Below are 144,179 nucleotides of genomic sequence, written 5' to 3'. Positions count from 1 at the left end.
CGCTAGTCTCTGGGACAATAAGACAGAAACAGAAAGTTTGAGTGCATTTGTAGGATTATAACAGCATCTGCGTCAACTGCACATCAGCAAATCTTTTTTGTTAAAGGTAAAAATTTACTCATAGGCATTTTTTGACCATGGACTGCAGATAAACATGAAAGTAACATTTGCGATGAGCTGGTTTCTGAAGGGACGCATTGAAAATTTGACATTGTGTTTGTCAGTGGAGGGGCAGGACCCCAGGCGGTGCTGAGATAGGATTAGCACTTCATAAGCATTTACCAAATTAATGCGAGCACAATTTTGACACATAATTATTTTCAGTGTTTTTTTTAACATAGCTATTTGGTTTCTGGAAAAAAAAACATATAGTGGTATAAACAATGATTCACTGGATCTCAAAGTCCCCTCAGAGACACGCAGTGCCACTAGGCCCTATTCCATTTGTAAAAAGCGTGGGTGTGATAATTACAACCTGCCGAACAAAGGCTGCTATATTGAACATGGACTGCGGCTTCAAATTGCCTGTTACATTCCTGCTGTTTCATACTGTTGCCACATAATAAACACCTTCCAGAACACCCACCTTCTTTCTTTCACTCGCTGCGCTTTCCACACTTTCCTCTTCCCCTTCCTGTCGTCCTCGTCTCTCAGTTTCTCAGTCTCTTCTTGCTCAGTAATTACCACGTACTGTAGCCAGATGTTTAAAACAACAAAGCTTATCTCCACTTCTCCATGATGCAGCGATGGTCCGCCAAACTAGAAACAAACGTGAATGAATTCAGAAAATTTACAAGGGAAGGACACTCTTTTCAGTCCCTCCGGGTTTTTATTTTTGCACAGAGAAAAACATTTAGATCTAAGGTTGATGTTAGTCTTGTCTTTTGATTTCTATCAGCTGATATGGACCGAATCCACCCTTTGCTTGCATTTTATCCTAATCACAAAGACTAGATAAGATAAGTGGATGAAACTTTAATGACTCTCAGGGAGCCTCTGGGAATAAAATATTGATAAAGGAGCGAAGAGGGACAAAGTTTAAGGACATACTGAGAATAATGCACCAAATATCCTGCCCCTTTCTCCTAGAAATTACATTTGGTATGCAACTAAACTGTATTCACAATAACATTGTGATGATAATGTAATGCATTATGTTCTGAGATGTCGCTTTGAGTGAATGAAAAAGCGCATTTATGACATATATGGCAGGCGAGCAAAGGACTAAGCTGCATACAGTAAAAGCAATTTGTACAGGATTACGACAACAAAGTCCAGGGTTTGCATCCAGACTCCTGCAACAAAAACACTTCGGTTAAGGAGAAGAAAAGATTATTATTTCGCTTACATGACCATAAAAATCCAATTTCTCAAGTTAATGCTGACTTCTGAGTCTGTAGCGACTACGACTGGATAGTGTGCTGCAATTTTGCTTTCTGGCAGAAAACACATGAAATACACTTTCTGAAGCATTTGGTACCAAAATGATTGTGACTTGCCAGGTGCATTAATAAATGAGAAGAGTGGAGTACAGTCCCTGTCAGACAATAGTGAATACGCTGCCCCTAGCTGTAACAAGATTTCAAATTCAAGCAGGTGCTGATCACGTGCTGCCCCTAGTGGCCGGGTAAGAAGAGAGGAAGTTCTCAGTATACATACAGTATATGATTCCAATGAAAAGTTTCCAGTGATAAACATCTTATGCAGTACAGAGGACTGATAGAGACCTGAAGATTATGATGTTACACTGAAGTTGATGTTTTTGCATGTAAATAGATGCACAATATGATTGGAAATATGATCTAAAAGGGTTTTAAAAGCATTTTCCACGTCATCTCAACTTTAAGAGATCACATTTTTTCAAACATGGGGGGACCAGGAGGGCTTTGCCTAAGATGTACCCAAAGATATAAAGTATACTGCTAACATACAGGTTTAATCCTACCTAAGTAACAGAGCCAGAAGAGGAGTAGATAGAGATATCGACTGCGGCAGAAAGCTTTGTGCAGCCGGATGGCAGTCGGTACAAATGAGCACTTGAAGCACTCCTCTGTGCATGTAGCTGCATCAGCTCATCGAAGAGAGGGTGGGAGGCTTTATCCAAGATAAATGAATCATCCGCCCCCCTGCAGACGCCTCCGGGGCGTCCGCGCTCAGCCCCCGTGACTCTGTCAGCCTGGAGAGCACAGGGTCGCTGAGCAGAATTCTTCATAGTCGGGACTGTTGGTGGGGACTGTGAGGCGTTTTAGATTCAGGTGTGCTGCTGCACAATGTCAGATATCTGAAGGGGCTGGTGTACTCTGGTCCCCTGCAGTCTAGCTCCTGAAATGATACAACATCTGTGGATCTGAATCCCAAAAAATATTTCCAGCTACTGGGTCTCACCACACACAGGACACTTTATAGTTTAGTTTACACAAAGACATCCCAGTCTCGTCCCAGACTGCACAGTGACATGCACAATAAGGGAGTTATTGTCCCTGTGAAATAACCAATTTATTCCAATTGAGTTACAGTCTGTATTCTGGAAGTTTAGACAAGTTAAATTCAAAATAATTGCAGCCTCCATGCTGCTTAGCCATCTGATATAATGGCAACAGGCATTCGCTGATTCTCTGCAGATCACTGACTCCCAGGGAATTCAAATGAGTAGACCTGCTTTGTTCCTGAGCCAGATACACACACTCACACACACACACCTGTTCATGCAATATATTTAAATATTTCACTTTCCAAAGCATTAAAGCTTGTGCATTGAAGGTGAAGACTTCCCTTCAGTGTTTCAGATGGAGAAGTGACCTCTATTTCACATGTGTCATCCACTCTATCGTAATCCTGGCTATAGCGCACACGCTGTGCACTCACACAACCAAAACCTGTACACCAACAAACACATACACACACAACAGGTTTCTTTATCACGCTGTGTTTGATACCTCCCTCCTGCCTATCACACCAGGGCAGATTCAGTCTGACCCAAAGACTCAGAGATAATGACTGCGCTCTCAGATTCTCACTGCACAAAAAAAAAAAAAAAAGAATTCCTGTTATGTGTTAAGTTTTCAATATATATTCATAGAGAAGAGCGGATGTGAAGCAACGTCAAGAAAAACAAACTCCAATCTCTTACAGTTGATCCACATTCCTATTTTTTTCCTCAGATGTATCTATTATGTAATCGATTCAGGAGTGATGACACGGTTGCAGCTGAGCATTCATGGGAACTTAAGTTTAAAGTGGTGAGAAATAAACAGACAGTGATCAGGGGAACGTGAGCCGAGATGCTGTGTACATGCCCGGCCTGCTTGTTAAAACAGTATCGGCGTGCTTATGATCACCTTTGTTGCTGCTGCTCATTATTTTGCATGTGTTGAAAAAGAAAGGGAAGATAATTGAGCCGTGAATCATCAGTAATGAGAACTGTGAGCGAACAGCGTAATTCACAATAAATTGACCCGCGTACGTTGCCTGCAGCCAAGTCTGGGTGAGTTTAAACAGCTCCAGGCTTCACAACAGAAATGTGCAACAGATAGATAGATAGATGGATGGATGGATGGATGGATGGATGGATGGATGGATAGATAAATAGACTCTATCTAAATTTAGTCTATTAGTGAGAAAGAGATTGACATTAGCATCAAGTGGCAGAAAGTCCAAAATTAAAATCTCGTGCCCACTCACAGGAGCACAGGAAACAATATTGATCTCCTTAATTAAAGAAACGTGAGTGGAATCGGAAATGAGGCGAGCCGCGTCCTCTGTTCTCTCTGAGGGTTGATGTTGGTGTCTCACTAATGTCTTCCTCACACAACTCGCTAATGAAAGTGAAACTGAAAACCCGTGTCCTCATTCAGAGCCACGATTGCTAGATTACATTGGTCTGCTTTTTTTTTTATCTTGTCCAGTCGTTTAATTAGTTATTTATTAATTGTTTTAAAGTGACATTATGTAACTATTCTACCTAATAACAGGTTGTAAAAGCATCAAGATTATATTGATGACTTGCAATCAATCAAATTCAGTCAATCAAACTTTATCTATATATCACAAGTCACGTATCAGCTCCAAGTCCTTAACATAAAAAGAGCGATAAAATGTAAATAAAAACACTTGATCAAATAAAACACATAAAAATACAGAAGATAAAATTTTCTTTTAAAAAGTTTTCTTTTAAAAATATCCACTCTCTGCTCCCCTCAGGTCTTGTGGCAGGCAGTTCCACATCCCACATTATTCACACTGAATTATGATGACATTTTCTTTTAGTGTCACATTCATATCATGTCTTTTTCATACGTGTGAATAATAAAATAATGGATAATGACTGAATTCCATTCAGCTGCTTCAGTTTCAAGGTCTGCTATTGTGCCTGCTGTCTCGTGGCTTACTGGGTCACTCGAATGGAAGAGAGCCACCATTATTAATGTTGTTATTATCCCAACACCTGTGCTTTTCCTGCTATTACATGTCTGCTAAACAAGGCCTACTGGCTTCAAGGTCCAATGAGTAATATTTATGTGGATTTATTGGCAGAATATAATCAGCTGAGAATAATAATCATTGTGTTTTCGTTACCTTAGAATGAGCCATTTATATCTACAGGTCTGAGGTCACCATGTTGCACTGCCATGTTTATGCAGCAGCCCAGAATGAACAAAAAAACAAAAACTAGCACTAGATAAAGTCTTTTGCATTTTTTTGAGTGTTTTGCAGCCACTGTAGGTTCTCACACACGTCTGGAAGAAACGCGAGAGACGAAGTGTCTGTAATCTGCAAGCTCACCACTAAATCCTTCATACTGGTCCTTTAATAAGTTGAGGTAAAAATCACAAATAGAACAAGTAATCACTCATCAATAATGCATTCTATTAATTAAAAGCAATATTTGAATATAACAGCTTTACTATTATTTTTTAAAGACAGAATTGCACTTGTGAATTTATACTTTTTGTTTGTATTGTTTGAGAATTTGTCTCTAAGTCAAGGGACTTCAAGGGAAAATAGGTCACTGGATTTCTCGTTATACTTTTACTTTATTTTAATGAATTAGACCTGAAGGTTTCCCTGTGATTGCTCTGTGTTTTGGCAAAAATCAGGTCACATCACTGGAAATAAGACACACCACAGAAAACTGGATATAAAATAAGCAGGAAGTTTTTTTTTTTTTGCCCCAGGAGTGCACTAGTTAGTGTTTGCGGGAGACGCTAATTTGATATTTGTTGTTTATTCAATCAAGAGACAGACGAAGAAAACACAACCCTTGTTTAAAGACTTACTTAATATTAGGATGAAAAGAAGTGTGTGAAAAGTTGAAACATTAATGAGAACATATCAAATGAATACCGTTACTCGCACAGAGCAGAAAGATTAAGAAGAGCGCACAGACTCAGAAAGATGAACATGAGACTGAAATTCGTCCTCCACTGAAACAAAGATCGGCTTCAGCTTTGTTTGCCCTCGGAAAAACCTACGAACGATCCATAAAATGTTTATTCCACCCTGCAGCATTGTCCAAAGGATTTTTCATGGTACATTGAGTTTCTGTATACTCCATCATACCAAACTATCCTCTGCATCAGCCTTTGGAGCTTCTTTCACATTTGAATGCACAAAGACTCTGCCATCAACAGTTTCCTGTGCCTCAAGATGAATGTGCATTAAAATGTATCACACAGTTTTTGTTCTCTCCACTTCTACAAGTGACATGAGGAGAATTAAGTTTCTCACAAACACACACACACACACACACTTTCCCAGGTTGTGGTTGACGACAATTGCAAGGGAAGTAATCTTCAGAGACAGTATGTCAAAGTCACAGACACACATCATCAGGTGAGTTGTTTTATCTGTTTCATCATACATGTACTTTGTGCGCATGTATATTTTATTGCTCTCTCTGTAGTTAAATATGTATACTTTATCAGTATTGTAGGTAATAGTTTGCTGTGTGACCATGTTGTGATGGCACACCGGCAGTATTACCACAATACAATACTGTAAATCAGTTTCCCAGACTTTTTTCTGGGGACCCCCTTTTTAAAAATGACAAACCATCATGACTCAGTTCATCAGTAAATATGGGAAGAGTTCATTTGTGCATTAAATGAACATTCCTGACCATTTTTACTGCCATTTCTGCATTGATGCATGTAATGAAAAACATATAAAAATGTTAAGTACTTTATGAATGAGATGGCCGAGTTAACAGGCCATCTGTATTTTTATTTCCTCTCATCTGGAAAACTATATAGGACATTTTTGCCTATACCTCATAAATGAAACAAAATAAGGGCAATTAGGTGGAATTAACAGCCTTTCTTTTTTTTTGCTCTCATCAATATAACAATACACACTTTTTACAGGATTTACAAAAGGTGAACTGCAGACATAAATCTTAAAATTGCAGAATTTATTCCCATAGTATTTTATTTATTTGAAGGACCAAATATAATCTCTTGCGACCGACCTGTGGGTCATGACCCAGTCTGAATGCTGTAAATAATTTATCATCATCCTCAATTATTGAAAATAAAAGAGATTCAAAATGACATTCAAGCCATTCTACAGACTTAAAGTATTCCACATTAATAACAGAAAAGAATGAGTATAAGGAGTTTCGCTTTGTGGATAATGGCTATATATACAGAGTATACTATCACTGACTTATGGTAGAATTGACCCTTCCTAAGTCCCGCGCCTTTTAGCTCTGCTGAAATGACGGTTGAGAAAGCTTGCTGCCTCTGTCAACTTCCTCCTGTCCTTTTTCCTGTACTTGTATACGCTGTGTCCTAGGCTCATCTATGTTGAAAAGAAAACCAGATTTTGAAGATGTTTAAAGATGTTTAAAAGATGTTGATGGGGGACCCATAAAAGAGTCACATGGTCAGATCTTAAGATCTTAAGTTAGCAAAGTGTGAACAAACTAGACAGCTAATCTACATAAGTCATTACCTAGCTGGTTAACTAGTGTTTTGCTATCATTAGCTGGCTAATTATAGGGATTTGCTAACATTATCCAAGGTGTGTTAATTTTGTAGGAAAAGGAGAAAGTTGATCGTGGTACCAATTTTGGTTATTAGAGCACAGAGCGAAAAGGAATGGGACTTAGGAAGCGTACATTTCTAGCAACCAACCATATGATCATTCTTTCATCCTTCTACGTTTTATATATTGTTTGACAAGGTGGGTACAAGCTAATAAATTCACATCTAAAACTACTGGAAACTTTATAAACTCACTATTTAAGTTTTGCACCAGAAACCAAATCACTTTGATTGATATCAAATTTAAACTCCCTATCTGGCAAATCTCTTTATAGGATGTTCAGGATTAATGATAACATCATTCTGTGTAGTTATGGTGTGTGAGGTGTAGCTATGGTAACCTTCTATAGCATGGCAGGAACAATGGACCTGATATATGAACCGTTCAGAGAGTAAGAACAGATCTGTGGCGTTGTCACTCCTAATGCGTCAAATATGGCGGCTCGGTCAGTGCCCCCATGCTTCAAACTATGACGCTGTAGGTACCACTCTGGAGTTATGTTTAATGTGCCATTAAAGTCAGGTGATGTAGTATAAAGAGTGAGAAAGTCAGACATGTGGATAGATGGATAGAGGAAATTTATGAGTGGTTCAGGTGTCATGCAGACAGTCTGCATTTCTTCCCAGGGGGAAACCACATTTTTTCTTTGCAGTTGTGTTGCTGTAAACTTAATTAATTCATCACAACAACAACAAAAAACTAAATTAATCATGATGTGAATTAATAGGCCTATTATGCTCACACTGGCATTCATCAGGTTTAAATTAGTAATAACAAAGTTAGGTAAATCCAACTTGGAACATTTGTACAAGCAAGACTCAGAAAATTGTAGATGAAAAATTAAATGAAAGTGTTCCCGCACAAGGCAGGCAAAACTATTCATATTCGCTCCGAACTGACTGTTTAATTATTCCTTCCAGGTACGAGAAACATTTAGCAGAGGAAGAGATGGGAAAAAGTCACAGACTTGTAGGTGGAAGAGCTGAGGGAAGGAGGGAGAAAGAAGCGTACGGGGAGTCAAGTGGTCATGGTCGTCACTCAAGGTCAGTGCATTGAAACCCCGTGTCTGACTCCACACAGGAGTGTCGGGAAGAGCAAAGTGCAGATGAAGTCTCCCTGAGTGCCGAGCTGCCTCTCCTCTCACAGTATGATGAGGGGAAAACGCAGGAGATGGTGGCGTCTGCAGAAGAGGAGAGCTGGTAAGTAGTCTAAGTAGGCCGCTTGAGGCGGCAATTATCAAAACATTTAAGAACCTCATCGGTCCTGCTGAATGTATTAATCAGTGTCAATGTGCTAACACTTTCTTTAAATAACTTCAACCATCATCGAGACGTAATAAATGTTACGCGAACAAAATAGAAGACAAGAGCCCTAATATCGCACGCACACACAGATTCTGTACTCAAGTAGTACAGACACGTGTGTACAAAAGACTCCAGTATAAGCAGAAGAAATAATTCAACTTTTTTACTAAGATAAAAGTGAAAAACTGCAGACTCTGAGATGTACTTGAAGCAATAAAGTAAAAAGTCTGAAGGACATTTCTACTGGCTGTTTCTGTGCAAAGCTACTTTACCTTTTTTTTGAGAATGAGTCTCCCTCTCTGTCTCTGTATCACCTTGTTATTCTTACTGTTACTGTTGTGTTTTACGTAATTTTTTTCCTGTTATGTCTTTTACATTTGTTTGTCTTGCTACATCTTCTGTTCATCTACTTGCTATATCTTGTTGCATCTTTGTTGTTTTCATCTTATATGTTTTGAACCATTTTGTCACGTTACGTCCTTTACGTTGTTCTTGTCTTGTCACGTCTTTCACACCATTTTCATCTTTTATGTTGTTGTAGTCTTCTTACGTCTTTGGTGTTTTTGTCCTGTTATGTCTTCATCGTTTTCATTTTATGTGTTTCACGTTGTTTTTGTCTTACTGTGTTTTGAACCATTTTTTATCTTGTTACATATTTTGATTCATTTAAGTCTTGTCACGTCGTTTTCATCTTTATTATGTGTTTTTCACCATTTTCGTCTTGTTACATCTTTCATGTTGTTTCAGTCTTGTTATGTCTTTTGCTGCAATTTCATCTTCTGACGCATTTTACATCAACGTGTTTAATGTCATTTTTGTCTTTTTAAACCTTTTATACCGGTTTCGTTAAGTCATTTTCATCTTATTATGCCCTTGTATGATTTGTTTCTTGTTATGCCTATTGTGTGTAATGTGCACTAATGGATACACTAGGTATTTTTAGTATGTGTTTTATAACACATATATATTATGTTTCCAACATTCCTAACAAATGAACGTAATTAAAGAGCATTTCTAATACATGCATATTTCTCTGACTTCTCTAACTAATGTACCAATTAAGGAGTCATAGCAGCAGCAATGAAAGTTAAAACATATTACACCATGTCGTAATCTGTGAAATGCATTCGCTTTGCTTCAAACACAACTTGACTTTCAGAATATTGCGCGCTCTGTGTAAGCTAAAACCTCTCAATCCGCCAATAATGAGAAGTCTTTCCACTCTGGGTGTGGAGTTGCTGACACAAAGCTTCAGAGTGATACATGGCTTATGAGTGTGTGACTAATAGAAATAGAGGGATAATCCCCCTCACTGCTTGGGTCTGCAACTGACTGGCTTTGGAAAAGAGGAGAGGGGCTGATACCCTGCCTTTAATCCCAAAAGATAGACGGAAAGAGGAAGCAGTAAGAAAGGAAGAGAGGGCAAAGGAATGATGAGTAAAAAAAAAAAAGAAACAAAATCCTAGGCAGCCAGTTCATATTGTAATCACCATGGTAACGCCAAGAACTGTGAGTCAGTTACTAATCAGACAAAATCTGATGATAATTCTGTGAGAGAAAGAGGAAAGAAACATGACAATTACTGTGGATATAAAGGCAACAGTACAACAACCTGCTAACCTCTATAGGTTGTCTTAACAGCAAATACTCATGGGTAGGCAGATTATTTCCTCTCAGATCAAATTTGTTTTTTGCTCGATGTACAAATTGCAACACCGATTAAATGACTGACCGATAGTTGACCTCTTTTTCAACTGCAAAAGGCAATATCATATATTAATCTGAAAGTACTTTCATGGCTTCATGTGTAAATGCTTTATTTTACATTAATGGCTGCAAAACAATGATACAATACATGAAACGTAAATGTCATGCAGATATGTATCTGGTTATGTTTTACACTGAAGCACCTTGAAAGCACTTACATTGTATTTTACAATTCATTATTATTATGAATATCATCATTATTATAATAAAAACCGTGCACGTGTGTCTGTTTGATGCCAGGCTGGACATGAAGCTGCACCTCAATCTGGCTGAACACCCACCTGAGCTGGACTGAGGTGCAGTTTTGCGGCTCAACCTGGTTTTAGCAGGTCTAAGGCACAAGTTTTGACTCCAGTGCACCATGCACATGATACCAAATACACCTGGCCAGGCTTCCTGTCCACGGCCACACGGACTCTGTGAAAGTTCACTTGCTATCTTGCAGACATGGCAAGAGTGCAAGATAGCAATGTTGGGTATGATAGGGTCCAGTATGTCCCTGCAGTGTTGCAATTGTGACGTATCATTTGTGACGCTGTAATAGCATTACTGCAACATTACAGCTGCAACTCTACCATGAGTTACATTGCTGCTATCTATAGGTAGTCTATGGTATTTTTCCTGGGGCAGCAATGTCCTCTGCATGAAATTTGTTGTACTTTATATAATGAGATTGCTGCAACATTGCTAAAATGTCACAACATCTCCAAAAAGTGGTTGAAAGGTTGGAACAACATAACAGTGACATTTAAAATAACATGCTGGCAACAACACATGAATTTCACACGTCAGCTTGTTACAACGTCACATGTTGCAAAGGTTACGTTTCTGCAACAACTTTATGTTAAAAGGAAGTTCAGTTCACACACACTAAAATGAACTAGTTCCCATTCATGTCTTCCATTCTTTTCAATAAGCCTCCTCTTATATCAATCCATCCCAGCCCCAAATCATTGCCACTTCCCAATTCATAAATCATTAACACTTAACCAGTGTCATATTATTCAGAAAGAGTAAAAAGAGGTGTAGTAACCCTAACTAATCATCACTCTTCATGCCTCCCCTACCCAGCCACCAAAGGCAATGAGTACTAGCCAGTCAGTAGGGTAGGTCATGACTTTGCCATAATATAATTCGTAATTTAGCTGTCAAACACAGTGTGTGAGTGTAACCCTCGCAGGAGTTAACATCTCTCTCATTCATGTTCATTAGTTGCAAATGGATCTGTTCAATTTGAGCTTTAGCATCTTTCTGCTCACTGTTTTGGTGTTGTGCTCCTGCAACTGTTTTGGTTCTCTGTCACCTCTCTCGTTGTCAGCCACAGCAGCAACTGTGTCACTGAAAAAACAAAGATAAACCCCACTGTACCTGCCCAGCATCAAACAGCAGACAAAGCTGGCAACTGGCTGGCGATCATAACGCATAACATTTTATAAAAACAAAGCAAAGGAGAGTGAATATTTGGCTTACAATCACCCAGTGGCCAGTAACACGGCTTCAGAGCTTGCTGTGCCACTCCAAAGTATCCAAAAAATATAATTTAATGATGATTTCAGTTCCTTATGAGAATATTAAATCCAGAGTTCTGAACAGAAACATATAGCTTTTCGAGTTTCAACTGAGCTGCATCAGTCAATATATTTATTGTCTAATGCAGCAGTGATTAAAATGACCCCGCTTTGAAAAACCTGGCAGTAATCTCACCTTCTGTGCATCTCTGTGCAGCTTTCAGCTCATTGTTTTGTTCTGCTATAGTTCATAAAAAAATGGTTACAGCTGCTGTCTGCCCACAGCCTCCCACAAGGCAGTTGTTGGTACAGTGTCATCCTGCACTGATGGCAGAGCGCTGAAGTAAATTAACGCACAACAAATATTTATCATAGGAAGGAGACCCACATATTTTTGGTGGCCTGTGCTGCAGACAAAATGTTAGTGAAGTGGACCCATATTTAACAGGGAGCAAACAAGAGGTACTTTTATCATTTGTCACCATAAATTAAGAGAAAAATTAACATGTTTTGTTACTTTTTTGTTATTTATTTGTGTACTTTGCCACATTTGGCCTGTTGGTACTTTGTGTTATTGTGTTTGCAGAGACCATGGCCTTTGTTCTTATGTTTGTATTTGTGCCACTGTTTTTGTGAACCCACATTTGAGAAAATATCGGTTGACCATTTAACGACCGCACAGCTTAAAAGTACTTAATTTTGTTAAGATAAACACACCACACTCTCAATCTAAAATAGACGCAATAAACAAGCTTTATGTCTTAAAGGAGCCTGTTGTAAAATGATGTTAAATGATGATGATACTGAAATCTGTTGTTTCATAAAGCCCCGTCTGACCCGGTCTCTCCGTTTGACAGAGCCTCTAAAGTGCAGCCTCGAGGCTAACAGCGAGCTGAGGATGTCGGGCAGAGCACATCTGGATCCGTGGCGGTAAGTCTGGAAGGCAGGGATGGAGTATGTGAATGGAGGCTAGAAACGGAAAGGGATGTTCAGATTAATGGATTCGGAGAGCTCTTAAGTGTGTGAAGAGGGGTAGAGGGAGACGCTCCTTTGATCAGAGCTGCTGCTAATCCCACAGACATTTCAGTAATTAAACTAAACTAAGATAATCTCACTGTGACAGAGACATTAAAAAGGCTTCCATTGATTTTTTTCCTTATTCTGGGGAGGTATAACATCTCGTTCCTTGTGAGGGAGCCATCTCTTTAAAGAGCCTATGCACCTACACAGGTGCTTTCAGTCAGTGTAAATTTCTTAAATGAACACTTTGACGAAATATGTTTGTCAATAACCTTGTTTCCTAATGGCGAATATGAAACTATGATGAGATGTCAATAAACCTGAACTGTGACTATATCAACATGCAGTATCATTGACAAAAAAAAAAAGAAAAAAGACAGGACTAAAATGTAGTTTAAAGGTAGAATCAGTAGGATTTTGTCTGAGCTGTCATAAATGCACCAGAATGTCCCAGGATGTCAAATATTAATGTTTGGGGTTGGTAAAACATCCCAGCCACAGCAAAACAATGAGAAAATACAGGCAGAGGACAGCGTCTCTGCAGATACACACTCCACCACACACTTCTAGAGGGTCAAAAGTGGTGATGAAAAAGAATTATGTTATGTTATGTTAACTTTTTTTTTAGGAGAATGCTGCATATTATGCTTTTAAGAAATAAGAACTACTATTTGTTTCTGTTAATAAAAAAGAGGAGACAAAATATAATAGACTGTTTATTCTGTCATATGTGCTGTGTGCACCAGTTTCATGTCCTGCGTAGCACGAACGTGTTCGCCATATCTGGCGACACTGGCAGCAGTCAGTCTGCACAGTCAGGACTCGGAGTACCCTGCATCAACTATTTTACAAAGAGTTAACGATGAAAACAACAAGGCTTAGGGAAAAGAAACAAGGTGATAATTGGGCTAATTTTTGTTTTCCTGAGAAAAAAAATGAATGCATTGCTTTATGAGAAAGCATAAATAGCTGATTAGAAGACCACAAACCTGAGGAGACACATCAAGGCTCAACACAAAGAACTTCAGTTAGATTAACAACATTTTAGGTTGTTGTTTTAAAGCTATATAAAAGAAGCAGTATATAAGATGTTGACGTTAGATCGAAGATGTCCATGGAGCGATAATGCAACAATATTTTCTGAAGTTAGCATGCTAACCAGCTAGCCTCGGCACGTTCTGTCTTGTAATACCACATTGTACCTCACAAATCTTGGGTTCCCTTCTAACCAGCAGCTACCGCCACTACGATGTGCCACTGCAGTGATGGCAGCACCACTAGATGGCAGAAGGCACAAAGTGATCTGTAGCTCAACCCCGGCCTGGAAACCTGTTTCTCCTGACAGCCCAAAGCTCCTGTGCTAGAAGTGTAAACACCAACTCTACCCTGGTGCTCAGAGCACCCAGTCCCCATAGAGTCAGCTAACTAAGCTAACTATTTAACAGTGGTTACAGTTACCCCCGACCCCCTATTTGATTGGAGTATGAATTTGATTGGTGGCCAAAATCTTGGAATTTTTACATGTTGTGCCTTTAAGAAAACTCTTAGGGTGGTGGTGTTACATTGTGTGGGCCATGTTATGGATCATTCAATCTGTGTTTTTCACCAGATAACAACTTGAAAAACTTATGTGAAATAAGTTTGACTAAAATAATTGGTTCATCTAGACTAGATCGATGTATAATCTGATAACTAAAAAAAAACCCTAAAATTTCAACAGTTTTGGATGGAGTTATGCTGGAAATTATGTGATCTCACAAAACTCTTTGTGCTCATTAAAAACCGTGTTAACTGTCCCACCTTAACAGGTACAAGAGAGCTGTCAGAGGAGTGAGGGAGCTGTTAATCAGGCAGTCTGTACGCAGCACGCCCACACAGTCCTGAGAAAAGGTTTAATCAGGCAACATAAGTGGGAACACATGTAGATGACTGTATGTGAGGGTTTTAAGGGCACTCAGTGATTGCTTTTTACTTTGACAGTAAAACATATGGTACATAATACACAGATAGTGTTATTAAAGTGATAGTTCTCCCAAAAATGAAATTTCACTCACACAGTCCCGGAGCTTCAGCGGAAAACAGCAGTGCAGCCAAATCCAGTACAACTGAAGTGACCAGTTTTAAAATGTAAAAAAAGAACGCACAAAAACCCCACAAAATGTCTCCATACTGCTCGTGTGGTGTAATCCAAGTTTCCGTAAGCTGCGGCATTAAAATTTGACCCAAAAAGACACCATTTACACCGTGTTTTTAGCCTACATGTCAACTGTAGCCTCTCAGACCGGATCCGTGTGCACACACCCAAAGCAGGTACACAAGCTCTCGCCAACGCGGTGCGGCTGCAGCAAAGAAATGATGTTCCTCTTCTATGTCAAAGTCCTTGGACATTTTCTTCTTTGTTGAAAGTTTGCGAAGTCAGGTCTGTGTGTAACATGTCACTGTTTCTGAGCAGACCTCTCTCTGTTGTCTGAGGCGCTTCCAGGTAGCATGTAAACAGATGTGAAGGTATCGCGAGATCTCGTATATCTCATGTACCTGCTTCAGTCTGAGAGGTTTACATTTAGGCTAAAAACATGGTGTAAAATATGAGTTTTGGGGTCAAATTTTAAATGCCACGGTTTATGGACACTCAGATTACACTGCATAAGCAGTATGGAGACATTTTGTGTTTATTTTGTGTTCTTTTTTTACATTTTAAAACTGATCACCATTCACTTCAATTGTTTTCCGCTGAAGCTCCGGGAGTGTTTTGTGAACTGGAGATCTTCACCCATCCTCGCATCAGCACAGGGGTGAGTAGATACTGAGTGAAATTTCATCTTTGAGTGAACTATCACTTTAAGCTAATACATATTAAAAATGTTTACTTCAGAGAATATCTGTCGAAGTACCAGACCACTGGAAACAGTAGCAGCAGTGATCTACTCGGTAAGGAGTCACACATTATAAACCTCACAGGTTATTTATAGATAATTAGATTTGTCACTTGCCATGCCACTGTCTCATCTGTCAGTGTTCTGCATCACGCCTACAAATTTGTGGAAAAAGAAGCGCAAAGGAGAGACATCAGTGCAAACACGAGGGAAAAACAAAGCGGAGACACACAGGTGGAAATTTATTATTCAAAGGAGGAAAAGGGTGTTGTCAGAAATACTCTGAAATCTCATCAATCACAAGTTAAACAGTTTGACAGCAAAAATAACTAGAAAGCACTCAAACGTCCGCCATCAAATCATTCTTTAACTTACAAAACTGCATCCTTCTTTATGGTTTAATGGCTCCTCTGATGCATCTGGTATCCAACGTTTCGATGCACAATTTTAATACACTGCTCCACTGTGGACTTAACTGCTGGTAGCTCTGGATGAAATGCAGATTTTAGGTTTCTTTGTGATCAGCATCATCATTCATCTAACTATACAGGAAAGAATCCCTGTATGTCTGTGTCATTTCATTTTCTCGACAACTGTTCATCTGCTAGACTTCACACTTCACACATTTTTTTTCCTGTATTTTGTGGTTTCAGACAAATCTATCCAAAGAAGTCGCTGCTATTAATTGATCTAACTGCTATTTTGAATTTTGTCCATATCTTCTTTTAGCTACTCCTCCTACAAATTTAGAGCAATCATCACCAAATTTAGTACAGATCATCTCTGGAGTCTGAATTAACTTTTTCAAATGTTTGATATTCCATAAAGTACTGCCACATTTGACACTCAAAAAGGCTGCAGGCAGGGCTTATAACTGAATAAATGTCACATCTCCTGAATCCTTTGTGTTATTGCAACCACATTTGGTGGATTGGTGACGATATGAATTCTGAGAGACCATGACAAATAGGTGGCGCTGTCGCAGCATCATCTAACTATAAAGGGAGGAATCTCATATGTATATGTGTATGACTGTCCTTTGCATATCTCGATGACCTTTTATCTGATCGACTTCATTCTTGGCAGGTGTATTGCTGGGGACCTAAAGTTTTGTGGTGTCAAACGATGTCCATGAACTTTGAATTCTGGCCTGTAACTTTTTGACCATAATTCTCAGGATTCTGTGGGTCCAGATTAATCAGTTCCATACAGTGTTGCTATAGTTGGCCTTCAAAGTTTGCTCAGATGATGTGGGCAGGGTTTACAGCACAATAATATGTCATATCTCCTGAATGGTTGGTGCTATCACAACCACATTTGATGGATGGCATTTGGCCAATAGATAGCACTGTAGCAGCATCATCTAACTATAAAGGAAGGAATCTATGTATGTATGTATGTATGTCTGACTGTCCTTCTCATGTCTCAAGAACTGTTCATCTGACCAACTTTACGTTTGGCCGATGCATTGTTGAGGACCCAAGTGAGTGCACTGTAACAGAGTTTAAAGTTGATTAGATGAGCAGTTGTCAAGAATGCTGCAAGCAGCACGTCCGGGGCCAAGCACTGAATGGGAGTCTCTATATGTATGTATGTATGACTGTCTTTCATAGATCTCTACAACTGTTCATCTGCTTGACTTCAGGCTTGGTGGGTGTATTGCTGAGGAACCAAGTGTATGTACTGTCGAGTGTGAAGTTGATCAGATGAGCAATTGTTGAGAAGCTCAGAATGAGCATATGCCCCAAACAGGCACTGCCCTTGTAAGAGAAACTGTTGGTGCTGTCTGCTCACCCTCATATCATCTCTACCATCAAGTTGACTGAAATAGCAGCTTTTAATTGGCATACACTCCAAATGGCCGTGCCCTGAATGGGCACTGCCAGAGTAAAAGAAATTATTTATGTTGCCACCATCTATACCATCTATTGAAATCCAAGTCAGTAAAACAAGCATTGAGTCATGAATGACTTTGTCTCCTACAATAAATGTGACCGTAACATTTAAAAAATGTCAACAAAAACGACACATGCAGCAAAACCAGGTCTAAATCATGTGTAAACTTTGCTGCATATTCTCATACACTCATCTGTATCTGAATGCTTTACACACTGAAGTAGTTTCTTTCTAAATACAAGACTAACCGAAAACACCTGAGTCCCATATCAATGTCATGTTCTTTTTCTGACAAGTTGTCAATAGTAAAATTTCCCTGATCTGTTTCTGACACTTTGTCGATGTGCAGAAAAACGGTTCTTGGTGTCATCTGTCATATTGGACAGCTTTTTTCTTCTTTTTCTTTGAGCTGACAACATTAACTGCTGCTGTGACACTTGCTACTCAATTCAACTCAACTCAACAAATACTCTATTTTTTATGATCCGTTACGTCCAAACACCACTCAGTACCTCTGACCTAACTATGACTATCCAACAAGTATCTCACTTTCACATTTGGTGAATATTTTGTGCTGCAAACCATTAGAATAATGAGCATTTCAGTATTCATAAGGATGATATTTATGGCTCATTTAACAGGTTGAGACACAAGACTTGTTTATGTTGGAAGCAGATTTGAATTAATCAAGGAAGCCTGTGAATAAAATGTTACTTTTATTCTTGTTTGTTTTTGCTTTTCCCTTATTTTACATACATAACCTTTTTAGTGCTTTATCTATGCACATTTATAATGAGACCCTTGAAATCATTCTCCCTCTGTATCCACTTTAAAGACAATTAACATTGTACTGCTACCATATGAGTAAATAACCTCTGTGAACCCAACAAATCAACCATATTTTATACAGAAATATCACATTGTGCTAGCTTCATGTTGTTGCACTGCTCCATTTCATTATTCTACTGAATGTAAATATGTCTTTGTCCCTTCCAAGAAGTGCTGTCTCCATTGATGCTAAGGACACATGTGAATAGTCAGGGAAATTCCTAGAAAAAAAGTACCACAGCGCTCATCACAAGACCAGAGTGAGAAACAAACTGACTGATCTAGAAATGTTGCAGGATTTGTTGCTGGAATTTAATGAAAAAAGTCGTACAAAAAACATCATTTACTAATTTATAAGGTGGAATCACTTGTTGATTGGCTGCTGCAGTTAATTTTCTTAATCTGTTTCTGGCGGCAATAATAAGCATTTTTGACGTAACACAGTGCATCTCAGTATTACACCAAACCGTGTCGTAAACCGCCTTGACTGGATCTGCGACTCTGTTACACACTTGTGGTCATTCAGTCAGCACTTTCTCTCATGGATGTACAGTATAAACACATCATACCAGATGCAAAGATGGCGCCTATTCAATCCAATAATTGAAAAAAAAAGAATTGTTCATCCGGCCATACTTGCCAACCCTCTCGATTTTCTCAGGAGTCTCCCATTTTTCATTTCCCTCTCCTGGCTGCCTCCCAAGATCACAATTGCCCCGTATTTCTTCCGACTTCTGACAATTTTCACACCTTTTTTTCCCCTTTGTTATCAAAACCTGTTTGTAGCACTGTGCAGCACTTATAAGCCCTATGACTGAAAAAGAGATTTCAGACATTCGAGACAGCAGAATTCTTGCTTCTTCAGGAAAGTTTTAATGGAAGTGGGTCTGCATTTTCTAAAAACTGCCACATCGATTTTCTCTAAGAGACAGGGGCAAAAAGTGAATGAATGAAGGAAAACTAATGAATATTAGTTAATGCCAGAAATGCTTGTAATACCAGGCAATGCGGGCAAATTGTTCTGTATTTTCTTAAAATTAAAAGTAAATTAAAAGTATTTAACATAAAAATTATTTTACAGTGTAGTTATTTTGTTATTTTCATTCTCTAAAAGTCACCACTGTCATGGCTTACTGGAACACTTGAATTGAACAGAGCTATTACTTATGTTATTAATACCCAAGTGGCAAACTCTGGGCTGAAAAATGATGCCAACATGGAGGTGCCAAAAACTGCAGTTCTCCACTTGGGGCTGGCTCGAAACATGAGTCATTAAAATGCCCAACTTTACAGCAGATACAAACATGTTTACATGGCAAAACAAAAACAGCTTTACTCTCTATTGCTAATTTAGCGCTTTCATGATCACCTTATAGAGGGTGATTTTTTTTATGTTACTGACCCGTTTAAGTTATATTACTGTTTAATGCATAATTAAGGGCGTGCCAGCTTTGAGTGACAGATGCCACCACACTGTGAGCTTCACAGTGGCTCTTAGGTGACATCAAAGAGACTGTGTCCATATTTTATACAGTCTATGTTTATACAGTCTACACACACTTCCTATAATGTCATGAAATGTAAAAATGCCTGCTGTATAAAACACTAATGCTTTATTGCATAGGACATTATTGTCCTTTTTTGAATATGAAACATTCATCAATTTGAGTGCCTGTGGGGGCAAAAATAAACAAACAAACAACAATTAAGGTTTCCTGATGGCTTGAATTGCTCGTGCTTCCGGGGATCCAAAGGGTGAGAAAATACCACAAGACTTCTGCACATTTAACAAGCTGCCAATTAGCTGGAAGTTATCAAATTAGTTGCGAAACATCTGCGGTGTGTATGATGAAGGCTCATCTCCAAACAGCAGCTGACAGTTTTGACATGCACTAGTGTGCATCACAACTTCCTGATAAACAAACACGAGCAACTTGGCACGTCCCCATGCCTTGAAAATCAGTGATGTTGGACATGCACACTTCACTGCACATATCAGTTTCCCTCTGAGCTGAACTGGTCTATTCAGCATGTGAAAGTTTGCACAATAAGGCAAACCTTTATATATAATGCACTTTCATCAGTAAAAAGTAATGCAGTATTATTAACAGAAGAGGACTTCAGTGATTGTGAATACTTTGAAGTATGACTACACACCCTGCAGTTGTGTTGATACACATTCACCACCACAAAAAGGACATTGTTCTATTTAAATGCTAATATGTTCCTGTAAGTTTGTATGACCTTGACATGTGAGTAACGCTGCTGGTAAAAGCACAGTCACAATTGTATGTTGTGTGCTGAGGAGATAAATGACAGTCTGACTAACATGAACATGAATTTCTGTGAATCAGAGGACTATAAAGCATTTAGTAGTGGTCATTTATCAGTGTGCTATCTACTGATAAGAAAGATGTGGACTTGAATATGTGAGTATGAAGCATCAACATCAATATTCAATGCAATATATTTAGCAGAGGGTCCCTGCTCTGCCTGAAAAACACTGAGGACCCCTGTTATAACCTGTCATTAGAAAAGGGTGCAAAATAAGTTACAGCTATAATTGCATGCCCACTAATGCTAGCAATGTTTTTCTGTTACACTGAGTAAAGTTAGTCTATATCCAGTATTTAGCATACATCAAAAAAAGGAGAATTAATAAAATGATAAGTACACTGCACTGGCATTTTTATGAATAGAAAACACATATGATTTTACTTTTAATTCTCAGGAAAGAATACAGAATAAGTCAGAATAAGCATTTATTTTTTGCCCTGCCCTTAATAGGAAGTTGGCATGGCAAATTTTACAAAATGCATGTCCTTTTCCTTTAAAACTTTCCTCAAAAACTTAGGAAATTAGTTAGAAAGTCTGGTTTGGTATAGCTGTATTGTTGCCAGTAGACTTTAAGATACACAGTGCACAGTGTCAGAGACAAGTTTTGATAATGAAAAGGGGGGAAAAAAAAGTGTGAAAATTTGTTGGGAGAGGTACAAGATAAGTGTGATCTCAGGAGAAAACAAGGCGAGGGAGATGAGAAATGGGAGTCTCCTGTGAAAATTGGGAGGGTTGGCAAGTCTGGTTTTTAGCCACCCTCTCTACCAAACAACTAATCAATGCTGATACTGTATTCTAAAGGAGTGATGATAACACAGCACATGCCTTGAATTCCTCAGATATAGCTCCAGACAAAATGGCACACAGCAGATTATAGAACAATCATAACAACCAGAGGAGACAAGGACTTGCGACCTGACTTGGACTTACTACAAAGGACTTGTGAGCATCTCTGAAACACAGTTTTAACCATGAAAAAAATATGATAAAACTCTGTTAAATTGCACTTAACATTTTGCCATTTTACTCACTGAGGTCGTGCTCAGCAGATCACTCGTGTGGTGTCTCCACTGAATACACTTAATACTTCTAGAGGCAATCAGCAGAGCTATAAAGAGAGAATGAAATCAATAATTGCTTTGTTCTGAAGCATCACACCAGTAACACTTAATCCACCGTTTCTTTCTATTATTTTACTCATTTCACCGTTTTTCTCTCACTCTCTAACGGACAAGTATTATTACAGAGCGAGCGTGTGTGTGTGTGTGTGTGTGTGTGTGTGGATTCTACTCCAGTAGAGGAGAGTGAATTATGTTCATAATTAATCATTTTGTACCCACAGTAATTTGAACACACTGTGTATGTACATGCACACAGCTGCGTGTCCTCATATGCATGTGTATGTGTGCTAGTGTATGTGTGTGTGACCTGTATATCTGCAGCAATTATCACAAAAGGAACACACACACAAATACACACACACACACACTCAGAGGTCCTGCAGCCAGAGGAGTAAACTCTCAAGTACGTGGTTGGGGTATGAATAACCACTGGACTGTACAGGTCGGACTCTGGTGCAGTGGTTGACAACCTCTGCAACACCGCAGCTCACACAGCAATCAGGAGCCGGAGAACCAGAACACAACAACTCCCTGTTGTTGACAGAACACGGTTTGAGTAACACATCTGGCAAGATGTTTCTCCTCTTTAATCCCTCGCACAAAAGCCACTGAAGCCTTTCTTCAATTTCATGAAGTGAACACCGAGGAATTATTTCTGTAAAGTTGAATTCTTCAGCTGTTCAAGCATGAATCCCATTCATATAAATTAAAGGAGCAATATCAATATAATATAAAAAAAATAACACTGCAGGAGTGTAACCTTATAATTTAACAATAAAAAGTGACGATGAGTCCTACAGTGGAAATTGATCAGCTGTTTATAACAGTCAGATGTCTTTCGATGTGAAGCTAAGCCCGTTATCCTGAAAACAAAAACCCAGAAAATGAAAATACACACTCTGGAGTTGGACTTAAGTGACTGCCTGCATCACTGCCTGTCAGACTCCATTAACATATTGCTTAATTTAACCGTTATAAACATCTAATCCTTCTAAAACATTATTAATGATTTATTACGAGTCATTAACAGACACTTAAGCATTCAGCAAACATTCTGCATTAATTTGAGCTCCAATTAATGAGAAAGAGGCAAACTAAAACAGTTATTCCAACCCAGAATGGAAATTTAAAAGTTTAAAAGTTTAAAATTAAGTTTCCTTAATTTCTGAGGACATATCATGGTAGTTTTATGATACATTATGGGAAATTTATTACTATTTTCACAAAAAAGAAAAAAAAATAACAGACTATAGGTACTGTAGGTGGTCAAGGTCTTTCAAAGCAAACCCTTGATGCTTCAAATGATATAAAATTTATATTCAAAACACTGAAGAACCAAACTTCTTAAAAATTACAAACTTAATGCTGAAACAATACAGTTTTGAAAATATTACAGCCAATTTTACAGTGAATGCATCCTCTCCTTGATTTAGTTCTTCTCAATTATCTTTTTTTTAGGTTGTTTTGTGTAATTTGTGAGATTCCTCTGCTTTAATAAAACATGAGACAGCAGGGTTTCTAAAAAAAATTGTTCAGGAAGTTACATCTGCTCCTCTTTATAACTCCTACAGCTCCTCTGTATGTTTCATGAATCAAGTCCCTGACTATTAATACTGTTAGTAAGAACTCCTGTGTATGTTGTTACCTTTAGAGGAAACACAGTGACATCTGCTGGTTATTTATATGTATTCAGGGATCAAGGCTTTGGGGATGAAAACCTCTTATTTTTTCATGCCTCATATATTTTTAAAGGATTCATAGATCAAGAAACACACACACACATTCATTCATTACAGACAATTTTGACAAAGCATGATGATCTTTTTAAGAAGAAGAAAAAGATCTAAAACAGACAATCATGTGGTTTCTTCCGTCTGCAGTTACATATGTATCCTTTTATAAAACTGAATCATTCCATATTTTATTATTATTGTTTTTTTTTTTTATGTAAAATTGTGTTCAGAACAGAAATGCAGCCTGAGGTTAGTGTATACAGGTATCACTGACTACAAAAAGGCATAAATCACCATTCTACTTTCTTTTTAGCCATGGTAGCCGCCTGGCTCTATAGAAAGCAGTGTGACTCGACCCTCCACTTTGGTTCAGTCCATCTACTGTAAATAAAGACAGATGACATGTGTCCGTTTCCTCCCACAATACAAAAATGGAGCCAAAATATCCCGGACAAAAGTGCTGCCATCTTGAATTGATGGTTTGGAGCCAGAATCTGTGCAGTATTGATCAGGGTTGGAGCCACAGTACCGAGGTCCCACCCACACAACCAGCTGACTCAGTCGCAGAGCTCAACTGTCAATCATGATGCAAACCCCTACTTTTTGTTCGGCCCGTGTCCCATCTGTTAAAATAGAGGGGCCAGGGTTTATGGACTTCACTGCAGCCGGCCACCAGGGGGCGATCCAGATGTTTTGGCTTCACTTTTGTTGTCCACCTTTATTTATGTCAGCGGTTCAGACTGGAATATCGCAACACCTATTAGATGGGTCACCGTTACATTTTGTAGAGATATTTGTGGTTCTGGAGGACGAATCCCAATGACGATGATGATGAGAGAGAGATGATGAGACAGTGGTCATGAAAAGTTAAGTTATAAATCTTACTGATATTCAAAAAAACCTCCAAAATGAACAGAAATGGGGAGAGGGGATTGCAAGAGTTCTACTTTGGAGTGGTGGTGGAATGTAACTAAGTAGATTCATTCAAGTACAAGTAAGTAAGAACAAATTCAAGGGAAGGTGTATTTTCATTTTATGCAACTTTATACTTGTACTCCACTATATTTTAGTGGCAAATGTACCTTTTACTCCACTACAGTTGTCTGACAGTCTTAGTTACTATTTACTTTTCAGATTACAATTTTTATACCCTTGGTATACAGAGAACATCATGTATTTCCAAACGCAGTGATGTTTAATCTTTGGGATAAACTGAAGGCTTTATATGTTGAGAAAATTCTCCTACTTCTCAAACTGCATAAACCATTTAAACGCACTCTCGAATCAACTGTAAAATGCATCGTCACAAAGCTGAAAACAGGCTGTTTTTCTGACACCATTAGAGGTTACACAGTTATGATGTTGTTAGCATTACATACAGCCTCAGAGAGCCACTAGCCTGGCTGCAGACTCGTTATATTAGTTTAATACTTGCTTGTTTGCTCAATAACTGAATGTCAGTTTATTAATATAGCTATATTTTAACATAGGTAGTCTCATATACTAGTCCTCAACCTTCATTAAAGTTTGTGGTGCTGTTGAACTGTACTGTACTTCATGTTCCACTCCACTAAATAAGCGTATGCAACATTAGTGCAGCCCTGATCTTTCTTTCTGAAGATTGCTGACTCTGATTTGCCTGTAGGAGGCTTGTAAATTCACCTTGAAATGACCGTTGCCAAAGATTGTGAATATGATTATTTTGTGACATAATTACATTTTCATTTTTTTTTTCTGCTACATATTGCTGACGACATCCCTGAGCGAGGCGTGGAAATGCAGCTATGTGCGATAGCATCATCATCTATGTTGCTATATGAATGGTCCACAGTTCTCAGTCTCAGATATTACAATGATGTGATTGTCTGTCGAGTATTTTATTTATTACAATTTAATGAAGCATAAATAATGGTAACATTTAGTTTTATGAGATTTATGAGTTTTTATTCCTGGAAAGAAAGTGATGTAACTTGTTTCTTTAAATGTTGCAGGAAAGGATTATGTATTTTGATGCTATTTACAGGAAAAATGTCTCCTAAATCAAATTTGTCAGGGGAAAAAGTCGAATTATATTCCAGTTATTACATTTAGTAGAACACATAAAGGCACAATTGTGCGTTAATTTCTTGAAGAATTTCTTGGAAAGAACTGCAAACAACAATAATTTATTGATGTATTAGGGGCATTTTTCCATATTTTCCTCACAGGCAGACGCACTTTATCAGCTGACATGTTCCACTAATTAAGAGATCTTTTACTCCATGCTTGGACTTGATTTATTGGACTGTCCACATCATGACATTATCATTTCCCAGAACCATAGCCTTCTTTTGTCACTGCCAAAGGAGTGCCTCTCTGTAGTGCTGTATGTTTGACAGTCACTGCCTGCAATGAAAACTTTGACACTGTAGGAAGCCATTTATAAGGGTTTATTTTAATTATGTATTAATTATTGTTAAGATTTAAATGGAAGGCATCAGAATGAAAAACACTATCCTCCAAAGACACCCCAGTTCAGTTTCCTTGGCACAGTTTGTCTTGTCAGCTCCGCAGGCCTTAATTACTTTGATAAGTCAGGCATAATGTCATTTTAAATTTAGTCAGGTTGTTACTACTGTATTACACGTGGCCTACATTGAGCCCCAGATGATTTTCCTGCCGGGAATTACACTGAAAGGTGAAGAAGAGCAGTTTATGTCGCCAATAGAGAGCACAGGAAGCCTAATAGAGATAAAAGAGGACAAAGAGACACACTGAAGACAGTTTTCTGTTGCACTGCAGGAAATCTAAGCAATAGCCAGCTGCTCTGCAGAATGTACATCTGGACACATACAGATAGAGAAGATATCTCTTATCAAGGCCTTTGTATGTGTGGGGCAGTAAAATAAGAGGCGTTGGGGGGCCTTTTTAGATTTTTACTTGCCATAGCTGCACTAACATGCTGTGACAATGCAAGCAATAATGTTCACTCATGTAACCAGTCAATCTACTGTGAGGACCAAGAACATGTTGTGACAGTCTGATCTTGCCACAAGGTGGAGCTCTTGTATAATATAATTTACTGCCCTCACTTCTTAATACCACTTTAGTGAACATAAATTACTGTAGAAATACATACACTAGATCAGTGTTTACTAATCCACGGTCCAAGTTACCAGGGTATATGTGAAGAGACTGTGAATACAGAACTGAACTGACTGAAATGGCCTGAGGTTGATCTTTGGTATGTTTATTGTCACTATAACTAAGAAACTATCAGGTCACTTTAACACTACATGAGCTGCATCTACTACAAAACAAACACTTGCAGTTCACTTGCAAAAACAAACAGGCACCATTCTTAAAACAAATAAAACATCATGGTTTATATTCCCCTGAGTTTACTGAAAAGCATGAGAAGATTAGGTAAAACAACCCATATATTCTGCAGTATGTCTTGGAGTACACAAAAAAACCCCAAACAAACTTGATTTGGGAAAATAAATAAATAAGTAAAAGCAATTTTTTTTTTGCTAATTATATAGCGTCCAACTAAGAGTGCCTGAACTAGCAAACAGTGTCAAAACATTCAGCTTACAGATACAAACTTCACCAAACTTACTGACCACTACTGGCTATAATCACTATGGATTGTATGAATAAAGTGTTGTAACACTGCTGTATATTTGGGCCTGTGGTTGTGTGTAATCCAAAAAATCACAGCAGAGTGAGTATATTAAATTTCCCCGAAGACGGATTGATAATTAGTGTTAAATAAGATCCAGTTTGAACATGTTTGGAAGGTGTAAAAATAAAAGTGTACTCGAGCCCTGATCTGTACACTGATCTGATAGAGTTGTGACAGTCTGTGTTTTGCTGAGGAACTTGCTAAATTACAATATAAGTGCAGCTTTGTTGCCCAGTTTAAAACACTTGATCAAAAAGTAATTAAATGTAGCCACAAAATAGGCACATGCCTTATTACATTTTCAGCAGGGTAACTACTAATCGGTAACCTGTTACACTTCAAAAGTAAACTTTCCAACACTGGTGGAGGTATAGTCTATAAAACAATGACCAGACACTGATATGAGAGAGTGTGGTAGTTCAGACTTGACCTTGAAAAGTAGTTTGACAAAAAAAGGACCTCATTACAGAGCTGTGATGTTTTCATTTCACCTGCAAAAGGGACTGAATTATGACTAGAAAAAATACATCGACTGTGAGGAAGTCAGAGTCATCGACAGGACACAGTGGAGGGCTGGAGAGAGATGAAGGAAGTGGAGGAGGAGAACAACATATCCAACACCGAGGGGCTGTCCAGACCAGGATTACAGCCTCCCTGAAGACGTTGATGTTTTCATACACTAGCACATTACATTGCAGCAGAAATAATTTGTCACTACAAATCAGTGCAGTTTATAATTTTTAACGCTTTATCAATTCATTTATTATCTAATAATAGCCTGTTATGAGATGATTCTCATGAGATGATCGCTTCAACCATAAAGAAGTAATTCAGCATGAATAATAAAAGAATCCCACAAATATAATTTACAAGTCACACGTGGCCTGGGGACTGTGTTGTAAAAGTCTTGCAGTCCCGGTCATTTGGAAAACTGTGGCGCTCTTTGACGTCACATGAAGACAAGAAAAGTCCCACTGTAGCAGAAGCTTTTCATATCATCTCAGCTTGTACTGTATATAAATATATATATAAGAGCTCCTGGATATAATTTGAAAAGGGTTGTAGTCAGTGTTTCGCCTACAGTAGATGGTGGTGGACACGCACCCAGTTTGGAGAAGCAGTAAGGAGTACCAGCATAGAAGCTAAGCAATAAAATGCAATGGAGAACATCAGCAACAAAAGGTATTTTAGCCACTTAAAGGAGCAATATGTAATATAAACGAGTCCTGCAGTCCTTAATAGCAAGTTGGAGTCATAGATGGGCTGAAATCCTGTTTAATACACAATGTATGGTGGAAGTGAGTTCATTCCCCCTGCCACCTTCTCCCCAGACCTGAGGAAGCTCTGGCAGGCTGCAGGAACACTGCAAGACGAGCGTAACACTATAATCTGGCAATAACAAGCAATGATGAGTCCTACACTGTAAGTCTCTCTCACACAACCAGACTCTTTTGGCAGAAGACATCATTTTACTTGCAGGGCAGGGGAGAAAGTGGGCTACAGAGTCACTGAAGTCACTCACTAACGCAAACTAACAGATCGAAGCAGTGGTAGACCAACAACTCCCGTATTCTGCGAGGTAAAATGACTGATTTTGCGAATGGAATTTGGTTGAGCGAGTGAGAAATATTTAACTTATTTAATAGTGGTTTTCCCTCAGAGAAGGTGGTCTGATGGCAAGTTAAAGTGGTGAAAATATTCTGAATATCGTGCACATTCTACAACGCACTTCAAATAGTCCAAATTATCTCTTTAAATATTAAAAAACTTTGTTCTGCGCTCAGCCAAAGTCCCTGCGACATTGAGAGAGCGAGCAGACGTACAAAGCCACAGTAATACATAAATATTGTATAATTTGAGGGAATGGGCTAAACTGTTTGTGTCTGAATAGAGAAAACAAACAAGAGCAGGAAACACAATTGAAAATATGTAGAAAACATGTCTGTTTCCATTCCTGTAACCTCACCACACACCACACACACAAACACACACACACACACACACACACACACACACACACACACACACACACACCCTCTGCAGTGTATATCTCCAGAGACAGCTTTAATGGGAGCAGTGAGCAGGTTAAGTGACAGCCTTACAAAATCACAAAACAGGTTCTCCTGTTTGAAACCGAGCCACAACATTTATGAGTGAATCCATCATAATGGAGACAGGTCGGGTTACCTTGTTGTGTCAGAGACTCTAAATAACACAATGAGACCAAACTGTCCTGCTGCTGGCAGCAGCTGTGAAGAGGAACATGAGGAGTGTCTCCACCGGCGATCTGTCTCTGTCTTTTTGATTCACGATCCATCTCCGTCTCATCGCTGGAAGACATCTGATCTCCTCCCTCGGTGCATTTAGCTCAGAAAGCTAATGCAATATGATGACAGATAGAACGAGGTGGAGAGACATTTCCACAGAGGATTGCTCATAATAAAAGAGTCCATTGAATAAAACATGATGTGACAAGAGAGCTAAACAGGATGATTCATGCATTATTATCTGTTTTCATCAGCATGACTTTCATCAATAGACTAATTCATCCATCTTTCCTTCTATTTTTACTTTACATGCTTGACTTTCATGGTTAATTGTCTTCTGAGATGTATATTTATTTGACTGCGATCTTTGTAGTAGAATGACTTTCTAACTACAGTCTACAAAAGTTTGATTCTCAATTAAGGCAAGTGTGTAAACAGTTTTAGTACTGGCAGTGACGAGAACTACTAGAAGTCTTTTTAATCATGACTGCGGTCTTTTTTTTGTAATAGACCTGAAGTCATGAGGGGCCTTTTCCAACCGTGGCGTCTCTGTGTCCTCACACCGCCCTGTAACAGCGCTACGTTTCCCCTCTGCGCCTGTTTATGAGAAGATGTATTTACTGTAGGGGTAATGGGGATAGAAAGTTTGAGGCCCCGCTTGGGCAGTTTGTTTGCTGTCTCCACACTGTGTCAGGTTAAAGGGATAGTTGAGATTATTTGAAGTGGGGTCGACTGGGGATGCACCTGAATACAAATATGTTACATGGAAAAACACTAATAATAGGATGGGAAGATATTTCTTCAAACAACTCAAACAAACAACTCCAGTGTTCTGCGAGGTAAAATTGCTGTTTTTGCCAATGGAGTCCTGTTAGTTTGGAGAGATTAATGATGGGTTTCCTGTAAGAAAAATCTGTCTCACAGCAAGGTAAAACAGTGTAAATATTCTAAATATCGCATACAATTAAAATTATATTGATTTTCTTTCTTTAGGTAGCTAACTATCCCTTTATTCCTGCATGTTTCGCTGGGAGAAACTTCCCTTGCAATAAGCTTAAAGGACAGTGAATAACTTTATGATGCTGCTCTGATTTTATGTTTTAAAAATAAAACTTGAATAAGCTCGTTAGTATTTTATAGTAGTTGGCACTGTATAGTTGTTCTGTATTGATACAAAAGCAAACATCAATGCTTCCTTAAGGACTTAGTGTCATTAAAATGAATAGATTATAAATTTGACATATCTAATCTTGAGTCCTAATTACTTTTATAGGATGTTTACCGTTTGGAAAATTGAGTCTCATTCATCAAAATCTGTGAATTTAAGCAATTTAAGACTTAATCTCAAAGAAAACGACAACAGAAAAAAAGAGAAATATTGCTTCTACATGCCCAAACAAAATGTGTTTTGGGCTGAAATGAAGACATCAAAATATTTTCCAACTTGGCTCGCTGCAAGCCATTTATTTCCTGTTTGTTAGCACGATCAAATCCATAACATATATAATTAGCTACTAGCAGAGACCATGCACGCAGACTTAACATCTAACTTTGACATATGACCTCTCTAAATGCTCCGGCCATCACATCGACATAAAATATTAAGTGTTACAACATAAAAAGACCCAAGCCGCAGGCTTTGAAGAGTAATCCTCGTTTCCCCCAGAGGTTCCCCGCGTGAAATAGGATAGGGTTTTTAAGTCCTAATAAGTTCTTAATTTAGTGGAAACACACACAAGAGGGCACACACACACACACACACACGAAGGGTCAATAGGAGCTTCCCATCATGCTTGAGTTATTTCCCCTCTAAATTTTGGTTTGTGTGTGTGTGTGTGTGTGTGTGTGTGTGTGTGTGTGTGTGTGTGTGTGTGTCCCTGCTTGCTCTGCACGTTCAGGGGTCCGGTTTCAGGTTATTTCGACTAAAGGTTATGCAGACTACTAAAGTTCACTGATGGAGAAAAAGCATGGGGATAAACTAAACTGTGATTATCTGAACAAATAATTTATATAAGTTTTAATGCATTGACAGCAGCTGATTATGGTAATTTATTCCTCCTTTCATGCTGGTTTTGGGTGTCAACAGTCAGAGTGTCCCAGTTGAGGTTAGTTAATTAGAGCACGTGGAGACCAGGGGGCTCCACCATTAATCAAAGCTGTTCTCTGTTTAGAGACTAATAAAGTCTCTCCGGTTGATTACACAGCGCCTGGCTGCAGATGGGCAGGATGCGACGTCTGATTGAGAAGAGGAGTAGTAGTCGGTCACCATAATCCCACTGTATTTATCTCCTGCTTCTAAGTGTAATCAGCTTATATAAATATTTGAAAATGAGAATCAATCTTGGTCACAAAGTTTAGCATCTTTTCTGGTTTCATTAAATCTTTTTTAGACTTTAGGCCTTCCTCCCTAAAGTTGCTATTGCACATTTCACACACGTAAAGCAGAATAAAGTGGATATAATGAATAAATGTGTGAGTAAAATAAAGAAATGCTTTTGCACAAGAAAATGGCTTTTATTTTTGTGCATCAATGTTTATAGCTTAGGAGTAGAAAGTCAGACAAATTTCTTTAAATTGTGGATGCATGTTTTTGTAGCGTTCTATTTTTATTGATTAATCTTATTTTTAAGAAGTTTAATCTATCACATACCTGATTCTACATTCCTTGAAACAGTGCCTGGCCTGCTGCCATTTTATCAATTTTACATTACCCGTCTGATCATATTTGAAGCTTGATTATTTGCTCCATATTTTCTTAATCTGTTTTAGTAGTATTAGTATCTGGTGGTAGTATTAGTTTGCGGTCACAGTATGGTTTTGTAACCTCTATGTTTCATGTTCTATGTGCTGCTGTCAAATTAAGTTACTGATATGTTTATTTTATTACAAGAAGAACTGAAAGAAGATGCAAATTGGAAGGATAACCATGGAAATAATCTCATGTAAAGCAAAAGCATGTGAAAGCCTGATAAGCAAAAGAGTTTCCTCAATCCGAGGCATGGTTGGACATCAGAGACCGATCCATAAATTAAAAATCTGGATGAGTATTAGACGTCCACAAACAGAAATTCATGGTCCTCAATGGTTGCCTGATCCCCAAATTGAAAACAAAACAAAAACAAAAACTAAGGATTGATTTCCTGTCAGACTCGACTATACTTAACTGGGATCCAGACCTCTGAGTTGCTCCCCATTTTTCTTTTGTGGTCTGTGGTCATTGACAGCTGATTCACCAGATACTGACCAATCAGATCACATTCTGGAACCTTTTTGTGGCTCTCATGTATGAGCATCACATTCAAGTCACCATGGTAACCACTGTTTTCTTTAAACATACAAGGTTCTGAGGGCGTCTCTCACATTTAGACAATGACAAGAGAAGTACTTGATGATGTCTTGAAGTGGTTTGGGATCATGGTAGCTGTTATCGTCACTTTTAAACAACCATCACAGCTGATGTGGCAGAGATCACGTTCACCGTCGAGGTAATATTAAAATTTTATTCATGTGATGTTTAGTCATGTTCGCCAATTTCTCCATGTTTGAGCATAATGTAAGTACACAACTCAACAAAACAAATAACCTACGTTTAGTATTTTTAGACATTTTAATGCAGAGATGTTACATAGCTTTAAAAGTAATAATAATAATAATAATAATAATAATAATTTTTTGAAACACAGAGTTGTTTAATTACACTTAATCTGAAGATATTATAAGAATTCTTGCAAGATTTTACTAATAATTTGGATGAAAAAAAACATTGGCTGTATGACAAAAAGCAACAACAAAAATAAACTTGTGAGCATGCTAACATGGTTACTGATTGCACACGGCTAAAATTAGCTTCCAGTTCAAAGCAGAGCTGATGTTAAGTACACCTGAGGATGACAAATGACAGCTTAGGCAGATGACAGTTCTGTAGAACTGAGCCTGAAATGATAAATGCGTAATTTAGGTAAGAAGAGTAAAGCCAGGCGCATTTATTGGCCCATATCGGCCTTTCAAAGACATATATCTGTATCAGCGTGTAAGTTGTCTGACACACTGATATGAAAACTATAATGCACAAAAAGACGTTTGCGATAATTTAAAATCTATTTTGTTCTGTTCTATTTGTGTGTTTTTTATTTATAGTTACTTATAACGAGGCCTATTACAATCCCAGCAAAGTGTTTTTTTGGTCAATAAAGTTTATTGTTAAACTGTAAAAGATTTTGATATGAGAATGTTTTACTTGCTAATACGGGAATTGGCCTCAGCTCCAAAAATCCAGCTTTGGTCGGGTCTAAAGAACACGACCTTCCCATGTTGTCTCATATTCTACCCATCCAGCAGTTTTGTTGCCTTTATTGAGCCTCACAGATCAGCTAGATTAGACCTTTAGTTCCAATAATTTAGAGGTCCATTTTACAGGAGACAAGGAAGTCAATACCACAGACAAAGAGTAACACCTCACTGACTCCCTGTTAATGTTCTTCTTGTCTAAACTCTAGCAAATGCAAATATACACCAGTGTGTATATAATAACATAACAGTCCCTGTCAGTTCTCAGTAATGCCAAAGATATGTAGAAACAAAGCAGCAAAAAAGCTAAAGTGATAATTGCATCTGTTTCTGAGTATTGCTAAATGTGAGCACGACTTCTTTTTCCATTAATGTGCTGTCAGAGGAGTTGTCTGTGTGCATATGTCAGAATTTGTTTGTACAGCACACTTGTGCATGGATGAATGAATGTTTCCAATTACAGTTACAAAGTGTATATATGCGCACACACACACACACACACACACACACAAAGCCTCCTGCTCTCTGAAGCAGACTCCAGCGCGGCTGTCTGGCATTCCTCTCTATTGACAGTTGACAGCTTTAAGCCGACATGAAGTGTGGATTTCACTGCTGCCGTGTAATTGACATCCTGTTGCTTGTCAGCCTCTTTTCTTTTTCTACTGCTCCTTCGATCAGAACACCGGTGCCTCTTTCTCACACCAACAATACAGGTCACATGATGAGGCCTGGGAAGATTATTCAGTTGTTTTTTGAATGCGGACGTTTGACTTTTATGTGCGTTTGTGCGCCTGAGAAGTGAAACACGATCCATCTCTCAGATTGACAACTCATAGCATGGTCTCAATATAATTTTTTGATGGTTACATGGACACACAGGCAGGACAGATGTTGACACGAACACTGAAGAAAACAGAAGAGCGAAAAATATTGTATGACACGGAAATTGCTGATGGGGTAAAGTCCAGTTTTGGTTCTAATAAGTATTGAATAAAGATTGTCTGGTAGTCGTGCATTTTAGGACAGCTAGAAACCTATCCGTGGAACCATACAACCTCAAGACTGCTTGAACCATAACAATAAAAACAAGAGTATTTTCTTAAACATTACAACACACAAGCCAGAAATGAGGAACACGAAATCAGTGTTGGTGAACCGAGTCCTGGATGATCTGGTTCTAACAGTGAGTCTGGTTTAATACAACAGCAAACACTCCTCAACAAGGACATAGAATTTTGTAGGGATGGAACACTTTTATAAGGGTTCCAAAACGGTTCTTACTGAAGGGCTGAGGTTCTACACAGAACCATTTCCTTCTGAGGAACCCTTTATTGAAGAAAGAGTTCATCAGGGACTCTTAATAAGACTAAGGTTGCCATAGAGTTTTTGGGGGATTGTTGAAATTCTTGATAAAACACTTCAAAGATGCTTAGCACCCTTAGAAGGCGGAAATGTTTTGAATAGGACCTTCAGCGACCCTCTGGGTTAAACCTTTCACAGAACCCTTTATGTTGGGTTCTAGGGAGAGCTCTCTGAAAGGGTTGCAAAAGGAGCCATTATAAAATAACAAAACACTGCTTTTATGGATCTTGTTACAACCTTTGTTTCTAAGAGTGTTGAGACATGTCCCTATCAATCTTCCAGCAACTATTGAATCGTACCTAGCAATAAATTTGATCAAAAAAATGCACCCCGCTTCATTTGCCTCACAGTGGTTTGGTCCACTGCCTACCTGAAACAACAGGTCTTGTTTCATCAGCCACTGTTTTTTTTTATTGACAATATATTTAATATGAATATGAATTATGAGTTCATACAACCACTGAATCTTTTGTGGCAAATGTACTTAGCTATCTCCGCCCCCTCAAGTCACACACATGCACAGTGTTGTCAACTTTTCAGACCCTCTTAGTGACTTTATTCCTAAAATGCAAGTAGTACAAATCTAGTGAGTCGGCAATACAACAGAGGAACAGCTGGTGGTTGCAGTGCAGCCAAATAACGCATGTTGTTTTCATAAAGAAGTCAGTCATTACTTCATGAAATATTTAAAAGTGATGAACACATTAAAGCAGCTCGGTCAGCACTAGCCTTGCAGACAAATACACTGTATTTCTCGTGAGTGGCTCACAACAGAAGCCACTCTGTGTTTTGCAAATTGAGTGCTAACAGTAGCAGGAAATGTTCAGTTTGCACCGACAGTAACTTAATACACTTCTGATCTCGTGTCAGGAGAGTGAACAGCAAACACTGACACTAATATAAATGAGATATCATTACAAACAGCAATGGCAATACATGTATCATGTAATTCCTGTGACTCCTCTGTGTGTGAAGGCAGTTTGAATCCGGTGCTGGAATGGCGGACCCCGCCACAAACAATGAAATACTACTTAGAGAGGTAACTGCAAAAAAAAAAAAAGGCAAAAAAAAATACAATAGCATACAAAATCTAACCAAAATGGTGTGACAAAGATCTGTCTCTTATAAAATATTTTAATTGTACAGACAGGTAGCCCAGTGTCTGTACCACACAGCTGGACCCTATAACACTGATGGTTCTGGATCACTAAACCTTTTTTTGAGGGTGAGACAACATCACAAAGTGTGTATAATATGTAAATCCACATACTTTATGTCCAATAGTCAGACTGCTATGTTTGAATTTCCTGTTGGAATAAAGATTATTTAATTAAGCTCTGAGTTGAAATGTGCTTTTCTTTTTTTTTATTAAATCCAACATGTCACATCAGATCCCCGTAGCTACATAATTGGTAGTCAGTGTTGAGCAGCAAGGTGTCAGTTGCAAGTGCTCTATTGTCCCTAATGGACACTTTGGAAATGTCTCGCCGAGGACAAAAGACAGGACTTAAAAAGATCATCATGACTGGTCAAAGGCCTTGTAATTATATGGTATTAGTCAGCTTAGACAGATGTCAGGTCTGAATAATGAAGGGTGTTACAGTCTTACATGCTGTGACAACAGTGTCATTTCTACACATGGAAATGTTCATCTGTCTCACATACTGTTCTTACACAATACCTCTGTGAAGTGTCATCATGTCTGATGGCTTCAGTTCTCTAATTCCCTTTTCTGATATATATTGATAACGTTGATTTTGCAATATGATATGATGTGTGGAAAATGGTTTAAGGATTAAATAAATTGTGGCAAAGCTTATTTTGTATTTCAGTGTATACTGACAATAAAATTGTATAATATTCTGACATATTGTAAAATGACAGTATATATTGGGAGACAATATAAATGAAGGTCAATTATGTCATCTATAATGCAAAGTTGGCACTATTTGAGATTTTTTATGACAACTTGATATTAAAGACAACATAATCTGTCAATGTCTTTGTCATGATAGCTTGACATTATAAACTGAAGAAACAGTTTAGCATTTTGTGTTTATGTGACATTAAACTGTCATATGTGATTGGTTTTGACACAAGACATCATGAGACCATTATATGAATATTTTCCTTGACCCCAAGCAAAATCAATCTTATATACCAGATGGTTTGTTACACAGACCCATCTGGGAAGTTGCCCTTAACTGTTTGGAAAAGGGCAGGCACTTCAAAAGACACTGTAAAATAAAATAATAAAATATCAACTGCCTATCACGTCTAACACGGGCTAATTTCACCTAATTGGATCAGTCTGTCATCACACCTAAAACCACACCCGTAGCTGCCTGTAGTCCTTCCTAGGACGCTGACTGGCTGCGCTACTTTTGGTGCAGACACAAACGGATAACGTGGCGAGCCTGGCAAGACGGATTCTCACGTAAAAGTAAAATGGTAAATTTTGGCCTTATCATAAAGATGTCATTAAATGTTAGCGGGCCAGTGTGATGACAGAGTACAGTACCGAGTTGATTTAGAGAGTTACTTGATGTACAGATAGTAGTTTGTAGTTTATGTGTTGCTAAAGGGTTAAGGTTAATCGCTTTCTGCTGTTATCTGTAGCTGGCATTAGCTAGTTAGCTAAGTTAGCCATGGAGCTAGCTGCCTAATTGGCTGACTCTGCCATGGGGTGCCAGGAGTCAAACCTGGCAAGAAAACTACCTTGGTACTGTACTCCCTGTCAACTAGTCAATGTCAGTCCCAGAGAGACTCCCTCATGCTCATGACAGGTGTGGTGACATGGTTATGACAACGTAATGACAGTCTTATGCACAACCCCTCAAATAAGTTGCTGCCAATTATTCCAAGGGACATACATGAGGGGTTTACCAGTGCATTTTCTATTTTGAAAGGGGTCCTTGTCTGAGAAAAATTTGGGAACCTCTGATCTAGATGGCAAAGCTTTAAGGACGGATAAATTATATAAATGAAAAATAACTTCCCCTAAGGACCTTTCAGCAATCTAAACATCATCTTTTTTCCTCCTGTTTTCATACATTATTACCTTTTCAGAGCCGTCTTAAGGGTAGATCTCTCATAAAGATCCTCGTGTAGAGAACAAGTAACAAGTGCAAACAGCTTTATAAAACACAAGAACTATAAAGCTCTTGGTATGGAAACAAGAGAGTGAGAGAGAAGGGGGGAAAAAAACAGCTAATCCATGAACTAACCGCTGCTGAGATGGCAGGCTGAGCCTCAGGTATTTCATGCACTTCACAACTTCAAATTAAGAAGCAATTATATTCTCTCCTGGGTCATTACTAATCCTGCTGAGGTAATGGAGCCGCACCTACAGCCTTAATTGCAGGGATTACAACTGAAAAGGCACAATTTCTTTAACCGATGCTGTCAGAAACAAAATCTCGACAGGAAGAAAGGAAACTTTAATACCTCGTTTGCCAACACTGAGAAAACCGTGAGTGAAAGGAAACTATTTATAATCTCTCTTTGTCCTAATGCTTGTCTTTCAAGTTTTTTTTCTCCCTCTCTTTTACATTTTAAATTGTAGGTCGCTGGAGCTGAAACACCACCAAGAGATCACCAGAGATGAAAGGAATCACTGCTCCCACCAACACATGGATGTTTTTTCATGGCACTCATTGTTTTATGGCCCAAAACTGCAGAAACTCGCTTCAGGGATTCACTGTCAGACAACTTCTTCTTGTGTAGAGCAAAATAACCTCTGTGGCTACACAATGTTGGTGCAAGAGGTGGAAAGAGTGTTCATGTATCTTCACCCTGTGCATAAAACCACATAAGCTGAGGTTTCCTTAAATCTTAATCTAAGGATGCTTAGGAAAAACTGAGTTGCATTAAGGATTTCCTTAAGATGTTGTAAGGTAAAACCCTTGAAGTGTTTACACTTAGCTACTTACATATTCACCCATGTGTTTCTAGAGGGTCCTTAACAACCACTTTAAGGGACCCAGCAGTCTCTTAAAAGTGAAACCATTTGTGGAACATCAGACAATGGCTGAATGGCTGATGAGATGCATTTACTGTGACAGAGAAATCCACTGGACACTATGAGCGCTGCAAAAATGTTAGTGAGTATAGTGTGGATGCTACCACTAGCAGCTTTGAAGCTAGCTGGCCAAACGCTAACCTAACACTGTTGTTTTATTGAAAGTCTCCAGTTTTGTCAACTTTTCTCCTTTCTGTCATTATATTGCATTTCACAGCAGATTTGTCGCATTGATTTTGTGAGTTGCTTCTTGCCAGCCAGCTAACAACTGAAAATAATGCTGTCTAGTAAAATTAAAGAAGGATGTGAGTGAAGCGTGCACATAGAGACAGAACATATGTCAACCCTGCCCACACTGGAGGGGAAAACAATCCATGGCTCTGTATTGCATGAGGGTGCCTCTTGTCACTTTTTCATCTGCTAGCAAACAACAGAAAATTTTCTAATAGGTGCTACATGCTGGGATGCACTACCAATAACTTAAAGAACCCAGAATTAAGTTTTTATAAGCTGTCGAACAGAAAAAAAACAACTTTAAAATACGACCAAAGTGGATATAGACATGAGGCATCAGCAGAATGAATAGGAGAAGCCAAGATTACAGTTGTTAATTTGACCAGACCAACAAAAATTAAATAGTTGTTCATACTGAAGTATTTCACCTCTGGCCATTCAGCGGGATCATTTCTCACAAAAAGGCCAGGTAAGAAGAAGGGATACTGAGAATTTACTGAAAATATTGAGTTCGTCAGTTTAACTTTTCCTCTCTGGCAGACATATGGTGCTAAAATAATCTGTTGACATACTGAAATCTAATGTTTTTAGTGAGCTACAGTCATTTTGTTATCATTGACCTTTTTTCCAACCCAGTGGGCGTGGTTTTAAGGGTATGATGCATTGCGTTCTGTCTCTGCTATATTATGACAGTTGAATGCACCATAAACACTAAGTGAACCCCTCAGTTTAGTTATTTTAAGTCTGAAACTTATGCAACTGGACGCTGTACTTAACATAACTTCAGTTGTAATGTGTCCTTCATTACCCTCTAATAAAGTCTAATAAGTCTCTAGTACAGAGTCTAATACTGTGTAATAAAGAACATATTCTATTTTAATCTAATTTGATACAAAGTACAACTTGTTACATCTTATCATTATACTGCATAATAAAGTGTGACTCATTTCAGAGCCTGTACTTTTTCAATTTTACTTGAGTAAAAAGTTGAATCAGTACTTCTACTTTTACCATGTATTTTTTTTATACAAGTATCTATAGTTCTACTTTTTATCAGCTTTGGTTGGTGCATAGTGGGAACTGAAAAGCTGAAAGCTTCATAAAAGAGAGGCTGAGATTTGATGCAATGATTCCTGTGGGTTCAACTTTTAGTCCTCTGCAAACACAAGCCAATGAATTTCAAATACATCACTGTGACCACTCGGTCACAACAACTTGTTAAATCAAGTGAGACGGAGGAGATAAGAGAGTGGACAAAGAAGGAGGTGAGAGCTGGGGAGTGCGAGGGCACAGGAACATCTCCTCCCCATTAACCAGCATTAGCCCTGACCTTGTTAAAAGAGAAACATTCCCTCTTGTCACCACAATGTCTGCAGGGGGTGGAGAGTCAACCAAACCCAATTATCAAGCCTTTCTCTTGAATTATAGCCTGTCACATCCGAGTGCTTCTGAGTAGCCTGATTATTATTTCTTGTCTAATAATGTCCACTAAACAGAAATGGTGACACAAATAAAAATGATCACAGAGCTTTCGTCTTGAATGGAGACAAACAGGCTTGAGAAACTTGATGATTTTCTTAATGTACCAAGCATCAGAACAGTGTAAAAACAAAAGAGAAAAGAGAAAAAGAGAAAATTGCCACACACAGCTCACTGTGATAAAATTATGAAATACAGTTTTTGTTTTAATTTACTTTTCTTCTTTGAAAATGAAAGTGAATAATAGTTTATAATTTAATATTTTCAGTTTAAAACCATTTAGTCATCAGGCACCCAAATAATGACAAATAAGGTTCACATCTCACTGTGACCAATTTTAAAATACTATTTATTTTCGAGTTTGTAAAACTCAAAGATTCAAGTTCATGTGAAGAGGAAAAAATAAATTGTCTCAACTAAAGATTATAGGTTGGCAAAACTTTCTTTTTACAATGTAGTTAAAAATATAGTGCACTGCAGAATATTATGTCCAATGAACTGACAAAAAAATGTTAGCAGAGGTGTGGCTAAGTTCGTTTCACTCCTGTCATAACATGATTTGTTCCTGTTTGAACAGAATTAAAATTTGAAATATGGGTCGGATGAATAAATAATGCGCTCTGAGAGACAGAACATGGGTAGGTGTCAGTGTAATATGGGACTTTTGGTGCCATGCTTGGGTCAGCATGTTCCCGGACCTTTAAATCACCTGAGTGGTGGTGTAATTACGGCTCTCTGGGACGCCACTCAACCCTCTAATACCCAGGGGGCTCTACAGCGGCGCCACTTGTTGCGCAAGTATTCACAGAGAGGGAGCTGCAGGGAGGGAAACACTGAGAGAGGCGGAGGGAAGCGGCTGAGGGTGGAGGGGAGTTGGGATGCCCTTTGGCAAGTTCGAGGTTAATCTTCTAAACGTCGGCTGACAAAGCAATATTGCTGAGTGTGTGTGTGTGTGTGTGTGTGTGTGTGTGTGTGTGTGTGTGTGTGTGTGTGTGTAAAAGGGCAGGGGTGGGGAGCAGGGCTGCGGGAGAGAGGTTTAGGGTGGCAAAGTAAATGAGAGGGAGAAGCACTAAAATGAGGGAGTAACTACACTTCAGACAGTTTGCCCAAGATTTAAAATTTTGTTTTTTTCTTCAATCAAAACAAGTGGTTTTCTGAAAAATCCATGAAATGTTTACTGTTTAAGCAGAACTACAGTCCAAAGTCCCACATACACACCCATAGATGAAATGCCTCGCTAAGGGATGCTTCAGTTGGTGCTAAAATTATATTCTTTTATTTTCCCTCAGTGGTGCAATGTAACTAGTTACATTTACTCAAATACTTTTACTTTAATTGAGTATTTCCATCTTATGCAGCTTTCTACTTCTATCTCACTACAACTCGGAAGCCAGGCTTGGGGAGTAACAGAAAACAGAGTTATTACGATACAGAAATACGGAACTGTATTGCTTTGCATTAACTACAGACTAACATCAGGCTACACAGAGCATTTGCTAATGTTAGCAACACAGACCAACCACTAATGTTAGCAACACAGACCAACTGCTAACATTAGCTTCATAAACCAACTGCTAATGTTAGCTATACAGACAAAACACTAATGTTAGGTATGCATACCAATCACTAACATTAACTACAAAGACAAAATGCCAGCATGACAGCTTTAGCTACTAGTTATTTTTCTGATTACAGTGAATCATCTCCTTCCTATGCAGTCTCAAAGTAGCTAATGGGGGAGTTATTAAACAAACAAACAAACAAACAAACAAAACCAGGACAGTTTTCCTCACACCATGATAGAGATACGTGGTTCTCACAGCACAGCAGCGTTCCAAACAATGATGATCTTATAAAATCTGATAAAATAAAATCTGATATCACTGCTGCAGGTTAAACTACTCAAAGGAGTGTAACTCTGATATCAACCTGGGAGGGAGGCTGTAAGATCATTTTTCTCAGGATTCATATTAATGATACTTAATATGAATCCACAAACATTACATATAGTGGCAAAACAATTAGAGGGACCATTTACTGCACAATGAGTACTTCTACTTTTGATACTTTAAGAAGATTTTATGCATAATACTTTTATTTATATAAGGTTTTCATTGCAGGACCTTTAGATGGAGTATTTTAATGGCGTGGTATTAAGTAGAGGATCTGAATACGTTTTCCATCAGTGCTTTTTCTTTGGTTTAAGCTTAAGGATTTAGTTAACAATGTCTGGTTAGCTTCTTGAGCCTGCAGGCTACTGGAAGCTATGACATACTGTACTGAAGTACTTAAGTCGCTGCCAGAAAAGCTTTTTCTCCCAAACAGCCAATCCCACGTGAGCGTTTACCCAAACCATGATACAAATTCTAATAAGTGTTCCAACTGATACAAATTAGAGATAGAAACGTGACACTCATTGTCAGTTGCTGCAGTGAATTTAATTAACTCTGCTGATTTATGGGCTTGATATTTATGTGTAGTCATGTGATCGATATGTGCTCGCAGGCGAATGAGGGGATATTTGCAAATTTAACAAGGAGGGTTGCAGCCCAGACACGACATTTGGCGCCTTTTGCAGTAAATTATCCTCCGTCAGTGAGTGTGGATTTGTGTGCAAATGTCTGTTAGACTTCATATCAAAAGCGCCGTAAAGAGAACAATCCTGTGATAATGGATTATTTTTTAAGCCATCAAAAACGTTTTTTCCCCTTTCATGAGTGCTTGAGAATAATGCCCCGGTTTCATGATAATGAAAAGGCAACAGTCACTTTTGTTTTAGGTACGGTTGAAGTTCTCTACATTACAGATACAAAAGGAAATCCCGTCTCGTAATTTTTTTATTATGGTGTTAAGACTTTGTTCCTCATGGTGCCAACATATATTTAATGCCTGAGAGAGGAACTCGTACGGTAGCTGCCAGAGGAAATGTTAGGTTAGGTGAAAGCCGTCTATAATTGGAACAGCAAAAACTGATAATATATAAGCATCACTCTGTGTTTAACCAATGAATTTACTTGATTTTCACTCATGTGCCATGTAGAGCACATATAGGACTATTATTTTCCAAACAGGACTTTGAGTTTGAGTAAAGTGTGGGAAAAAAAACGGAGCAAAGATATAATTAGAAACAGATATCTGCTTTTTTACAGGTGTGACTGACTATAATTCATCAGGTATGGATCTAAATATCATGTGATTTATGGGGAAATCGCATATATTATAATTCCTATCTTGTAAGGGGTCCTTGACTTAGAAAGAAATTGAAAATGTTCTGTGTTCTATTCTGATTTAACTCCACGCAAACAGTGCAACACAAAGTTGCATTTTCATGGCTTGTACAAAATTATACTCATCACTATCAATTCATCTTTGCAGGATGAGGCAGCGCATGACTGTTTTCCATACAGTTAAGATAAAGCTTCAACTGGCGCCTAATATTTTATTAAAGGTTATTTCCAGATCTGTCTTCACACTGGGAAGGCTTTGAACATGCAGCCATGACAGATGAGTAGGTCGAAAGGATTTTCACCGGGCTGAAATGGTGAATCCAACAATTTGTGAAAGATCACATCCAAAACATTTGAAACCCTTCCAAATGCACCTAAAACAATCCTCTGGTAAATATCGAGATTTGTGTTTTGTTTTTAACAAAATTCATTACTACGTTGCATTTTCATAAAATGCTAAAACTCATGATATACAGATATAAATGCATTTAAACATGCAGGCTGAGGAGACAGTCATTAAGATATACCTGAGAAATGTGCACTGATTAATATGCAATAATATGTTACTCATCCAGTTGCAATGCAATTAAGTAATGTAGTGTGGAGCATTAAAATAATAAAAGTCTTATGCTTATTATGAGTTTAAGCCAGGTGAACGCCTCAACTAATCAGTTATCAACAATACTCCAGTGTATTACCAGAACATAAACCTTTGAATCGCTGCCAACATTTCAGATTTTTTCAGTGATTCAAATACCTCAGTCTGTTTGTTATTCTACTTATTGCCATCCATTAGCCCAGTTGGAAAAGCATCAGAGTCAGCCAGAGCTTTGTTGGTGAGATTAAAGAGATAGTTTGGATTATTTGATGTGGGGTTATATGAGGTGCTTATCTATAGTCTATGTATTACCCACAGTGGATTGTGGTTGCCAGTTTGGAGAAGCAGCAGAAGTCCTGGTGCAAGAGGCTACTGCTGTGGACAGCAGCAAAACATATTTGCACCACCTAAAAAAGGCCCATCTTAGGAGATGAATATCATTTAAAGCGTACACTATATTTAGAATATTTTCGCTGCTTTATCTCGCTGTCAGACAGCCATTTCTGATGGCAAGCATGATTTGGTCTGAAAACCAAGAGAACAATACCTGTCAATCACAGATGGTAGACAGACAAAGTTAGGTGACAAGTGTGGACCATTTAGCACCTAAAAAACAGACCAAAAACAGTGCTAAAGTGCTAAGTGTGAATATTGGACTAAGATTCACCAGGTGGCCAAGAAACACAACTCAAAAAGAATGACATGCCAAAGACAAAAAATAATTTATTGCACTATTAAAGACTCAAGATTGGCACCTTAACAATCTCACTGAGATAATATCATAATTATAATATGACATCCTCTCTTTCTGCTCCTGTTTCGTTGCACCCTCCAAACATTTAAGTCAGGCCGTCTGCTGATCTGTAGATAATTGTTGGCTGAAATACTCTCCAGGAAATGGAACGATCTACTCCAGATTACGAGACAAGAGCAAGGGGAGAGCAGGCAAGACGGACACAGACAAACTGGAGGACAGAGAAGGAGATACGAGAAGGAGATACTGATTGTACAGTTTATATACTAACACTATGTTGTACCAGCACAGATTAATTTAACCTAAGATTAGTTCTAATCAGAGTTTATCAAATCTAGATTAAAAGTGAAGAACATCTCTGTTGCACAATTAAACCTATTTCAGTTTAGTAAATCCAACTTTAATGATGTAAACTGAAACTAACAAGAGTTTAATAAATATGTAGACGCTTGTTTACCCAAATTAAATTAAATAAATGCATAAAAAAATGTACTTTAGTTCTGTTTGGACCTTGTAAGTGCAAAAGGCTAGCTAAAGCTACTATTTTTATATTGTTTACTGGCTAGCTAAAATGGCAACAAAATGTTATATCGTTTGCTTGCTAGCTAAAAAACACCATTATATTGTGTCTTAGCTAACAGAAAAGTTAGTCAAAAAAGTTTTAAAAAATTACCTAGCTAAAAAAAAAGTTATATTGTTTGCTATTCAGCTAAAAAAACAAACAAACAAACAAACAAACACATAAACAAACAAAAAACTAAATATTGTTTGCTTGCTAGCCAAAAAGGTAACAGAATGCTACACTGTTTGCTAGCTGGCTTGAAGGTTTAGAAAACATGACACTGTCGGCTAGATAGCTAAAACAGTTGGTTAGTCTAGTTACCCTTCTCGTGATGACTAAGCAGAGAATTATTTTGCATCCATTTTAAAAGTTAAACTTCCTGTAACTTTAATTGTAAGTTTAAACTGAATACTGGATCAAATTTCAAATTTCATTTTAAAGTTTTGGTGCAACAGAATTAAATTTAAGTTTTGAGTAAAAAATAAACAGAGGTTTGGTTTGAATTTAATCTTTCTTCATTTTAGGATAGTTTAAAAGTTTGGTGCAACATCATTAAAGTTAAACCACGGTTTAAAAATCAATCCGTGTTTGTGCAACCCTGCCTTAATGTGACTATTAGGCCTTTTGTGTTCACACAGTCTAACATCAGTTCCTAGATATCCAGGGCTAAAATCATCAACATTTGATTAAAGCAAGACGAGCACCACGTGTTGTTCATTGCACTTATTACATTGGTGTTTGTGTTGCACTTTAGTTCGTTCCTTACCTAATTGAACGGCAATTACTCATGATTCAATAGTACTTGAGAGGCACTTAAGACCTATTTGCTTGTAATTTCCCCTGTGGCTGTGTTCTCGTACAATGACTACATCTGCCAGCTTGACCCAGAGTTTGGAGAAGTGAGTGACATTGTTTGCCTTTGGAGTAATGGCTGTCATTATGGTGAATTACTACCCTATCCAAACACCCAAACATTCTGTAAAACCTCCCCACAGCGCTCTGTCTCTATCTTACTGGTGCTGGTGCCTTGTTACAATCAATTAAGCTGATTACAAGCACTATCTTCACCACTTCAAAGGAGGGCCATTACAGCGGGTCAGACTAACTGTCTCTTTAGTGTGCTGCCCTGTTGTTTGTCTCTGAGTAAAAGAAGCCTTAGATATGTTGCGCTTTAACATTTGAGGTGCTGAAATCTGTTAATAAAGACTGCAAACAGAGCAATTTTACCACGCTAGTTAAAGGATAAATGACAAATAATGATGGGAAGACAATTGGTGTCGTCTGTCCTCTTTCAAGTTAAAGGTCGACTCCTCGTCAGGGTCGGACGAAAGGTCAAATAATAAATGGAGGGACACAGAGTGAGGCAGCGAGACACCAAGTCTAGACGGCGTATTTAGAGACCCTCCCCGATTTGCTTTGTTCTCCGCCATGTCTACAGGTAATTACCTCAACAAACTACTGGGAGCCCTGTCAAATCTGAGTCAAGTGAGAGGTGAAATAGATGAAAAAAGTCAATGAAGTAAAAGAATTAATGAATTAATGTGTCCATGCAAATATGTGTGTGTTTGTGTGCGCCAGTGAGCTGTCATGCATGGATGAACATCAGGGTGACTGCTTCTAAAAATATCTGCAGCGGATTGTCGCCATGAAAACGAGAACATATTACCAACGATTATCTGTGAACACGTTCCAATGCTTTAAAAGTTAAACATAAATACAGCGGCCCTTTAGAGCGGGTCTCCAGCTTGAAATAGCAAGTGAGAGCGGTTGCTTTTTAAAATCCAAACAGCAAGTCAGGGGATGTGTGTGCAGGCATGTAACAATCAGTAATGGCAGGCTAAATATTAGTCCCATTACAGTATTTAGAGTATGAGTAATTTATTCACTATAACAGGCACAAAAAAATATAGTGGCAAACATATCCAAAAAATCGAGCAATATGAGACAATGATACTGTCTTTACAATCCTTTACAGTGATAGTGCAAGTACCATTAAATACTTTATAACAATACTATATTTTCAGTTTTGGAGAGTAGTGAACTGTGTAGTAATTTAAATTCATACCTATATAAGTAATAGAGCAGCAATAGTAGTGGAACAGCTTACTGCTGCATAAAAACACAACCATGAACAAAAAAAAGTGGAAAAAAAGACAATACATCAACAATGTTGTGTATATGGGTCAAGAACATAACGCAAAAAAAACTGTGGGAGGTGTTTTCTAAGATGGATTTACAAAAGCATGTGTTTAAAATATGATCAAATCTGTAGCTGCAGCTCAGTGGGTGGAGCCTGCGCCCCGTGTACCGAGGCTATCAGACCTCTGCAGCGGCCACCTCAAAACTGAGAGCCATTAAATGCTAGGCCAGGCTAGCCAGCAATATGTAACATTTGCATGTCCAAAAATGAGTGCTGTCCAAAACGTGAATTAGAGCCACAGACGGTATCTTAAATAGTTGTGATAATAGTTGTAATAGAAGTGAGTTGTTTCCTCCCCAGACTCGAGGAAGCTCAGGCAGGCTGCAGAAACGCAACAGGAGCGCAAGACGAGTGCAACACTGTGGTTTGACAATAACAAACAACGATGAGTCCTACACTGATTAGATGTTTGTAACTGTTAGTTGTCTGTTGATGTAAAGCTAAGCCTGTTATCCTGAAAACAAAAGTTTCAGTTCAATGACTGCCCTTCTCACTGCCTGCCAGACCCCACAAACATATTGCTCAATTTAACCGCTACAAACATCTACTCCTTCTAAAAGATTATTTATGATTTCTTATGACTCATAAACAGACACTCAGTCATTCAGTGAACATCCGGCATTAATTTTAACTTTAATAAATGTAACATGGGCAAACAATATCATAAGTTATGGGCCGGAATAGAAATTCCAAAAGAGGACGCTGCGCCTGTTGCATTGTTGTCAGAGAGGCGAGAATTTCAAGTAAATATTTTACAGATTTCTCCTTTAAAGTGTCATTTTTGAGAAAAATGTTTTGGTCAAGAATTCAGCAACATCATTATCTATAAATTACTAGAAAAGAACTTAATATGCTTGTTCCACTCTTAGTCTGCAGGGGGCAGAGCGAGGATATCCACTATTATTAACTGTGGAGCTGCTTTCTCTCCTCATGTATTATAGCTATAAGGTGAGGCAGATAAATTGGACAAGTATTTTGCTAATTGCCATCCTGCGGATCAGTCCAGCGGCAAGCTCCTGTTGCTCCCTTTCAAAGGGCGCACGCAGAGGTTTGTAACCTTTGACCCTGAAGGCGAAGAAAGGGTCACTGCAAAGGACCTCGGCGGCAGTTCTCACTCTACAGGGTCAGAACAAAGATCAGTGTGGCTGTGTGCTCTGGACTCTGTGTCAAATCCTACCTCTGTCCTTCACTGTCCCACTGTGACTGGTGTCTTTCTCATTAACCAGCAGCAAGTCTGAGTCCTCAGTCTTAAGTCTTGAGTTGGACATGAAGGACTTCATTAATAAAGAGCATCCTGATCGACAGTGGTGTCAAGTCACGCAGACTCCCAGTGATTCAGACCAGTCCTCTCAGAGGACATTCAGTCGTCCACTCAGCCAGCCAACGAGCCACCATATGCAGTAAACTCACCAGCCGACTAACCAGTGAGTCAGCCGGTTCGCTTCCCAACTGCTGACCTTTAAAACTATTACGACCAGCTTTGATGTTCCCTTTTCCTTGTTTTGGCAGAGTGGCTGATTTGTTTATTCAGTTAAGTGCTTTGTTCTTTATAACTCTATAAAAGAAGCTCTCACTACACACGGTAGTTAAATGCAAACACATACAGACTGAAACTCGAATCTCGGTGAAGACGAGTGGATTTTTGCTGTTAGAGGGTAAATTAAAGAAGAGGAGGGACACAATTAAGACAGTATGACAGAGCTGTTTCATGATCATTCATGATCAAAGGGATTCAAATTGAACATACATTTTATTCTATAAAGCATTTCCTGGTAGAGTTCAGATCTCTCTCAGGTCACGGTGAAGCACCTACTGCAATGACACCACAACAACCAGACACAACCAGCAGAGATTTGGAAGGTTTTGAATTATATATATTTTTTTTTTCAGTAAAGAAAGAAATCAATAAACTGAATGAGTCCAAACTTCTTCTTCACGTCCATTATTGTCCACTCACCCTATAATACAACAACACCCCCCCCCCAAAACAGATGAGGATAAAAATGAAATAAAACAAAATAAAACTATCAACCAGGTTCAAGCACATAGACTACTCATTTTATTTCTTTATTTTATGCACACAGTGTTTGTGATATTTCTAAAAAAAAAGTACAACAGATTGCTGGTTTCATGCCCCGCCAACTGTGATTTATGTGCTTTTTAAAAAATCTATATGGTATCAAGTGTTCTTAACGGCCAATAAGCTACTTCCTCCTCTTTGAAGTGTTCTTCAGACACACGCTGGATGCTGCAAAAGGGCAGAGGTGAAAAGAAAAAAAATACTGGGACAATTGGCAATTCTGCCTTTGATTTTGATTATTGAAATTGAAAACTCATTTCGATCGATTTTTGATTTAATATGGAAATTATGACACCCTTATTTATAACATTGTGAATAATTTACACTTGATGTTGCCTGTTCTTAGGTCAGAGCCTGCATGTTTCAGTGGAAGCTATGGCTATTTAGAACGTTAATGTTTTGGCGTAGAGTTGATTATATCAGCCACCATAACTAAATTTAATTATATCAGCTCTCTGGTGTCATATTCAGATTTTCAGGATTATAACAAACCAAATCTCATGAAAATTGGTTCAGAATTAAGCAGGTTACAGTCGATTTTGTAGTGAAGTCGGCATCTCTAATTGGTTTATAAGCGGACCTTGAATGCTCTAATATGGCGAGCATGGTGGAGATGGCAGCCAGACTAACAGGGATTTATGGCTCTCATAGTGTGCCTAACTTTAGTGGATCATAACATATTGAGTATGGAATTAATCTGCAGATGCTCCACTTTAAGATCAAACCAAACTTTTCTACAGGTGTCAGTTTTTGAACTACAATAGAGGCAAAAATGTGGCTTGAAACAGACTAGGTAAGCCTTGTTTTTAGCCTAACCAGCTGTTGATGACTTGCAGCCCCTACCGGTCAGTTAAGAGGAGTGAGGATTCCAGAGTGGTGAGTAAAACTTTAAGAAATGAATAAAGTTTTTCAAGAATCTTTTTAAAAATTGTGAATCATGTGAGGTCCGTGAGCATCATAAATGTGGAGACAAAGTAATGAGGTCCTGAAAATTAAAACTGTACATGTCGAGGATTTTTTACATTCACATTTGCAATAAAACAAAAAAAAAACAAACACTCGCGTTATTGCTGTTGCACAGATAAAATAGATTCTCCTCGCTGTTCCTGTGTGTAAGCACATTTCACTCTCATATAACCCGAAGGGTGCGTGTAACGCAGCCATAATAGCTGGGAAAGTTGTGGCTTTTTCTGCCATGAAATGTTATTTGCTGTAATGAGACAAAAATTTCCTTTAAGGAGATTTGTTTTTGTGGTTTGAGTTGTTTGTTGTGTGGAAGGTGGATTTCCCCAATCTCTGGAAAACTTCCCAGAATATTGTGCATGTTCACACGATCACATGCAACAGGCACACACGCACACACAGAAACACATGCACACTTGCCCTTCCAGCACCACTTAAAAACAATTATACCATTTTCAATGCCTCTCCATAATAACAAGCCTCTGTGTGATTTACATGATGGCCTTGTCATAAATTTGACCTGTCAGAACTGATTAAGATATAGTGTGTCAGAGGGAATCTACATGGTTTTGTAGGGAACAGATGGCCCCTGGCTAGTCTCTCTGTGTCTCTGCAGAGGCTCAGAGTCTGACACGGAAACTTAAGTCATGAGGTCTGTGATGCACTCTGAGTCATAGAAGTCGGATGATGCTCTTAGTCTCTGATTTTGATGGAACTCCATGGTTATTTCCACAAGCCTGAATGCAACGTCAGCTGAAAGGATGATTTGAATTCCCCTACATGGACAGCTGAAGAACGCGGTTTGACTAAAACGCTCAACAGCTAGTCCTCTGTTTATTCAGGGAGCGGTGGCCGTTAAGAACTGAAGATGCCACAGGCAGCTCTCTATCTAGTACAGAAAGCAAAAAATGCAGCTCTATTTTAGAAAAGCGCAGATAATCTTTTGCTGATGGAGAAGATTTTTTTTTCATCGTCCCGTGATGCTGTTTGATCAGTAATTAAAGGGATAGTTCCTGTCTTTTGAAGTGGGTTTGCATGAGCCAGTTATCAATTGTGAGTGTATTACCTACAGGGCTATCTGCATGCCTTAGAATCCTGTAGCTTTTTTTCCCCAGGAATAACCAGAAATTAGGGTTTTTATGGTGAGAACCTATGACACAACCTCTGACCCCACATCCTGCCAAACAATAGGCAGTCACTGTTTGGACTGACAATAATGTGGGCTAGCTGATAGCTAAAGTGGATAACATAAAGGCAAAAATATCCATTGGAGAACACTAAACTGTGGACATCGTCGAAGGCCAATGTGGGTGTTTGGGAGAAATTTGGTGTGATCAGGAACTGTGAGCATAATGTTATAATTGGATTTGCTTTTTTTTTAAAAAAAATCCAACAGTATTAGATTTTGATAGCTGCAAGCTAGACACATTGTTGCCAAGGAAACAGCTGTAGCAGCTCAACTGCTGGGCCAGTTGAGAACACAAGTGAGTGACACAAGTGAGGTGTGGGTAGGGTCACGAGGCTTATAGCAGTGGTTCTGTGCATGTCTTGATTTGACTCAAAGATAATTGCAGGCAACGGATCGGTCCAGGTGCGATGTACGATGTAATGTAAAAAATCAATATCAGTTTAAGTGTACGCTATATTTGGTGTCATCAGACAGCCTTTTTTTCAACCAGAAACTGCTGTGATATAAGCCAAATATTACTCTCTCCCCAGATAGTACACTCAACTGGTAAAAACTTTTAAATTTTACCTTGCAGAACATTGGAGGCGCTGGTCCTGCAGTTGTCCAGTTTGGTTATGTTATTGTTTGACTTTGATATTTTAAAGGGTTAGTTTCGATCAAATTGAGGCAGTGATAGATCAACATCTTTTGTGTTCTGACAGGTAAAAATTAGTGTTCATGCCTAAAGAGTCTGGTGGCTTTGGTGAGAGCAATATTTGTCTTACACAGCAGCAGGGTGATCCAGGATAGATCCTCCTAAATGTTACACACTTCACCTTATATTGATATATATTTAGTACGTAGGTTTAACCACATTTTGCTGATGACCCTGTCCTCAGAAGTACTTTGCTTATGACTATGAATAAGTTCCTTATAAAACCCCACTTCAAAAGATCCAAACTATTCCTTTAAGATGAGCATCAAAATGTGCACTGTACTTGTACTGTACACGGTCGGATAAGAGCTATACATTTACCCCTGTTCGCAGTAATGTGTTAAAGGCACCAGTAGAGCTCATGATATAAGAGCCCACCTGTATGGGGAAAGAATGCACACCTACTGGAACAGTTTTATAGGGTACAAGGAAGGTTAAGAGGTCACTGAGTCTGAATGCGTCCAACTTTCCAAAACCCTTCAAGGAGTAATATTTTAGTCATGAATTGCAGGGAAGACCTGATAATGATGGGTTATGCTGAGGTGAAGCTATGAACCTGCATTAGGACATAAGTATATAGGCTACACAGTGTTCAAAACTTCATCAAAGAGCAGAGAACAGTTCCAGAAATATAATTGCAGTTGGCAATAACCCAAGCAATTATCACCTTCAAAGGAACAGTTTGTTACATTTTATGGAGCTGATACACTGCTTTTGGCACGAAGCTCATTTCTCTGAGTGTTGTGTAAGTGTGTTGTGTGTCCCCGTCTCGCTGTGTGTTGTGCAAAATCTGTTATATAAAGGTGATATATGACATGCATTGTTATCATGTCATGTGCTATTAATAATTTTGGGAATGTGATGTTGTTATTGGACCTGCAATAAACTCCACCAACTTGGCTGTGTGGTAACTTAAGTTAAGTGAACTGGATGTGTGTGTGATTTATCCCATTCTGCACTTGTGATAGTCACGACACGACAGTCTCAGCTGCATATTAAATATGCAATCTTTCACTGCTTTCTAATGTATATTTAGTTTCATATATATATACACATTTTATGCTATTACTATTATTAAATCAATTTAAAAGAAAGATCATTATAATGGCACAATTTTAATGTATCTATTATATTTTTGTTGAGTCGTGTAGTTACTAGTCAAAAAAGTTTCCAACAATTTCAAAATGCAGAGAAATTCCAAATTTATTTAAGCTATTTTTTTTTATTATTTATATATGAAATATAATTTAACAGCAACACAAACTTCAGCCTCTAAAATAACCATAAAGTTGAATAATCAACACCTCTTTTTATATCTTCCAAAAACCCTGGACATTTGAAACGTCATGAAGTAGGATTTATTCTGAGACTGTTGTATTAGACTGCATTAGTTTTACCTGTGTGTACCTAATAAATTTGCACAGTACACACTGTATACTGCTCACAGAAAAATAATCAGCTGGGAATATCTGTTTTTAGCTAATAGACCTACAGGGATTTATTTGTAGAATATGGCAGAAAAGGAATATAATATTAATATATATATATATATATATATGGGCCCAGAATAGACAAACCAAACACTGGCTCTTGATACAGATACTTTCGTTTTTTTGTGTGAGTTACACAACCACCGCAGGTTTTTCTACATGCTTGGAACAGGAGGGAGAAACGAGGTGACCGCAGTCTGCAAGCTTACAGCTAGTTGCCACTAAATCCTACACACAGGTCCTTTAAATCTTAATTTTCAATCATGAAACTTTATAACATTCTTGCAAAAATCTTGTAACACAAATATCGCCATAAAACTCTTGCTCATTGTTTTGCAAAGTTGCCAGCGATGTCCTCATGCAACCAAACATATTAAAGGAATAATGCACTCATAGCAGAATCACCTGTGGTTGACAGTTTCAGCTCAGCAGACTGTCCAATACAATCTGCTAAGACACGTTTAAGTGGATTTCATATGTATCTGTGTGGATGTCCTCTATTCAACCCCTGTAGTGACTTACACTCAATCTCCAATTTTCTCAGGAGTCCTCCCCTGCAGGCCCACAGTCATCAGCTGACTATCCTGTAACATAGCCCAGGGCTGAGTCAAGCAACAGATTGCCTCCTTCTCTTGTCATTAGCAAAGTGGGCATCAATCTTTCACGTTACAGGAGGCCTCATTCTCCGGCTTCTGAATAGATCTGTCTCCAGTGTTAACAGCTAATTGGCCCTGGCGCCATTGTAGCATTCAAGGTAGTCATTTAGGTGCATTACAGGCGGAGGCTCTGAGGGCTTTGGAAGCTCAAAGAGTGAGTGTGTGTGTATGTGTGTGTGTGTGTATGTGTGTGTGAGAGAGAGAGAGAGGAGTGGGGTGAATGACAGTACTAAGATCACTTGGATCGTGTGAAACAATGTGATTACAATACGTGGGTAGGTGTCAGTTAGTTATTTACATGTCCCACTGGTTTGACAAGTTGCTTGTCTTTCTGAGAAGAACGTGACCTAATTGTGTGTACAGTATACAGCATGTGTGTTTTAGTACAGCATGTCCATCCATATGCATGAATGTCTGGGAGTGTGTAGGTCAGCGATGAATCATACAAAGCAGGACTGAGTACATTATAATATGTTTGTGTGAAGAATGTGATATGACTTAACGTAAAACAGTGGAACACAATTTAATACATTGAACATTGATCTAATTTAATATTTGATTTGGCAGATGGGGATATACTGTATATTGATATATGCATATTCTAATTAATATCATGAAGTGATATGCCCTGGCACAGTGGTCGTTAGTCTCCGCACTTACTTTCTGGTTAGAAGAGCCAGAAAAACATGCAAATGCTCTTATGTTATGAGCACAAACAGAGGAAGAGACAAATGTTTTCTTATCCAACATCCATTTTACGAGAATACTTTTAAATGGACTGCCTTGGTTGCCAGTCAGTTTGGTTTTTACAGCCCAAACTAACAAATGTGCCGCGTGAAATCCACTCTCCTTAGGTGGTTGTGATAATACAGGCTTTTCTGAAACAAACAACATCACTGGTTCAAGTCCAAGTCTTTCCTTTAACATGTCTACTGTATAACATTTAATAAAAGCCAAAAGTGGCAAAAATATTGTTTAAAAAGATTTTAAAAACTGTTCCATTAATTAATATACAATATAGTGAGTGAGTTTTTTTTTTTAATGTGTGAACTTGGTTTCCTCAATCTGTGTACAAATAACAGTACTTAAACTTTTACTCATCACAGATACTTATAATACAGTTTATTATAAGATCATGTTTTGGGTTAAAATAAGTGTGTTATGTTACCTAAGTCATGTGACATAAGTGAAGTACCCTAACTGCTTGAATCCACCTGGCACAGCTGCATTATATTCCAGCTGTGCTGTGGCCACCAGAGCTGGTCGTGACCATCCTACACAACGTTTGTGATTCCACAAGAAGTGCTGCAGTGTGCAGCAAAAGAAGGTCTCCGCTCTGCTCCACAGATAATACACACCAAGTCTATTTTTGACTGATGACGCATCAAGCTGCACGTAGCGGACTGAGTGGGGCAGGAAGTCCGGTCAATTCTAAAAATTAAAGACCCCGTGCAGACTTGTGATCATAAAAAAAGACAAAAAGGAAACTATTCAACTTCTTGCCCTTGATGGAAGCACAAAAATCAAGAAAATATGATTAAAACAATAAGATGTGGGTAAGTCTACAAAATCCTGTGGGCAGAATGCTCCGCTACTGGAACACTGCTGGTGGGTCATGAAGCCGCGTGGAGGACTAATCAAAACCACGCCACAGACATGACGTGCCCTGTAGAATCAACGCGTCAGTCATGTTATGTATGCAATGTTATGTACCTTAAAACTTTAAATAACATTGAACTCCAGCCTCCCGAGTGTTTGTTTGACTCATCCAACCAGCGTTCAGGTCTTAAACTAAGGAAGAGCTCTGAATTAGAAGGAGGAAGATAAAAGCAGTAGCCTTCAGAAAGAACTGAAAGAACTATAGGATTACATACATTTACAGACTATTTATAGACGTTACTGTTTTTCCATGTTACTTCCCCAACTTTGTACCTGTACAGATAGTAAAATTTACTGGCATGATGGTGTGAATGAGTGCTTTAATGGGAATGTAAATAGTGTGTGAGTGCAGCACAGCCTGCTGATTATCCCGACCAAAACATTCCACCACTTCAAAGCCTCTGCTGTAATTACAATGCTCTGAGGTGTGCCCGACCCACACAACCAGAGGCTTCTGCTGCTCCCCTGTCACACACACACACACACACACACACACACACACACACACACACACACACACACACACACACAAAAACATGCTCAGACAAATTGCTTTCGCTATTATCAGGCTTAAATGATATTATGGAAAAAAGGAAGTGGGATGTGTGGGTAATTTTGCTACACCCAGGAGAGCACCCCCTCTCATTTATACCCCTCCTCCTCCTCCTTCTTTCCTTCCTTTATTCCTCCTTCTTCATCTGCTCTTGCAAAAAAAAAAAAAAAATCTCCTTGGATCCATGGTCACACAAAGCTGTGGTTGCATTATTTGCGTGTCTTAAAATATATTTTACATGCTTGTACAAACAAGCATACAAATTCCAGAAAAGTTGTGATGCTAAAACATAATTAAAAACAGAATGCAATGGTTTGTAAAAACTTTATATACAATTGAAAACAGTACAAAGACAAGATATTTAAGAAGAAGTTGGGACAGGATGATAAAAGACCTGGAAAGTTGTGGAATTCTCAAAAAACACCTGTTTGGAACATTGGACAGGTAAACAGGTTCACTGGTGACAGATAGTATCATGATTGGGTTTTAAACTTTAAAAACCTGTATGGGCAAATCATTCAAAAGTTTAAGAACAATACTATTCTTAAACATGGAATTTAGGGATTTTGCTGTCTACAATTCACAACATCAATAAAAGATTCAGAGAATCCAGAGAAGTCTCTGCACGTAAGGAGCAAGACAGAAAACCAGCACTGAAAGTCTGTGACTTTTGACCCCTCATCTGGCACTACATTAAAAGCTGCAAGTTGAGCTTTTATGATGCAAAGATAAAGCCACATATCAACAACATCCAGATCTGCTGCAGACTTCTCTGAGCTCATCTGAGATGGAGATGCAAAGTGGAAAAAGTGTGCTGTCCTCTGACAAGTCTCCTCTCCATCGTGTCCTCCGGGCTACAAAGGAAGAGGACCATCCAGATTGTTACCAGCGCTAACTTCAAAAGCCAGCAGCTGTGATGGTATAGGGGTGTGTGACTGCCAGTGGCATCATGGGTAACTGTCAAATCTGTGAAGGCACCATTTATGCTGAAAGATACATACAAGTTTTGGAGCAACATGTGCTGCCATCCAGAAAAGTCCCTGCTTATTCCAGTGGCTTTGTAGTAAAAGAGCTCAGGTGCTACACTGACCTGCCTGCACTTCAGACCTGTCTCGCACTGAAAATATGTGATGCGCAAAATATACAGATGAGACCCCGGACTGTTGAGCAATTGAGGTCATATATCAAGCAAGAAAGAGTTGCACTTTCAAAACTTCAGCTTCAGAAATCACACAGTATCACAGCGGTAAACATGTCGCTGCTGCAGCTTTTTTGGAACATGTGGCATCAAATTCAGAATGAGCGTGTATTTATGAAAAACAAAAACGTTAATCAGTTTGAACATTAAATACGGTGTCTTTGTATTGTATTCAGCTGAATGTAAGTTGAAAAGTTTTTGCAAGCTATTACATTCCGTTTCTATAATTAGAAATTATATAAATTAATTAATTGGAATACCTGTGATTAGCACTTTTCCTTTTGCAACAGGATTAAACAATAGATCACACATGCCAAGAATTATTATTTTACGTCCTTCCCTGTTAGAACTAACTCTGTTGAGTAGACTGCCTCTTTTTTGTTACTTTTTGAGAAGATTTCTATTTTTTATATTGACACTGAAATCAAATATGGCAAGAATGATTTGATTTCAGGGGGCAGAGTGAGGAGGGAGGAGGGACAGAGGTTCAGGAGGAAGATAAACATGAAGGAAAGGCAAGAATAAAGAATTTATAATTGAAGAGACAAAGTCTAAAAAGTAAGTCACGTGGAGGTAAAAGTGTAACAGATGAAGATACATGATTAAACTAAACATACTGAGCATAAATGGGTCCAATAAAGAGACTGGAGGGAGGAAAAGAGGAAACACACCGCTGACATTCAGCCAAGAAGGAGTTCTGTGAATAATGACTGACAAGGTGCCTGCAGGGCGTGCGGGCACAGCGGCGAGAAACAGAGAAAAAGAGTGAGAGAGGGGTGGAGGAGGATGGAGGTGGGGATCCTGAGCAGAGCTGCAAAAAGAAAAAAAAAAAAAAAAAAAAAGGCAACAGTTTCTCCCCTGAGGAGTCAGCCCTTTCATCTGGCCGCTCACTGGCGCCTTCACAAACCTCTGATTGTCTGTGAAATAACCCCACTTTAATAAGGCAGCAGTGGCAGCCTCCTGGGAACTGAGCTCTGCTCCACAGTCTGACACAGACGAGCTACTGAGGGAGGCCTGCTGGCTACACGTAAAAATGCAGGAAAAAAAAAGAGCACTTACTGTATATAAATCTATCCTCAGGGATGCTGGGAAAATAATCAGAGTGTCCTTTTTACAGAATGACTATAATGAAGAGTGAATGTCTCTATTTCCGTCTGAAGTTCTCGAATAAGATTAGAAGAAAAACAATCTGAAAAGCAACTTACATGGACAGTTTGGGTTATCTGAAGTGGGACTGTATGAGGTATTTAACCATAGTCAGTCTATTAGCTACAGAAGATGGCGGTCAGGACGTCCCCAGTTTGGAGAAGCAGAGAGGATTAACAGCACGGAAGCTAATCACTGCAGGGGAGAGCAGGGACGAAAGTGCACAGTAAAAAAAAATCATACAGAAATTTAGTGGAATCAAATGATCTTTTCTCATTAACTTAACATAACAAGTTTTATTTGTGCAAGTTAATTAAATTTCTTTTTTTTTTTTTTTCCGGAGCACTTCAAGTCAAATCAGATTTCGAAAGAAACATGTTCTGCATTTTAGCAGACTTCCCAGCATGCATTGTTTGAGAGATAAAACTCTCCTGAGACACTTCTTTTCTATAGTTGAGTATATTTGTATATATGAGTACTGAACTGCAAACCTTCACCCTTTCACTTAAAACTTAATAAATTCACTGGGAACTGACTTTTCAAAATGAAAGGAATTTTTTTTTTTGTAAATATTTGCCAGTCTGACTGAGGAGTTGATTCAACTTAATATCTTAATATCTTAAACTTGAAAATGTTTTTCAAGTACAACTGAATTAACATTGGGTTTATTGACAAGATTTTTTTTTGTTTTGAATCATTACTTCATTACCCCACAGTCAACAATTTTAAGGTGATCTGGAAACAAACTTTTTGTAAAGTTAAAACAGTTTATATTTACAGTGCAAGAGGGACGGTTTCAAGTCCACACATTTTTTTGAACTTCAAGAGTAGAAAATACAAAACAGAAATGTTTTCTGTTTTTTTGATAATGTTTATCTGTTGAATATTGTAAATATATATCATCTGTTAGACCTTTCTATAAGCTAAGTATCAGTAAAGGCTTCATTTATCATGCTAACTTATCTTTGGTGTTAAAGTTGACCAGGACGAAGGTAACATGGTGTTACTTTTGTCCTGCTATTATAAAAGATATATTTCTTTGCTCATTATATTTGCCAGAAATGCCAAAGTTTAGAGTGAGGAGGACCAACAGAAGCCTCACCAGTCCAGATGTGTGTGCTGGAGTGAGTCAGGCTGTTTTATTTGCAACAGTTTGCAAGAGATGATTATGCACCACATTGAATTTGATTCATCAAACCAGTTTCATAGAATTGCGACATTTTACATGATAAACTGAGCAACATAGTTATTTGCTTGGAAGACTAACAGAAGCATTAATGGGCACTGCATACCAGATATATCGAATACTAACTTGTTTTGTTCTTCACAGTAAAATATGGTTGCTCTAAATAAATGCATCTCTGTGTAAAGAGGGAAAAACCATCCAAAAACATCCATATCAGTTTTAAATTTAGATATTTTCATCAGTTTAACTTGCCATCCACAGCCTTTTCTGGTGGGAGATATATAAGCCAAAAAATATCTGTCTCTCGCTCTACCAGGCTCCTTTTGCAAAAATAGTAATTTTACCTCGTGACATGAACACTGGAGTTGCTGCTCTATGACTGTCTTGATCTGTCAGTTTGTTTGTGTTATTGCGTGACTTCAGCAAATCAGAGAAGAACGTTTTAAAACTCTAAAGTCACATATTAATTAAAACAAACTAACCGATGGAAGCAACGGTGGGCCAGTAACTCCTGTGTCCTGCGGGGTAAAATTACAGGTTTTGCCAGTGGAGTCTGGTTGGTTTAGAAAGAGTGATATTTTGCTTATATAACAGATTTTTTTTTAAGTGGCTTTAATATATTTTGCTGCTGACCCTGTCCACAGCAGTGCATTGTTTAGCTTCCTACACAGAAGTCCTGCTGCTTCTCTAAACTGCAAGTGTGCTAATCGCCACTTACTGTAGGTAACACACTGACAATCGATAAGTACCTCAGACACTCCTATTTTAAAAAAAATAGGAACTATCACTTTAATCTTTTGGGAGTGAGAGGCTGTAATATTCTTCATTGCTGTAGGCTGTGCATAAAGGACACGCAAACATATGCTCTCATTGCCTCTACATGAGCAGATTAAGAGTGTGGATCAGGCCTTGTGATGTGAAATAGCGATTAATTATCATTCAGCGACAGAACGGCTCCTATTAGCGATGGCTCGGGTGTTAAATATGAGCAATTAAGCGACAGATAGGAAAGTTCTTAAACAAGCATGACCATGGGAAAAAATCTTAAGATAAGTAAAACAGCCTTTCAGCTTAATAATATTTCACCCACCATCAAAGGACTATTTCTTCAGATAAACAAGTGGAACAAGTGTAAAGTTTTCCATCAGGAGCCGGGGCACTTTCATCTGATATAACATGAAATTGTCCCTGGAAAAATCACAATGAGCTACTTGATGGGGATCACAATGAGTTACTTCATGTGTAATGTGCATAGAGAATGGATTGAATCACAGGACAAGAAGATGAATGAGCCGGCTGCAGATATGTGAATGTGTCATCTCGTTTGTGTCCAGTCGTGCTTCAGACACCAGCTGGACTGAGCCGAGGATTTAAAAAAACCAAAGCTGTAATTTAGTGGAGTTATTTAAGTGTGACACCCCTGGACTGCCATGGCACACAATGGTATTGTGAGTTGCGATGGAAAGTCCCAATACAGGGAACAGCAAATAAATCAGAGAGTGAGATAAAGAAGAAAAGGGATTAGTGTTTCATCCCGGGTATAATTCTCCATAATTATCCGCATGGGGCCCGTGTTTACACATGCAGTCTCATGAGGTTAGAGTTAGAGCTAATCCATTACCAAAGCTTAACATGTGATAATGCTGTGGCACAGCCATTATTCTTTGATTCACTTATTAAACCAAAGAGGAAACATGAGGTCAACCTGTGTCGTCACAGTGTTTTTGAAGAAATCTTGATTTTCACTGAACAAAGTTAAGCTGCAGCTACCTGTAAAGCTTTTTACACACGAGTCAAAACATTTTTATTTCATTAAAAAAAACAACAGAAAATACAGGAAAGATTTATTAATAATTATACAATAGCAGTTGTAGTTCCCTCTTTACTATTCATTAAAAAACATTTGAAATTATTTACAGTAAACTGGTCTAAGAGATAAAACACAAACTCAGACAAAACACAAACTAAGCTGCCACTGTTTGAAGAAGTGTTGATCTAGTTTGAATTGAATAAATAAAGATGAAATTTAACATATTCTTTTTAAACATATATAATGTTTTTCAAAATTCTACCTTCATGGGGAGCGAGGACCTCAACAAACCACCTCAATGACCATACTACAGTCTAAAAGTACTCCATCACAAATAAAAGTGCTGAACTCAAAATGTTACTTAAGTAAACGTATATAAGTATTAACAGCAAACTATACTTACAGTATCAAAAGTAAAAGTACTCACTATGAAGAATGGCTCATTTCACACTGTTATCCTATTATGGAATATTATTCTGTTTAATACTAATGAATACAGCATTTTCATAAGATAAAAACAGAAACTATACAAGAGCGATTACACTCTGCAGCAGCAGAACACACAGTACTGATCCTGTTGTACTTCAACTAATAGTGCAATGCAATCTCAAGCAATTTTGTTCATTGTGTAGTTTGTCAATGTAGAGCAAATTTTAGAAATGTTGTATAGTAGATTAGTTTTGTAGTATAATGTTGCGTTATATTATCAGCATATCATACGTTTTTTGATGTAAGAAATGGGCCTAACTAATCACTTTAAGCGTCAAATAAATGTTGTGGGTTAGAGTACAATATTTTCCTCTGAAATATAGTAGAGTCAAGTATAAAGTACCACAAAATGGAAATGCACAAGTGAAATGCAAGTATGTCAGAGATACCTACAAGACTTATGTACATGCACTACGTTTTTTTTTTTTTAAAGAAACGATTATTGTCAATTAATCCGTCACTCATTTTCCCAATTAATTGATTAGTTCTTTGATCCCATAAAATGTCAGAAAATTGTGAAAAAAAAAAGATGACGTCTGAAAATGTCTTGTTTTGACCTCAATCCAAATATATTCAGTTTACTGTCAAAGAGATGGAAAATGTTCACATGTACGAAGCTGGAATCTGAGAATTTTTCCTTTTTTCTAAAATGCTGGCGATTAATTTAAAAGTTTCAAACTAATTTATTGGCCCGATCGTTGCAGCTGTGAAATGCGGCTCTTTACATCCTAGCAGTGTACCTTCCGTTTCCGACCGTCCATGAAGGCAACATCTGTTCACTCATAAACACTTAGGGCGGCAGTGATTGGTCAAAGTTGAGCCGTGTCAACGTGCTGCGTCTACATACTGCTACATCCTACTTGACAGCTACTTAATAACATTACACTGTGTGGAGCGGCTCTCACCTGGCTGTCTGTCCTCTGACTGGACTTTTTTTTTTCTTCTTCATATGAGACCTGAGGCAGAGATGTCTTCTCAGGACACTGTGAACGACTTGGGCTGCAGTTCATCCGAGGAGGACAGTGGCAACCGAGCGGACTTGGTAGAGGAGGCGGCGGAGGAGGAGAAGACATCTCCGGTGGAGGTGCGTCGGCGTCACCCGTTCAGCGTGGAGGCGCTCATGTCCGGGAGGAAGACGGAGGACAGAGAGTCCGCCGCCTGCTGTAAACCGTCGGTGTCCCCTCTGGCTTTAAACTCTCTGTATCTGTGCCGGGAGACGTGCGGTCTCCCCGGGGGAAGCAGGAAGGGCTTAACGGCTGCGCCTTCATCCCCGGTGAAATCCGAGGCATCGGAGTCAGAGGAGTGCGCACCGTGGGTCACCAACGGCGCGTTTTCCACACAGCCTCGTAAGTTTACCTCACACCATGATGAAGCATGTTCAAACTCCTGTATCACTGTAAGACTTTAAAAGCTACCACAATGAGTTTAAAACTGGCTATGAAACAGTCTCAGTTTTTAACGTGACCTGCAGGAGTGGTTCTTTCTGTACAGTGAAATCAAATGAAACCAGCCTGTTTACATTTTGCACAGGCAGCGTTAGCCAGTTAAAAAAAGCAGGAGGGGATTTTTATTTAGCCTATTTTATTTTTGACGTCATATTTTGTGGTTATTATGGTGGAAGCACGCTTTTGTCTAAAGGAGCCGAAGTTAAGTTACCTTGAAGTTTGAACAAGTAGCCTACATGTGGAAGTTTGGTTGAAAAGGACTCACTCTTTATTTATTCTCAGCCAGATCTGCAGTTGCAGTTAACTGTACAATGCTAAACTTCGTCTCACTTTTGTTATTTTTTTTTGCTATGTTTGAATGTGTTCATAGATATGTACAAAGTGTGTATTTCTATAATTTTGAAATGTAATAAGCTGTCTGGAGAATACCACTTTGCAAACCCTAGGAGGATTTTCACGCAATTCCCCTCTTCTTCTCTTATATTTTCTTGTAACTATTACAGAAAAATCTATGTGTAAAAGAACAGGCTGCACCAATGAATTGATTATTAAGCATTTATTAAATTAACTATTTAACTATTTTGATAATCAATTAATCATTTAGAGTTGTGTTTTAATAAAGAAATGTCCAAATTCTCTGATTTCAGCTTCTCAAATGTGAATATTTTCTAGTTTCGTTACTCCTCCGTGGCAGTAAACAAAACGGTTTGGGTTGTGCACAACAAAACAAGACATTTGAGGATGTCATCTGGGGTCTAATAGTGACATTTTCACCATTTTTTCTGATGTTTTATGAACCAAACAGCCGATCGATTAATCGAGGAAATAATCGACCAATTAATTGACTAAAAATAATCATTAGTTACACCCCTACAATCCAGTTATAATAATTATTTGCTCATAGTGAACAATTTTTATTACTATAAGTGGTTTCCACTGTACCAAACGTTACCTCATGGAGTCACAGATGTATTATGGGAAGTCTGAGGCCTGTCAGCCACTTTGAGGTAGTTTGTCATGTCATGACACTTATATAATTCACCTATATATAAAAAAACATTGATCGCACAGAACTAAATGTGCTTCTATTCAGCAGCACTAAAAATCTGAATCAACTGTTATATTGAAAAACAATCTACACGTAAATCTTTCAGAGGAGAGGAGATGTGGTTGAGAAGAAAAACACCAAAAATTTCTCACCAAGACTGAATGTTGGAAACAGGTGCTGCTACTATTAATTGAGAAAATAATCAACATATCAATCGATAATGAAAATAATTGTTAGTTGCAGCCCTAATCTACTGGTCTGATTTTCTACCAGCTGAGCTGCAATAATATTTCCAGTCTGACAGAGTTGTTTAAAGAAAGGCACACAGTAGATAAAGATATGAGCCTGTGCAAAGTAAACCACTACTGTAAATCACTCAGATATTCAGTATTTGAGTGGTTTACTGTGTGAGGAAGTACTTTCAACACATCAACATATGTGGTATAACCGAGATCCACTTTGTAGTTTTAAAGGGACTACAAGGAACTTTCATATTTTGTTGATTTTAGAGGCTCCTGTGGACAAACGCCATGGCATTTCCACTGTAATAACCACAAAATGTGACGTCAAAAGTAAAATTATTTAAATAAAAATGTCCTCCTGCTTCTTTATAAGAAGGTACTCACTGTAACTTTGTTTGGGAAAAGCTTGTTTCATCTGATTTCTAGACCCAGTGGAAGGCACTAAGAACTGTACAGAAATAGCTTCTTCTCATTAACTTATGTAGGTCATAGATAGACATCTGTATTAAAGTGAGGATGTTTCATAACCAGTTAAAACTCATGGCAGTAGCTTTAAGTTCAATTAATTTAGCCATTTTTGTTGAACTGTAGCTAACTGATTAGCATCCTATAAGAACGACTCTCAAAATCCACAATAAATCAATAAAATTCAAAATGAATTAATCTAATCCTCATTCTTAAATCTTTACTGTGTCTTCTGCCAGGTCACGTAAGTCCCGCCTGTCCACTGAGGAAACACAAGACCAACCGAAAGCCCCGCACTCCCTTCACCACGTCCCAGCTGCTGGCGCTGGAGAGGAAGTTCCGGCAGAAACAGTACCTGTCCATCGCCGAGCGGGCTGAGTTCTCCTCCTCCCTGACCCTGACAGAGACGCAGGTGAAGATCTGGTTCCAGAATCGCCGGGCTAAAGCCAAGAGGCTCCAGGAGGCCGAGCTGGAGAAACTCAAGATGGCCGCCGACGCCAAGACGGCGGCGGTGGCGGCGGCGGCTGCCGGAGGTTTGCACCCCGGCTTTACGTTACCGCTGTCGCTGGGCGCCATGTCGCTGTACGGACAGACGTACTCTGCCTATCACCAGCACCACAGACCCATACTGCCCATCTCACCTTTAGGACTGTACGCTGCTCCCCTGGGCTACAGCATGTACCACCTATCATAAAACTGGAAATATCTCTGACTTGTGTTTCCAAGGATTCCCAAAAAAGGACACAGAGGACATGTGGCTGATGTTTGAAAAAAAAAAAAAAGATCAATGTTTTTAATATATCTACTGCACAAGGAGTGTTTGAACTTTTAAAGCACTTCAAGTCAAATTAAAAATCTATTTTTTCCACAGAGGATAAAAAAAAAAACAACTTAGATGTCCTCTTGCCCCTTTGGACTGCCTGTTTACATGCCTGGTCTGTGTGAGGAGGGGCACGACTGTCCAGCTGTTTATAAGTGTTTACTTCTGCAATAATTGAGCTGGGTGAGGACTTGCACTGGGCACAATAACACAACGTTTCACTGAAGCCTTTCTCTTCTTTCGATAGAGTGCCTTGTGCTGGGCCTTAATATCAAGACACTTTGTACTCGTGTATGGATGATGAGTGTTTGACCAACTCAGGCCAAATTAAACATATCACGGAAAGGGTCTGCTTTGGAAACTAAAACTAGGGCCTGACCAATACTGGATTTTTAGGGCTGATACAGATATTAGGGAGTAAATAAAAAAAAAAAAAAATCTATGTATCGGCTGATATTCTTCATACAGAATATAATATACAAAATATAGAATATATACATAAACACACCGTTTTTGTAATGATTCTTGAAAAGTGGTTTACAGTTGTAATTGAGGCAAGATATTTTCCAGTTTAACAATAAACTTTATTGTCTAAAATTATATCAGGGCACTGAGACAGTAAACTTTCACCTGTATTTTTAATACTCTATAAATAACTATGAATAAACAAATATAGAAAAAGTTTTTTTTATAACTGGCTGTAAAAAACATTCTTAATTTAATACTGATGCCTCCATATGACCTACTTAAGCAAATAAGGCCATCAGAGAGAAGACTGGGTATTTCTACATAGTTATTCCCCTTGAAATTAGATTAAATGAGCCTGTGTTTACATCTTCCCAGCCTGATTCACAGTGAGTTGTACGTTAGCTAGTTAAAAGCAACAGGGAGGTCATTTAAATTTAGATAATTTTATTTTTGATGTCATATTTTGTGGTTCAGTCAGCGCAGTATGAAAAGTCCTTGTGGTAGCTTTAATAGACTGTTTTAAACCATCGTGGATTGGCTGGAAAATGCAGCCACGATTTTAAAGTTTGATTTAGATAATTTTCTGTTTGAAGTTATATTTTGTGGCTGAGGAAACAATGCCGCTTTCGACCACAGGGGGCTCCAGAATCAACTAAGTAGAAAATTCCTTCTAGTAGCTTCAAGAAAAAGGATCAAGTATAAACAAGATGCTGCCTGTAAAGCTAAGAAATAAAAAACGTATTATGTGCTGTTAAAAAAAAGGTTTTCATATACAACATATATAGACCAATATACCTGTGATAGGCTGATATCAGGCTGTAATATCACTTTTCAAAACACTTCATTTTAACCCTCAAATTATACAGAAAAATGAAAACTTTACACAATTGTAATTTAAACTTTTTTCATCCTTTATCTCTCGTAGCAATAAGAATAAAAGATTTTCATCCCTCCGTTATTTCCTTACCATGCATTTATATATTTATTCTCTTTGGAATATCATAATGCTGGAAATGTATGAATGCCTTATGTTGTGTATTTATGATTGGTTGTGAGAATATGGTACTAAATTTCTGACCACATATGTATTTATATTGTTCTTCCTGAACGTCCCTTTGAAAGGGCCTACATTGTGCTATGCAGTTTATATATAAATATTTTTTCCACCAATGTTTATCGTTTAAATGAACAAAACAATTAAAGCCTTTCAGACTGTTTCTTTTAAATAAATGACATTTAATTTTATGTGTAAAGAAATAAAATAGCAATCTTTCAACAAAAAAAGCATATTTTACATAATTTGCCCGTGAAACCAGCTGTTATAGTGATTTTTTTTCTCTTTACAGCTGCTCCTTGTTCATGTGTGTGTGCCAGTGTGCGTGCGCGTGTTTGTGTGGTTTAATCCCATGTCTGTGTTTCCCACCAGAAAGTGGTCAGGTTCAAGGCAATGTTTGACAAACCATAAATGGCACCCATAAATTATCCAACTTCACAGATAGTTCCCGTTATTACTGAGCTGTCGTCTACCGCACTGGTCAAACTTGAGCGTAAAAACACTTTTATAATGAGGTTTTGTTTGTACAGAAATACAGTGTTTTGTCTCTCTGGCAATCATTATCTCTGTATTTATGACCCCTACTGAGTTATTCACGTTTCACAACGGTAGCGTGAGAACTCACAACAGCATTTATCTCCATAATAGGTGGGTGTGTTGGCAATTAGGGATAAACAACGTGAAATTGCTGTCTGTAGTTTTGTCAAATCTTTAGATTACTAAATCTCACCAGCAACTTTTACTGTTTATTTAACTGGAAAGAATCCATATAAGGTGGTGGAGGTGTTAATGTTCATTTGTTTAATATTAGCTTGCTTACACACCAACAACTTTGCCTCGTTAGGAGATTTGTTACTGCTTCTCATCAGCATCATGTTCTTCCTGCCTCGTTAAACTTAATATTAATGACTGAGGTTTGAAATTAGCCAAATTCTACCAGACCTCTGCAGCTTAGCGCCGGTTTTACAGAGCCGCAGGGCGAGTTTGATGGCTGCAAATAGGTGCCTGTGCTTTGTTACAATTATAAGAGCAGCTTACAACTTCCGTGTGACTTTGATGTAACGAGGAAATCGTTTATAGGCAGCAGCATTTTTATGAGGTTCCCCTTTAATCAGAACAAGGCGCGGAGGGAAATGGCAGGCAAAGCAAGTAGCTTACACAGGGAAGCAATCAGCCTAATGAAGTGCAGATTGGCCGGAGTGGCTCTGAGTCTCTTGTGAAACATCAAGTTTGGCGCTGCTTACTGCAGGGGTGTTGTGTTTCAGTGGTGAATTCAATAAATCCTCCGTCTTTTCGCTTGCAGAGTTGTCACTTGCACTGGGTTTCTGTTTTTGTCACTGTTGGCTGCTGTTTATCTGACAGTGATTACTGGACATGTCTGTGGTTTTGCATGTTACTTACTGTAAAGACAACATGTGACTGGGCTCTCCTCTGCAGGTCATGTGCTTGTCTCCTGCCTCCTCTAGTGGCTTTCTGTAGTATAGCATCATGGGAAAAACCTCTCGTCTTGTTGCCCATAGAGAAAAGAAGGAAAAAAAAGAATTGGTTTTCAGGCTGATACTGACAAACAAAACCCAAAATGCTTAGGTAATAAAAAGATGTCCTTTGAACTGAATAATATTTGGAAAAAAAACTATTTTAACATGCCCAATTTATGCTGAAATGCAGGCACTAAGAGGCAAAACGAATCACTCATTCTTGAAAATTGGGACAAAGCCGTATTTTGTGCAGGTTTAGATTTTTTCCCCTTTCGTTATGGTGTAAAAATAAATTCAAACTCTTGCCTGTTAAACTCTGTACATATCTGATAGCAATATTTTTTTTCTTGCATTTGTCGAAAAATAGAAAGCTTACCAATTCTTGAGCAGTATTCTTGCCTTTTTTGAAAGCCTGAAGTGAGACAGGGGTCCTTAGGGTGTAGCTAAAACTTTTTATGCCTGATTAAAAGGCTGACAGAAATCTGGGACACAACTTTACTGAATATGTAGAGAGGCAACATGTTCATAATAATTTAAAAACAAAGATGATTATAATAGCACATTTATGGTATCAGTAGGTATTGTTAATTTTAGATAAAGTTTTCGGGCACAGAGCAAGTTTAGTTTTATATAGTATATATTTCCCTATCCAAAGAGTACCTCAAACAAAGAGTCCAACTCCTACCCAAGCATTTTTTGATTTACACATTTTTACACTAAGTGAATGCAAAACTCACTTTAGACCTACAACAATGATAAATGAAACTTTAAATGTTAAAAAGAAACCCTTATTTATTTCATTTTTTTTTTTTCAAAGCCACAGGGAGCCACTGAAAAGAGGCAAAAGAGACACATGTGGCTCCGGAGCCACATTTATTTCAGGGTTGTCTGCAGTAAAGGATAGTCTCGGGGATATTACAAAATATTAAAAAATAGTTTGGGTTAGAACTCAAAATAGCTGTTGAACTCCTCCTCGTGGTACTTTTGGCCGTCGTCATACTCCTGAATCCTCCTGCTTGAGGTGGTGAAATTAGTTTGCTGTATTACCCCCTTTGTTGTTTCAGCCTTGTTGCCCCTCTCACATATTACTGCGGTTTGTTATAAATCTGTCTTCACAAAGCTTTCTAGTACAAAGACCTGCTTCTGATGAAATTCTAAGAAGATTCTTAGAATTGTGACATAACGATTTCCCTGAAAGTTAAGAAAAGAACCTGGTAATGATGACGGTTATTCACAAAGCATCTTAGCCCGTAAAAGAGCTTCTAAGGTGGAAAAACTGTTAGGGGTGGAGGAGGACTTTTAACAGGCTTAAGAGTTTCTTTAGCAGAGGAGAAAAAAAGAAAAGAGAAGAGAAGAGAAGGCATTCACGACATTTCCCCCATTTTTATCAAATATATTAAGTACTAAAACTGCCAGTATGATAAATAAACGTAAGCAAATAAATATATCAACTATCAGCATTGAAAAGGCTTCAGTGCAAGTAAGCCTGCACGATACTTAAATTATGGTTTACAGTTTATTCAACTGAGATCTTTCTTAAATAGTATTCACAAGTTAATAGAGACTACTTTTAAAGTGTGTGTCATACCTAGCAGTGCCCACTATTTCTAAGAGCATTTTTGTCTTTTTTTCTTTTTGATCAACCAATCACATTCTTTAAAAGCATGTGTCACACCTAGCAATGAGGACAACCATACCTCCTAACCAAAATCAAATTTTCTGTCCATTCCTTACTCAAAGTTACTCTGAAAGTTTTTCAAAAGCATTCCTAAGCGTAAACGTCTTTTGTAACGAAAGCACTTCCACTGTACTGAAGTCGCTCCCCTTTTTTAGAACTAACTCCTCCACCATGAAGCCAGTGGTTTGTTGTTGCTGTCTGCTCTGTCAAGTTGTTGTAATAGTGCCATTATCACAATATATGATGTTTCTTAGCATGAAAAGATTCTGATGATACAATACGGCACACGTCTACTAATATTCATCAGTATGACAAATCTTACAACCTAATTTACAGAACCAGTAGGCCACCAGAGTTTGTTTTTTTTTTCTTCCGGAAGAGTAAGTCAGGCTCTCCTCACCTTTTTTACACATAATACAAACACAACTGACTCAATGAGAGGCCTTTAACGCTCAGCTCACCTCCAGCAGTAGATGCAAAAGAAGCAAAGGATGATTGAAATGCTGTGCCACAATGATACGGATGCATTTTGTCAGCGAAACTCAGCAGAGCTCACAGCTGGATGAACAGCCCTGTGCGTTTGAAAAATATTAATGTGTATTTGCAATATATTCTTACCAGTCTAATGTAATTTCTTCTCTCTCTTTCAGAACACAGAACAGTAATTATCATTCTCTGCTGCTGCTGATTTGTTCTCTTTTAAACTTGTTTACAGACACTAATGAAGCCTTGGGCAGAGCCTCCCAGAAACAAAGAGAACCCTCCTGTGACTTTCCATCTACAGTCTAGGACACAATACACAAGAATAAATCTGTTGTTGTTTGTGTGTGTGTGTGTGTGTGTGTGTATGTGAGAGAGAGTGTGTTTTTGTGTGTGTGGCCTTTGGAAACATCCCTCGAGAGCCGCACAGTAGCAGATGTAGGGAAACTGCTCGGAGGAGGCCAGTGGAAGAGGAGGGCGGCCAAAGCTTCTAAAGATTAAGCTGGACACACACACACACACACACACACACACACACACACACACACACACACACACACACACACACACACACACACACACACACACACACACACACTCTCTCTTAAATAATGCCTGGTTTCTATCCTCTTTCACTGATTTCTGGGAAACATCTTTGGAAAGTCTCTGTCTCATTACATGTAACTAGTCACATGTAAGTAGTCAGTCAGTGCCAGTATCCTATTAGACCAGTGTTTCATAGACTTTACACCGCATATCACCTCAGAAAAGATTGAGCTCTCCAAGTACCACCTCGCTGATCTGCAGCCTTTGTTCACAACACACTGTGATACAACAAAGTACTTTTAAAAAAGCTTTTACTTTTTTGTCACTTTAATTCAACATTTTCAGAAATATTTTTAGTTCTAACAAGCAATTTTAAAGAAAATACCTTGATGTAAGTGGTAGCTACAGGCCTGCTACTACTGAAAACTCACCAGCAGTGTCTCTGAAATAATGATGTCATTCAAGCTTAAAAAATGACGAGCAGACACACAGCAAATACAATGAATCATAGACACCCATATTGCAACATGCATCTTCCCGAGAAGGATTATTGATTTGTTCACGCATGTTGATGTTAACTGGTTCCAAACCAGTCGATGAGAAGATTCAATGCTGTATCAATTCTCAATCTTAGCAGATTTAAATGTGTTGCTTCAGTTGACTCTTAATATGGTTTCATATTCTGCATTCGTGATGTAAACACAGTTAAACGTCCAAATTCCAGTGAAATCTTCATTTTAGAGCTACCAACCCTGTTCCAAAGTAGTTGGGATGCCATGTATCAGCAAGCAACTGATGCAAAGTGGAAAAGTGCGCTGTGGTCCGACGATTGTTTTTGTAAATCATGGACGTTGTGTCCTCCAGGCTAAAGAGGACATCCAGCTTGTTACCAGCGCAAACTTCCAAAGCCAGCATCTGTGTTGGTACAGCGGTGTGTTAGTGCCCATGGCATCATGGGTAAGTGTCACATCTGTGAAGGCCACACACACAGGTTTTGGAACAAAACATGCTGCCGTCCAGACGACGTCTTTTTTCATAGATGCCCCTGCTTATTTCAGCAAGACACATTCTGCACGTGTTACAACAGAGTGGCTTCGTAGTAAAAGAGTTCAGGTACCAGACTCACCTGCCTGCAGTCCAGACCTGTCTCCCACTGAAAATGTGTGGTGCATTATGAAGCGTAAAATACAACAACCAAGACTTTGCACTGCTGAGCATTAGAAGCTGTATATCAAGCATGAACGGTAAAGAATTTCGCTTTTAAAACATCAACAATTAATGTCCTCAAAAGGTGAAGTAACCCAGTGATAAACATGACCCTGCCACAACTTTTCTGTAATATGTTGCAGGCAGCAAATTCAGAATGAAAAGTTAATCTGTCTGAGCATTAAATGTCTCCTCTCTGTACTGTACTCAATTGAATATAGGTAAAAAGTTTTCGTAAATCACTGCATTCTGTTTTTATTTATGTTTTGGGGTTTATACCACAAGGAACTTTGATATTGTGTTGATTTTGCAGGTGGTAGTGTTTCAACTCTAATAACTACAAAATATATAAGAAAATAATCTGCAGAAAAATCTCCTGCTTCTTTTTTAGCTGTTAAAAAGTTTGGGAAAATGTAATCATAGGCTCTTTTAGTCTGTGTGTTGTAAATCATTTCATCTAATTTTCAAGGGGAGTCCGACTTAATGGCAGGCCTTAAGAATAACTAAACAGACAGTCTAGTCCCTGATGGTGCTGTTTGTTTATGTAGGTCAAATAGAGGCATCAGTATTGAAATGAGACTGTTTTATAAGCAGTTAAAAACTCCTTGTGGTGAGTTTAAATGAGCCACACATTTATAGATTAGGTACTTTGTCTCTCTCTGTGGGAGCTCCTGCCTCTGTTTATAAAGAACTCCAACTAACTGCATAACAACAAACACTGAGAGGCAGAATATGGATTTGTTCGGAGCGCAAACATGGAGAAAATATACACACACAGACAAACATAAAGATTAGATAATTTGCCAGTCCGATGATTAATTTTAAACAGAGCATATCTTGTTCTGTACATGAGCAGCCACTTCAGAAATGTTATAAAATGACAACATTGGCAGATGCTTTAATGATGCTCTTAAATGAGACGGATCTACACTTTAACAGTATATATAATACTCCTCCTCATTCTCAGTGAAGCTTAAATTCATCTCTCAACTATTGTAAAATCGAACCTCAAACAGGCCTCTAAAAGCGCTGCTAAATGGCCATTCATATCACTTAAGCTGAACCCTTTGGACGTCATGAATAAGCCGTTGATGCAAATGCAATGTTCGCTGATCTGAAACCACAGAGGCCTCTCAGCCGATCATTCATGCACTTGGAAGAACACAGAGAAAGTTACGGGAAGAGACTGATGCTGATTTTGAGATTTCGATTGGTTTTGAATGAGTGTCCTCACAAAAAAAACCTTTGAGTGTCTGTGGTAAAGAAGAAGATTCTGAGCGAGGACGCATAACGCTGCTGTTCGTGGGATCACCAGTGCAGAGAAATGCACATGACATGCGTAAAGAATGATTTCCAGAGAAAGTTCGATAATGTGTTGAAATTTTATAAAACAGATGATATTATAAAGTCTCTGACATGTTGGAAAGCTTGTAAATATGTTTTCAGTTTTTATTTTAGATCATAAGGCTGTGGCGCCCTTTCATCATGACGTGGCACTCAGCCTGAAGGAGCAGCTTGCAGACGTCTCTATTTTCCATTCAGTGCCATTTCCACTGTGTAACAAAATATATTAATGTGGACAACACCACAGTGGTCCTCTGGCATACGCAGGCAGATACATCGTCTGTCAGCAGAGTCAGTAAAAACATAATACACGGAGAGATGAACAGAGTGTGATGGCCCTCAGTAACATTTCACACTGGTACAATGAATCTAAAAAATACACACAAAGTTCTTTACTGACTGCAAATGAGAAAAAACAAAACAAAACAGAGGATCTGGAGAAGGATTCAGAAAAAAAAAGACACCTGAGATGTGGACTGGATCAGGGTCACAGCCTGTCAGTCCCTTTGTCCCAAAAATCATCAATTCGGAGTCAGAGACGTCCTTCATGCAGCGTATACTCATTCAAATTCTTTATTGTTGTATGCACAAAAGTGAATCAGTCATTGGCAGTTACATCCTTAGTCCTCAGCCTCATATTGCTCATACAATGTGTATACAAAAAAAAAAGAAAACTGTGCAAATAAACCACCATAATCACCATAACATTTTCTGCTGCTATTATAAGACTGAGTGATTTCAGCTCGACCACCAACAGCAGTTGTGTTGGAAACTCAAAAGGACAGTTCACCCCAATCAAAACGACTTGCAGTTTCTTTATCTAGATTGTTTTGGTGTGATTTGCCTCACTTTGGTGACATCAGTTGTAGAGATGTCTGTTTTCTCTCCAATATAACGGCACTCAGCTTGTGGTCCTCAAAGCTAAAATAAATAAATAAATAAATAAATGAATAAATAATGATAATAAAACTAATAATAAAATTGGAAAATTTAAAAATTTAACACATGCAGTTTCATCTAGAAACCATTTTCTTCTTACAATAGAAAGAACTACTTTCTTTCTGGTACAAAGTATAAAATTGACCACAACAAGGTCTGTGGATTATCTTGTGTAAGTCATGATTTCTGAAAAGAGACACCACATTGTGTCATCTAGTCATCTGGTTCCATTACACTGGAGACAAGGCAGCCATCTCTACTGTCAATATCTTCAAAACTCTGCAGCTCACATCAAAACAATCTAGATGGATAAATCACACTACAGGTAGGAGGAAAGTTATGTAAGTTTGATTTGAGTCATTTGACTCATAAATGTATAACAATCAGACACACACACACACACACACACACACACACTTCTGTATTTTTATGACCTTAGCAAAGAAACAGAATGGGACACACACAGATGAATCTCCTGTAAAAGACAGTGAGGATGAAGTACCCTTTTCATCCAGTAGGCGTCACTATAGCAACAAGGTTCAGCAGGGGCAGCCTCACGTGTGCATCAATGAAACCTAACCAAGCCAGCGGCCATCCAAAAAAAGACTGCTTTAATTCAGCTGCCGTTCTTAAAATAGAGCAAAACCAGACTGAATTACATCTGACTTGTCAATGGTCTAAAAAAAAAAAAAACCCAAACAAACAAACAAATAAACAGGAGATCTTCTTCTCTGAGCTGCTTGTGCCAGTTATGAATTTCAGAGTGCGCCTATCTGGAGTTATTTTTGTTGAATAGTGAGATGAAAATAAGTGCGGTCTTTAAAAATGCAAATGATGCTGCAGAGGGAGAAGAGAACACACCGAACAATATGGGAGTGTATAAATATGCCAGACACCTGTTTACGCAGCAGACTGCCTCCCTACAAGTGTTTGAGGGAGTGTGTGTGGATGTATGCGGCTGCGGGGATGCCTTTTGCATCCATAAGTATTTTTGAGGGAGGGTGTGTGCACCCACCTGTGACTCCTGACATCCTCCAACCATTTAACCTTCACTACTTTATAGGAGAAGACAGAAGAGTTGAGCTGTCACAGACTGAGTGTGCCATATGTGCTACCACACACACACTCACACTCACACAAAGCACCACCGTAGCACCTTTTCTACATCACAAATTAATGTCAGAAAGTTACAGACTGACATTACCATGCAAAGACAGAGCTACACTCACATGCCACTGCAGTGCCCCCCCCCCCCCCTCTCTCACTTTATTTTTCTACCTCACACACACACATCCTCTCTCTCCCTGTCGTTGTCTTACAGAAGCTCACACACACACATACTTATGTTGTCACTGTGCAGCCACTTCATCTTCTCTTCATGAGCCTCGCTCACAGATGGTCAGAGGCCGTGCACCACCACGAGCTGATTAACTTTTGGCTAACAAAGAAGGCAATAAACATATAAATTCTAATTCAGCAGGTCAATAAAAACTGCTGCTCAGATAATGATGCTTCAGTCTTTTTTCACATCGCAACCTCTCAGATTGAATAGTCGAAATTTCACCTCAAAAAACACAAATAGCCTTGACTCCAACTGTGAAGTAGGATGCAGGCGGAAGTAACAAATTTACTCTCAATACAGTCGTCAAGTATTGCTCACAAATACATTTTTTATCTCAAAAGCAGTGCATGTATGCAGTTTTTTTAGTGCAGCTAAACCTGCTAATAAAGTAAATAAAATAAAAATGAAATAAAAATAGAAAATTGATCTTTTTATCATTGCCAGGAGAAGAGCTTATCTTCCCTTTTTTTCTGATGTGCACTGGAAAGTCAAGTCTCAGCTCATGTCTGCCCAGGAGAGCAGAGAGGAAGGCTTTAAAAGTGTTTTTGTATGGTATGGTTCAGGTAGGTGTGAGGATGTTTTGGAAGAATACAAGCACCCAATTAAAAACAGACATGTTTTTATGCACTGGATATGAACAAACGGGAGAAGAGCTGAACCACGTGCAGACCTTGGAGGGCTTTGTGGAGTGCAACACTTGTGGGATGATGTTCAGACAGGTGAGTTGAACAAGGAACTCTCTTATTATTGTGACTCTCTCTACAAGTAAGAACAGCCACTGCGTTGCCTAGCAACGTAACATATGCATTATTATTCTTATACAGAGGAATGCCCTCAAGAGTGATTCATCTCTCAGTAACATCAGCTCTGTGCCGTCTTGATCACGTTTAAATTATCTTGCAATCAGAGCCGGAAGGTTCATTCTGACACAAGAAAACCACAGAACACTGTCTCCTCAATCAACTTACAGGGTTTTTTTTTTTACTGCTGTGGTCACTGTGCACAATGTTCTAACTCAGACGCATCCACTTATTGGTAATAAATACATCATAAAACCCTTCATAAACCGCAGCAGCACACATGTTCCTGCGGTCTGGTTTATGTTGGACAAACTAAAAGAGCTTTGAAGATCTGAACACAAAACTGCAACACACACAAAACATGGATTATGCTCTTGCTCGGCATTATGTACAGGCTAACCATCGCTCTGCAGCGTCTTCATGATTCTGGGAAATGGGAAAGAAATATGGTGTGCAAAAAACGTGGTGCGCAAAAACCGTGCATGCTCTCCTTTTGCTGTGATGTGTGTGTTTGTGAGCTGTAGCTGCTGCTCCACATAAAGGAAAAGAAGAATAAGAGGAAAAAATCCAAGAAAATCATAATTTAAAGGCAACTGTCCTTATCTGTCACTGAGACAATTTTTCTTTCCTCTTAGAAAACTTTGAATTTTAGAAAGAAAAAATGTGGTATTTCAAAAAATGTTGAGTAAATTCATTAAAGTGGAAGTAAACAATTATTAATCTAATCTTTTCACTTGCAACCATTTAGATTTCAAGCACACAAATAATGACACATCGTGTTCACGCAGCTCACTATGAACAATCTGACTTTAAACTTGTTGCCCTGAAATTGAGAGTTTTCTTACCTTTTGTTTTTACAGTGAGGTCTATATTTTCTATACATCTCTTTCTGCCTTGGTGATGCTTCATTCTGCTGTGAAAGTAAGGTTATTTAATTTAAGTAGCCTAATATTGCTTATTCATTTATTTATTGTTGGTGATTGTCCTCCTTTCTTTAATTACGATAGATGATTTTCAGTTGTATGTACAGGCTGCTTTTCTGTTAGAGATGTTAACGATGAATGATTAATCGCTGTTAAGAATTTATCCAATTAAAAATGTATCATGCAATAATTAATCAATGACAGCATTTGTGAGCCATTTGACATTGTTTTGTCTGTCCGAGGCATTTGTTGAATAAGGAAATTTAAACTTATAATGAGAAAAAATAAGATGAGAAATAAACAAGACAAAACTGTTATTAATTGTCAATAGTGAATAAATTAATCTATTAGAATTTTATCATCATCATAAACCCCCACCCCTTTTTAAATTGTAACACAGTGACGATCATTTTACCTTTGTCTCAGTGCATGTCTTCACAAAGTTCTACTTTTAGTCACACTTCTTTAAAGTAACAGTATTTTAATCAAGTACAATATTATAATACTCTTTACATCCCTGTTATTATGACCCTTTAATAGTAAATAGCTCTCTCATGCCATCAGGCCTGTTGTGAATTGGGTTTGAGGCCATGTGATTTGCAGGCTGTTGAAGCCATATGATGTGTGAGAAAATAGCTGTGGGATAAACACTATTTATAGACTCACATGTATGATTTCATGTGATTGTGTTTCAGTTTCTCTCTTTCTCATTAGGAAGGATTACGCACATGGATCTGCACAGGCTCTAAAGGAACAGGGTCAGTAGGGGGGACACAGGTGACAAGTGTGCGCGTGTGTGTGCGCATTTATGTGTGTGCTACGGAAACACAAGCGCAAACGCGATGTGTGTGTGTGTGTATCTCCTCACATTGGCTTGCAAGACAAGAATTCACACGCTGCTCGTTCTTTCTCCATTTATATGAAATGATATGTTACAGTTATGGGGAGAATAAAAAGGGAGAGAAAGAAAGCAAATGTGTGTGTGTGCCCTCTTAAAATAAAATCATAAACGCTTCACTCCTATCTTCTCACAGCAGAACTGTTTTCGATTTAGAACAAAACCTGCACCGCTTAAGAACTCAAAATGATTGAGTTTTCATTAACTTAATCATCACTTGTTCTTGAGATTCAATCAAGAATCATCTTCAAATCTTCATGGTAGTGTCCTTGAATTTTGGAGGTCTACCAAGGACCAACACTTTCTAAGTTTCTCCATGCCCTCTCTCTCAGCCAATCACATCACTGCTCTCATAGCTCTGAAAAAGCTGTGCCAATCACAGTTAAACATGCAAACAGGAAGCTCAGGCTGAATGGTTCAACAACATGAACACAAATCTGCACCGCAAAGACAGATGCAGTATGATTTTCCATCACATACTTATAATAACGATAAATTGAAATAAAGTAACTGATTTGGTGGCATTTCAGCAATAATTCCAGTGTATCTCACCTCATGCATGGTCACATATATCACACAGCAGTGTTCGTTCAAGACTGTGTTTCTGGTATAAAGCCCTGTGAGCCCTGGAAACTGCAAGTCTCCCTCATAAAAAAGCAGAATATGGAGTTAAAACTGACCAATCTGATGAGTGTAGAGGTCTGTACAGCCTGGTGTTGCTTTCAGCCGATTTAATGAAGGTGAACACAGTGAAAGGTTGGACAGAACGGCATTGTGCTCTTCTCAAAGGTGGCAGATTAATTCATCATTCATCAACATATCATCGGTGCCCTTTTGACTCAGAAAGCATCTCTTGCTGAAAAACAATGACACGCTGTGTAGGACTGTTTTGCAACTTTTTCCAGTTGTGTTTTAGCATAATTTGTTCATCGGTATCACACTGTGACCCATAACACCTACGCTATTTTTCATCATCATTGCTGGCTGCATGGTATATGCTACTGCATTACCACTCATTTCAAATGAACCCCCAGTCATTTTGTCCTGTAATGAGGCCTGAGTTACTCTCTGTTCAAAAACTTTGATTTCAGGTAGTGCTGACTGGTAAATGTTTTCATTATCATTGCAGTATGAACATTCACAATAAACTGCAAAAGACTGGCTGAAATGCATTAAATAAGAAAAAATATTTTATTTACATGCACCATGCACTCACACTCAGCATGTGAATATTTGACGAATCACGTGGGGCCCTGAATACATGGGCTATGCAGCCACACCATTCGGCAAATCAGATAATGCCCCAGCTAGCCTCTAATTAACTGGTGTCAATTTAGTGACAACCACTGTCTTAATAAAAGATGGACACTGCAGCTCCACCTCCTTCATGGCATGAAACAGATACATAATCAAAACAGATATATCAGATGTGGTAAGAACTACCTAAAAAGGCCGAAACCATCTTTGGGAAAAGTTTATTTTACATGCACTTTGATGTTTTAGTTTGGTCCATGTCCTACCTATTAACATTTGGCAGGCAAGATTTATGACCTGCGCTGCAGCCAGCCACCAGGGACACTCAAGATGCTGTGTCTTCACTTTTGGGGAGCTAACATGTCGTCCACTTCTATATGCATGCAGTCAATGGTGGCGACTGTGAGGAAAGCTAGTATGATGGCTAATGAAGAAGAGAAGAGCGAGGATGTGGTTAATGAAGACCTTGCGATTAAAAAGAAGAGCAACTTTGGAATTGTGTATTCAGGAGAAACAACATGTAATAATTGTTTTTTTTTTTTCATATCGTCATTGCAAGGGCATAGAATTGGATGGGGACAGTAGGGTCAAGTTAGTGTTAATTAGTGAGATTCGTTTTTGTGACAAAGCTCCTGTGCTAATTATAGGAGCAAACCGATGCATTTTCAAGTTTTGAAATCAGTCATTATCATAGCTGCAGCTGGGACATTTTTATTGCAGATAAGAGTCAAAAACATTTAACCATTGCTAATCAAATACTTCTAACCTTTTTGCCAAACCATCTCCAGAAAATGCTAGAAGCACCAGAGTTGAGCGAATGCTGAGCATTTTTGCACAGAATAGCAACTGTTGGTTTTGTCTTTTCTTACAGAAACACTTACTTTAAGGCCTCAAGCTCTATGTGGTAAAATAACAACATTTAATTTTCACCAGCCTGTAGATGATTCATATGGGATGTCACGATAATTTAACCTCAGAATTGGCCATCCAATCTGTGGTGCACATGATGTAACAACCCCACAAGAACAGCAAGTGTTTTATTGTTTATAATGAATAGAAATTTTGCCCCCGCTCCACATTTCTACGTTTCCTGATCCGCCATGACTTCTAAAGCAGCAGGCAGCACACACGTGCCCAACAGACTGCAGCTATGAATTCTGACCTTCTGTCCAGGGTGCCAGCTTTGTGCCAAGTTCTCACAAAGAGCTTCATGAGCGCTTCTGAGCGTGCCAGCAAGTGTTTCAATACACGCATGCCTGTATCTACGCCTGTGTAACTGCATGCCTGTTTGTACTTGGCTGTATGTGCGAGCCTGCAAAGCAATGGGGGATTTTATCACCCGCAAACCTGGTAGTGGTGTTTTGCAGACAAATGACAGATTTGTGAATTGGAAATTGCTTTTGGGATATAATTTAATGCCTGCTGTTATGCGTTCTGTAAAAGACTGTGCTAAGACAAACACGGAGGGCAAGCACAGAAACCAGGCAGAATTATGGTGGTATTTCTATGTCCCCATAAAACCAGTAACCTTTGTGCATACACTCCTTTACATGGGACAGCCCTTTTAACGCAGTCATATTGATTTACCCCTATAACACATTCATGAATGCACACATGATCACATACATTTTTACACATTGTGCTAGAGATTCCATTACGTGAAAATACCTGGTGGAGCCAATTATAATGTTAAAAATGTGCTGGCACACAGCATTTGATATAAGAGTTGCTCTGGCAGACTGTAGTAATATACAGATTTCCTTCCTGATAATACAGTATCTCATTTGAACTGTTACCTGAGGAAAGACATAACGATGATAACCTTTTTTGTGATAACCTTTTCTGGCCCAGGGTCTTTTCAGCTTTTGTGAATGAGGGACTGAGTGGCTCAGCGTAAAGACACCACCAGTAAGACAAAAAAAAAGGGATTAAGGTGGAATTGATGAGCATGTAGAGGGGAACAGCACTGATGGAGCCCTTTGTTGTAATAAAATGGTTGTGCTGGCTGGATTGGACCATGAAAATAGATAAATATTGGAAATACTGAGAGGAACTGCAATGTCTGGGAGCAGAGGACTTGATGGACGGCATCCCCTCAGGGGTCATCGCTCATCTGGAAAAATGACCCAAAGTTGACCTTTGCTGCTTTTTGCATTTAATAATCAAGACTGTATTGAGCAGTCTAGACTGCTGCCTGGTGTTTAATAATGCATTTGTTTTTATTTTGTAGTCATAACAGCTTATGGTACAGACATAAAGCTCCAAGCTACCCATCAAGGAAACACTAAATCACTTAAAGAGCCCAACATAAAAAGCTCTTTTGTCATTCCTTTTAGTGTTGATATGACATGTTAATGAGGAAATTGATAGAATTCCCTGATAGTGAACAGACCTGAAATTGTCTTAAAACAGGCAAATTGTTTTTCAGGTTGTTTGAAGGCAGAAAGGAAAGATTACAAACGTTTGCAATCTAAATAATGACTTAGCATTTTAAAGTAATTTACTTAGTATTTCAAAATAATCACAAACTTTCTCAAAATAATGTAAGTCATTGTTTCGAGACACTAACTCATTATTTTTGTGATGGTTTCTTACTTACAGCTCTTTTTGCCCATCATGACGGTGGAAATGGCTTCTATATATATTAGCACTCCTTTTGAGTTTCTGTCTACATTAGAAAAAAAAAAGTAGAAAACTATCCACTCTCATCACGTGTTTTGGTCCCCACCTACTCCTGAAAAAAATATGTAGGCTAATGTCTTCACAAGCTAGCTGCTAACTGTGTCTGTCTGCAGTTTGGTGCCGGGCAGGTGGTGTACAGTTGGTTTATCAAAATGTTTTTGCTGAGAAAAGCTGCCTGCTGCAGCTGAAAATGAGGTTGGCGAGAGTAAAGTTTGCAAGCAATGAACTAAAAGCGTCAACAGCTCTGTAGAGCTAAGGGGCACCGCACAGCCGGCTTCACCACGATGAGATCTCTTTCACATTGTGTGTGACGCTCTTAATATAAAAGAAAATGTTGATAAGTGGAGCTTTAAGTCAGTTTGCTCTGGATTTTCAGCCTGTAATGGAAGCAGGAATATATGGGAGATACATAAATAGACACAGTAAACAGAGCCAGAGCCCATATGACACTATGTGTCTGTGGGGTTTTACATCCAATCGTGCATGTTTACAATAACCTAAGGGATTTCATTAGCCACATTTCCTCATGTAGGGTCAGATGCCTTTGCGTGGATGGATGTATATGACTCACAGGAAGGAGGGAAGACCTCCCACGCTCGAGCCTCTGTGTAGCAAATACAGCAGGAGGGTCTGACTGTCAGTCGGCATCCTACACATCGTGCATCCCTAAGAGTCAGCAGAACTCTCCACTGCTGCGTCACATTAAAGGCAAGATGACCTGAGGGTGGTGGCTGCTTGCTTTGTCAGTCTAGCAAAGCCTGTTTGGCCATTTTCGTACCATTGCAAGGGCAATTTGCTGTGTGTGACCTTTGGAAGGGCAATGTAACATGACAAGAGCTGTTAACATCTGAAGAGCACCTAAGGGTTTCTGAAGATATAGGCCATTCTTACAGTTTTAGAGTTTATCCATTTGTCATCTTTAAAATAGACTTAGCCGCTTGTTTTCTGCGATTTAATCTTTGCTGTCTATGAGGTTTTATTTATGTGGGCCAGCAGATTTCTCCTCACCTGCACCCGTTCGATGATTTCATGGCTTGCAGTGGTATTACTTCCACAGAAAAGGGAGGAGGGAACACACCAGGGAGAACTGTCAATACAAAACAGAAGGTGGGATGGAGTTATGTCATCAAAAACTACTCTTGCACCTCCACCTCCTCACCACATCTTAGCACAGATGAACTGGATAAACAATGCAAACTTGTCAACTAGAAGATACTTTCACATTTTGATGTAGCTGACAATGATGGTCATCGGAAGCCATTTTTGGCTGCCAAAGGTGCCAACATGTTGCATGAAAAACATAATCTCTTGCAAATCAAGCACAAGAAATTCTGTGCTTTTCCACAAAATTACAAATATGTTTTCCACATAGTCTTACTGGGATGTATGCACAAAATACACCACCCTCCAGTGGTGCTAAAAAGAAATAAGAAGTTGTAGATGGATGGTCATATAAAAACATGAGCAAAAGTATTTATGTATGTATGGAGTCCTGAAATAACACCATATGCAACTGTTTCTCATCTTATTCCAGAACCACGGACATTTATAGTAGAACTAGACAGGTAAATTGTTCAGGCTGGTATATGGTATATGTATTTATATATTTACATATTATATAATAAGAAAAAGTGTCACAATCATGTAATTTGTGCTCTGATGAGTTGACAGTTTACACTGCCATCTCACTCAGTATCATGGTTAAAAAGACAAAAAATAAACACACAAATCTAAGAGATCCATATCAAGATGGTCTAAAAATAAATACTATCAGCTGATATATAGTTAGCACATTTTCAAACTCCCAAATATCAACATTACGTATCCGTTGAACTATAATTAATATAGTAATATAACAAACTTTTCTGGAAAGCCTTGCTGTGAGATTTTGGGATCTGAAGGGATGCAGGGTTTTAGCCATAAGAGTGTTAGCGAGGTTGGGCTGGCTTTCAAGACCAGGCTCACATTTGGTGTCATAGCTGCTCCCCAGGTGTTCAGTGTGGAAAACTATTTCTTTACGGAGCTTGTTTTGTGCACATGTGAAATTTTCATGTAACAGGGAAGGGTTCTCCCCAGTCTATTGCCACACTTCTGAGAACACACTATTGTGTTAGATATAATTTTACGTTTTCTTCTACAGGTAAAATAAACTAAAAAGCCTAGGCCAAACCACTGAAAACTGAAATAACCCTCTCATATATGATTGACATACATATGGATGTATAGATGGAGGGATAAAAGGAATTCAAGAGTTTGCATGGGAGACTAAAATGATGGTGACTCATGAAGACCATGACTGACACAAATCCCTACCACACAGAAACTCAATTTCAACTCGAAAGCAAATTTACAACAAAAACAACTTCTGTGTGACCCTTTCATGGTTGGTTCTTGTTTTCACCAACAAGACAGCTGAAGGGAAATCTTGACTATTTCGGTTTAAAATAGCTGCTATCAATAAATAATCCTAAAGCATATTTTTTCTTCAATATTAAAGAAGAGTGAAATCTTATCTGGCACGATCTGTTGCTCGGTGCGTACAAGTGAGTGCGAATATTTATGTCATGTCTGTGAATGCTTGCATCTCTTTGCTCAATTATGGACACAAGCATGCACACTTTTATTCCCTTTTTGTTTGGATGCCCAGTGCGCCTGTGTGTGTGTGTGTGTGTGTGTGTGTGTGTGTGTGTGTGTGTGTGTGTGTGTGTGTGTGTGTGTGTGTGTGTGTGTGTGTGTGTGTGTGTGTGTGTGTGTGTGTGGCAGCTAGCTTAAGTACCACTGCTCCTGAATAGAGGATGTCAGTGAACCGGCTAGCCTCTGGGGTTTAGCTTCCACTCTACACGCTGTGAACGCTGTTCTATTCTAGGAACTTGCCTAAAAACAGAGAGGAACACAGTTGTGGCACTTTCTGACACTCCTACCTCTGGTGCAGCTGCTGTTTAGTTTCAGGCTGGGGAGGGCAGGAAGGAGTGAAGGAGAGAAAGAAAGAGGGGCAGAGAGGATGAAAGAGGGGGAGGCTGAGGGGACGATCGCCCTGCTGGCATTTATTCTGCAAGCCGGCAATGCATAACCAGCTGGCAAGCTGGCCAGTCACTTAGCCAGCCAGTCCATTATCCATCAATCCAAAAAGAAAGCCAGTCCAGTAAACACCTATCCAGCCTGCCAGAGCCCAGCTGAGCTGAGCTGTTGAGAGGCGACAGGCTCAGGACTTTGACTGTGGCAGGTGTGTGCCTCACTTTCATACGGCCCCCTGACCAGGGAATGCTAATAGGAAGTGGCAAGACAGGAGGTGTGAAAGAGGAGGAAGAGTGGTTGAAGGGAACATGCCTCAGCTTTATGAGGTAAATGGAAAACAGAGACGGATGGAGGGCTATGTAAGGTGTGAATCACTAAGCAGATGTTGGTGTGGTTGTGCCACGGTTTCTGTTTGTGTGTTTCTGCAGAGGGATTGTGTGTGTGTGTGTGTGCGTGGGTCTGTGTTTGTGTGACATAAGCCCTCATTGATGCAGTTTTTGAATTACACTTCCCAGATACCATTTGGCATTCAGACAGTGCTGTCAAGTGTGTTTCCTTGTTTTTTCTGTCTGTGAAGTTTGAGTTACTTTAGAATCAGAATCAGAAGTACTTTATTGATCCCTGAGGGAAAAATTGTTGATGTTGCAAGTGCTTTCGTTCAAGAATACAAAATAGAATAAAACAGAAAATAAGTAGTATCTAAAAAATATATACATTCTACGAGAAAATATAAAAGAGATAATGTAAGAATAACAATAATAACAAATATATACAATAAGAAGTGTGTAAAGGTGCATGTGCCTTATCTAAAATAAATTGCAGCAATATATAAATCTAAAGCTGCAATATATGGAAAATAAACAATGAATAGAAATACAAGAAAAGATGTAAAATTTAGATACAAAAATATGCATTAAGCTATAATCATATATAGCAGTGTAATAACAATGCTGTATGTACTGCATGGTGAGTTAATGCACACGTTATTGTAAATTCAAGTCAGTATTGCACAAAGTTACTATATGACAGTCAATAATGAGGTTACAGTTGCTGTCAGGGGTGAAATAAGTCCAGGATGAGTCTATTTCCTCTGAGTGTCAGACACTCAGCTGAACAGTTTGATGGCCACAGGCATTCAGGTGGCGCTCTTTGACTGTTAGGAATGACAGGCACTGCTGCACATGCTAAATTTCAAGCTCTTGTTATGTTTATTGCATTCAAGTCCTGCTAAAGCTTCAACAAAGCTTGCACACAGAAAATGTGTATTTAAAGGACCAGTGTGTAGGATTTAGTGGCATCTACCTGTGAAAATGCAGATTTCAACCAACTGCCTGAAACAATGTTGGAGAAACTATGGTAGCTGCAAAACTTGCTAAAAAATGCTAGTGTTTAGTTTGTTTGCTCTGGGCTATTGTAGAAACATGGTAGTAAGTAACATAGGAAATGGGACAAAAACGATCCATTTTTTAAATTTATCTCAGTTTGTAAAAAGTCATGTAATAAGCACAAACAGCAATAAAATAGAGACAGCAGTTCACCAGCCCACCTCTTCCCCAGTCCAAGTGAATAAATCCAGGCCTGAATTTCTTGTACACCACTGCCCCTCACCCCCACCCCCTTGTTGTAACAAGCTCCTGCCTTTGCAAGAAAGATCAAACACATCCCTTCCTCTCCCTACTTAAGACACTGCTTGCTTGGAGCGACTAATATCGACTAATATAAAAGTTTTCATTTACTGAATGTTGAATCACTGTTTTTGTTACTGCCTTTGGCAACAGAGACTGTCTGGCAAAGCAGATGTTTATTTAAATGAAAAGGATTAAATGAAAAAGATCATTACTTTAAACTGTCTTTATTCTCTGCCATCTTATTTGCTCTCTCTGCTCGCTGCTCTCCCTCCAGAGCGACTAAATCCCCTCCATGGAGACGGATGACAAAACCATTGAAGGCCCAAACAGATAAAACATGAGAAAATGACCAGGGTACAGAACAAAAACTTGACTGAATGCTGTTTCAGAGATAGTAAAAAACAATTTTTCTTGCTGGAAGAACTTGAGATGAAATATGCTGGGGCTGTATACTCGAGCGTGCTCAGCATTGGTACAATGTAACACATTGTGATTTCTACGAAGAATTAAATTAAACTGTTTTTTTTTGGCTGCTCAGGTCCAGCTGAAACGAGCTGTGAATGCAGCATTTGACATGTGATCTCCTTTCAAGTGAATATGGTCAACTTCGTGGCAATGCACTGAGCTTTTCCACTGAGAACGGCAGTCTGCTGTGACAGAAATCCAAAGCCACAAAGCTGCGAACTAAACTATGAGCTAAAACCCCCTTTTACACTGGCATTTGACAACTTGCTCTCATTGCCATTAGGGAATACCCTTTATCAGCTGCATGATGGTATGGGGTGGCAGTTGCCGTAAAATATGCCTTGTCAACCCAGCTTCCCCCAGTTTTAGACAGTTCAAAAACATACACATGAAAAGTGGTGGCTGGATGGAAATTTACAAGACTGAAATTATGGAGACACCAGCCTGATGCATGTAGAGATCCGTATGGTTATACTGCAACAGCCCGGTGTTGTTTTCTGGTAATTAAATGAAGGTGAACACAGTGAAATGTTCTATATATCAGCATTATGCATCGGTGCCCTTCTGACTCACAAAGCATCTGTTGTTGAAAAGTGTAAATCATGTGCCGTAAGTGATGCATCAAGACAAAAGTCACATGATGCATGTAATGTTATATACCTTTAAATTTAATAATGTTTATTATTAATGTTTATCATTAAATAAAGTTGAATACAGGACACAAACTCCATCTATTCAGTCCATCGTCTCTATATGTGGACTTCACTCTCTGCACTATGTCACCTGACATGGATGGGTTTACATTGAACTGAAAAGCTTGGTGCCACTAAAGGTTGGACTACCTTGTATATATGTATGAGACGCTGCATTACATGACAAAACATTGGTATTCGATGGCTTGGGAATGAGAGTGAGCTGCATTTGACAAATTATAGCTGCTTAAGCGCTATTCATGAAAATGACAGAGTTTTAGAAGTTGGTGTAGGATATTATAATTAATTCAGTTGTAAATGTCATTGCAAATGGAGAACACTGCAAGGCTGTAGAAATATGCCAGTCATCTTGTTTATCGGAAGGCAGAGCCAAACACACACACACACACACACACACACACACACACACACACACACACACACACACACACACACACACACACACACAGGGGAAAAAAACAAACCAGTCCAGTGAAGAAAGAAATAATCTGCTGTACACTCATGAATATCTCAGGAATAAACCATATGCCAATCTCCATTTCATTTGCATATTATGCCACAAGACTGTAAATACATACTGTCTTGTCTCTCACTTCCTCTCTCTTCCCTCTCTCTCTCTCTCTCTCTCACACACACACACACAGACAGACATAAGCACACGCACAGACAGATTCAAACTGACAACATGTGTGATGCAATCTGGATTGTGCATGTGTGACTGAATGTGTGAGTCCCGGCACTGACAAACACACGCACTCACACATACCTCCAGAACCTCTCAGTGGCGGCTGTGGCAGGTACACGACAGAGGCTGCTGACACAGCGTCCTCCTCTCAGCTGTGGCTTATAGATTAGGCTGGAGCTAATGAAGTAGAAATAGTGTGGAGAATGAGCTTTTTATTTCAGCTCATTGTGGGAGGCTCCGCGGCCAAGACAATGACACATCTGAGGTCAGCGGAGAGTTTGGAGAAACGGTAATCTGACTTCGAGACGTATGGGGAATAATATTAGCCTCAGAAATCTGTCTAAAGTTATTAGGGGTTTGGTCTGGCAGTACACTTGAACAGGTTACCATCCAATAACTCATTCTCATCCATTTCTGTCTCGATAATTGAGCCACACTGAATAATGAATGTGTACCAATACGTGTGCAGATTTAGTTGCAGCTGCAGACAGTTTTGTTTACTTTGTGTCCTTCCTCTGCTATGATAAATTGCACAGAAGTGTCCCGTTGCTAACAGAAGCGCATAAGCTATGATATATATCCCCCGAGTTATTTATTTCACAAATGCATCTCCAAGGTGATTTTTTTTTTTCTTGAGATGCACCTGACTTTTCAGGTTGCATGCAAAAGAGCTACAAGACATGGCCTAACTTTTGCCAGTCATTTATTTTCTCAGTATGCTAGCTGATCTGTTAGTGTGCTTTTTTTTTTATAAGAGATGGTTTGGATCATTTGAGGTGGTGTTGTATGAGGTAGTTGTCAATGGCCCGTTTATTAACTACTGTAAATGTTAGTCAGCACAACCCCGAGTCTGGAGAAGCAGCAGCAGGTAAACTAGCACAGAAGCTGAGCCTTGTACTGCTGTGGACACGCACCTACCCGCTTATAACAGCAATAGCATAGTCCACCTTCACTTCTGTGGTATGCAATAGTAGTTTTTATCACTGTTATACTAACTGTATATGTGACATGAACATCTTGACTAATAAGACCAAGATAGGCCAAGTCCACTCTAATTTGCAACAGTTACTCAGGAGATAAAATCAGTCATCAATCAACCAATAAATCAGTTTGTCAAATTTATGGATTCCTGTCCTGTCATTGTTTCTGATTTATTTATGTTGGGTTTCCATAGTCGAAAGTGGGGGTAAGAAGAACATTAAGCAAAGATTTTTAGCTGAACAGAGGATATAAATGTGCAGCTCTGACTTGATGGACCTCTGGAAGTTATTTTTCAACATATTAGAGAGACCCACAGCCAAGCTGAAGTCTCCCCTGCTTGTGTAAAGTGAATTCACCATCTGGACTCACAATAATCAGATAGCCAGACAGAAAACTCCTTTGAGATGTCCATTTTTGCAAACACATTAGCTATAAGTACCCAGTAAGCCAATTCTATATCTGTCGCTGTCAGTGTTTCTCCCCTCTAGAGGGTCAAAAATTCATTAATGCAGCTTGAAGCATGTGGTACGTGAAGCACTTGAAAATTAAGGTTGTTCTCCTGGGGACGACAGAAATAGCACCTGGGACGCAAAGATACAGTGTTTGGGAGAAGACTTATCATTACAAAAACATGGAAGCAAATCTCCAGGTAGGCATTATTTTGGTAAACTGACCACATTTTGAGAATCTAACTGGTTTCTTTCTCTTCCTGAAAAAAGGTTCAAGATTATCTTTTGCGTCCCCTTGGGGCAACTTGTTGTGCAGCAAAGGTTTGCATGATAACCCAACATAAAAAGACACCATCATTAACAACAACTGCAACAACCACAACAACAATAAATTAAAAAAAAATGCATAACTAGTTCAAGGGAATGGAAAATTCATATCAAGTACAAATATGCAGTAATGCTGAGGTGAATTTGAAAACTTAACACACTGATATATTATCATTCATTCATTCACAGTCACACATAAGTGTATTGCTCTGTCGTGCACCTGGGAACCTGTTTAACTAAACATGTGACTCAACTGTGACTTTTACTTTGCCCCACAAAACATCTGTGTAAAATGTTAGTTAATATCATATGTTGTAGAAATGTAATGTTAGAAACTTGTATGCCTACACACTCTGCAGTCATATACATATCAATTATAGAGATTAATATTTTCCACACATGTTGCACCCTTAGTAAGCACAGCAAGCTATAACTGGTTACAAAAATTGGTGACTAAAAGGTTACTCATAGTATCTGTACCAGAAATATTGTATGTGAAACTGAGCTGCACCATGTTGGTCATTGTCATGTGCTCTCTTACATGTAAAGTGCGGCATATGAAAGTATCTTGATAATAGTTGCACTATTACAATTTATGTTATTGTCTTCAACCTATTGTACTTTTATACTTTTATTCTCTTCAGGAAAGGTTTAATAAGCAGAAAAAACTTCAGTTTGAGATCATGGTTGTCTGGGACAGTTGAAAGAATATTTGTGGGAGAAAAGTTTATTTTGAAGCGTGCATGTGGACATTTCAGACTGCAACACATGATGATTTAAATGTGTTTGCAGTTTTTATTTACTGAAAATAGCAGCGTTGCCAATTTATCTACCTCCATGCCTCTTTTCTGCGTGCCCAGATGAAATATGTAGAGGTCAAATGTATAAAAGGAGATTTGGCAACCATCTTCAGTGTGATCAAGTCAACAACAGATGAGCCAAGTTGCACACTATCTTTTCTCCTCATCTTAGCTTCTACCCATGATCTAATACCTATATAATGACTTGTTTTTTTACTAGCTGTGGTCCTTTTGACAATCTGCCATCCACAGGCTGCCCTCACACTAGCAATTAACTGTAATTGCTCTCCCTCTTCAAACAAAGTATTTTAGTGCCTGGCGCTTGGATATTCTGTTCTGACTACCAATGTAACGAGTCTCTCACTTCTTTCCAGCCTGTCATTGGGGAATAATACAAAATCACAAGGATTTGATGGGTTCGGGAATAAACCCTCGTGCAGTTCCTTTTACAAGGTCAAATTCAGCAGTAAGTCTGTCCAGAGTCGTGCCTTTTTTAATTAATAGAACAGACTTAACTACCACCAGAGCCTCTCCTATGTTTCATAAACCTCTGATAATTAAACGGTGAACCCTGTGAACTCTAATTAACAAAAATTTGAAGACACAGTGGCCGAAAATACTGATGACATTTCAATTATAACAGCCTGTAAGCATTCGTCCCCCATTTCTACTCATTAATCCATCACATGAACAAACTGATTTACCATCTTTTCTTAGCTTCTTACAGTAGAAAGGCTATTATTTTTGGAATCCAGGTCACATAGCCTGTCATCATCCTATACTAAGCAGCAGTTTCAAAGCATGAATAAAAACATACTAATTAGAGCTACAATGATTAGTTGATTAGTCGATAGGAAGAAAATTGAAGGGGCAACGTGTAAAATATGGCCACACGTTGAAGGTAACTCCAAACAAACGGACAGAAAATCACCACAGTAACTGATCATGGTTGCTGCTCACTACACTGTTAGCTATTAGCTCAGTTACACATGTAGTTAATGGCCCAATTGACTCGAGTCTCACTGGACCTGCAGCTGAAAGCACCGAGGGAGTGTTTGTGTTCACACTGCGGGCTCAGCAGCCTCTCAGAGAACACATCTACAGGGAATACTGCACAAAGGTGATTCACAGCAGTTCCGACCAGGACTCTGGCTCTGGCAGGGACGAAAATGAACCGAAGGGGTGTGAAGTGCAGGAGTGAGAGGGAGGTCGGTCATCAGAGAGGCAGCAGGCGGACGGTATGTTTTCACATCGAGCACTTTTAGGATTAAGAATCTATTCTCAACAATTTGGCAGAAGAGCCAAAGCGTTTTGGTGAGTTTGATTTTGTCACTGTACAGTTTGAAGTTTTATGTGCGAGCTCCTCTGAGTTTGGTAAAGGAACAAAACTTGGATTCAGAAGGCGTATGGATTACTACAGACAAAAAGAATATTTAATTTCTTTACATTCTTTGTGTTTATTTTGTTCATTTCTTGGACTAAAAAAAGCTAAGGAAGCTTGTGGAAACCTATCTCTGCGACACAATACATAGACGTCTGTTATATAACATCGAAACGGTTATTTATTCAACTTCTGTTATGTTAGTTCTTTTTTTTTTGCCACATTTTACACATTGCAACTTTAATCTGCAAATATTTTCATAACCGATTCATCGGATCAGTCATTTCACAAGCAAAAAAAACCAAACAAATATTTTCTAGTTACAGCTTCTTAAATGTGAAGACTTGCTGCTTTTCTTTGGCGCAGATGACAGCACATTGAATTTGGTCGGTTTGTGCAGTCAGTCAAAACAAATATATTCAAGATATCACCTTCAGCTGTGAGAATTACATTTTATACTTTTATTTAGTTCCTGTACAAATGGACCTCTTCCATTTGGCCATATCACTGGTTCAAAGGAAGGAAGGAAGAATAAAATAATGACCCATTTCATTCTCCACATCATTTCCCAACAACTGAAAGATTCTCTTTCATATTTTTGCCTTCTTCGAACGGATCCACAGAGACCCTCAGTGAGTGGGAAAGAAGAGAGCGGTATTTAATTAAATGGCCACTCGGCCCCGCTGGGTATTATATCAACCTGAACATTCCAGCGCAGAGAGTCAAAGCCATCCCCCGCTGTATTGAGCAGCACCAGCGCCGGTCAGAAGCAATTTAACGGGAGAGAATTGTTGCTTGAACTCTTTAAAATACTATAAAATAGCAGCATTTATATTTTTCTCAGAGCGTCCTTCAGCCTCATTGTTAACCAAACATCCCTGCCCCAGAACATAACACACAGGGGCACTTTATAAGCGGTATCATCATAAAACCATCTATTTAAAGGAAAAATCCAGTATGAAACGACTCCGCAGACATAAATGGACTAGAACAGCCTCTGGTAATAATTTTGTTGGCTACAGACATGTTAAATTGGGTTTCATAAGATCTGCAGCTTCCCCTTTGTATTTTATTGATCCTTTCACACTTTAGGCTACAATAAATGAGAATGGATGCCATTTTTACAGAACTATTCTGTGAAAAGGTGATTTTTTTTTCCAGTGGTTATAGCTGAACTTTGCAGTAAGTCAAAGCTCATGACTACCTGACAGCCTCCATGGTCTCATGGGCCCCAGGCTGTACGGCCTCTTCCCCCGACAGTGCAGATCAGGTCAGCTACACCTCCCCCTCATCGCTACCTTTAGCATTAAAAGACATTGTTAAAGTCATTTTTTTTAACTGACAAGCGCATCAACATTTAGGTGCAACCTCACCCCGTTCCAAGTGACCGAGTCTTGGCTCAACCACCATCGCATTAATAACCTAATAAATCCGAGAGGCTCACATTTGTCTCGTCTCTACCAGGGCTGATAATGATGGTCATCTTTATTAGAGGAAGACAAAGGCACAGCGAAGGTCCCTGATGAGTCATGGCTCTCTCAGGATAACGAGGGCTCCATCCTCTGAATGCGCAGGGTGTACATGAAAGCAAGTTATTAGTTACATGCACAGAGCATTTTAATTGCCAATTTAGTCGATTTCACACCTTTTATCAAAATCACCTGCATCAACAAAAAGGCAACATAACTACATATTAATTGCTTCTATGCCACAATGAACTGTATATCTGCAGCGCAAACGCAAAAAGTCATCAACATCCAACCCTTTGTCTAAATTGTTTTCATAATTATGAAGGGCTGCCTTAAAATTTTAAGTTGACTGAATTTGAAAAGACAAGTTGAAGTAATTTTGTAATGATCCAAAACAAATAATTCATTTATTTTAATTTATTTATTCATGTAATTCAGTCGTACTTGAGAAAACATATTCAATAAGATATTAAGTTGAACCAACAACCTTTTATTACAATTTATTTACTTTTAATGAGTTGATTGAACTCTTTCCACTACATTCATTACATTAACTTCATGAGAAAAGATTAGTTGATCCCACTAAATTCCTGTAAATCACAGCAGTCATGCTTCTGTGCCTTTGATTGCGTTTAAAGCATATACACCTACAGTAAGGACACAGGGAGATGCTCTATCCTATTTCACCCACCTGCAGCTATTAATCATTATGTTATTATTATTTTATGTTCGTTCCGCCCAACCTGCCGGTTGACCGCGGTGCCTGAATCACTACAAGCGGGTCATTTCAGCCTCTATGTTCTCTTCCTCAACCTGCTGAACCTGTCATTTAAATAGCAATGCACCAGAGGCAGGGCACACCGGGCTCTCTTAAAGGGAATGAGAAATGACATACTCCCAAAACACACCTATTATTAATCACAAGACTAAATACAATCTCTTTGCGACTGGCACCTTAATTTGCACCCAGATTATATGCCCTTTAAATAGCAAAGTGGAGTTGGGTACACCCTAAATGCCCTTGCTTGATGTACTTTGGGCAAAGTGTTATAGGACATTTTAATTAAATATATCTTCAGTGTCAGGAATATGAAGATGAACATGTCTAATTAATACAAGTTCAGTAAAAGTTTAATCACTTCAGATGAACTCAAATATCTTATCTGATAATTTGAAAAACAAAATCTAATGCTTTCACTATGACAGTAGAGTATCTACATCTTCATTAATGCTCCATAAACGTTCCAAAAGAGGTTATAGGTGAAACCCTTAAATATACTTTTAGGTGCCCACCCAGTTGGGTTCTAGATGAAGCCCTTTGTCTCATCTGTAGAACATAGCATGGTTCTTCATAGAACTCTTGGAAAACAAGAGGGTTATAGGTGAAACCCCTGAAAAATATGTTCAGATCCCCCCCACGTGGGCTCAACATGAAACCCTTTTAAGATAATAGGGTTCTCTATAGAACCCTTGGTTGGGTTCTACATGAAAGCCTTAGAATGTAAAAGGGTTCCTTGTAGAACACCCTGGGAGGGTTCCTGTTCGCAGGACAGAATGCCCTAGGAGGGGCTCTGGGTGGAATCATTACACCATACAAGGGTTCTCTGCAGAACCTCTCATGGGGCACTCTGGGTGGAACCTTTCACAGATGGTTCTAGATATAGTCCTTTATGCTGGGTTCTAAGTAGAACCCCCAAACAAACAAAGGTAGGTTCCTAACCTGTCTGTGATGGATTTAAACATACTGTTACTCATTTACATAATTTTAATTCATGTTTAAGACTTTATGTCATGAGTCAAACCTGAAGTTCTTTATTGCACAGGAATTTAAAGTGTGTGGAGCTGCTCTGCTCAGGTTCCCTCACTTACTGTATATCTTTAAGCATCCTAACTGTATGTGTTTACTTAGTACACACAAAACAATGTAGAGATTACACCCCTTACAGCGAGGTTGTATCAAGGGCAGGTCACTGACAGAGCAACATGCTTTTCACCCCTGTCTCCTACAAGATGTACTGCGAGCCCAGTTGGACAAAATCAATAAGAGTAACAGAAGAATGGAGAAAAACACGGGAGAATTAAGAAGTGCTCCATCATCAGCAGAGTGGCCACCACAGCTGAGCCAGAGAAGGATGAGAGGATTCAAGATGTTCATTATTTTAAAGTACAGAATAGTAATTATCCATTCATAAGGTTTAAAAGCCACTTGGTCATAAATAGGCTCCTTTAAATGTGTAGCCAGAACAATAGACTTTTTGCTGGTGGATTACATGAAAGCATTAAAGGGATTTTTTTTTTAATCTTTTTCCTCAAGCTGTGTGAAATGTGTGAATAAAAGCTGCACAGCCCCTTTGTTTCTGAAGTTATTCAATGAGCAATAAAATTGAAAGTAATACTCCTAGACTGCTTATAATGAGACTGTTTATCATTTGACGGTCAGGATCTCTGAAATTACAGTCTAATGTACAGTTGTATGTTTGTGGTTGAAACGGATGGAGGGTTTGTGTGAGAGTGTCAGACCGAGGAACATTAAAATCCACCTGAAACAGAAAGCAGAGTTCTAGTTATGTGTTTCGCATAAAAACAGACAGCTAAGGAGGAACTTCTCTCAGATATTAACTGGCATTTACAGTAACCGATATACACAGACAGAGCCGCCGTGACATCGCCCACTGGCTTGTTGACTACTGCTTTGAAGCCTCACGTTTGGCATCACAGGGGTTGCCGTCTTGGTTTATTGGAACGAGAGCATACACAGTACTGATGAAACCGTGGAGCTGATGGGTGACGTGTTTTTTTTGTTGTTTGATTTTTTGAGCCACTGAAATATTCACTGAGAACGTTGTCCTCACCAAACAAACTTCTCTACTTTTCGACATCCCTTTTGCTCTGTTAAGCTCGCCCAGAAAAACACATTACCATAAGTAAAAATTTGCATTATTACAAAGACAGAAATGAGATGAAAGATTTCCTTTGTGTTTGCGGCACTGGGAAGATAAGCTGTTCTGTGTGTATTTAATCTTCTAATGCAGCCTAGTGTAGGAGGTGAGGTCCGTCATATGGGTCAAAACACCTGGCACCTGTTTCAGATGTACTTTATTTTATCCATCAGCGTTATTTGCTTAATGTACTGATGTTTGGCGAATTAAGGTTTAGGTAAGATGGTAAGTGTTGCCTCTGTTGAAGGTCACAATCATGACCTAGCTCACTGACATTTTGGTATAAGTCTGATAAAGGCTTAAATATGTTCCTGATCAGCAGGTCGGTGTAAGCGACGATCGAGTGTGCATGTGAGCAGAATAGTGTAAGATGAATATAATGATAAACTGTGTGCATTCTGTATGCTTTTGCCTAACCCAGAGGGGAGATATGAAGCCGTGTTGAGCTCCAGGTGTGTGTCTGCACACAGGCTGCATCCTGGAGTGAGAATGAGTTCATTATTCTGTAATGAGAAAATTAATTTTGCAGTTCAGTGCACTATAGAATTTCCAGTGAGCTAATGCATTTTTCTGTAAGATAGTTTTATAAGCTGTGTGGCTTAACAAATATATTTATTTGTGTATTTTCTTTATGTATAAAAGCCACTACTGTTATCTAGTACTGTCTGGTCAAGTCTAGTATACACTGTAACACTAGTGAGGTTGAGTAAAACTATGAGCAATAATTCCATACTAACCTTTAAGCATACTGTAAATCAAGTGTTCTGAGAGAGACCTAGACTTCTGCACCTCTTCTTGACTCTGTTTTCAGGCTTTAGGAAATCTGATGGCTGTTCTATTAGTGCTTCAACACACGCACATTCCTTAAGTGAAACCCTGTTCATTTATTTTAAACTTTTGGGATTAAAAAGTGGATTTATCTTCACATTTGTATGTAAACCTGTGTGCAGCAGCTACCATGGAGAAGCCGACCGTGCTGTTTACAGTAAAATTGTTAGTTTCTCTGTCCATGTTGACTGTTGACTTCTTATCTTTCTTTGATTTATGTAAAACCCTCAAAATTAGAGAATTAATTCTGTTTTATTGTTTTAATGCAATCTGGGAAATATAAACCTCTTATAATATTTGACTTGGTCACATATGTTTGTCATGTTTGCTGACTTCCTTCCTCACTCTCTGAAGTATCCAACATATCCTGTGTTTAGTTATAGCAACTAACGGCTAGTATACACTGCACCGTTACCTTAAAGACATTACATATTTTTCTGGGTTTGAATTTAATGCAGAAATGTTGTGTGTTATAGGATTAATTTTGCTAAAGTGTGCTAACAAAATAACAAAATTTAATATATCACTTTTACTAAACCCCAAGCTTAAAGGATATTATTGGTGTTAAAGTGTAAAATATAAATGTATAATAAAGGGAAAACATAGAATAACTGATGTTTGACCTTGGTGTGTGATTTAAGATGTCATTGATTGATTGAGTGTGATCTCACCCAAATACAGCCTGACTTGTCATTTACAGCAGCGCTCCCAGTTGACTAGCTTTGGTCTCACATCAAACAACCGCAAAATTACTTGCAGAAACACATCAGTATGTGTGTATGCACACCCATCGATATGCTTGACAATTTCTGCTGGCCTCAGTTTAAGATGTTTTTTTTTCCTTTTTTTCTGTTGGGCATTTTTCAGTTCCACTGGAAAATCTCCAGGGTTTACACAAACACCTTGCTGATCGTGCTGTTCTGTGTTTACAAGACAGGGTGATTTTTTCAACAACAGGTCCCTGTTGATCCCTCAGGTGTTTTTCAGGTTTGAAGGCTGGAGGCAGGTGTGAGTATCAAATGGAGAATGTGCCACTGGTCTCTGCTGCTGTCATCACTTCAATCACTGTTTCATTGTCATGAATCTTCTCTCAGCGTGCAGCCAACTGACAAACATCAATATTATCAAGTTGGTATGACCTTGACTCTTTCAGATTATATTATTTTAAAGGTTGTGATACTACTTTCATTTTCTTAAAGAGAAAATGTCTCTCTTGCTTAAGCTCTTAATTAATGATGTTTATAAAGCTTATTTTAAAATGGATATATATATAATCTGTTTCTTACTCCATTACCCATCTCTTAGGCAACAATGTTGTGTCTATTAGTGCACTTTATAGCTTGCACTTTTTTTATAGCACTTAATATCTAGCTGCTGTCAGTGCTCCCTTGTGCCACACATGTGCTTTTTTGCACAATCCCCTAAACATAAAGATAACACATAAGCATACAGTAGAATCCCCAAATGCCAGCACCTTTTTTCTGCAGCTTCTCTACCAAGGCTGATGCATTAATCTTGGTGTCTACTAAAAATAGCAACTGTTGATGAAAATGCAATACACGCATGTGGCATTTTATGCTTGAAGCTATCCCTGCGATCTCAATCTGCCCCCTGAGTTGGCATACAGATGTTCCTCGATGGCAGTGGCAGCTTAGTGGTTGGAGGAGAAGGCTTGTGTGGCAAAATCAGCCTGTCGACACACTTAAGACCTGCAGATGGCTGCGATTCTCAACTCCTTCAATTGCTGCCAAGTCAACTAATTGCTACCAGAGACAGTATATTAGTGGACAGAGACACCAAGACATCACCTGTTGGTCGATGACAGTTTTAAAGCCTTGAGTTTGGTTGTCGTCTTGGATTTTTGGACCAGAACATGCATAGTACCGATTAGAGCATGGAGCTGGTAGATGATGTATTGTGACTTGGGTGGGGCTTTTCTGTTCAGCAGGAATTCATGGTGGCCTTCCTGTTAGCAATCTGTCTTATCTGTATTATCATTAAACAGTACCCTAAAATATCCCTGAAAACATTTTAAGTGAAAAATAGACAAAGTAGTAACAGAATATTGATCCATATTTGATCAGCAGTGCCTACTTTTAGAGTTTGATCTGAGTTTTGAGAGGCTCTGTTGTAAACTGGAAACACAATGAAAGTTACTTGGTTGTGTCTAGAAAAGAATATGTTCACTCACTTTAGAAAAGATGTACAAAACATGATTTTCTTTACTTTTTTTTTAATCCAAAACATCACATCACATCACTTTCACACCTTCAGTTTGGTTAAACTGCTCTGTGCCAAAGAAAATAATCATCCATTGTTGGGAAATTAAATTTCTGCAGCCTGACAGCAAGTCAGTCACCAATCTATTTTCTCTGGTGTCACAAAGAACCCATGAGGAAATCAGTAGGAATAATCGTCTAGACTGCAAATGGATCTTGTATATAACAAGTAATGATGGACAGAGAGACAGAAACAGAGCAGAGAAGCATCCCACCACAGGGTAGTGTTATATAATACATTAGCCTAAATATTGTATGGTCACTGCATTTCAGTCACTTTTTATTGAAGAACTGGACTCAAGCACAAGAAACCCCTCTTTCTTGTCTCCTCTTCTTTTCACTTTCTGAGCGATGAGACATGCTGATGCACATGCATGTTACCATATTTACATAGCATAATTATAGGTTTATTAGGTCTTTAATCACTTTCTTAATAGTTCCATTGATTAGCAAATTGATTTAATAATAGTTTAAAAACTAAAAAACAAAACTTCTGTGTATCCTTGAGGTCTAACGATGCAGCAAATGTATTGAATGCATTTAATTCCTCATAAAACACTTGCCAGGCCAAGTTCAAGCTGAGTTAACCATGATTATTTATTTCCATGTTTGTATGACCATCTTGACCTGCTGCAGTTTCAACTATCAAAAGGCTAAAATACATCTCCATTTCACAGAGGAGATATTGAGAGACAGAGAAAAAGTCTTAAAAAATATGCATCTCCCTGCTATTTGGCCCCATTTTATCATAGCCTTTCCCTGTCCTTATCACTTAAACAAAAATGGATGGTGAAATATTCTTCCTCGTGAATGCAACACCGTTTCTACTCATTATGAAATTCTGAAGTGTTGCCTCTTAATGCTTTCTTTGGTCTCACTGGCTCAGCATCATTTTAAAAGCTTACGTTTGTTTTTTTTCAAAGCTCTGACCTTTCATGTGAGAAGCAGCGATTCGTTTCCAGCAGCTCTGCCAAAAAAAAAAAAGTGAGCAGTTGCAAAGCGGAGAGAAACAGGCTGTGAGTCAGACAAAGGCCAAATATAATGATGCAGTAAGAAATAAAGAATACTTCATTTTGGGATAATAAACTGGCCTTTTGTGCAGCAAACTGTAGAGTGAACATTGTAACAGGGTTCTGGTTAGTTTCATAAACGGATTCATGGCGCTTGTCGCCTTGTCAGAACAAGCTTTTATGAGCACAGGAGCACAGACCTGGAGGACCGTTGATGGAGAATCCACTTTTTCTTTCTGTGTCCCTCCATAAAAACTAAGAGAATAGATTCACTGTCACACAGAGACTGAAGCTTTAAAAAATTACACATGAAGGTCAGTTTTTGTCATTTTGTTCTGCAAATAACATACAGTATTCAGTAAAATATTGAACTTTACCCTTCATGCAAGAATGACTCGAAGTGCAAAGGGTATCAAGGGGGAAATAATAATTACATAAGAAAGAAAATAGATGGGGAAAAAAGAGAAAATAAATAAACAAACATAAATAAGTTCTAGTTCAACAAGCGTGGAGCACACAAAGACTGCTACGGGGGGCGGCATCAATACAACAACAACAACAACAAAACAGACAGACTTCTTCTTTAGGTAAACATCTCTGAAAAAATTGTAGCTACTGATATGCTTTTCTTTTTTGTTAAAAATCCAGCAGACACAAAATAGCATTCACTTTCGATTTGAAACAACTTAAAGCGTGGGGTTGAGTTAAGGAATTAAGAATTATGAATATGGAATTTCCCTCATACAATAAAAGGTTAACAATAGTGCATAATTTGTTGTCCTTACATTCAAAATAAGTTCATAGTTTCTTGTTTGTTCTACATACTGTACTTAATATTTTGAGATGTATATTTAAAAAATTGTTTGTGAAATCTAAAAGGAACAAGCCATGGTTGTTAATGTCTATAAAATGAGTGTTTGAAAATGTTTCTACAAGTGAAAAATTATTTTCGAATATGTCTGTTGGTGCCTTTCTTGTTCATAATATTGATATCATTTACATAAAAAGTTCACATTGATCTGGAAGCTTCATGTTGATTTTTATAGGTTTTCATTATTTCTAATATATCATTGGAAACTGATTTGATTACAAACGAAATTCCTGGAATTTTACAGGAAATGCCTCCTTTTTCAGAAAAGCTTCACAGGTAAGTTGTTGACCATCAGAATCAAATAAGTCAAATAAGTTGGATAGTTTAATCTGTACTTTCCTAATACTATAACTACATGTCAATAAGAAATGTAGGCCCTCTGTTTCTTTAAATTTGTTGTGTGGCAGGACATGTCATAATGAGTTTGGTGCTCTTTTATCCATTTTATCTTAAAGATTTTGTTCAAGTCCACGAAGTCCAAAAATTCAAAATCACCTTTAGCTTTGGATGCAGAAAGTACAGCTTTCTCTTGATGATGGTGCTTTGCAAGTATCGTGTCTTGGCTGTAATTAAATACCAATTATTGCACATTACTTTGATAGTATTCCATTATACTTACAAGAGTAATAACAGTAATCGCAATACTAAATGTGCCATTTTCATGAGATCAAGCACAAAGTTCAGGCAGTCACTGACCTCATACATGACAGGACAGGTGTTGGTTTCTTTCTCTAACTAAAAGGGAGCTGGTCTTCACCTGATGTGGATCTGATACATTAAATTAGGTCAATCTACTCATGCAAACTCCTGCAAGTAACTTTTGCTGCTGATGTAAATGATTGCTCCAGGAATTCATTGCAATTATAATTTTGGAGGCGTATAGATGAACCCCGCAGGTCATTAATGCGTTGCACTTTAAAACACCACTGCCATTACTGAGGTGGAAGAGTTGAAGTGAATTCACTTACTGACAGTGAAAGCAGGGATGTTTGGGTTAATTGCATTCGGCAGTTGCACTTTGCCCGACAGTCGTATTCTACATGAATATTGAAGATGAATCTTAGAGCCTTGATCCCTGCAGGAATCACTTGTTAGTTTATGATTTAAATAATCAAACTTCATGATGATTTTACTGCAACTGCAATAAGTGCAAGTCACAAACACAAGATAAAGTGGAAGAAATATGTGGGGTGGTGATTCACCGTCTAATGGCAGATTGCTTGGTGTCCCTGGCTGGGACTTTCTTGGCAGCCAGTAAGAATGTGATAGAAACATGAGGATTTAATGGAGATTTATAAAAGTAGAACTGATTTCATGCTCATGGCTTTTGATTTCCATTTTTTTTTTTTACAATGTCTCAGCTCGTCCTTGGAGGAGCTGAACACAAAATACATGTAGCCATCTGTTAAAACTGGACTGGATTTAGTTAGGTTGTATATTTTGACATTTATTTTCGTTTCATTTCAGGATGTCAGCATTCTACTGGATCCTTTGCAGAGATCTTTTTTGGCTATAGTGCTTTAAAAGAGAAATCCTTTACAGATATTAGTGTTACACGCAGGTTTATAAGTGATTTGGCATCAGAGTAGCAGCATGTCTATTTTATCTATAACTGGAAGAAATAAAAAGAGCCTTTCTCACAAATCTTACTCAAAACTCTTCTCTTCACAGCACAGGTGTTTGCTATGTAGCTGTCAGTGAATTGTTAAATTTTGCAGTGGTCATTAAGGTTTATCAGTAGCTGACAGGGTGTTTCATGTAGTTGCTAAATTCCTAGTAAATTCCTAGTATGAATTAAGTTAAAAACGATTTAATTTAAGTCAGAATAATCTTTGCATGTACAGTGTAGATGTTTGCTATGCTGTTGCAGGTGGTTTCTTGCGAGTTTTCCACATGGTTGGTGGTTCCACTATGGTGATTCAGAGTAACTGCTAACAAAAATGACATGGTTGTGAGGGCGTAGCACGTTTGTAGTGACCTCTATTAGATACAGTTTCAAGGCTATCGTCTTTACAGACCTATTTTACTGTTGAAACAAACAGGTAAACACTCAGATAAATAATATTCTTGTTTTGCGCTGCTTTTTCTGTTGAGCATCATCATTGCATCGTCTAAATAAAGTGCTAAATAGGAGACAATGGATTCCAAAACTCAAATAATTATTGTTAAAAAACTTGACTGTCGGTTTATTGGACTGACAGAAGAGCAGCAGAGCAACATGACACAGAGGCCGTGTCCCTACAACATCTGTCCATTTACCATAAAGACCCAGCTCAGGAAAAACTGAGAAACTCAAACCTCAACTGAGAAATGCAAAATCAAAAGAGCTTTTTATCATATTCGGGAATTTTATATATAATAATTTTAGGTTGCAGTTATTGTTGGATAATTTGCAAATCCTATATCACAGGCAGAAAATGCTGCAAATAACTACTCAGACAGTATTGACTTTTTATTTTCCATTATCATACTGATTTCCTGAGAGAAAAGCAAAAAAAAAAAAGATTATCGCTGCAGCTAATTCTGTACCTTTACCAAGAAATGGCAAAAATACTTAAAAAACAGTTAACTCTTAAAGAGAGGAGCACAGCAGATTCAGTGGAAAACATGATTGGACAGAGGGAAATGAGGACACTCGGGCTGTGGCCATGCTGTGTGCTCCTAAGGTTTTTAATCATGTCATATTTTCAAGCGTATGCAAAACAGAAAATAAAATATTAGGCTCTGCAGGACTTTTAGTTGAAACCAGCAGCTTCCACAGTAACACGACAGTGAAGAAGCAGCACTTGATATAAAACTTTATCACCGGCAATTAGCTGGCCTATTAAAATATTAAGAGATATTTAAAATGCAATCACCATTTTAAAATATTGTGCAGAGGAAAAATCTTTCCCTGAAGCCTGTAACTGAGCTGTAACTTCTTGTACTTGACTGCACTCTCTCTCCTTTTTGTCTTCATCTTTTCCCCATTTTTTTCCTCTAATACATTAAGTCAAGTGATCCTCAAGACATGTTGCATTTGTCAGCAACAGGCTTTACACACTGGCAGACACACTCCCACCGATCAAAGGATCAGATATCCCAAGTTTAAATGAGGATGCCAAGAACCTTGTAGCCTGCAGGTGTGACTTCTCCCATGATACAGGTTCACAGAAGATGAAGATGGTATCCCCCGCACAGCATGAATGGGATAAAGAAACTCATGTAAACACAGCAACTGTGTGATGAGTGAGCAGCAGTGTAGCTCTGTGTCAGACCTGCAGGCTTAAATACTGTATTTCAGTGGCCAGAGGAGAAGCTCATTCCCCCCTCCACCCCTTGTTTTGGCTGGCAGATGTTTTCTTACCCATGGGAGCCTCCGGTTCACATTCATCCTGTTCTGCCTAGAAGAGGAGAGCCCCGGTTTCCATATTTAGTCACAGTGTATCTCAGTAATTGACTCTATTTCAGCTCTCCACACAAGCGGTGCTGTTTTCTAACAAGTACATGATACAAAAAGCTCAAAGTGTAGAGTGCAGTAATTACTCTGGTGTGATGTGTGATGTTCTACTTAAAAAAAACAGCTTCATGACTGTAATTAATCTGACATTCAGATACTAGTCCTGACTAAAACCTGGGTCTGTCCTGAAAACACTGCCACACCAGCTGCACTCTCCTCCGAGTCTACCTTCTCTCACACACCCCGTTCTGTTTGGTGTGGAGGCGGCACAGGGGTCCTCATTTAAAGAAAAACGGCAAATTCACTAAGCTGTCTCCGCTAAACTACAACTCCTCCTTTGAATATCATGTACTGCTCCTTTTAAGTTGTGGTATCCATGATCCAGCCGTCCGTGACTACGACACGCCGCTGATTGTCATGGGAGACATGAACACTCATATAGACAAAACCATTCAGAGGCTGTGTTCCTGACTTGTTGTGTGTGTAGCTATGATCCCAAACGTGTTGCACAAACGAATAACATGAGTTTGACACTTTAAAATTAAATTTGCAGTGATGACAATACATACAACCCCACGGTCGTCATCAGATGACACATGACACATGCTGTTATCATATCAGCCCTACTGGAAGCAGAATTTGTTCATTCCGGGCTCCATGCCTACAGTCCATCACATTATATTGAAATTACAATTTAAAATCGTGATAATATACAGAAATATGTGATTATAAACAAGCAGAAGTGATCGATTTAAAAATTATAATGTGTATGTAGCAGCATTAAACAGACATATAATAATAAATATGTTTCCAAACATTGCATTTAAGAGATAAAGGGGGAGGCAGAGACCAAAACAGAGCGACAGATTGCTGAAAATAAAATAGAAACTTCTTGCATAGACCAAAAAAGTAAGGGTAAGCCTGCGGCGGAGTACAAGGGCACATTGCCTGCTGAAGCCTCATGATGCAGACAACTGGAGGGCACTGATAGAGCCTCTCCAACCTGTTTGGATCTCAGTGAACTCAACAGAAATAGAACCTGCAGACCAAACAGTAGCGGACAGGGTGGGGGAGTAAGTGGGCAAAAGAGAGAGACAGAGAGAAAGACAGATAGCGAGTCCAAACGGGGGACTATGTGCAAGGTGACAGATTGTCCCGAGCTCAGAGAGTGTACTTTCACCAGGCAGTATGTCTGTTTCTCATGGCCGGAGGCTTCTTCAGATGGCCGTCTATTTCAGCAGAAACCTTTTCTCCTGTTATTTCTACCGCAACATTACAGCGTCCTGTCCTACTTATGATATTTACAAGTGAGGGAGGGTAAAGAAATATTTTGTCTGACTCAGCGGCCTAATTCCAGCATATGATGACGTCCTCTGATAACAGTCTGTCACATGTTTATATTTGTTCCCAGTTGATGTCTTCATGCTGTAAAGTGGTTCAGGAATGAGTTAGCATATTAGCACTTCCAGTTCCCTCGTCTCAAAGTGTTTTTTGATTCCTGGTCTGTTAGTAAATACCCAACTTATGAATGTTGAAGCTTTTTTGTGCCTCACAGAAGCTTAATAAGAGTACAGAGTCCAGCTAACACAATGCATTATCGTATCATTCCCAGAACCTTCCTTTCAGGTTTCTATTTGTAACCCTGCCACGCAATGCAACCACGTGACTTTTAGGTCAGAAAAACTCTCCTCCATCCAGGGAATATTAAGAGGGAACCTTTAAGTAACTTTCCTGATTATTATTATTATTATATTATGCTATATATACTATTTACATTATATTCAACAAACTTACCCAGGATGCTCTGGAAGTGTTACAATAACGTTGGTTTTATGTTAGAAAATACTGCTGTTTTAACATCCAGAAAATGTTATGTAGGAATGTTCAATCAGCGTTCCAAGAACGAAAAACAAATCTTTCCACAACACTCTGGGAACCAGATTGTGCTAGCTCTGAAGTTGTAGTTGCGTAACATTCATCATGCGGCACACTAGTCACATAGCGTTGGCAATGTGACGTCATGCAACCATGGTGTTGTTCACTTTTAGCCTAAGGTTAGGGTTTTGCTCCTGGCGGTTTGATTGATGTTTCGGAAATCGCAAAAGTTGTGTTTGTTTGTGGAGATTTTGTTGCTGAACAAAACGTGTAAGTATGGAAAACTTTTAATCACCATTTGGCTTTGTTTCTGTACTAATCCTAAATCCAGGAGAAAAATCCCATTGGCTTTTTGTAGTGAGAACCAGAGTGATGTTAACCTCTGTTATACCTGCAGCTCTCTATAGGCCCTTAGTTTTAAGATCTGGGTTGCTTTGCCTCTGTTTGCACAAAAATAAGTAAGAGTAAAGCACTGACTCGATGGTACGTCTTGAGGTGCTGCAGGAGAACTTCTCAATTTCTCTTGCGTCTGTGCAGAGATAAAAAACAGCTTCAGAGAAAAATGCAGGACTTTAATAAGCAGCTTTGAACATTTTTGCCCATTTTTGATTAACACGTTTTCTTATCTAAAATAGACTTAGACTTACAAAGAGCAAAAATTCTTAAAGAAGATGACAGACGAGATGTAAAAAGACAATTTTTCCAAATTTAGTCACTTTGTAAGCTATTAGGTGCACACAGTCCTCTTATGAAGCATGTAATGAGCAATTTGGTTTTGTATCCCACTGTGAGAGGCATAATGTATTCAGTACTGTAAGATGTCAAAGTAGTTAGCTGGGGGAACTTTGGAGATCCTCAAGGGCACCTAAACTACAGCAATATATGTGCTTCCTGCAGGGGGCTATAATAATTATCTGGGAAACCGACACACAACCCGCTGGTTTTAAAGCACATCTTTCATGAATGTTTTCATCTAGAGCATTTTGTGTACACAGAATTGCATTGTAAACCTTATTACAGGAGTAAACTAGTGATTGGTTGGCAAATTTAAGCATCATAACCCAATTACACCAGGTAATCTCACAATTATAAGAAACCTGGTGAAGATGCCTCTTCTCTATTATGTACGCCCCCCCCCCCCCAGCTGGACAAGGACTTTGTATGCTATTTGTTTTATTCATGCCAATGGTTTGTATGCACAGCACACCTGGATGATTACAGCATGTAACTAAGCGCTCCACAGTAAGGGCTTCAGTGTTTTGTTCAAGGCCACTTCAACAAATACTTTGGTGATGTGGCTTATACTGTGATTGTAAAACTGTGACCTCTGATAAGTGGGCCAGTCCCTTTAACCACCAGGGAGCCCTGACAGCCACGCGGGTACCCATGGAAGGAAACGATGCGGGGAGATAGAGGGGATGGTGATAATGCCTTTTCGGAGACAAGGACAGAGTAGCAAAAAAAAAGGAAGAACACAACATTACGCCACGTCAGCTGAACAGTGAGCACTTGTTCACAGTGTAATACTGAGCGCTGCTATCAACTGACAGATCTGCATGTGTGCACACAGGAAATCGGTGTGGCACACACACTCATAGAATAAACACACGCAGGTATACATAACCTCTGTTGCCCTCCATTAGTTGTTTTAAGCGGGCACTAAGGGGAATTGCACAAATGTCTGAATGCTTTTAATGAGCAATAATGTGCAGCATCTAGGGGGCAATCTATGTAGGTGTGAATAATAGTAATAGAGTCCAACTCACCTTTGGAAATGTCAGTACAAAAATAAATGTGATGACTGAATAACAGCCGTTCAATAGATCATTTCACACTGAGCCGAGCATGAGAAGGTAACCTAACAGATAAAATGTGAAAAGTGCAACGAGCCAACAACAGGCAAAGAGACGCTGACCGCAGTGCAAATATATATACATGTAGTAGCAGAATCTCCTCACAAATTCTGTCCAAGCACAATAATTATGTCACCTCAACTATAAAATATTATTTGAATCTAATGCAGTTGATGTCTAACCCCAACCTGTTGAGGTGCAGAATCAACTGTGCTGTACAGAACAATCTGTCATGTCCTTTTGTTCTGGTTTTCTGTCCGTGTGTGTCAAAGAATTCTGTAAGGCCTTTCATACCTTTGATGCAGAAATGTTCTACAACCTGAGCTCATTACAACCTTATATCTCAGGCTTCAGTTGATGAACACACAGCCAGACACAGCGGGAAGTAGTCTGCCCACTTGCCTATAGGCTTAAGAGATTCACATTCAAAGCCACCTAACCAGGCACTTCTTGGATTAGGCTTCACCAGCCGCACCATCTAAATGGCGCACAGACAGTTGTTCCATGTGCCAGATGGTCATGCATTCAGAATAAGATGGCAATGCACATACTGGGCATAGCAGATGTGATTTTGCCTCCTTGTCCCATGCATGGGCTGGAGTACAAAATGCATCCAGCTGTATAGTCTGTGACCTATAAGAGCTCCCTGTGCGCTTAGGAATGAAGGCGCGGATCTGTCACCAAAGCCAGTTCCCATTTGGGAGTAGAGGCACGCATCACTGGACATTACCTTATAACCCCCTACAGTAAACTTTTCTCAAGGGGATGGACTCAGTAAAATCTGTTGCCAAAACCCAGATCACAGAAGGAAGTGGCTGCTACTTAAAAATTGGCCTGAAAGGAGGGAAGAGACCTCCCTGAACAAGTTAGAGGATCTGACTCCTGTTCTACACATCAGAGATGAAATCCACTTTGACTTGTAGCAGGCAATGGTGGATCCCACTCTTGCCACTTGGATGGTCTATACAAACTTTGTTATATAACCTAATTTGTTTATGTTTTGTGCTTGTGTATGTCTGTATGTTTTTATAGATGTATCTATCTCTGTGTGCCTGTGTGTGTGTGTGTGTGTGTGTGTGTGTGTGTGTGTGTGTGTGTGTGTGTGTGTGTGTGTGTGTATGTGTACAATAGAATTCTGTAGTGCCTTCCATAACTTTGATGCATCATCATTCTAGAATCTTATTAAAACTTTAAATCCCAGGCTGCAGTTGGTGAACACTGCCAGACACAGCTTCCTAAGTTAAATGCATTTGCGCTGAACAGAACTTGGTTGTCGTCTAAGAAGAAACAATGATTCGGGCATTTCAACAGGATCATTTTAAAAATGGACCGGACTGGCAACAAGACTGCACTGGCAAGGATTTCAGTAAGTCAAAATTAATAGTAGCATACATTTTTGGCACTGATGTATTATATCCTTGAAACTTGCCACGCTAAACAAAGCTGTTGATGCTGCCACGTTGTATGCATGTACTGTAGAGTTTGCACTGATCACAGTGGAAGGGTCTCTGCCCACCTGTCTAAGGTTTGGGAGATGCACTCATGAAGCCATATGGGGACCATGCATGCCAGTGTATGTACTGGGTATAGTAGATGTGTTTTGCCTCTCTGTCCCCTGCATGGGTTGGAGGACAAAATGCAGTCCTCAATCTGAACAAGCTCCTTGTGTGCTTAAGAACAATGGAAGGGTTCGGCTTAAGAGTATCATTGCTCCATTCACCACGAAGCACCATGCAGCTGAGGTGAACTGACAGGGCAACAGACTGACTCACTCTCTTAGCTGAGGTCAGTGCAAGCAGCAAAGCTGTCATGAATGACAATCCGTTCAGAGAGGAGTGCTCCAGAGGCTCATTAGTTTTCCTTCACCAAAGGCTTGAGTACCAGTGGCAGTTCCCACTGAGGAGTGGATGCACACATCTCTGGGCGTTGCCTACTAGCACCATGCAGGAAACATTTCAAAAGGGAACGGGTCAAGACAAATCTTTCACCCAAACTTTTGTCACAGGAGAAAGCGACGGCTGCGTACACTTAAATAGTGGCATGAGAAAGCCCCTTCACCAGCTGGTACTGCAGACAGGGCATAAGTTAGGGGATCTAACACCCTTTCTACAGTCCTGTCTGTTTTAGGAGCCATGACCGGAGAGTTTGCCCAGAGTGGGAAATGTACCTATTGCACACTCTTCCTTTGACAGAGCCCTGAGACTTCGGGCATGGTCCAAGGCTGGACTCGGCAAATAGTAAGCAGGTAGTGCTTGTGTTTCTTGGCATTGCGTTACCTCCAACTTGCCTGGCTGAACTAGTTCCAGTAAGTTTCTGATGGTTCACATACACAACATCTTGTGGCCAGTGTACAGGTTCACAGTGCACAGATCCACCTACCACAGAAGTGCTTTTGAGTACACTGGTAGGTTATAAATCTGTCTTACTGTGGACAGATTTTGACAATGCAATAGCATCATGACCATGCAAGATGCAGTCACAAAACTAAAGACCTGTGTAACTGAGTTCAAAATGAAGGCAGGGTGATGTGACATGGTCTGACCCATGAGTACTGAGTAATCATCTAATGAAGTAGTAATGATTACTGAGTACTCATGGGTCAGAACATAAGCATATTGAGGGATTTTGCACCTGGTGTGATCCCATTGCAAGATCAACTCTGGTCCAAATAAGAATAGCTGTTCTGCAGATGTTACCATGGTGATCTTTCCCAGTTAACCATGAATCCCCACCACCACTGAGAGACGGAGGAGCCAGAGTTCAGCACTGCAGAGACAGATCGCAAACCTATTCATTTTGCTTTGTAAGACAGGCCCCAGGATTCAGCTGTCAGTGTACAAAAATTCAGATTCGAGCCCGCTGAGCCTTGGTGCCTTTTGAGTGTTTCCAAACAAAGAGAAGGGGCTGTGGCTGCCAGTTTTTGCAAGTTAGTGATGCATTAAACCGATTATGTATCTGATGACATTACACAAACACCTAAATATCCAGGGTGAGTGAAAATACGTGCTTGAGAACACAAAATTTACAATCTGGGGATAGTTCACTGTTCTTCTAGATCCCATGAAAAACCACAGCTGTGCAGTACACATTCATGCTGATAATGTAGGTCCTCCCCACACACACACACAGGTCCTTTGAACAGAACAAATAAAACACCTTTCCTCAGGTGTAATGTGCACCTGGGTTTTACTTTTTTCCCCCTCAGATATGGAAAGAACACAGAACTATCTCCCTTCTTCACTGAGCCAACAATTTATATCACTCTTATAAGTCCATATGTATTTAAATATTCAACTTTTAGGAAGCTTTAGGAAGCTCCTGTTTGAATTGAACGGTTATTTTCTTAATATACACCAGACTATTTTAGTATTTGCAACACATTTCTGGCATGATGTCATAAGTCACGACTTTGGATATTGACTTTGGATCACTTTGAGGACCGACTGATGAGGATCACTCAGCTTTTAAGCTGTACATCTTGAAATGTTTAAAATTGATTAAAGAATTTAACAGGGTGTGATAAGACAGAGATTCATTGATGGAGATTCCCACTGCTGTTTCAACTTTCTGTGACTTTACAGGGCTTTTTCATTTGTTCATTTTCCTGTGATTTAAATCTTGACATTGACTGATGTCACCCGCTGTCACTCTGGCAGGCAGCCCAGATGGAGAACCTGCCAACTTTAAGACGTATTTCTCGAACCAGGACAAATTAGAAGGTGAATGTTTGCTTCCGCTCTTTGGGGGCTTTTCTATCAGGATAAGTCAATTATTCTTTTCTTGAAAGGACATGAATTACTCAAGTCTTTTACTGTGGTTATAGTTACTGAGTGCCTGAAGTGATTCAAAGACATTTTATGCAGATTGACTGCCATGAGCTTCCAGTGGACTTGTGCACACATGATAGATGGTTTAAGATTGTCAGCAATTATATTTAATGGTAAAAACCTTAAACTAATTTTTTTTTCCAAGTGATAAATTATAATATCTACGAGACCCGCAAGAGTGAAAATGGCGCATTTGCTGTTAATACATACTCAAGGTGAGAGCATCCTGATGAAACCCCTGTGAATGAATCATAAATTCACTGCTTCATTTGGAAACCACAGCTGAGTAACAGAACAGAAAGGTCCCAGGAAGGTGTATGCTCTCATCTACATGACTGTTTTGGCAGGAATGTAAGTTATGATGATGAAATCCCAACCACCTTCGGCAGCACAATCCCAAACGTCTGAATGGCATAATTAAAGTGTCACCATAACATGTCAAATTTCCATATTTTGCAGTAGTGAAATACTCACGCTATCACCGACCTGTCAGACACCTGTCAATCACGACATCCAACTGACTGAGACAAAACAAATGCAAATTAGTCTCATGAAATGTCTGTGAAATAAATGCAATATGAGTGGATTCTGAAGCAATAGTCTGCACACATGTGCAAATGAAACATGTAAAAGCACTATCTGCAGAAGGCTCCAGTAACATACAAGCCTGTGACACCAAACTGAACCTTGTACATGTGGTTTCCCACAGAGCAGGAAGAATCCACAACCTGTTATGTTGCAAAGCAGCTGTGCGGAGCTAGTGCACACTCGTCTTGACTAGAGTTGACCGGGGTCAACCCTGCAGGAGATGAACAGTGCATTGACCTTTTCCACTGAGTGAATGGAATATTGTCACCAGGGTCTTGCCGCTAAACTAGTTCATCTCTAGATGATGGAGGTCAAGCCCTGAAAACAGGCACTGATGAGACCACCAGCGCTTCCTTGGACCCCTAAGCAGCAATCATTATTAGACAATCATAATCACGCCTGCCAATTACTCTTTCAGCAGGAGGTAACATAGGAGGACTGAAGACGTCATTTGAGGTGTTTGAATACTACAGTCCAAACCAACACACAAAGTCCAACCACCATGTAAAGAGATGCTGTTTTAATTAGCTGGTGTTCAACTCTGTTCATAAATGGACATCTAGCAGTGCAAACTTTCCATTAATCTCCTCAAAACTTGGAAGCATTGTCTTGAAAGTTCTCATCATGCCAGTATTTGCTTTGGATTTAGACATTTAACTGTATTTTCTTCAGAAAGCCATTTACTTGGCCACATGGTGAGTGTACAACCAAATTCCACTCCCTTTTAGCTCAGGTTTAGTCCTCCTGAGGTAAATATCTGGCTCTCTGGCTGCTAAAAACTCCACTATATTGTCTGCTGGGCAGGTAGCGTACAGAAGGTGTTTACCTGGTTGATGTAGGTACAAGCTTAGCTCTCTTTAGGCTCATTTTTGGTCTCCACCACCTCCTGGGGTGAATATCTGACTCTTTGGCTGCACTGGAAAATTCCTAACTGTTTCTCCTCAGCTGCTGAGCAGGTACTGTACAGTAGGTTTTTAAAGCATTTACGCTGTAGCCAAAAATGACACTATGAGAGCAATGAGAGGGACACAAAACTGTGAAATTTGTGGATTGGCAAGCTAAACAGTTAGCTGAAACCCACTATAAAGCTCCACATAACATAGGGGAGCTGCATATTTGGATTATAATTCTTTTTTGTTTCATCAATATGAGCAACCTCTTTCATATAAGGTAAAGTAATGGCACCTAATAAACATGTAATTGTTTAATCTATTTGTTTCTCTCTTGTTGGAATAAATATATTCTTTCTGCATATGTTTTCCTCATGTAGGGGCAACATAACATGACATGAGTTTCTGGGAGGGACAAAAACATGGCAGTAGCAAAACAGTAGTAAAAGTACACCTTATCAGATCACTGCATTTAGCGTCCATGTGAAAAGTTAGGTCAGTTATTGTGTTATTTTAATCAAGTTAAAGAAATTCTATTTTATCACAGGTATTGTTGCATTGACAAGTGATAAGTTTTGATCGCAAAAATACTGTTTATAGCCAATAAAAGTCACTATTGGCAACACTATCTTTACCATGAAGTTGCATGTTTTTCCTGCTGGATCTCTTCATTTATTTAACATAATTTTTTGAAAGATTGACAGTTTGTAAATTTGTAAATGACGGCACCAACTGTAAGATCCGAGGGCACACACCAAGTCAAAGGGTTTGCGATGTTAAGTGAAGACCATTTGTTTTACAGATGCGCAATACTCAGAAAAGGTAAACATTTCACTCAGTAAAAAGGGTCCCTGTATGTGTGAAATGCAGCTCTGTCCTCTGCTCCGTTCTGATTTAGATTCTGAGCAAAATCCCGAGCTGTTAACCTACAAGTCAAAAACAGGTTGTTTTTTTTTCTTTTCCCAAGGAACATGTTGCTCATCTCAGAGCACAACACTCCTATTCCTACACCATGCAGAATTTAGCTTCTCTGCTCTCTCACTCCCCAGAGGGTCTTTCATAATGTACAGATTACTTTAAGGTCGCTAGGTTGCTGGGTTGAAGCTGATGCAAAGCGACGGTGTTATTTTTAAAGTCAGTGCCATCTTTTTTTTTTTAAAGCTCGTGACGCATTGGAGGAAAAAAGCTGTGTTTTCACTGACTTTTTTTTTTTTTTTTTTTTTAAATTGGACCAGAAGGAAAGTGTTTATTGTGATGTATTCTCCTTTTGTGATGGCCAAGAAGTTATGTGACCCATCGTGACAACTTGTCCTTTTCACCATCGGACCCCAGCACTAACGGATAATTGAACTGGAAATGGGTAACCGTCTGTCAAGATGGCCACAGATGACTTCTGTGAGTGTGTTTATTTTGCAGCCTCCAATAGGTCAAAGATGTAACTGTCACTTCCCTGGCTCTAGCTGTTCTCCTATTCTGTCAAAAGCTGAACATTGTCCACAGTCCTAACTGCTAACCAACCTCTAAAAACACACAAGTGCGTAAGTAAGTAGCAGTAGAGCAAATGGAAGAAAAAAGTTCTCTCCATGGAAAACATAAATGTGTGAAGTAACCAAGGTCTATACATGTGGATGATGTTATATCTGAAAATCTATATATATCTTCATGTATCTAGGTGTTTGTGTGTCGAGTGGATGCTGCCATGACAGCAGGGAGTGCTCCTCAGACGGCGTCACTGTGGTCGTGGTTCTGATTACCTGCTGTCGTCCTATACAGTAATTTGCCCTTCAAGCTCAGCGGCATCACTGTGCCTGCCAATCATCCTGTTTTACTAAACTGTGTCCACACTACAAGGAGCCTCTTTGTGAAGGAAACATCATTACTGGAGACAAAGAAATCAGGAAGTAAAATATAATTTAAATATAAAAACCCAAAATGATAGAAATGATTTTACAAAATTGGTAGAATTTATTGAAGGATGGCCCCTTGAGATGTATCATCTCATTTTCAGGGGGTCCAATAGGTAGGAATCAAAAATACATAAAGACAAAACAACATTACATGACAAACATATGCTGCAAACGCACAAATACAGACATCTCCTGTCACACACCCCCTGTCCACAGCTATTGTACAAGATAAACTGGAACTGTATACCATGACCTGGATGATAAAACAATAATATCAGTACTGAAAGAAGTTTTTGTTCCAAGGAATTTAAAAACATGAACAGGTTGTGAGATAAGAATATAAAGACGTCCTGCAACAGTGGAAAGAAGTAACAGATCTCAAAAAAAGAGGAAGATTATTTCAGTCAGATGGAGCTTTGTATTGGAATGACTTCCTTGCAAATTCTGAGGGCAAAGAAAAAGGGATTTCGCATGTGTCTAAGTGGATTTACATGGAATCAAAAACGGCTTCAAACATGAGGGACAATTGAAGTAAACACATTTGGATATGAACTGAAACCAGTGAAACTGCCTTCTAGATTTAGGCTGCAACCAATTCAGCGACTGGTACATGGAGCAATGGTTTGGTCTAAATGGACATCTCAAAACAAATCAACAGAGAGAATTATACGACACATTAAGAGATTTAAGATGAGCATCAGGTGTGTTTTGATGGACAATAGTTTTGTTTTGCCAAAGATACACTCAGTGCATTTATTATTATTTTTTTAATTAAAGTTTTCGCTACATTCATTATATGAGTCTGGAAAGACATGGATATACTGTGCAAGTTGACTGGTTGACGTACGATTCTGAGGCAGTAATTCTAGTTTAAATTGTTTAAAGTTACAGGCACCACACACTGAAACATCTCTGTAAATGTGCCAGTTTAGCCCTCTGGGCTAATTTTCAACTACAGGTGTAATAACAGTGACAAAAGATGCATCAAATACATTAAAACAAGGACAACAGTACATAAAATATTTTTTTAAAAGTACATTACAGGTTTTTGAGTCTGCTCATGCACATAATTGTCTGTTAAACATGACTGTAAATGAATATTAAATGAATTTATGTGTCCCAGTCTCTAATAAGTGTTGGCAGACTGCTCTGTGTGAGTTGCTCTCACTGAAAAAGCTGACTGTCCAAAGGCAGTCCTCCTCATAGGTATTATACAATACCCTCTTGCCACAGACCTATGTGTCTATCATGAGTCCTTTTCTGTTTTATAAAAGCTCTTCGTGGAGCAGGAGGGAAAAACCATGCAGACGCTTATAGAAAGGAAAAAGCATCTGCAAATTTGATAAGATTGTCCTAGCTCAGTAAATTAGTTTCTTAGGCAGTAAAAGTGGTGATGGGTTTTTGGCTTCCTGTCAAGCACTTAAGGGCCTGGTGATATACAGACTGTTTAAAGAATGTACCCTTAAGTTTTGCCTCATTTTTTGCTTTTTGCTTGGTACCTCAGTCAACTTTTTGCATTTCCTTGAAAAGTGACATGCAGAGTCACATCTTAAGTAAGCTAATCTGAGCAAACCTCTAGCCAACTACCTAGCTTATGTTAGAAATATTCTAGCTAACTAGCTAAATAATGATTGCAAGATTCTCTATTTCTTCCTCTGTGCAGAAATGGAAAAAAGTTTTTTTTATTTGCAGTGGCGCCTCCAATCTGCATTCTAACACAACTGTGAACACTTGAATTGTTGTTTTATTATTGATGTTACATTGAAAATTGTGATGAATCACAATACTGTTGCTATTGTTTACTCACTAATTCATTTCTCTTATTTATTATAAATTATATTTTGGGGGGGTTATGAGTAATTATTGGGCTGGAAAACATCCAACCAATCTGGCAACACTGTTAAAGTTTTGGCTTCAAATGTAGAGTGCACTCTAATATTTTTAAGCTGATTTATGAGAAATACAAGACCTGACAGCTTCATATCTGCAGTTCTGACGCATAATAAATATATACTTAGGGTTATACATGTAAACACAAACAAATTAAGTACAGATCATCCCTATTAGCTGCAGTGATTATTTTGATGATTGATTGATCATTTTATTTTTTAAAGAGATGATGTCCAAATTCTCTGATTTCAACAAAGGTGGATATTTTTCTGTTTTTTTAGCTTTCAGTGACAATAAAGTAGTCACCTTCAGCTTTTGGAAACAGTGATCAACATATTTCAACATTTATGAAACAAATAACTAATTGATTAATCTAAAAAAAATTACAGATTAATTGATAATGAAAATAGGCATTAGTGGCAACCCCAGTCCCTGTAACACTGTTTTGGGATATTGGTAAAAAGCGAATTAACAATTAAGGCATAATAAAATTAAATGGAGCATTTCGTCCTCTTAAAACGACTAAACTGTTCAATATTTAATATCAATTGAATTAGTTCTCTGCTAAAAAAAGTCAGTTTGCTAAAACAGTCAGGGATTTTTATTCTGCCTGCTTTAGTGAATGAACCAAATTAGTGTAGGAGGGATGGAAAGAGACAGAGTTTGCCAGACGAGACATATGTTCAGCCTTTCTGCAGCTGCCCAAATTCTTGCCCACTCAGCATGCAGGGTAATCTGGCAGCCAAAGAGCAGCCGGGCGTGTGCCGACTGGCCTGCAGGAGGCACAGAAGGTCAAAGCATCATGAGAGAGTGGAAGACCACCGACAGGAAAGACTATATGAGGTCAGTACAGAGAGATATGAATGTGGCAACAGACAAATGACAGAGGACAGATTATGGATGGAGAGGCAAGAACAGATTTAAAAAAAAAAGACAGTGGGCGGAAGATGAATGGACATGGAGAAATATCAGCGGACAGGACAGTGGAAGGAAAAGAGGCAGTCAGGTGGAAAGAGAAAGAAATGGATCACGGGTTTGAACTGAATAGTATGAGGTCTGAACAAAGTAAAATTCTATTTCATTTTTCAGTTTTGCAAACAATAGGGGATGACTGACAGGTGGAGCGCTTTCAATTCCGCGCATGAGAATAAAACTCTCCCCTTTGAATTCAGTACAAACAACGAGCAACTGTGCAGAGTCTGGATTGGAACCCAAACCAATTTATATGTAATATCAGATGCTCAATGCAAATATGATGGCGATGATCCAACCGAACCCAGCTGTTCTGTTTAGACCATTGTCTGGTAGGGGTCCTCGCCTGGGGATGAAATCAACCTGCTACCCCTCCGTATAATCCACACACAGGTTAACGGATGTGAAAAATGAAAAATAATGTTGCCTACAATCTATAATACCTTTTTTTTTTGTCAAAGAATTATGTTGCATTATGGCATTCAACTTCTAGGACATGAGATTTCTTAAAAGATTTCTTTAAGAACTGTTGTTGTTGCACCTTAAATTATAATCCCTGGAGAATATGCACCTGTTGCAATGTCTTCTCAATATGTACTGTTGTTTCTACTGCATAAATTGTCATGGGAAATGGGCACCAACTCAGAGACTACAACTTGAAAAATTACTTGTCACAAGTGTAGATGTGGTTCAAGAGAAAAATATCACAAACAGCAGTCTGCATAATGAGGGTGCAGGTTATTTGCAGCTTTGGTTGCACAAACTCCCGGAAAACTTAGAAGAAGTAAAATTGACAAAAATATAATTGTTGATAGTGCCATGCACACAGGCTGTAACACAACTGAAGCATTCGACTCTGACATTGTGCGAATATTATGAACACAAAGGGAGGGATGCAAAAAAAAAACTGTAGTGAGGGGGACAGACAACCAGAGATCTCCAGAGATTGGAAAAATATATAAAAATAGAGAGTCAGACAGAGAGACACAGAGGGGACAGACAGAAGTGGAGCAGAATAATGGGATCGCACCAGCTCCCCAGATCAATTCCCCGCCCACATCCCATCAGTCATAGCAATTATGCATGCCGTCGTGAGAGATTGACTGGTAAGAAGAGGAAAAAAAAAACACCTCTGGATCCGCTTAATTACAAACCTGCTCCCTTCATCTCCACAGGTATGCAGGTGCCCCGCTGTTTTATCTGTTTCACAGAAATGAAAAGCGGTGCGTTTTCACCTCACGCTGGCAATGACGTGTCTCGCTCGGTGAGGGGAGATGTTTATTTCACAAGGGGGGAGTTAGAGAGACGTTCTCCACAGAGTGCTGTTTTTCACCCAAATATACCGTACAGTAATGTTAGTGGAAGGGAATCTAAACCAGGCCTACAAACCGGGAAATATATCCAATCTCTGACACGGGGAGGAGGAACGTTTTCCACGAAGGGATGTCTTGTTTAGGCAAGTTATAATGGATACAGTATGAGCTCCTTATGACCATGACTTGATGGCAAACAACTACCAGCATCACTGTCAAATGACTCCATCCTTTTGTCTCTTATTGGCTAAAATCAATTATTGCAGCTTTAAATTATCCTGTATAACATTTTGTACACTGATGCCATTGACAGCGACAGCAGTCAAATTCACAAAAGTTTGTAGTTTTAGCATTTTGATTAACATGTAAAGTGGGTTCTTTCACAACCAACACTGAAACACTTCTAACCTCATTTAGTATGTAGCCTGTCACACATTTTCCACATTATTTTCTCCATATAAACTTTATGAACCTGTTCTGCATGATACAAACATGCATAAATAAGTGACTGCTTAACATAATTTTAATCTGTCCGAATACTTTTGGCACCCCGAGATGAAGAAACCAAGAGGATAAACCCTTTTCTTCTGAAAAATTAAATCTGCTAATCTGCACTTTAAGCTCAGTGTCCCAGTTTTCATTTCATCTTCATTCATGCCTTGTAACGTAAAGCCTTATAGAGAAACAGCCGTAAAATGTTGCATAAGAATGGAGGCCATGGTTTATACATGATACTCAACTTGCATCACTTTATACCAGTGAATATCCAGTGGTTATCAGAATATTGTAGGATATTGGAACAATTATGATTTCAGTCTAATTTTCTATCAATTGACTGTAATTTGCATTCTTTTAGGAGCTTCTGGGAGCAAACACCAAATTACTATAGTTTGGAAAGCAACATTTTGTTAGATAAGACACCCTGTTGGCTCATTGTTAAGACATTTTTTGTACTACTGGTACGTCATTCCATTCTTTGGCAAATGCCCTTTATCATAACGAGGTTATTCACATTTTGCCAGGGTCTTGCTTTCTCAGGGTCATGTGTTTCCAAGTTCTTTCCCATGATCCTATGTTCCCCAACTCTGTAGGCCATAGCAAATAATATCCCTGCGTTTTTATTTTGGCACACATGTTAACAGGTTAAAGCAGCCACAGCGCCCACTCGAGCAGCATATCGCACACGTCTTACAGTCATTGCACTGATGTTTCATCCAATTTGGCATCTTTACTATTTTTTCTGTTTTGCGCGATTCTCTGCATAAATTACACAGTAACACATATCTGTTGGTAGTCATTTCATCAACGTGACACCTTTCATTTGTTGGGCCTGCGGCCTTAAATGTGTGGCGCCAAATATTGTTGTGGCTCGCGCCACGGAAACAAATAATGTTATTTTTACAGGCCTTAAGGGTTAGCATAGGACATAGGACACTGAGGACATAAGATCCTGGGAACATAGGACCCCAGGAACAGAGGAACCTGAGAACATAGGACCCTGTGAAAATACAATCCTGGGAACACTGGACTCTAGGTGGGAACATAAGACACCAGGAACATAGGATCCAAGGAATATAAGACGCTGGGAGTGTAAGACGCTCCCATCAGACCAGAAAGGACACAATTTTGTATTCTGAGCAGCTTGTTGTACAACAACTTTTTCCTGTCATATAAACTGAAAACTGATTGGCAAAAAGGGAACACCTTGATCGAGTTAAGTGAGCATGAGCGAGGAGGAGTGAAGGGACAGGGTGAGACTGGCAATGAAAAAGAAAATGTTGCTCCTTTCAGACGAAAAAACTGGCAAGGCGCTGGGCAATAACAGAGAGTGAAGGTGAGTGGGATAGAGAGGCAGAGAATTAATGAGGTGTCCCGTCCAAAGGTAATGTCTTGTTTAAAGCTACCTTGAGCAGTTTTATACACTAGCAGCATGAAGTGGCTGAAAAAAAAAAACAGGGCCGAGAGTTAATGCCAGTGAAATGCACACAAGATATTCATGTTTACTAAGTGAGTCTCTATTCTGAAAAACACCACGGCAGAGAGATTTAGCCAAGTGCCGCAAAAATGTTGAGGAAGCCAATAGAAATTACAACATGCTGTTAAAGTTTGGTCTTCCCATAAGACTCATTGGATCCAATTACAGAAGCCTGTTGTAGGCTACTGAATAATAGGACGGTTAAGGGATAAAAAATGAGGAACAGAATATGAGGCACCTTTGTCCCATTGATTAATCAACGTGTCCCAATCCTCTAAGTGAACAGTGACTCTAATGACCCACAGGGAGTGGGTCATTAGAGTCATAGAGTTATTTCAGGGAGAAGTTATTGCTGTAGAGTGATTATTACTGCTCAAACACAGTCGGAGTCACCTCAGTGTAATGAGGAAGCCCATTACGACGATCCATTGGTTTGGTGCTGCTGTACTTGGCTTAAAGTCCCAATTTGTTCATGCGAGAATTGTCCGTCCGCTGAAGTTTAAAATAGTTGAGTCACAGTAACAAAAGTGAGGTCAGCTGTTTTTTTTTTTTTCTGTTTTTTTCTGTAAGCCAGAGGCTGTATTTGTGTGCATATGTGTACTACGCTGATTATGCAATGCATTACCGCCACGGTCCTGCTTTTCAATCTACAAATGTGTTTCAAATCCATTTTCTTGCCTCATAATATCTAGACGCTTGTTCAGTGACTGCCAATGACAATATCTTAAAAAGGACTGTGTGTGCTGGCATTGGCTCCAGCCCCCCCGCAACCCTGAATAGGATAAGCGAGGGAGGTGGATGATGGATGGATTGATGGAATAAACATTTTTACTGAATCTGCCAGCGTTTACAAAAAAAGCTAAATGTGCTTTTCAGGTTCTCCAGACTCCAGCCCATTTTGGGTAAGAGGGTATTACGGTGTTTCTATTTCAGCCCGAGAGTGGGAGGTCTGCAGTGAGCTGAAAACCTTCATTTCCCCAGTGGTGTTGCTTTATTTACTTTTTTGGGAGAGAAAAAAAGAATGCAGGGTAAAATTTAAACTGTTGTGTCCCTGTGTGGAGAGTTTGTCACTAAATGTAGCACAAGATAACAAGATGACGTTTAGGTTTCAAGAGGAGGTTCGGTGAAATTTTAGAAGAAATGCCCATTTCTTTTTCTTTTATATTTGTTTTTGACTTTAAAGATATTGATAACAGTGCTTACACATTGCATCACAACACACCTCGGTCAGTATCTGACCTGATTCTTCAACTTTTAATTTTAATATTCCTAACTGTCCTCCATATTGATGACGAAGCTACCAGTGTCAGGTGATCGACGTTTGACATTGTGAAACTGTGCGTTTACACTCTGTGCTCTCAGTCACGGCTGACAGGGCTAAACATTTAAAAGTGGCGGCTCACTTTACTAAATGTAAAAAAAAGTAAGTAGCTGAGCAACACTGGCAACCCCATCAAACACTTACAAATACAGCACTCTATAAATATGAAGTAGCCTCCTGTCTCTCTCCAAATCTGGTGGGATTAGCCAAACTGGAAGTGCGACTGTCTCGAGCTCGTCAAGTCAATTTACCACTCGTTATTGTTACAAAAATAATTCTGTAGTTTAGGACGCAGTTAGTTTTCTGGCTCTTCTAATTTATGTTCCTAAATAATCCCATAGACAACGCAAGTCAAGCTGCAGCCACAGCTTCATTATCACCCACTTTCAGGACATAGAAAAAAAAAAAACTTGAATGCCACAGGATTTTCAGCAAGTTTATTTTTATCCCCACCACATGTAAATGCTTCCGTGTGTGAGAGCGCATCTGCGTGATCACTGGAACTATAGCTAGTCTGCAGCTAATATCAAATACTACTGGACTGATCACATGTATGACTGTAGGCTGAAGGACCTCTGTGATTCAGATTTGTAGAAAAACCTTTTTTAAGATGTTTATACCTTTATTTTTTAACAGCAGGAAGCACTGTGTTTTCAGGTCATCCCATTCTTGAGGAGCGCCGTGAGGGAATTTCCTCAAACACTTGCACTCAAGGTCATCGTGACCTCACTAAACATTTAATTACTTTTTTGTCATAACTCAAGATTTCATACGCTAATTATTACAAATTACACACAAATGTCTCATGGGATAAAAGGATGAGGTGATGACAGTTTATACCCAAAAGGTCAAAGGTCAACTTCACTGCGACATTATGATGTTCAGCTCTCTAGCAGTGATTACGTTCATTAAAAAACGAAGAAAACAACACTTAATACCTTTTATTTAATTCCTTCAAAGTCTACACTTTGGTTTAGGTATGCTTGGTAGCAAAAAGCAAAACATTAATTGCTAACTGATGGGTAGCGTAAGTTTTACCTCGCTGTGAACCATCCTGACAACCAGACACAACTGATTTTGTATTTCTTAAAGTTGGTAATATTTCCAGCCCCAATTAAAAGACTGTAAGAACTTAGAATTTTTTCATGTCATGTATTTTATCCTTTGCCTCAAAATTCTGCAAAGTATCATTGATAAGTGTCTTATCAATAAGCAGTGGATGTTACACTTTTGGATATGCTGGGTCTCATTCTGAGGCTTTACTCGGTTTTGTATGACGATGGGGAACAAGCTGCACACATTGACTTTTAGCGAGTGTACAGATTGCTACCCTTTTCTTTGTTTGATGTATTGACTTTAGCCTCAGCTCCAGCATCCAGAAATTTCACCTTTTCAGTTATGCTCCTCTTGGCCCAAAGATCATTTCAGGATTTCATGCCTCTTTCCAGGGAGTAGTGGGCTTTAAGATTCTGCTTTCATCTGACGGTTTTATAGTGTTTCCCGCCAAGTCTGTTTTGTTCATCCTCAGTCAGGCTCAACTACAGTAGACATCACAGGGAACAGAGTGGAGAGGAGCGGAGTGGAGAAACAGAGAGAAAGTTCAGAGAAAATGTACATCAGATGTATTGAGCTCCCTCGGCTCCTGACACTTTAAAGATCAGGATAATCACACGTCTTCCAAACTGGGTCAGACATAGTATAACATTAACTCACATATACTTACAGTGTCCTGTGGGGAGCTTTGTGAGACTTACAAATGTGTTGTGGTATAGTAGGAAAGAGGAAAACTTCTGCTCTGCTGTACCTCTAAAGATTGGGTGAAGTGTCCTTTATAACAAAGTGAGAACGTAAATTTATTTAACTATTACAAGTATTCATATTTACTGCAGTGCACCTACAATTCCTTTTGACTTTAAAGCTGTTATTATCATGCAAAATGATAAATCTTACTAAACAGGGTGATACAGTACAGTGCCATGCACCAATCTGATCCTGCTTTAAGTTTATAATGTGGGGACACTGAAGACAGTTGGGAGCAATTTAGGATTCAGTGTCTTTTCCAAAGACTTGGACACAGGCAGGAACCAAACCCCTAACCCTGCGACTGAGACACAACCAGCTCTACTTGCTAAGCCAGAGATGTTCTATTATACATAGTATACCATGCATAAATTATAAATAAACATGTCACCACTCGCAATGGAAACAACAAATAATCCTTGTCTGCAGCCCCGTCTCTTATAAATTATGTTAATATACAAGTAATCTGCAACATCAAAAACATTTTGAGGGAAACATAAAGTTAATAGACCTTTTATCACTGCATCCATATTGATCTGAAATAACAGGGTAGAGAACAGGTGTTACCAATCATCCTAATTAAGGGCCCATTCCATTTAGTGTAGCAGAGCCTTTTCAGTGAGTCGACATGCACAACAGCAGCACTAAACACCTAAATTAACTTACTGTTTGTTGTGTTGCGTTTTGTTGTGGTGCAAAGGTCCACTGAAAAAAGAATCAGGAAAATTTGACGGAGGCTGAAGCTGCATAAGTGTCTGTGTGTTTGGTTTAAATGTACAAAGTCTTGATGTGATCATGGTTAATGCATGTAATGCATGTATGATGTATGTGTTTTGTTGGCATGAAAGAGAAATACTGGTCTGTAGCTGTTTTTGTGATGCTGTCATGTGAGTTAAAAGGAGGGAGCTGTTAGCAGCTTGGGACAAATTCATAATGGACTTGACATATTTAAAAAGCACCGAGGGAGCTGACAATGCTGAATTCAGCATTTGCTCCATGGAGGCGGTGCAGCTTGCCCATCATGCAGTGTTAAGCAGTGAGCTATTATGCAAAAGTCACCAGCGCTCGCACACAGCACTAGGCTGATGTGGCCAGCTGCTGAAATGTGCTGGTCAAACAAATGCATTATGTTGCACAGGCTCATTTTTAATTATTTGTGATGACATAAGGACGGTGATTCAGTGATGCTCTCCATGTGCATTATATATGTAAGCATACATGTGTATGTTTTCGTCACCAGGAACGTGGTTATGACCCATTTAGGCTAAAAGCTGCGTGTCTGAATGTTGCCATTCCCACTTGACTGCGACCAAGTAAAGACAGACAGTAAGTGCACACATGTGGACTGTCATGTGTGTCAGATATTTCTGTTTCACTAGTTCACCAGTCGACAACTGCCGGCAACAGCCCACAACCCTCCTGCAGGCATTTGGGAAATGTGCAGCTGTAATGAAAGGTTGTTGTGGTAAGTGGGTGTTTGGGTCGGTTGGAGGATTGTGGCTATGTAAGAAAACATTTTGTACCATGCCAGAACATTGTCAGGAACACCAGCAATGATGGGACCTGATTAAACAAGACCATTATTAGATGATGATAAACAGAAAAGAAGACAGAGGAAGAAGACAGATACAGAATACAGATTTTTCCCGTCCAAACACGCAACCAGCATTTTAAGATTTTGCATATTTGTGCTATGAAAAACACTGCTTAGAATTTAGAATTTCTTTTCAGTCTACAACTGTACAAATTTATATAAACAATAGCCTCTTACAAAAAATGACAGATCCTTAAACAATGCTGTCAAAAACATCACAATAAAGTAATTTAACATAACTTCTGCAATCTGGAAAAGGTGTAGGCTGAAGCTACAGCTTACAACGCCTACTCTTTTAACATAAATTCATATTAAACAAAGTAAGATCTAACAACAAAACACAAACCAAACCAAAAAACATTCACATTCACATCATATTCCCTGGCTGACTGAGGACAGAGGACCAAAACAGAGAGGATTCACCAACGCTGAACAACGAGGATAACCAAATTAGGCAAATTCTAGATGAGCTTGTGTTTGCTGGAGTCAGAAAAAAATTGGTTTGTTCTATTGTTCATTTTCAATGACAGACTTTGTTAGCCTATACCTGCTGTTTTGTCTGTGTTTTTCAGTTGAAACGCTCCCCTATTTTCTCGTCTGTCAAATGAGCGAGTGACACATGTAGCCATCAGCACTGTTTTGGTAAAGCAGGCTGCTGGGCTGCAGCGACTTATGATGCTGGGTGGTTAGTTAGTCCAGCGCCCAGTCATCCTTAACTGGAGGAAACCAATGCCAACAAAAAGGCAGAGGAGAAAATTGCACATTTAAAAAAAAATACTGCAGCAACTCTGACAACAAAGACAGACACAGTGGTACTATTCTATTACGTCCCTACTGACAAATGGCTGCACCCACAGGGCAGCATTGCCCCTGATGTCAAACAGGAAAATTATGTAGTTTTACATCTGTGCTATTGTATATGTCCCCACAGTGTCAGTTTGTGGTCTCCTACATTTTTTCTCCACAATACACAGAGTATTGTGCCATGCATATCACTTCTACATTTAAAGGATAATGATAATATAAAAGTAAAGCATTATTATGGTATAAAATTGATCATACAAATTTAATGATTGATGCAAAAACAAAATACACTGCAGGGCTCTCACACAAGGTTCTGGTTCAGTATCTACAAAAAACACCTGGGTGTTACTGAACTCAGTGTGGACTGGATGCTATAGTGATGCTCACTATTGCCTCTTGAGGTTCAAAGCTGTACAAAACAGTTGCTGTGCTCAGGCAAAATTGCAAAGTCTTTCAGGATTCACAGGGACTGGTTAAAGTTACATTAATTGTTGTAATCACAACATTGCAACTTCCTGGAGGGATACAATTGGACTAAGTTTTTTTTGTCCCCAGTCCCAATCTGGGACCTTTAACTTTGGATATCTGCCGATGCAAAGTCCAACCTGATACTTAAATGACAGTTCAATCTGTATGTGACACATTAAGATAACAATTGTAAGAATTGGGCACCTGTCAAATTCCATTATGTGGTATGAGTTAACAGGCTGATGATATAAAGCAAAAGATCGATTCAGCAATGCAAAAATGATTCAGGAATCTTATAAAACAGAATCATGATACTTAAGAAGATAGACTTTTTTCCCCAGCCCTACAAATTCATACGACAGAAATTAAAGCTGCATTAGCTAATTAGCTCAGTTAGCTGTGCAGTAATGGTCCTGTTAATTGACTCTGTCCAGACTTGGAGCTTGGAGCACCAGGAGAGTGTTGGTGTTTAAACCGTGAGGACAGGAGCTTTAGACTGACAGGAGAAGGAGGTTTTCAGGCCTGGGGCAGGGGGCATCCAGTGGGGAAATGCTAGCAGGGAGTGGCAATGTAACGGGCACCAGAACCACAGCTGAGTCAGCGGGTAATGGAACTGGGCTCAGCAGCTTCCCAGTGAGTGTGGCTGCACTGGAGCTGGGAATATAATAGCCTCAGAAACTGTTATATTCAAGGGAGTAAGTAAGAAAAAAATACTCCATATAGATCACAAACCCTTGAATGTAACACCATTCACTGAATCAGTTGAGAGATATGTGTTATAGTGCTATTTATTAAAAAAAATTACATTTACATTTACATGTATTCCTTCACAGTCTCACCCTGTCCAATATGGCGGTGATGCTGATGTACAATCCAACTTGCAATGCAACGTCTACATGTGTATAACTGTGACCATGCCCATGTTGTCTAGGAAGAAAAACTTTATCTTTTTAGCTTTTGCAGGAGGAGAACTATTTTTTCAATATAACATGCACTGAGGAATTAATTGCTTCAACTGAAAACATTTACCATCAATACCCACTGGACATCCACATGAAAAGAGCCAAATTTTCCCTGACCAAAACTGATTTTTATCCTCTATATTTTTAATTAAACTATGCTTTTCTGTACAGCGTGTGGACTCTAGATATGTCCTTACCTCTTGCCTTCGTTATCACAAGTTACCTTCTGCCAGTGCCCGTTCTAATCATTAGTCTTCACGAGCGCCATGTGTTCCTGCGTAGGTGATGATATGGCTGAGAGAGCCTGAGGTCATGTAGCTCCACCCCCCCCCTCTCCGATGGTGATATCGTCAGTCCGTGCAGGTTAAAGAATATGCGTTTCGATAGGAACAACCTGTAGCATTCAGGCTGTCACAGGCTCTCTGGACCTGATGCACGATGCTTTGTGAGTCTGTGAGTGTGTGTGTGTGTGCCTTGCATGCTGATTGCTAATACACACTTTTAATGTCATGGTGTATGAACACAAGATTGGTTGAAATTTTAATCAAGACTGCCAATATTTCTAGAGAAACCATACACTATGTCAGACTGTTTTACATAAAAATTGACACGATATGACACAGAGATCATAGGCTCCAATCACTGTATGATATTCATTGTTTGTGACTGTGGCCAATATGTATGTAAATATTGAATGAGGGATACCCAGTTATGGTATTCATATTTTGCTGCACAAGGACAAAGAATAGTAGAGCATTTGGGGCCTCTATTTCTCTCTTTTGGATAAAAGTAAGAAGACCCTGTTTCAATTTAATTAAATTCAAATTTATTGTCATTAACACAGTATGCAGGCATATTAGAATGACAGTGTGCCATCAGCAGCAGCAGCAGCAGAACACAGAGTACAGCTGAAGGTTTGTTTTTAGATTCTACAGCATTTTATTGCGGCTTTGCTGTCTAAATTTTCAAAGGTAAGGATTGGTATAAGAAGGGGGCTACTGTAGGGACTGCTCCCCCCTCACTATGTTATTGTGGTTCAAGTATGAAAAACTATGGTGAGATTGAAGGATAAACATACTACTGTTTTTCTACCTGTCAACCTGTATCTTGACATGTCTGTCTTTGGTCTCCTCCTGGAGTATTTTTACCTGTCCAGCCAACATGATGTGATCAACACTGTTCAGGTTATATTTTATAGCGGTGTTCCCAGAAACAAAACAGCGATTTTTATTTATTTCTGGATTGTTTCCAGGGTCATGTTTATGTAGCAATATGGAGATTAAAAAGGGAACAATTTTGTTCCCGGATTACAGGATTTTTTTTTTTTTTTTACAACAGCCAAATCAAACTGAATCAAATTTTTTAAAATAAATTAAGGAAAAAACAACAAGTAATAATTAATTTCTTTTAACTGTAGATGACTATCGTTTGAATCACTGTGAACACAAATAAAATCTATTACACGTGAAACATGGTGACCAAGAAATCTTCAACAGTTACAAGGCAGACTCAATCAATTTCTGTGTACATATGTAGGTATGAGAACAAGTATGCAAATGACGGGAAAACTAAATAGTATTTTCTGCATGCCCTTATACTTGACATGCATTAAATAAACTGATCTCATCTTGTATGTGTGTACTCAGAGGACGGGCTGAGACAGAGTTTGCCAAGCGTACATTACTACGTCTTGCAAAACCAAGTTTTCAGGAGTCACTGCATGCACAACAACTGATCACCAATGAAAACATTTGTTAGTTGTAGACTGCTTTAGTGGGCACAACACAAAAATGAACTGCCACATTCATTACCTGAAATACAGTAAAACTCTCTGATTTACAGTATCTAACAGTGTGTGAGGTGGAATTTTCCATTAAACATCGTCCACAAATTCACAGCACACAGAAAGAGAAATTTGTCACATTGTCCTTGCTGGCGCTACACATATCTGACATTTCCATTCATGTTACATGTTGACGGCAGATCCGCATGGACAGCAGACGCGGGCACACAGTAAAGTTGCACATGGATCGTCAGTGAGCTCATGGCTAGTAGCGCCTGTGGACCGATGTCACTGGCTCTTATTGCACATGACAGGCAACAAACGTGATTGTGAGAAAAGGTCTGTGAGCACACAGTACACGTCCAGCCGAGTGTAACCGCTCATACGCATGCACAAACACCTGGTGCACATGTATGTACAGATGACTCGATGTGATGTGAGTCATTTTGTCATGGTCAGAGTATTATTTCATGTCTTTCAACACTTCATATGACACACCACAGTTCATACGACCCAAATATAGAGACGTGGGCGTGTTATAGAATTATCATTCTTTTATTTAATACATACAAAACTCATTCAACTCTGAATAATTCTGTCCTCAATAATATCAGTGTCCGTCTCGTTTGACCTCCTGAGACTGACAACAGAGGTAAGGTGGGCTGCCTGCCAGAAACTGAGCAGAGAGAGAAGCCAGAACGTGGTGGGACATGGGGGAGGGAGTGTTATGAATCACAAGTATAAGTCAATACACAGAGACAGCAGAATTCTGCACAGAAAATTATATTATATTTAAATGTGAATATTATTTGAAAGTCACCAGATAGTATGATAGTATGGTATGAAAGCAGTAGATGATGCCCAGTTTATGAGGTACACCTAGCTGGAATAATCAGCTCTAAACAGTCCTTTAATAAATCCCACCTTCACTAAAATTTATAATGTAAAGTTTCTGTCTGTTTTAGAAAGGTGTTGATTCAACTGTGTGACCATTTTGGCGGCTGTAGCATGCGGCGCTGATGCACTGTGTTGCATTATACTGACAAGTGTTTCCAGTATTTTGTCCACCTCATTTATATCACTGGGTATAGGCTAAATAATGGAAACATCTCTTAGCCTAACTGGCAACTGGCAGTTTTGGTGCTTTGGGAAACCCTTGAAAAATATTTAAGTTCTCCTTAGTGTTGGGTTGTTTTGCCAAAATAGTATTTCCAAAGTCAAGGACAAACTTTAATGTCTAACTTTGAGCCAACATACACTAGAAGTCCTAAAAGTGCTATACATGACATGGTTGAAAGCTCTGCGAAAAGCAAGTTAATGTAGGAGTACAGTAACTTGTTTCTAACCTTTTAACTTTTCTTATTACAAACAGATTGGGCTAAAATTTGCTGCACACATAACCATCAAACCTGGCTTTTAATCACTGCCTGAAAACTTCATAATTTCTTTTAGTCATAAATCTTATGTTGAGTTCATATTTATATGGGAAACTCATAGATCAAAGGCTTCAACTTCGTTGTATTTTCAGGCTGTTTTCTCAGAAGAAAATACTCAGAGGATAGTCTTTGTAGGTTGGAGAGTCATTCATAATTGCTGGAGGTATGAGGCAGAGCATACCTTGCGGTTTTGAAAAATGCTCAACAAAATTGAACATGGCTGTTGGGTAAAAGTGATAAATGAAATAGAAAGTGTCTTCAATTTCACATCTATACAGTGTGATTGATTGCATAGAAACCATGCCGACCTCTGATATTTGCTTTAGCGATGCTCAGCACATTTTTATGAGCAAAAAGTAGATCTTCTGCTTTTTATTCTTGTTGTGTTTTTTTTATTTACTGCACAACCAAAATAATAAGAAGGTTGTGGAGAACCAACAAGCTTAAAGTTAGCCTGACTTAGTTAAAAACTGATTTCCTGCTGATCCTCACATGAAAGTATGTTAAAGCAGCATAAAGACAAACAGAAAAGAAGGTTAGAAGTCCCCAGCTTAAAAAAAAAATACTGCAATCCTAAAAGTAAGGTAAGTAAGGTTAGTAAGTTGGAGCCATGGACTGTATATTAAATAGGTTGCACAATCAGTGGTTAAAGTTAGTTGTTTCCACTCGGCCCCAGATTTTAATTTGAACTCTAAAAAACATGAACTGGGCAAACGAAAACAGTTGTTCCAGCCAGAAATAGAAATTTAAAAGAGGAACATGCTAGATAAAGTGTTGCTGTCAGAAAAGCCTGTATTTCTTATGACGTATCATTTTATGATTAAGTACAATAAATACATGTTTCTCCTTTAATGTTCCCTCTACTACAGAGCTGGTTTGCTAACAGGGAACGCTCTCAAAACAGTTGAAAGAGGATATGTGCAAATTCGGCCCAAAACATTCATGATTCTCAAAAAAGAATATTCATGTTTTACCACTCTGTAAATCAGCAGAGGCACATGCAAGATAACAACCAAACAAACAACCACAACATCATCATGTTGCAAATATAGCCCATACTTAAAGTGACTCAGTAACACAGAAGCAGAGGCTAACACCCAGCCTTCAGATGACAAACACTGCTCACAAACAAACAAGAAGCTGCAGTCTCATAGTTGCTAGGCTACCATGAACCCAAATCATCCAATACATCAAAGAACAAATAACAGGTACTTACAGTGACTTGGTGAAGGGAAGCAGTGATCTATGGTGTCCAAGTAGAGAGTAATCCTTTTGGTAAAATATTAGCCAACTCCCAAAAACTGGGCAAACTTCTGAGCAAGTGCTTCTCCTGCAAACCTAAAGCAGCTAGCTTGCTTGTGAAATGCTAAATGAGACACAGGGCCTCGTTCTTCAAATGTGCCTCAGCTATTTCAGGTTAACATGCTGTTTTAAGACAATCCTGTTTGTTCTCACCCAGTGGACCTGGTTCCTTCAGAGCAGTTAAAAGACTGATTTTTAAAAAATCTTGGGTGAGGTCATAACATGAACAGGAAATGCACGCTCTTATTTTGAAATAAAGGCATAATTAGTAGAGAAGGGAAACCATGATTAGGGTTTATGATTGGCTGAGTGCTGATCATGTGATTGCACCTACATGCTGCATACATTGCAGTGTTCCTCCACTGGGACTGGAGTTATTTTGTTGTTTCCAGTGAAAACCAAAAGCCTGTAAGCCTGCTTTGATTGCATGGATATTGTCAGAAAAAAATTAAAGGAGAAATCTGTAACATTTTTCCTATAATAAATCAGAAAATGGCTGTGATATGTCATCAGATATTAAGGAAACGTCAAGTTGAAATACTCGCTTCTCTGATGCTGCAGGAACAGTGTCCTCCTGTGAAATTTTGATTAATCAACTTGTGTTAGTTTGATTCATGTTAATTAAAGTTCAAATTAATGCCGAATGTTCACTGAATGAGTAACTGTCTGTTTATGAGTCGTATAAAATCATGAATAATCTTTTGGAAGGACTGGATGTTTTTAAATGGTTAAATTGAACAATATGCCAATGACATCTGGCAGGCAGTCTCTGAACTCAAACTCCACAGTGTGCATAATAATCAGGATTTCAATCTATTTAATATTAATATACTGCCTATGGCTTGAACCCACTACTTGTACTTTATTTTGATGTACAGTTGTTACACATTGCTCCTTTAAATGTCACAAATAGTTAAATTCATGTCTTTTTGCGCACAGTATCTCAGACTACATTTAGTTTGGTTATTCTTTTGGTGTGAAAGCTTTTATTTTGTTTTGCATTTTATCATATTAAGCAGAGTTTAATCTTCATAATGAAATCTGAATTGTGTACATGTCAAAAGATCATGATTTTTCAATAACCTCCATGTTTTCATCTTATATAAACAATCTTTTGTTACAAATCTATTTTTTTCATTTAACAAATTTATTTGCACAAGAATTATTTGAAAATATATTAAGGAATGGGAAAAAGAGAGCTTCCTTCTCTTTCTGAAGCCCACTTCATGCAGCAATTTGCAGCAATCAGTCAGGTGTGTGGAGGTGACAGACTAAAACAGGTTTGAACTTTCCTCTCAATCTCTTTTTTCATTCTCCATTCATCTATGTCTATCACTTTTTTTTTTCTGTAAATAAGTGTGACATTACGAAGGCCTTCTCGGTGAGAAAGTGTGCCTTTATCTCATCACGCTCCTCTCTCTGACTGCTGGTCTTTGATTGCGGGCCTCCAGAGCAACCGCAGCCCTCTGACACGTCAGGTTGCACGTTGTAGAAACTAGTCCTTTTCAAGCAAAGCCTCACCTCACCACATCATCACCGTTTGGAGATATCTCTAGTTCTGATGTTAATGGGATGCTCGCTAAAGAGTGGGCAGTGGTGTTTTTCTGTGTTTTTTTTTTTTTTTTTTTCAGCTTAAGCCAAACCAACTGGACCAGAGGGGCCTGTGTGGGCCTGTTTATTCAAAGGTGTGAGTGGGCAGACTTTTCTACAGTGTCACTGTGTTCAAGGTCAGGATTCAGGATGTCTGATCTACGCGGGGATCATCTCACCTGGCTCAAACTCTCTTTGTACACAGAGCATTCACTGCAACAACTGGGCAACCACACTAACACATCTGAGGACAGTTTTAATATGACACTTTATTTTTAAATTGAATGTAACGTATCTTGAACCAAATATTTATCTAACCACTGCACTGATGTATCATCATTTATTTTGGTAAAATGCCATTAAACATTTTTCTAAGTGCATTCTGTCGTGCATATCTTGTTTCATTGAGTAAGGACGTATGAAAGCAGTTTGAGATCACATCCACGTTTCGCTCCTCTATTCTTTGGGCTCCGTTAAATGTAAAATAATGTCAGTGTGATGATATCTCTAGCAACAGATGTCACTTTAGCGTTATGGGGATTAGAGAGTCATGGTGACATGGATTTATCTGTCGTTCATGGATCAATAAGGATAGCTGTAATTATAAAAAAAACAGAGCAGATAATCTGTTTGGTGTTGGTGTGTTTGCTATTTTTGTGGGGCCCATAGCTGATTCACAAATTGTTTAGGCTTATCTTAATACTTAAAAACAGCAGTTAAAAACTTTTTGCATCGCCAATATGAACCAAGGGCAAACTTAGCACTCCTAATTTTATTAAGACGTTTGCACCATATATTGTAAACTTTTCAGGTTTTCAACTAGTTTTCAAGTATCTTTTACTCCCTACATGTTACCAGAAATATCTACACTTTTTACTCCTTATATTTCAAAAACAGGCTTGGTACTTTAGTTTTAATGTGTTTGAAGGTAATCATTGATTATCTTTAGTTTGCATCATTGTGCACTGTGTGTCTTCCCCACATCAAGACTGATTTCAGCCTATAATGGATGGGACACTAAAACACAGAAAAGACGATTCCTTGGTGTATCCATCAGCATGACAGCTGTGACAAGACGAAACAGACAGAACAAGACAAAAAAAAAGGTGTAAGAAGACAAAAAACAATGTAAAAGAGGTAACAAAACATTAAAAGATGTTAAAGATATTAAAAACAATGAACAATGTAACCAAGACATAACAAGATGAAAACTACATTAAAGACATAACAAGAGGAAAATGCCATGACAAGACAAAAACATAAAAAATGTAACAAGATGAAAATTACATAAAAGTGAAAAGTAACAAGACAAAAAATACTTTAAAAATGTAAGAAGATGAAAAAAGTGTAAGATGAAAAACTATGTAAAAGATGTAAAAGCGTTTTTGTAATTTATTTATTGTTATGAGGCATTTCTAATTATTTGATGTCAGCATAAACATGCACCCGAATTTGTCATACTGACCTCAAGTTTTCACAGTTTTACCAAAGTACAGACGTAACAACAGGCCGAGACAGTCTGAGCACAAACATGTCACCCAGATCTCCGTTCAGCGGCCACCGTCCTGGGTCGCCCTGCAGGGCGGATCACTGTAATGTCACAGAGCCTCAGCGTGCATGACAGCATTATGACATCACCTGTCAGAGACGAGGAGGTCCAGGACTGTGATATGGTCTAATCATTAAAGAAGCTCTCTGTCTTCTCCTGGTCACTCCTCTTAACTCTCGTTCAACAGTGTCGGGATTACTCAAAATCCCACAACAGTTTTTAGAGTTTTTTTTTTATTCCCTCCTGTACTTGTGATAATACGTGTATATTCCACTGTACTATAGATGTATTGCACTGCATTGTATGTGTTTGCATATGTTTTCATCATATGTGTCAGTTAAAGCTGTGAAATATAGTTATTTTTTATATTTTTAATATTTATTTATTAGAAAACCTCACATGAACAGATGGCACATGATAAATTGCACTTTCCCTGACGCTCGCCTGAATCTAGGCTTCTATTTAAAGCCACTAGTGAGCACAGATGTCCACACACAGATAGGCATACACACAGACCCACACTTTAGCTCCAGTGCAAAATGTTTTTGTTTGTGTTCAACAGTATGTAGCATGTATAGTCATACTTGCTAACCCTCCTGATTTTCTCAGGAGACTCCTAGTTTTCACTGCCTTCTGACTATTTCCTCCCAGGATCACTTTCCTCTATTTCTTCCAATTTCTGAATTTTCACACCTTTTTTCTTTCCATTATCACCACCTGGATACTGTACAGTGAGTACTATACTGTACTGTATGAGGCCTATACCTATCTTACAGTCTGTTTCCATCCAGACACCAAACCAGACTTCCTAACTAACTTACCAACTTTGCAAACAAAGTTTTGAAGGAAAGGGTCATACATTTAGTAAAACCTGCCATGTCATTTTTTTTTAGGAGCAGGGGGCGAAAAATAAATCTATGAATGAAAAATGATAAATATTAGTTTATGCCTGAGATTTCAGATGTTCTAACCCTAACCCAGAATTCAGGAAACAAAGTCTCTGAAACTCAAAATTCTTGCTATTTTTGAGGTCTCAAGGTTAGCAAATATGTGTTTAGTGTACGTGCTAAAGGGAATATTTTGACACAGTGGCGCATTATAAGATTCTGTTTATGGCTGAATGAAATCGATGAAGTAGAGGTGTAAATGTTGCTTTATTTATTTATATTAGTGTTTTAAAATCTTAGTCCAGATTGACCAGTTATATTGATAGATAATCATCACTCAACCACACTCCATATAATTGAAAATATTATACTAGTTCAAGATTGTTTTTAGCAGCCTCGCTCTCTTGATGTCAAAGTCAAGCTGTCGGCACCACTTTGGTTCAAGCAGGAATATCTCAACACCAATTGGATGGATTCTCATGAAATTTTATACAGACATTCAGGGTCTCCAGAGGGTGAATCTGGCTGTTCTGGTGGTCCCCTGACTTGTACTCTAACACCGTGTCAATGTCTCGATACCATGGAATTGAATGGATTGTCACAGACATAGTGCCTAATCCTGATTTTTCCTCTGTTGCTACCAGTGGGACAAGGCTTTCATTAATCCTGTGAAATACCTAATTAGTGGACTGCCATAATTAGAGGAGGGTTACAGTTCAGGATGGATGGCTGAGGAGTACATAATTAATGTTTATATCTCACCCTGTCACAAGCATAAGCCTCTCATCTATGAATAGATGCGTGCTTCCTTGTGCACGGCGATACGTTTGGTGGACTGTAGAAAGAAAACCATTCCCACATGAAACTGTTCACAACAAGATCTGTGGATTATCTTGGGCAACTGGGTCATGATTTCTCAAAAGAGACATTGCTGTTGCGTTCAGCATTTTTTGATACTTTGAGCACCACGAGCTGAGTTCAGTCTAGTTCCATTATATTCGAGAGAAAGCAGACATCTACATATCAGATATCTATAAATCTTGACAACTCAAATCAAAACTATCTAGATGGACAAAAAGCTACTACAGGCTAGACAATATGTGCTTTTAATTTGGGGGATGAACTGTCCCTTGACCTTGTCGGTCAATGTTTTGTAGATTTTTTCAGTGTGAACATTTTGCAACTTGGCAGATTTGTTCCTTATTATGTTGATAATAAATGTAATACTGGTGCCATTATGTTTCTCTCTAAATGTAGGCCTGTTTGTTCCTACAAATGAGTATATAAACATAATTTATGGGAGGTGGGGTTGACTTTTATCGTTCATCTTCTCCCCCATCTGTAAAATTCAGATCGTACAGGATAGAAGCATGTAGAGATTTATATACAGTACATCCAAGATCTGTAACAAATGCACACAGTGTTCTTTAAGAGCTGTTTTTATTCATATATTCTAACATTTACATGGACAACAATGAGTCACGTCTTTGCATTGTGTTGTCATGTTGTGTAATATATTCAGTATGTCTTTATGGTTAATGTCCTGTGTAGGTGAAGTGACTCCAAACAAACTTTCTCCTTCAGTCAGATAATGAGCAAACAAACAAACAAATAAACATTTCATTATCTCTTTGCCCCAAGGAGAATTGATAGGCAACTTGTGTTTGCCTTCTTCCATACACATAGTTTTGTAATGCTAATGAAGACTTTATTTGGCAGTGTTAAAGGTACTCCGGCGAAGTGTCAGGAAAACAGCCCTTCATGTATTAACACATTAGTCATAGTGTAAATGCAAGAGGACAAAAACACACTATAACAAATCTGCATATTTTGACTTCACTTATGTACAATGTGTGTACTTAAAAATAAAGTTGGACTTTTGCAGTTGCATGGATAAAATATTGTTAAGATGTGAGCAGGTCTTGTATCTTTTTTGTCCTATAAATTTTTAACTTTTGTTGAGTTTTAGCACATTTTTATCATGGTCTAGTATTTCTTTTTATGAATTTATTACAGTCAAGAGGTTACAGTATGTGTCTGGGTGCTCAGATACGTGAGATACTGAGATAAAGAAAGATTAAAGAGAACAGGTTTGTGATTGGTGATGAAGAAACCTGTACTTCTGGTCAGTCTTCACTTCAAGGAATATTAAATTTTGAATCCAGTAACTGTGGCAAACTGTGGGTTTGTCAGTACAGTCAGTGCCTTAACAATCTGCAGCGTTCTGTTGACTCACAGGAGACGTTGTTTTAAATTCGATTGTTAATCTTTAACAGATCAGTCAGCAGCTGGAGCAATTGTAGTGTTTGTGTGTGCGTGTTTATTGGGATTCAGAAAAGCAAGGATGAAGCAATTATTGTCTATAATATACAAAATGAACAAGACGTTATATCTGACAGGGAGACTGGCCCGACCCATGGAGAAAAAGGTATGTGTACCTCTGTCAGGTGCTGGTTGTATATATCCATTCAGTAACTTGTGCCTAATTTTATGTGTAACTTCCCTCAAACTTCAGAAACACTTTCTGATTCTGCGTCCTCCACCCACAGTAGTGTTAACGGAACAGAAGAGGAGATGGAGGATGAAGAGGAAAAGGAGGTAAGGTGGCCGGAGGACGGGATGCAGGAGCGTGATGGTGCTCGACTCCATCAACTGCAACGAGCTTTCCAGGACTTTCCAGGACTGTCGTGTAAAACTAGACGCTCACTTATTCATCTTTTGACCATATGTGTCCGATGTGACAAATACCAACCATCTGGTGTCTCTAAGTGGAGTGGAAAAAAAACATTTCCAAATACTCTTTGCTCCAGGCGGGATCTCAAACGTGTGTGTGTGTTGCTTGACCTTCAGCTTAAAATATAAGTGTGTTATTTGCTCCTGATTCTCCTGACAGATCACTCTTTAACCACCCCGCTTTTGAGCCACCTGGTGTCCTGTGTAAACTATTCTAGTTAGAGGGGCACCAGATGTCCTGGAAGTTTAAAATAACACAAATAATGGAAACTGTTCACAGAAACGAACATTTATATACAGACACTGTGTTTAAAAGTTGTTTTAGCTACAGATAGGAAATCAGACCGTAATCATGAGATAGTGCTTTCCAAAATCCATCAACACAAACAACTTACAAAAAAGTTTATATATATATATATATATATTATTCATTTTATTTCATTTTATAAAAGGACTGCTACTGACCGCTGCTTTGTTTTTGTTATGTAATTGTATACGTAATTCAAAAATTAATTGCCAAACACAATTCATGCCACTTGTTTTTGCATAAGCTAGGTCATGCTGACTATTTTTATTTTATTATGTAAAAGGAAAATAAATTTTGCAAGAACAAAAAATACTGCACACATCAGATTTATTATTTAATTAAGAATTTTTTTCAAGCTTTTTTTTTTTAATATTGCTATAAATATTTTATTGTGGACTTATTATTTTGATACTGTCATTTTACTTACCTCTCTCTGTTGTTCTGAGCCTGACTCTTGGCATATTCAGTTGGTGACATATGACACACACTTTTTAACTTTTTTTTTTAACAAATATGGTAACAGCCCATTAGTGACAAAGCATAAAAGATGCTTGTTGTCTCTGTAGACTGATTAAAGAAAGAACTGTTACTTCTGTCCTGACATTGACTCCCGACAGTCACGGTGGTTGATGACAACACAGATCGAACTTTAAAGGGCTCCTACGATGTAAATAAAGGCAGACACACTTGTAAACAGCTGATGTCAATAACTTCACGAGTCATGGCAATAACAGGCGCGTCCCCTGGAAACAGCATGTTTCTGTTTTTGGTTGTGTTTTCTGTATTTGCATTATATTTCAGTATTTTGTTTCTGTGTTATATTTCTGCATAAAATACAAGTATCACCTAAAACATAGTTGATAAGACTTGTTTGGTTCTGATGCTTCTGACTTTTCTTTCCTTTTATCAGGCCTCTCTGCAGGCAGTACAGTATGTACTCCTTGTTTTAACTTCAGCTGC

The 144,179-nt window shown here is 38.7% G+C and overlaps 1 protein-coding gene and 1 long non-coding RNA gene across 2 annotated transcripts; one reads left to right on the top strand and one right to left on the bottom strand.

Moving 5' to 3' along the window:
• Positions 1–45,322: 45,322 nt before the first annotated feature.
• Positions 45,323–136,352, bottom strand: LOC146319284 (uncharacterized). Its single transcript, XR_014771538.1, has 3 exons — positions 136,068–136,352; positions 70,146–70,250; positions 45,323–45,538 (listed from the first exon to the last, which is right to left on the bottom strand). It is a non-coding gene; the product is annotated as an uncharacterized LOC146319284 (long non-coding RNA).
• Positions 64,028–67,820, top strand: msx2b (muscle segment homeobox 2b). The gene is made up of 2 exons (XM_084729880.1): positions 64,028–64,548; positions 66,642–67,820. The coding sequence occupies exons 1-2, from the start codon at positions 64,152–64,154 to the stop codon at positions 67,094–67,096; spliced, it is 852 nt and encodes a 283-aa protein (XP_084586006.1). The 5' UTR covers positions 64,028–64,151; the 3' UTR covers positions 67,097–67,820.
• Positions 136,353–144,179: the final 7,827 nt, after the last annotated feature.

Source organism: Lutjanus erythropterus, chromosome 11 (assembly GCF_056507025.1).
Source record: "Lutjanus erythropterus isolate fLutEry1 chromosome 11, fLutEry1.hap2, whole genome shotgun sequence".
In the NCBI taxonomy this organism is placed as follows: domain Eukaryota; kingdom Metazoa; phylum Chordata; class Actinopteri; order Lutjaniformes; family Lutjanidae; genus Lutjanus; species Lutjanus erythropterus.
Note: the sequence above shows the minus strand (reverse complement) of the source record. Positions and strands in the feature narration are given on the sequence as shown.

What these genes read in the sequence shown, in the direction of transcription:
- msx2b (XM_084729880.1), top strand. Translation starts at nt 64,152, where the DNA reads ATGAGACCTGAGGCAGAGATGTCTTCTCAGGACACTGTGAACGACTTG. An exon ending in CGCGTTTTCCACACAGCCTC is followed by an intron (nt 64,549 to 66,641) that starts GTAAGTTTACCT and finishes GTCTTCTGCCAG; the next exon opens with GTCACGTAAGTCCCGCCTGT.